Raw genomic sequence first — 119,600 nt, 5'->3', positions numbered from 1 at the left:
AATGCATAATATACTCAGATGTGTTTACCGTTACTTCGGGACCCAGCTGTTTAACGACATTACTCAGCCTGTTGTAAACATTTGGCTATATACTGACAGGGAAGGTATTTAGAAACAAATGAGATACAGAGTAATGCTTTGTTGGCTTTTGGTCTTGTGATGGGATTTTTTCTGACAATAATTTAGATAATTGCAAGACTCATCCCTTGAGACTGATTGGTGGCACATGTGACCACCAAGTCGAAATTTACTCTAGTTAATATAGACATGAATAATAGTTGATCATATTTTGACTATAATGTCTTATTAGTATAGATGTCACACAGGGTTGACATTGTGGGACATTGCTTTACAGGCAACATTTACAGTGAGCTGATCAACGTTAACATTTAATGTTTTTCCGTTAGATATTTCCCTTTGCAACTTTGCATCACTAAATAGGTACTCGGCCAGAAAGCTATAGCTTATCATGTTTCTCACTGAAATCTGAAAAACAAGGATATAATTTTCACCGGATCACTTTTTAAACTTCCTGACAGCATCTATACTGTATTTCTGATTTATTTTTAGCCATGGAGATAGTTTAAGGAAGCCCTTATAGATAGATTGCACCCTCCCAGGAGAGATAAACAGAGACTGCAGAAGTGAAGCGGACCCCAGCTGAGTGTCGATATCAGGTTATGATGTTTGCTGTTTTAACATGAGTCTCTTTTCCCTTTGCTCCTGTTGTTTCTCCTCCTCTCCAGAGTAGACAGGCAGACAGAGCCCAGGGGCTGCATCTCCCCAGCTGAGACCTTAGGTTAAGCTCCGAAGAGAAAAATACCACGATGTTGACTTTTTTGGTGCATTTCCTTCATGTGGAACTCTATTTCACATTACCCACTGGACGATTCCCATCACATGGTTTTGTTGTTTTAATTTGCACTGAGGTTCCTTTAATTAAAGCCATTTTTGACGTCAGTTCATTCTAAGGTCGGGGGTTATAAAAACACTGTCGATGCAAGCTGCTTAGCTGCAGTCAGTGTCATTCAGAGGTAAGGAAATCGACCTGTTTGACTGAAAACAAGCTCACTTTTCTTCCTGCTGCCATTTAAAAAATTGCCTCAAAGAGAAGACAGAAGCACTGCAACCAAACCAACACAGATCAATTTGAAGTGATCAATTGTAGCTTTGGTTATTTGATCTGTGGGGACCTGGGAAAACAAGTACTATATTCAAATCTTTACAGCACCAGCATTTTCTCTTATGTTCACAGAGCTCCTATGAGGCTGGAGCTCTGGGTGAGGTCCGACGGATGTCAATTAAAGGGCTATTTAAATATTTAAGCAACAAAGTTTGCAAGTCGTCCCTTGGGTGCAGTTATTGGAAGGGGGGTTAATGCTGCCTCAGCTCTCCAAGGAGCAGCTGAATGCCAGGCAGGCAGCGTGGATAGTTGGGAGGCATCTCGGCTAAGGTTACAGTGTGAATTAAAGCTGACACTAAGAAGCGCTCCTCACAATGACCTGCAGAAAACAGCAGACAAAAGAGCCTATTTTAAGGCAGGACAAAGGAGAGGTTAGTGGAGATACCTGAGCCCAGGCTGGCCTAGTCAGCGTGTCTGTGGAAGGACGAATGGCTGGTGCTGCGGGACCACCGCAGCTAGACCCGGCAGGAGAAGAAACACACTGAGAAGCACATTCCTGCACAGCCATAACACCCCAAAGACATATGAGATGCACACACATGCGTACACACAAGAATATCCTGAGCACAAGCTGTAATTTGTAAGACATCATTTTTGGTATTAATATCAGTGTTGTCAGTGGTGGTGACTGGTGGAGTTCCTGGTTTCTGGTCCCACACACTCACACACACACATGCTGTGCATTTCATAACAGTTCAAAACAGAGAGGGATTGTCAACAATCTGTTATGCTCCCTGGAGGACTTTGTCATCTGAAAAGCATATTTAACCTTTCAGATCTTTTCCAAAATGCAATTTTCTCTGCAGCGAAAACTTACTCAATCATTACTATTGACATTTTGTGATGAAATCTACGGTACCTCAAATGCTCCGGCTCTCTCGTAGCAACCCCTCAAGCCCCCCCAACCCCCAAACTCTGCCTATGAATGCTTGTGAATTCCACGAGAGTTTGCGCTATCTCCCTTCATCTGCTGTCACCATGGTCCTCAGTATGCTTTCACCTCCATCCTAATCCCCCACTTCATCTGAAAGTCAGGATGACAGCTCTGGCTCTTGTCCTCTCTCTGTGTGTTTGTGTTCCCTCTTTGCGATTTTCAACAGCATCCACCTGTTCGTGGATGGAGTGGGGGGGCTGCAGATAGACAGATACAACTAATTGCCGGAGTAACTAATCTTCACGCTCAGTTCTTCCAATCATTTATTCTGTTAATACACATATCAATAATCCCCATATTACCAGACTAAGTTTTCCTAACATTTGATAGATAGTTAAACAAATTGCCAATAAATAATTTCCTTCGCGCCAAGCTGACAGCGACTTGGTTAAAGTAATTACTTTGTGCAGACATCTCCTAGGGGTGCAAAGTGTCCAGACACATTCTTAAACCTGCACTCTGAGGGTCACAGCTCACTGGTACCACACTGTTTAAAATACCTAAATTCTCTGGGTCACTTTCTCTTTTGAAGAATATTCTTCTCGTATTCTGGAGAAGGAGCTGCAGTCTTTAAGATTGTTTACAATGAATGCCCTATGCTATCGAGCTAACCACTTCAGAAAGAATCAGAATAAGAAACAGGTTTATTAGTAAGTAACACATACAAGGAATTTGTCTTGGTGTACATGGTGCATATAAACACAGTTAAAGAAGATGAAAAGTAAGAAACCAACAAATCTAATAAAAACAATTGAAACTGTTATACGTTAAGATATAGAAAATTATTTACATGAAATCTGGATATACCAAAAAACGATTTGCTGTATTTATACTTAGGCTTAGTAGTAGAGGAGTAAAGTTTGCCTATACTTTGTAAAATCATCAAGGCTCTGAATGGTGATGGGTGGACCTTTACCTAGCAGAGAATCAGTTTCTCACAAGTTAATACATTGATGTGTGAGACCTGGATGTGGCATCAACCTTGCTTCCAATTTTCTCCAATGGCCTCTTTATTTGTGATTTAAAAATTGGATATAAAACAATAACTCACATACAGGTGTGAAACAATGTTGGTTGCTTTTCTTATTCTTACAGGCTAGAATTGGGGAGGACATTATTTGTCATGACCAGTGTAGAACGAACAAATGATTTCTGCAATGTGAACAAAATGTTAAGACAGACTTTCCATGTAATCCATATTTTCTACATCTTCTAAGACAATAATGAAATACATTTGAGGAAGATGTCCTACATTTGAGCATTTAAATCTACCATACAATGCCAACAAAATGTTCACAATATCAGGAAACCTTTTCATTTTATAATTTACACCCACGTTTTTCATATTAAATGTTTTACTACTTTAAAGGGGCCTTTAGTATAGGATTAAACATTCCCTCATTAATTTATCCTTCCTAGTAAATATGGCCAAGTTACACATTTTGAATAATGAGTTTGTATTGAGACAACTTTTAATATTAGATGCAAAGCCTGCTCACAGTGCACAGTCAGACAGAGTAGCCCCAGCAGGAAACCAGCAGCTTATATGTCTCCGGTCTCTACTGATTAACATGGATAACTTTGACCCACAGAACGGGTGAGGATTCCTGTCTAATTGAATTACTGTCAGTCTCCTAGCCTCCAAATATTGTCTTGAACTTATACCCCTCTCTGTTGCCAGAAACTATTTACATTCTATATGTTGGAGGGTATCTTCTTTTGACTTAACTGCAATTTAGTTTTAAGCTCTGGTACAGAGGATGGTTGTTTAACTTCATCAACAACTAGACAATTGAGCAGTATGTTCTCGAACCATAAGTCTGATACATAAAATATCAAATTACTTAGTATAGTTGTCTTGAATTAAAGCGTGCATGATAAAGTCCTTCATAAACCCGTTGGATAGAAACACATGCTGCTTTTTGGAAAGAAAATCAAGTTATAAAGAAAAAGTAAGCTTTACATGATTATACAGAACTAAACACCTGCTGTGTTTTTGCCTCTATATATTCCACTTAAATAGCTTTTATATTCAATAAAGCTTAACGCATGAGGGCATACAGAACTTAAACATACTGTAGAGCTGTAATCTAAAAGAGGAGGGACGTCTTTGAGTGTGAGTCTCATTCTTACGTTACGGCCAAAGTTATGTCACATATTGCATTGCTCTGGAATGAGGTGCAAAAACATGGCTGCCAGCTCGCTTCCCCCTCAGGCCCTTCAAAAAACCCAAAGGCAGGACATTCTGCATCATAGGAAAGCACAACGTAAAGACTTCTCAGCAAGACGGGTCCCCAGCGGATGAACCTTGCTTTCACTTGTTAGCATCTAGCAACAGATCCCTTATAGAAAATGCATTTGACTTTTCAAGTCCCGCAGACATGAACATTGTATTAAATATGCATATCTCAAGTGTCCACGTCTGATTCCAAAGTGGGCAGTCTAAGATTTATGGCGCCATTGACCCTCATTGCTTTGCTGCTTCCTCAAGAGAACCTGCCACAGGCTGTGTGCCAAATGCTTTAAAATGTTAAAGAGGTGATGAAGAAACTGTCCAGAGGAGACAAAAACACATCAGTTCTGCCACAATAAGACTTTTCTCTTCCTTCCTTCCAGCCTCATCTTTCCAGTTGATCTGGTTTACCCTGAACACTCATTGCCAGACATTTCAACTCATTTTTATATTAAGACAACTAGCCCTTCAAATGTATTTGTGGTTATGTATATATGGAAATGCAAGGAACATTAGATAATCTTTTCTCTGTTATATCCCTATAGGACCACCAGTTTGGATGAAATGAAGAAATCTTTGGCTAAGCTTGCAATAGATAGTTCTCTGATACAATGATGTGCAAATGACCAATAATCTCTGCAGTACATGCCAAGACTGCAACCAGAGATATTGGAAACTCCATCATTGCGATTGCCATGTGAGCAGCTTTGCCTGTGCCTTTTTTTCACAGACCGCAGGATGAAGGAGGCTCAGGGATGGTGAAGGGAGATTTTTTTTCTTTAGACTGTTTGCTGCAAGCCAAACACCTGCATTCTTTCCAGGCTCTCTGGAGGACTCTGACTTTGACCTCGGCGTACGAGTAAAAGGGTATCTAACTTCTTCAAAATGTCAGAATGCCAAATAACTCTATTGTTCCTGACATGTTGCCTCCACCGAGGCTCAGATAAAGAAACACCTTTCTAGAATCGGCTTCGCTGACATACCTTTTTAAGAGCAATGGAGGAAACAAGAACTCCCATATTCTCACAGCAGCTCTCTGATATGTCGACACATACTGTTAAAATGATAAAGTACTCTGACAATACCTCTGGAGTGTCTCATAAATGCTTTGAATTGACCTTAAAGCTTTTGCTGACCACAAACAGAACTACAAACAGGGCGGGGGGGCATGTCTCCTGTGGGTAGGAGATGATTTTCTCCGGCAGGCACACAGGATCACTGTCTTGCTACTAAGCTGACCTTCCACAGACAGCAGCACCTTCCATTGCTCCAGGCCTTCAGCCTGAAAATCTCTCCTCGGCAAGATGGATTGGGTTCCAGGACCCTGTCCTCTCCTGGGACTGACCCAACCGGGGGAACAGGGGGCTTTCATGGGAGATCACAGGTGCTTATATACAAAATGGCAATTTTCTTCTTCCATAATTCCATGTTACTGCATTACCAGATCTTATCGTGAGGCCAGTATCTCATTCCTGAGGTTTTAGACGTTAATGAAAGATGCTTTGCCTCCGGCCACTGGGGGCTAAATCAACAAGCCTAGGATTCCTGTTGGCCTTTGTAGGAGAATACCAAAGGCAGAGAGTGGACTGAGCTGAGGTCAGAGACAAAGCATGGAGCTGAGGATGGAAATGCTGCGCCCAAAAGCTTGTATGCAATCAAGTGTAGTGGTTCCCAACCTTTTTTTGTCAGACATACTCCAACAGCTCTGTCAAATGCACTCAAGTACCCCGTCAGTGACACCACCTGTCGTGTTCCAAAAGTGTTCATTTCAATTGATTTTAAACAGGAGGCTAATACAATTAATTATTTATACAATGATGCTTTTATATAATTGATCTGCTTTTGTACTACTCCTAGAACCATTTACCCATTATGTTGAGTTATTTCAACTATTTACCAATTAGCAATCTATTTTAACCATCCGATAGCTAATGGTGTTAACCACTTATCCATTAGCCTGATGTGTTTCAATTTTAGCTAACTGTTTCAACCCCATATAAGCCTAATTTTAGGTTGTTCAAACATTAACTTTAGCCCAAAGTTTAAACACGTATTAGTCTCTTTAAATCATTTTAGTAAGTGGATACTTAATGAATACCAAAGTTGTTGAATAATTGACTTTTCTAGGCCTATATTTTTTCCAAACCGTTTTTTGTCATTTTACCAATATTATAAAAGCTATTTTTCTCCACAATCTTCCCATGTAGCCAAATCAAAGTACCTGCACAAGTACAAGTAGGCCTCTGGTTGGGGATCCTTAATCTAGTGCTCAGTAGAAAGCCGTTTTAAGATTATTACCCTTCTTATCTTTCCCATGTCACACACGGTAACTGTCCATTGCATTCATATACATTTAAATTAACAGCTAGATATTAAAATAAATGTACTGGATTAGTCCACCATGGTATCATAATACAAAATGATAGCCATATTATTATGTTCATTGGAGAATTTGAACATTTGAGCTTTTATGTCCTTTGTGAGGGCTAGAAATAAGACTTAAATAACCTCAACAATATGTGTTGAGGAGATGTAATTTCAGCCACTTAGGATCATTAAAAAGAGATCATATTGAATAACACTTCTAGAGAGGGAAAGAGAAAGCGAGAAAGAAATAAAGAACAGATTTGTTTGTCAGTCAATTCCGACCCACTCAATCTCCTTAGCCTTGTGAAAGAGGGGGAGAGAAAGGGTCGGGGTCAGCTTTCTGTAAATCTTCTGATGAAATGTTGACAAAACAGGCAATTTTCTGTAATTTTGCCGCAGCCGTCTTTCAGCAGCTTACTCACTCAGAACCCCTTCATTTCAAACAGCAGCTCACTGCGACCTCTGACATGTATCTCGTCCCTGACTCCTTTGGCCTGGCAGAAAGACAGTAACAGTTGTGCCTTTTAGGTCAGGTGGATGCCGTTTAAGGAGCCAGCTTCATAAAGGACGCCTTTGTCTCTCAAACAGGCTCTCCTGGGCCCCAGTAAAAGGATAAGAAATGTAGTTAATAGCTCAGGAGTGGCCTAATCATCAGCTGCCATTACTGCTCCAATATCAGCAGAGATGACAGACTTATCAATAACAAAGGCCCAGCTGAAGCCTGCACCGCTCTGTCATTTTGATCTTTGCTCCACTAATCAGAGCTTTCATTTGAGCTAAGCACCGGGCAGCACACCTCTCATTCTCTTCATGCTGTGCCAGATATCACTCATCTTTACAAGCCACTCTGTATTCCCCTCAACCCCAGGCCACCATTTCCACAAATTGCCTTAATTTCTCAGGCAAATATATATGACACATCTGAGAGCTCATTACCCTTGCAATGCACTGATTATTCTACTTACTGGTAAAACTATCTTAGCTTTGTAGGTGCGGTCTTAAATGGCTTTGGTTGGAGTCCAACTGATTCTTAAAATTAAAGGATGATAAGTCAAACCGACTATCATTGTGGCATACGTATACTTACATATTTTATAAGCTTTTACTGCTTTTGCTATGATTCCAGAATCGCAAAAAGATTTTAGGCATGTTGTTTCTACTGTTTGTCTAATACAAAGCATCGACTTAAACCGTTATAAACATTTTGAGAACAAGAACAATATTAATAAAAGTCAATAATCTATACAAAGTAGATAACTATCTGCGTTATTCTGTTCTCAAAAAGCGAATTGCTCCTGTAGAATATTACATATGCTAAGGGGATGATGTATATGCTTTTAATAGTGATACATATAACATACTAACATATACATAGTTTAATTTCAATATTTCTCTTGTTCATTCTTCCACGAAAAGCTCCTCCATCAAGGAGAAACCTGAGAGGGCCAAAGAGGTGCTCCCGCACCTGGACGAGCTGGCCCTTTCATTTACAGTCATGGTGAGGATCAGGCACTGACTGACTCAGACACCTGCTATTGGGAAATATGTTCTCCATCAGTGAGCTATAGACTATTTCTGGACAGGAGCACTGGGAGACCATTGTTCTCCCCGGCACTGACAGCCAAGGTATTCTTGGACTCTTGGCACACATAGAAAACAGTGTGTTATTCATGTTAAGCTTAAAAATTGGGCTACTTATTCAACATTACCAAACAAACTCGGGTTTGAGTGGTATTTGTTGACTGCAGCAGAATTGTTTGAAGGCTTTTACTGTTGCAAGAAACTGTGCAGGACCCACAAATATAATTTTTTTGGATGTAATGGAACAAAATCTCGAGACATTCAAAAATCAAATCAGTATTGTAAAACGTGCTAGAGTTTATTAAACAAATGCCACAAATGTTCTTTTTAGACAAAGAATAAAAACCTATCTTCCATATTAAGCATAACCTATGGTCTGAGGCTTAACATACAACAGTGGAGCTCCTTATTCCCTCAGTTTGATACATGATATGCGCTCTTTAAACAAATCATCTGGTCTCTGCTCCTATACAGTCTTATACAGGGGCAGGGGGTTTGGGGATTTTGCAATGTCATCTGGGATTAAAAAGGAGCAGCACATCAGAGCCCGAGGCCACACCACCTGGAGCCCCTATACGATCCCTGGCGCTGCACCACTCAGAACCAGCCCCATTAGCTTACCGTCGAATAATTCCTGGTCAACCAAATGACACTGAGCTAACAAAGCCCCATTTCAGAAAAGATTACAACTTCAACAGGAAACCCTTTGATTATGAGTTTGTTTGAAATGTTATCAATACCATGATCATTCCTGCGGATCAACAAAACCATCTCTAATCACCATGCCTTGGCTGCACTTTGGGTTGTGCATCAATCTCCAGAAAAAGAAAAAAAAGAAGCAAATTACGGTCGAGAATAGAGGAGTGACTTGTTTAACAAGAAGCACGTGCAATGACAAAGCGATTCCTTTCTCTACGTTGATCACCCACCTGCACACAGATTAGGTCAGATATTCACCTGAGCTGCCAACCTGTCACTCACACTCAATAAAAAAAAGAAACACACACAGAACACATTCATTTCATGTTAGTGCTTATAACACACAATACTTTTCCTGTCTCTTTTACAAAGAGAACACATACAACATATACACATTGTTTGCAAGAAGAATGTTATATTAAAATTAAGTGAAATATAGCTATCAACTGCTGATTTGGGTCACAACACATTTAAATCTGGAAATTACATTCATAAAAGTTGATTGAAAATGTTTTTGAAGATTAATTCATATACATGAACACCACTTCTGAGTGGAAGCTGATTGTTATAAATAATTACACTTTATTATATTAATGTTCTACCGTACACTTAAAAGGGATTGCAGTGCTCACATCTCATTGCATTGGTCATCCTCATAAAGCTACATTTAAGTTATGTGTTATTATAAGTTAAAAGCTTAATGAAGTTATGGCTGCCTCGATTAATCAGTGTTGTACAAGACATCAACAACAATATTTGAACCAATGCATGTTTTATATATTATATATATGTGTTCAGTTTGAAGGTTACTTAGAGTAATTTTCATTGTGTTATTTCGTTTTTTGATGTTCATGTTTTTTAAAAAGTATTAATATATAAAATACCTATTTTTCATAAAATGTCTCATTCTGTAACATTCTGCTGTTTCCAACATTTCCTTATTTACAAATGTTGTCAATGTATTTATAATACAACATTTAATAATGATTGTATTGTATAATGCCATCTAATTGGTTGAATATTTTCCTTGTAATGCGGACCCACCGGCCTCAACTTTTCGGAGAGTTGAGGCAAGAGTAGGATGCAAGGCTCTTATCAATTGAGTCTCTGGCGCCCCTTTGTGGTGTCTATGCAGAATTTAATAAATTCATTTTCAGTTTATAAAATCGGATGATGCAATTTATTCGAAAATACTTTGAAATAACACAGCAAATGGTTGACCAAATGAACTAGAAATGTGACTTGCAAAGCTGAAAATAAGTAGAGTTGAAGTTGTTAAGAGACAAATTCACAAAATTAAGCCAAATAACTGAAAAAAAACTTTAAAAGAACAGTTACCATCATGTAGATAATGTTTTGTTCAGCTGCACAGGTGCAAAACTAGAAAGGTATAACCTAGATGTATGTCATCTTGGATTTGCATTGAGACACTTAAATGATCAAATTAGTACAATCATCATCATCATCATCAGCTTTATTTAAAGAGACTCTTGGTCCATTATTAAAAGACATACAACACTCAAATATAAATAATATATATATAAACAATATTTACAAGACCGGCAGATGCACTAAAAACAGATACATTTAGTGTTCACTTTAACTGAAAGTGTTACAATATATACCACAAGCAATGGGGTAGTCAGTATATAAAGTATGGCGGTAGCCACGTTATCTGTTGAAAACTAGTTGGACACCGGCTAAAGGCTACTACATTTTTTTTGCTTATATATATTATTATCCTTCACGTCGTGTATTCTGGACATGGTGTCTCAATACATAGGCTAAGACTGACATAAGCAAGGGAGGGGCTGCTGCAAAACACACTGATAGAATGAATGCAAAGAGCCAAAAGAACACTTCCTGTTGATGCAAAAATTGCAGCAGCAACTGTCTGACACATCTGGACTGGAGAGGGGGGGAGGCCTGGCTGTTAGCGAACTACTGAGGGGAATGGACAACGTTTAATGCTCATCTGCAAAACGGTGAGTAAAATGGACTTGAATGTTGAATTGAACTGGTGACAATAGGGCGCTGGCAATGTCGGTGCGTTCTTGCTATGACACGTAAAGTAATAGGGAAATAATTGCCTCCGACCGTGCGGTACGAACTAGATGCTAGCTAGCGTTAGCCGCTACTTAGCAGTGGCTGATATGGGATGGTTGCTAGCTAAACTAGTGCTAACTGGTAGCATAAGCAAGCTAGCACAGTAGCATGACAGCCGACATAGTTTGCACCCGCGTTCGACGTTGTAACTTAAGCTACTAACATATGAAATGTTGTCAAGCGTTTTAATAATCGGAGAAAGCGTGTCCAAGCAGTAAGACAACCCGACACGAGTCAAAGTATGAAGGCTGTAGGAAAGTTGGGCTGTTTTCTGAGATAATTGTTCGATTCTACTCTAGCTAATGTAGCTAACGCTGTGGTAGTTAGCTTGTGTGCTGCTTGATAGTTTGGGTGGTTCGGCCCTTTTGAGCCAAAGCAAAACCTCTTTTAAACAAATGTTAATGCAAGTTGGCGTCGATATGTAAAATGATAGAGACAACGGCAAAAAGTAGGTGGATGCCAAGCTAACGCTATTGTTAGCTGCTTCGCTAGGTGACTTAGTATAGACCCCCCATCAATAGCTAACTAACTACTAACAGAATGGTTTGTAGTAAAGTTTGAGACACCCCACATTTGCAATGTATCAGTACTGAATGTATGCACAATAATAATAATAAGCTTTATTTGTATAGTACCTTCCCTACAATAATTGCAGTCAAAAGTGCTTCACAGTAGAGAATTGACATCTGATAAAATAGTCACGGGAAATCGATATTACATAGAATACAGTTATCAATACAAGACATAAAATAACACAAAATCAGGTGATTAGTTGAGTATGCATCATAGAGCATTGAGAAAGTGCAGCAGAGAGCAAGTGGCAGGAACAGTATGCTAGTGTACCTCAGTGTCCACTCCAACTTGGTAATGAGATACTATGTACCTTAAATAATATGTAAACTCACTGTGTTGTGTCATAAACAGGTAGCACTAACATTACCTACCGTGTTTTTTGCAGAATATCTGTCAAGCTACAATACTAAAGGTAGAAGTACTAGTTTTAGTCACATTAAATGTACCGGTAAAAGTAATAGTACGCAATGTTATGGCAGCAGAGTACAATGTGCAGGGACATGGCAGGTTATTCTGTATACCCTGGCTCACCTTGCTCATCAAGGAATATTACCATTTCTGTGACATTCATTTTGTTTTGAAAGGCCCTTATCTGTAGCGTTAAAAGCACCATTTGGAAACAACAGCATGCTTTATTCCAGGATAACTACATATTTGAACTATAAGGCATGTCAGAACACAGTGGAGCCATACCAATTACGACGTATGCATAAGCAACCATTATGGCTCTGCACCCATTGAACCCTTCTGTTTGGCATAAGCAGTAAAACTGTATTGGTTTGAACCACCAACTGAAATAAGTATTGTGCAATAATGTGCAGTAATGTCTGGTGAAAACTGGACTCTGTGGTAGATCCTGCTAGTCTGGGAATTCAGAAATTGCTGCGGCATTGTCAGGTGGCTTTCTTTTCACCTATTGCGTAATTTTCCATGATATTTTAACCTTTTTAAAAATGTTGTTCATAGCCCATTATATGGTATTATTTTTTAAATATTTATAGATATAGACCTCACGTTATTGACAGTTTTCAAACCCAACAGGTAGTATTTAGTAAGTCTAAATATTCTCAAGTATTTAGCAGTGTGGTATCCATTATTATTTTAATATTATTTATATTTTCGAAACGTAGGACACTTACCTAAAGATGGGAGTAAAACTGACACTACATGCAGACATGTGCAGGGTTTTGCCGCAGCAAACGATGGCTGACTTGGTTAAAGTATTTTCTACCATTTTGGCTGTAATAAAACAAGTTTTAAGGGCATTGCGTCAAATGTATTATTGCCATCTGTAATTGCAACAGCGGAATCACTGCAGGGTGGCTCTAGGTGAAAAGACAATGTGGCAGGATGATATCCTAGCTAATTACTGCAGGTCATTAAAAGCACTGTTCTCGTTGCAATCAACATGTACATTTGTCAAGGTTGATGGTACACCAAATGCTCAACATATTTTCTTTTACAGCAATAAAGTGTACTTTTTGAAATCAACAGAATCTCGTTCTCCTCACCTCCATATTGCCGAAAGACACACAGCACTATGGCTGTGCGACAAATAGGCGGCATACTTATTATTTTCTTCATATTCTTACTAGTTAAAAGCTTAATGAAGTTATGGCTGCCTCGATTAATCAGTGTTGTACATGACATCAACAACAATATTTGAACCAATGCATGTTTTAAATGTTTTTAATCGAGTTGGGAAATCAGTGTTTGATCATTTATGTGTTGTTTGGAAAGTATACAGATAATGAGGAGGGACTCAAGTAACTTTTGAATTTATCTACTTATAGTGAATAGGCTGAAATGAAAGTTATTTGTTATTCCGTTCAAATCAAATAAGAGAGCGCACCTTAAGGCTAAGCATACAATATTTAGCTCTCCATACTGAGCTCCTACTATTCCTTAATAATATCTGCACTGCATGTTTTTCACACCACATCATACCATGAGTGTATGAGAATCTAGTCTATTTTTATCTTGGTTTTTACTATCTGTTTGAAATTGCTCTGCCAACCTTTGCTTGTTAAGCAATTCTGTTGTGGGTCTGCTCTGCCCCACAAGCTGTTTTTCAAAGTAGGTGAAATGCTGCTGATGTTGAAGAAAGCAAACAATGCATGCTGACTTTGATTTTTCTTCTAATGTTTTTTCTTCGTTTCCCTCCTTATTTGAGTGACGTGGCTAAGTTACATGAGTTATGCTGACCTCATGGTCATCCAAACTATCACAATGTACTCGGCATCCTTTAAACCTACCTACATAAAGCAGCTGTGTCATAAATGTTTATTACCCTAAAGGCAACTTGAGCCACATAAGGAATTTTTGAGCTGAGTTAAAACATTTTCAGTTTTTCCCACGTGAGCCAAGCATGTGACCCTTACCCAGCATGTGCATCTCTACTGAGCATACATTCTTTGGCTGCCCTTCAACTTGGCTCCATTCAGTAGAGTAGCAAGCTTTTGGCAGACATTGCTGGTATGTTTAACTGTATGAACATGCTGAATTTGAAGGCTGGTAATGGGGGAGTGGAAATAATATACATTACACCTTCTTACGATTCTCTCCGTTTTGCTACATCTTTCCCTCCTCTGTGCCAGGAGGAGAGCATATGGCTTGTTTGACAGGTGTCTTGGCAAGCTTTGGCAACTGGAGAAAGAGTTTACTTTCCCAAAGTGCTGATAGGGACTCAATGCGCAGAAAATACTTTGCTGAATTGCCAGCGAGGGGCAGGGAGGGAGGAGGAGGTGCAGAGGGAGAGAAGGGCAGATGGAGTGGGGGGAGAGGAAGGTTGAGCTGGAGAACTGTCGCATACTAAGGGTTTTGAAAACTGAATTATTTGCTCCTACAAACATTAAATGACACAGTTGGTAATATAGCATTTAATGCAAGGGTGTCAAACTCAATTTCATCGCGGGCCACATTAGCATTATGGTTGCACTCAAAGGGCCGGTTGTAACTATATAAATATACATATATATAATATATATATATATATATATATATAAAATAATGTATTGTATTACATTATTGCCTCTGGATTGGATTATTATCGGATAGGGTAATAACTAAATACGTTTGAAAGCAGAAGTCCAGGGCAAATCATTGCAAGTCTCTTCAGTGTGCATGTCACAAAACGAGATGCATTATGGGACATGTAGTTTATGGGCAACCTGCTTCTGTAAAGTGGCATGTAACCGTATAATAAACGTATTATATTCTTTGCAAGCTCTTGCGGGCCACATAAAATGAAGTTGAGAGCCGGATTTGGCCCCCGGGCCTTGAGTTTGACACCCCTGATTTAATGGAACAGTTTCTGCTGAAAAGGGCCTCTGCTAATTTGTTTAGTAAAATCAGCTTGGGCTGACTGAAATCGTTTGAAGCTTCAAACATTGCCGTGGTCCAAATCAAAATTCAAATTACTCCCGAGTCCAGTGGCGGCATGCTTTACACCACTCCATCCGACGCCTGGCATTGTGCTTGGTGATGTAAGGCTTGCATGCAGCTGCTCGGCCATTAAAACCCATGCAATGAAGCTCCCGGCGCACAGTTTTGGTGCTGATATTAATGCCAGAGCTGGTTTGGAACTCTGCAGTTATTGAGTCAGCAGAGCTTTGGCAACTTATACGCAGTATGCGCCTCAGCACTCTCGGTGACCCCGCTCTGTAACTTTACGTGGTCTGTAGGGGTGTACCCGAATATCCGGTCGTTGGCCTACTATTCGGTTTTCAATTTCGTTATTCGGATATTCGTTTTTGTTCTTTCAAATTTGAATTTATTGAAATCTCCAATATCAACGTAAGAGCTTGTGCCTCTTCGGGGGGTGCTAACACCTAACCATAAACTTTATCCTTTACTTTCTCCGTCTTTATATGTAGATTATATCTAGATATTTATTTTCTCCGTTAATCTCCGCTCCTTTTCTCCGTCACGTTGTTTTCATAGCAACAACAACTTCCTGTCAACAGCGCTAACTCTCCTTCAAAATAAAAGCATGTCCATACAAAATAGGAAGCCAAGCCAAATTACACTTAAGACATATATATACAACCGCAACGAAAGTAACAAACACAATGCACAATAACATCAACACAATATCCTTTTCAATTTCAAAGAACACAAATTGGGTTAGTTACATTAACTAACCGTGCGTGCCGAATATTCGCTGCCGATTACTACCAACCCGCGCCGAATATTCGCTGCTGATTACTACCGAATATCCGGAGCCCGGAAAATGGTATTCGGGACAGCCCTAGTGGTCTGTCACTTCGTGGCTGAGGTTGCTGTGGTTCCTAAACGTTTCCACTTTGCAATAATACCACTTACGGCCCGTCCACACGGCGGCGTGCGTTGAAGCTTGGCGGTGGGCGTGTGTGAAGCTTGGGGATTTCTCGCGACCAACAACCAATCACATGAATCTCCCGCCCCCGACATATAAAGCAAAGAAGCCCGAAGTAAACTGGATATAAACTCCCCAAACAGGCGAAGACCTACCACTGTCTCTGCCACCTCCCTCCATGCCTGGCTCCTCCGGTTTGTATCCCGGTAGATAAAGAGGGACTGGTCGTATAGGACCGGGTGATTCCCTACTGCTATTATTATTTTATCCTCCATTTTTTGGAACATGAGGAAATGACCTGCGGTATGGCTCTCCCAGCATACACGCGGTTTGATTGGCTAGCGCTTGTACTGTCAGATTTGCATAAGCGGGATTTGATTGGCTGAGGCCTCCGTCGAAGCTTCAAAAGTTGAACATTGCTCAATTTTTGCCGCGAGCAACGCGTAGCGACGCTCCCACAATGCAGTTCGGCGAAGCTTGACGTCACCCCATTCAAAGTGAATGGACAGAAGCGTTGAAGAGTCAACGCACGCCGCCGTGTGGACGGGCCGTTACAGTTGATCGTGGAATATCTAGGAGAGAAGACATTTCACAAACTGACTTGTTGCAACGGTGGCATCCTATTACAGTACCACATTCAAATTCAGTGAGCTCTTTAGAAACGACCCCTTCTTTCCCAAATGTTTGTAAAGGCAGACTGCCTGGCTAGGTGTTATACACCTGTGGCAATGGGACTGAATGAAACACCTGAATGCAATGATTAAGAGGAGTGTCCCAATACTTGTGTCTATATAGTGTAGGTTACTAATAGACTTCATGAATAGCCTTTGTTGAATAAGCCTGCTAATTCACATTTCATTTAAGCCTTGTCATTTTGTTATTTAAAAAAGTTTATAATAAAACAAAAAAAGTCAGAAAATGCTTGGATTTCATAGGCAGCTGAATGTAAACATGACACTCTTAAAATAAAAGCAAATATCTGAAAGTACAAACAGGAGAGAATCCAGAGAGATTAAGGAAGTAAACTGAAACTAAAGAGCCGCTACAAGAGGTAAATCAAATATTTAGTTTCTTTCTTTCACTTGTGGAAATTGTACCCAAAACATTGTGTATACAAATATGTTTTACATCTCAAATGGACATTGAAATAAGGAATAGTTATCCCACAATAGTAATGATACATCATTAACATACTTTTTAATGAGTTATTCTCAAAAGAGATAGCACTGTGTCCCTTTTGAAGCAGCAACGCCTTTCCCTGGAGGATCTGATGTTTGACTTTGTGAAAATGTTTTAGCTTAAGCTTGATGTAAGGGCTTATGAAACGCAATAAGAGGCTGTTATGCTCACTAGGTAGAATAATCGGAGCAAGCTAACCACAGATTGGCAGAAGCCTTCAAGAATGTTCTTCTTCGTAGAATAGCAGCTGCAGGCAAACCAACTTTTCCTCTTTCTCTGCCAAATGCGGCACATACCTTTTTATCTCTACCCTCGTATGACTAATCGGCATATTGTGTTCAACCAGTCGCAATCGTTTCATCTCCTTTCTGATTGTGTCTTTGGATGACTTTGTGACACTCCCTCATATACTTGCAATGCATTATGGAAATGTGGTGCCACTAACACAAAACAACCAGTATTAACAGCCATTCTATTGCACTTTCTATATGTTGCTCTAAAAAAAAACACCTTAAATATTATTTTTTAAAATAGACCTTGTTGTAGTGGTAGCTGGTCAAAGCTGGTGAGTGCTTTCAATCTTGTGTTTATTAAATGAACCTATAGAGTGACAACTGGTTTCATTTGGGGATCTTCATATCAAGTTGTTATGCCACCGTTTAGTCATTCTGACGATACTGAGGCCCAAATCAGATTTTTCCAGCTGCACAATGCACACCTCAGAGGTCATTCAAAGTTATTAAAATCAATGAAATGTTTATGCTTCACAATTAAATAACTGCATTGGGAAAACATATCTGCATATATAGGGTTATTTAATGTTTTTTTTTAATCTTTTATAAAAGAAATATTAAAGTATAACATAAAAAAACACCTGTAATCTTTTTCTTCCAATGTTGGTTTCTTTAGTGCAGCACGAGTTACCTGAATCAACTGTATTTTGTTGAATGAAATATTTTGTTGTCTGTACATATATTTACTGGTGATTACATAAATATATTGGCTCTTTGCTCGCAGGGCCTTTGTTACACTTGCCGTGGCGTTTGTGAGTGTGAGCTGTCCGTCTCCTCTGGGCGGGGGCTGGGCTCTGCCCACTGTGAAGCACCATACATGACAGCAGACCTCACACTGAGCTGAAATGAAACGAGTCCACATAAATGAGGTAAATAACATCAATAACCAGTCTCATACTGCTCTCTGCTGTTGTTTATGGTGTGTGGTACTTGGCGGTGCAGGCCTCGGCCCCTGCTCTTAATCTCACCGAGCTCAACAGAGTGGAGGAGAAACAGTGTCCGTTCGGGTAGTAGTCGGCTGGCCATCCCGTGACTTTAATGTCAATCTTTCAGTTTGTGTGTACAGACGGAGAGATCGAAATGACGTTTCCAACAATCCCGAATACAATTATACAATATACAGATATGTATAAAAATATGTATATCCTATATACACAATCAACAGACACATATGCACACATTAAGATAAAAAACACAACAATCAATATATACAAAATAACAGCGTAAAAAATAAGTGTCTGGTGCTGGAGAGCTGAGGCAGCGAGACCCGAGTGAGAGCCTTTGAGCGCAGATCTCCCAGCTCCCAGACAGCCTCCTGTGTCACCAGTTCATCAATCGCTGATGCCGTTGTTTTCTGAGATGCATGAAAAAAATGCTGAAATGTGTATCCAAGTATACTTGAGTGACCGTTAATATACCTGGGCGGCCTGCCAAAGTAAATCTTATGTGTGGGAAACACTGGCATTGACTTTAATTAGTTAAGGTTCTGATGAGAGACAGTAACAAAGAATGCTGTCATCATGACATGTTAGGAGAGTGATCTACCGTCGTAACTTTAAGTTATTCACAGGGCGTTTTAGAGCTACAAAGTGGAGTGCATCTTCTTTAATCTTTCTCTCGTGCATGCACAAAGTGCGCATGTTGCAGGCAAGTACTTGCTTTACTAGCAGGTAAAGCAAGTACTTGCCTGCAACATGTACTCTTCACCTTCATGATGGAAAACCAGGAATCACCTCCCTGAGAGAAATGTTCCCTGACCTCGGAACGTTGGGTTTACTGGCGCTGTATTGCTGGTAATTCCAGTCCGCTCTGTTGCAGCAGAGTAACGAGTAATTCCAGTAAATGATTTTTGCAAATATGGCGCAATCTTTGTCCTTATGGTGTAATAATTCGTAGTTGCCTGAATCAAGATCTCAATATTTAACAACACATTTTGCAGTCCTCCTGTATAGTACATTTATAATGGTGCCTGTGGATGTCTTTAAAGATGTCTGTAGTGTTCCCCCGGGCCTCCTGACCGATAGAGGCTGCCCACTGCCCACTACAGGATTATTGAGGCTGACGCTGTGTCAACAGGAAGATATGATACAGCAGTCTATGTTTGCTGCAATTCATTCAGTGTTGTTTCTTATGGCATAGCATTTTTCATACATTAATGTATAAAATAAGACTGTCATCTTAAATAAGTTGTTAAAAAAATTAAACAATTCTGCTGTGTATTGAAAATGCAATTTAAAGAAAACTAATAATTTTCTGTCTTTTCTTTTTCTCCTTTTCCCATCAGGCAGCCGACAAACTGGAGAAACATATCCAAGAAATGGACGACGGCAGTTACATCGAGTTCGATGTGCCGGAGTTCAGTAACACTGTTCTGGACCAGCTCAATCAGCTGCGGCTGCAGGGGAAGCTGTGTGACATCATCGTCCACATTCAGGGCCAGCCGTTTCGAGCCCATAAGGCCGTGCTGGCAGCGAGCTCACCCTATTTCCGTGACCACTCGGCTCTCAGCACCATGAGTGGCCTTTCCATCTCGGTCATCAAAAGCCCTGAGGTGTTTGAGCAGCTTCTTGCATTCTGCTACACGGGTCACATGTCCTTACAGCTCAAGGACATTATCAGTTTCCTCACTGCGGCCAGCTTTTTGCAGATGCAAGCCATCATTGACAAGTGTACCCAAATCCTGGAGAGCATCCACTCCAAGATCAGCATCCCAGTTAGTGTCTGCAGCCCAGGGAAGGGCGACTCGCAGACCAGCGGCAATGGGGTCAACGACAGCAACCTCTTTGTAAACCCTACCCAGATCTCCCCCCCTTACTACTCCCGGCAGAGTCAGGCAGGACATGAAGTGCGCTTTGAGCTGCCAGGAAAAACCCACAGACGAGGCCGACAGCAACCGGAGGAAGGCCAGTCGGACCGAGGCAGCAGTGATAGTGTGTCAGAGCACGATGCTCGCATGGAAGGAGAAATGGAGCAAGTGGAACTGATCGGCAAAGATGGGCAGGTGACCGACGTGCACGTGAAGATTGAGAAGACCGAGAGGCCCACTTACTCAGATAGTTCCTCAGCCGGTGATGATGGCTACCACACAGAGCTGGTAGACGGAGAGCAGGTACTTGCTGTTAGTGTGGGATCTTATGGTCCAGTCATCCAGTCGGCTGCCTATTCTTACTCAGGGCAGTCCACCCCGTGCTTCGTCAACCTCAGCAGCTCCAGTCCCTCCCGCTCCTTACTCAGTGGCTACAGAGGTGGGCGAGCCAGAGTGAAGCGGCCCCTGGGCATCCCGGCTGGAGTGCTGAGTCGTATCAAACCAGGCTCAGAAGACAGCGAATCAGTCGTGGGACCCACGGGATTGGAGAATGACGTGCGAGAGCGCAGCCTGCGGAGCCAGTGGTACCCCTACAACGAGAGACTTATTTGCATCTACTGTGGTAAGACCTTCAACCAGAAAGGGAGCCTGGATCGCCACATGCGCCTGCACATGGGAATCACCCCCTTCGTTTGTAAATTCTGCGGCAAGAAGTACACAAGGAAAGACCAGCTGGAGTACCACATCCGTGGCCACACAGACAACAAGCCCTTCCACTGTCAGATCTGTGGCAAGTGCTTCCCGTTTCAGGGCACCCTTAACCAGCACCTGAGGAAGAAGCACATGGGAGCATCAGAGGTGACTAACCATATAGACTCTCCAGAGACCACCGAGGGAAGCTCAGGTCAGAAGGACACGCAGGAAACGTCTGAGGGGATGGCCTTTGAGGCACAATATGCAGAGGAGGCACCGGCCAATGAGGAGGAGAGTTCAAAATGCAGTCCAGAGGAAGCTCAAGCCTCAAGATGTGATTTTTAGGTCCTGCTTCAGGTTAAGGAAGCTTTAAGAAATGTTTATCTTAACTCAACTTAAAGGACTTTTTTTCTTTTTGAATCAGCTCCCTCTACTATAGACATTTCTTGCGTCAAGGGGTTTCTGTCAATTTGTGAAAGTAAGATGTTGAATGCAGAGAGCAAATGCGTGCTTTATAGAAATCCGATTCTTTCAAGCAAAGGGAGTGACAACTTACTATTTTTGAGGAGGTCCCAATAATCAAGACCCCTTAATTGATTTATCTTTTTATCTTTCCATGTTTTTTAAAACATATTTACAGAGTTATATAGGCATGTTGCAATAATTGATAATGTGAAAGCTCTGGTAAGATGCTTGTCATATCACCTTTTTACCTGACCTGTTTTTGCACATGTGGCCACAGGAGGTCACTTACTCACAAGGAATGATTTTTCTGCCAGTGCAAAGCTTCGTGTGACATATCCGTTCAATACCTCATGATACAACTACATACTCATAACAGACAGTATTTTAACTTAATGAACTCACCAGGTTCTACCTCATAGCCAAGAACCTACTAGGCACAGACGTGTTCACCGTTTGAAATCCGTTTTTAGGTTGTATGTACAGTATCTTTATTGCCAAACCCTGTACAGAATATTCTCTCGACACAAAGCCTTGATACTTATGTGAAATATTCCTTGCTGATTGTATGGATACGGGACAAAGTCCTTGTTTCATGGTCAGCCAGGTTGAAATGATGTTTAAGAAGGTGCTATGTTAGCAGTACATTTGCTAGCTTTCTTGTTTGTTTCTCCAGACAATAGAGTAAGAAAATGGCCCTGCATATTTTCAACATGAGTTTGCTGTCTTGTAACGTTTGTTCTTCAAAACACTTAAGAATCTTATCTCTCATCACTACTGCAGATCTCACCCGTTCGTGGTTTCAGATGCTGTCATCCATGAAATGGGTGAAATCCGTCCACACAGTGAAGTCATTTATATTTCTCTATACTCTGATGGCAGACTTTTACTGAATTATTGTATGTTTAAATTGTTTTGTCCTGAGGTAGGCTTCTAGGTTAATACTCAGAGTTCTCATTGTCAACTCAGCACAGTAGGAACAGCTCTGGACTGTTCATATAAATCAACATAGTATACTCTTCTGAATGATATGCAAACAGAAAGAACAAAGGAATCTCAGCCATTTTGACATGGTTTATTCTTCCATTATTTCAAAGAGCTCTTGCTTTGCTTCCTTTCTTATCTTTGCTTCTGTCCCACCTTTCTACGATGGGACGATTGATCTGTGATCTTTTTTTTCTCCGCATTGATCGGGGTCAGATGTGGAACTGCAACAAGTTTTCCTCATTGGTCTACCCTACTTTATGGTGTTGACATTAGGGATGCCAGAAACTGACCATGATCAAAATCGAAAATCGGACAGCCCTGGCGAATATTAATCGATTAGTCAATGGTCATTTACAATTATTAATACTATTACTATTATTAGCATTAGTCTATATTTTGGTTGAAACCAAACCAGGAAAAAAAAAAACATAAATATTAATAAAAAGATATATAAATAAAATCGAATTTTAAAAATAATCTTCGATTATGGAGACTGTAACGAATATTCGAATAATCGCTGGCATCCCTAGTTGACATTGATGTGGCACAGCTAGATTAAGGCTAAGAGTTAATGTATTTAGAAGTAGCTGGTGATCCAAAGTATGATGCACTTTGCAGAGATGGGGGGGGGAGGGGCGGGGGTTGTGCCATTGAGAAAACGTGCTAACTTCTGTCTTCATTCTGATGCGGCAGGGTAGGACTAGATTGACAGCAGTGCTTCTGCCTATACGTACATATAGTGTGATCTTTAATGAGACTCTGCAATCACATGAATACTAACGTCTACAAGTCATGCATATGGCTACATATTATATACAGTTTGAGCCATGGGGATCAGGGACTTGGGTTTTATTTCCATTCTGATTTAGGTCATCTGTATTTTACAGTTAATACATAAAAAAGGCACTTAGAAGGCCTGATTGATTATCCTGTTATATTTAGGACATTTAAAGCTCAGCTGGGTGGTCACTTTTGTGCTATCATGCTTTTTCCTTTTTACCATCCAGCTGTTAAAATACATTTATTGAAGAGCACCTGCTATTTGCTTTTATTTTGTCCAATCGAGTCCATGCTGAATTTGTGTCAATGAATTGGGTTTGGGTTTTTTCTTCTCACAGTTTACATATAATGTTCTATGTTCGGTTGGTGGGAGAATATTGGGTTTTGTTTCTCATGTCTGACGTCAAGCGTGCAGTCTTTTTTTTTTGTATTATTCCGGTGAATGTGCGGTCATTGTCTTCTCGTTGACAGTCGAACCAAAATGTAGGGAATTTGGCAAAAGTCGGTATAGCTAGCTTTTCGTTGTCTTTGTGTGCCCGGCTTCATCACAAACACTTTAGTTCATCACACCCACAGTCTGTCCACCTGTACAGTCCTTTTAGACGAATGTTTACTGAGTGGAGTGTTTATCTGTCGGCCGCTGATGTGCAGGTTGAACAGCTGATCTGACCTCACTAAAGATCAGTCAGTGACCTGTTTGAATCTGCCTACGACGAATACACCTCACCTAGGAAGAAAATAGTTGGAAATGTTCAAACCTCCTTGTCAGTAATGCTTTGTGAGTAAAAGGTACAAAATGCTAAAATAATTTTGTGCCAAGAGTTCACACCAAAGACTAATGGGTGATTTTTTAACTTTAAAATGTTGACTGTATCACATGATTGAATGCTCATATTAAGAAGTTCTTAATTTAATGTAGGACTAGTCCATTGCTATTTGCAAGGAATGCACGTTTCCCAGCTTATAACAATCACTTGTGTACAATTTGAACAATTTGCTAAGAAGACATTAAGCAGCAAAGTCATAAATAACACAATATATTAAGCCATACAAAAGCTGACAATATAAAAGTTGTGCAATAGGTATTGTAATTGTTTAAAGCCAATGTAAACAAAACACAAAAAGTGGCATCTTTAACTTAGTGCCTTGCCACAAGCTTTACTTTGAAGATGCTGGCACTTAGATTCCTGTGCCTCTTTCCTTTTCTAATGGATTGAATAGAGCAATTTATAGAATATGGCCACAGTATTAATCTATAGTGGTACCAAGAATGAATACAAATGAATTCATTTCATCTTTGTCCAGTTGTTTTCCAGCTCAAGTCCTGTGCCCTGATCTGGCTCTTTATATTATAGTTTTTGCAATCATGGATTGGACAACTGATTTTATGGTTAATCTACTTTTGTAGCAATGAATTACAATCAAAAGAAGCAGTGTTGTTCCCTGCAAGCCACTTCCCAGTGTTCAGAGACCTCACTGTATCCTTCCTCTCTGACCACTCTGGACAATCTTAACAATGTACTGTATTTTGGCATTTCAATGAAGGAAGGAGATGCATGACACACACACACGTCTACTTCCTCTCTGTTCACTCGGAGCATCTGGCAAGGGAACAGCTGTTTGGGTATTTAGCAGATGATAAACCTAATATTCGTGGAGGAGAAAAAAAGAAGCTTTCCCTTATATACTGTAGCTGAATTGCACGTTGCTCAACCACAAAATTGTATGAAATTGCCAATGGATCATTGTTTTTACATGTATTTGTGTCATCAATTGTGCACTTACAGTTTTTCTTTTTATAGTCAATACCAATTCCATCCGGGAAGTCTAGTTTATTTCTGTGTTTTCTCTTAAGGGACTGAGCTATAATGCCCTCAATCACTTTGCTAGGGACCATTTCCCTCTTAAATGGTGCTTTAGACGAGTCCGATCTTTTTTCTTTTTTTTTTTTTTAAACGAGTCCATATAATCATAGGTGAATGGAGGGGAAATCGTTGTATTGCTTTTTCATGAACTCTAGTTACTAAATGTGATACACACTTACAAAACCAACTGAACTTGACATCCACTCAAATCAACTCCACACCTCGGAGAGGAGCAGGAGATGCATTATGGGCCACAAGTAATCAAAAGGAAGTGTTTACAGGGAAGGCTGTCAGACTACTTTTTGAAATTGCAGCTCGTCCTATTCTTTTTTTATAATAAACTCACTTCAGGTAGTTTACAAACACTGATACAGGCTTAGAAAAAAAATCTTAAGTCTTCCATAGCTTTTCTGTCAGTTTCTGTCCACTGTGTATCATAAGAAAAAGCAATAACCTTTTTAAAAGCGGTGTATTGGGATCATCAAGCCTATTGAAATATTGACCTGTCGTATATCAAACAGAATGAATGTCAGGAGGCTTAGTGAATTGAAGTAAGACCAGGGCGATTTGATATTGATTGATCTTTTTTCATATATATATATTTTCTGAAACTTTGGACGGGTTGACTTTCCTCTTCAGAAAAAATATATTTAAATGAAAAAGCGACGTTGCTGGCTGGTGTTATGAATGCTCATCAAAAGCCAGTGGTAGACAGTGAACTGCAACACAAGAAACAAGTGCATGGTTATCAAACTAGTGGCACTGTTCAGAGTTGCACCTCCAGCTGTGTCAAATAATGAAAGGGATTTTGGGCTGTAAAGCCACTGTTTGGGAGGGGGCCGTCTGTCATCATGGCGAGGTTCAGGGGTCTCCTTCAGCATCCTCGGGGTCTGACACTGTAGCTGTGGTTGTTTAGGACAAGGGAAGATTTCAAGTCAATCTATTGTTCCTTCTCCCTTTACAACTCCCTAAACTCTACACTGCAATGTCTCTGGCTCATATGTATTTGGAGACAAGGCAAAAAAAGAACTTAGAACTCAGGGTATATCATGTTAAAAGTGGTCTCATTGGACATATGTGTGTCCATAGTAGAATTGTGCACTTCTCTTCAGGTGGGGAAACAAGTCCTCAGTCAGTGGTTCCCAAACATTCTGCCTCAACGAGCCCATATTTTCCACAGAGCTGAAGCTCGAGGAGCGCTGGAGACCACGTACCGAAGCATTATTACAGACATGCCCTAACTCCTGTTTTGTCCACTCTACACACAACCTCACAACCCAACTGTGAACCTCAGAACTCTACTGTTTTGTACAACTATGAAGTAAATGAAGCTAGCTAGAGCTGATGTATCTATTGCCATTTATGAATTTTATTTTATAGCATGAAATAAAATATATTTATTCAAATTATATATTTTACTCATCATCATTCTGTGCTGCTTTGTTTTGGTTCTTAAGCTTGTAAATTGCTTTTTTATTATATAAAAAATGTCAATAGATTAATGCGTTTGTAAAATAAAGACGCTCATTTGGCTCTGATTTGTCTTGTCTTGTGTGTCTCTAGTTGATGATTTATTCACTTGTCTGTGTGCATGCTAACTAAAATGACCTTAAACAAACAACTGTAATATCCAACCATCCTTAAGTAGTCTTGTTTACAACGTGTTGAACAAGGCATCCAATATATGGGCAAAATGTGTGTCTGGCATGAATGGAATCCACATGATGCTGCAGTAAACTGTGAATGCCATCTGGAGGAATATCTGGCGTATGTGCACCGTTAACCCTCCAGAGGGAGCTAGAGATCAACAAATACACCTCAAACTTGTTTCTTTTGAACCAGAGAGTATAGTTTAATAACAATAAGATACATATCTCAAAATGATATGGCTTGTGACTTAAACACGTCTCTTAAATGTCATTACTAGTGTTACTTATAACAGCTGTCTTGATTAAATGTTAGGCCACTTTTATGAAATGTAAGGTGTACACGTTTCTGTTATGATCATTTACAAACCAGATGTTTAAAAAGACTTCTTCCTCTTGTAAGTTCTCTTGAGAGTTCAATAATCTTTTGTTTTTCTTTGCTACTATCGGTGCATGTGGAAATAGCTTATTCACAAAAGTCACAGAAGCCAAGTTGTAGATTAAAATACAATAAATTGCTTTAGTCTCCGATGGCTGGTAATAAAATGAATTTATCACCAGTCTCCTATTCCTGCAGGATCTCCAGATATATACGCTCTGCCCAATCCTCAGCACTGCTATAGCTCTTGTCCTGACTGTTAAAAAATGCACCCAAAGGGAGGAATATATTCATGGAGTGGCACAGCTGTGGACCAGTCTCCCATAGTGTTACCACTGGCTGTGGGTTTTACAGAAAGTGAGACCATAAGGGAGCCAAATGACTAATAAACTACCAAATTGGCCTGCTATGTACTTTTCTGAAATGTTCTTGAAGCCTTTTACAACAGTTCTTTTAGGCAGCATGTTGCAGCCAACATATCCAGTGTTTTATACCTAAAATAATTGTCAAATATATTTTTAACTTTCTGATCAGTAAATGACACTTCTTGGCAACATGTGATGTCAAATAAGCCTCACTCTATGCTTAAATGTTAAAATAAACTGGATGAATTGTTTGAATGGCAGCATTATAGGGCTGCACTGACACTTGATATTAAAATAATAGGCTAAATTGCCCAGTTCAGTGGAACAAGTTAATACAATAAGAACCACAGAAAACAAGGCCAGGAAACCTGGGGTAGTCTTGTTTCCACAAGAGTCTTTAACTGCATTCTATGGTTATGATGTATTGTGGCTTTCTGTAACACAAACTCTACCAGTTGGACTGGAGTGAATAATTGATAGGTATAGTTGTTTCACACATTTGTTAATATGAATGGCATACACTTTCAGGGTGATCTTAAGTTTTGTTATGGTACATGACTGGTGGGTATTCAATTCCCCTCAATTTTGTGTCACTTTGGCTCAAATTGTTTTGGCTTGAGCTGCAGCTTTCTAACCATAGACTGTATGATTTTGACTAATTTCACAGTCAAAAGGAGTAATTGATGACATGCATAGCTAGATTGCTGCTGGTGCATTAAAGTATCTGTGCTTTGTACTTTAACCCTTTAATTAATTCAATAAAAATGGTAGTAGATTTCGTACCTGATGCTATTTTCACTATGGGACATTTGGAGGGGCTCATGTGAAGCTTTTACATTTTTTAAGCATCATTTTTTTAGGGTTGATTAAGCTAATGATTATGTCTGCCTAAAAGCTAATTCATTGTTCGTAAGACAATGAATGGACCCTGTTGCCAGCCCTGTACACAGAAAATGCCATTCTGTCATAATGTTGTTAGCTCTCTGAATGTCAGGAGTGCAGCTTGTAAGGAAGAACAGGAAAACAGGTGAAGGGTCCCCAACTACAAAAGAGGAAATATAATACTCTGTAGCTAACAAGTTCCTTTATTCCTGAAGAAATTCCTTTTAGGTAAGTAGCCAAAGGAAACTACTGGTCAACCTCAACCATAACGTGCTCAAAAGAAAATATGTAAAGTGATCATTTAGGGAAGTTAACCTCTGACCTGTTGGCCTGACTCAAACAACTCGTGTAATGTCTGCAGGGCACCAGGTGTGCTCCACATCCAACCCACATCATGGGAACGCTATCAATATGACAGCATGGAAAAAACTACACAACAGCTAACAGGTAATGTTACATTTTCTTTTAGAAGTCGAATATTGTCGATCTTTTGTTTGTTTTAAGCAACGTAAAGAGATTGTGAGTGCAGCTACTTGTCGGCTAGTAGCCGCGCTAGCTAAAATACAGTATATAAATCTGCAGGACCTTTCCTGTAAATGTGGATCATATAAGACTGTGTCATGTCATTTGCAGTTTGAATAGTTTGTAAACACTTGTTGGTTTCTGGATGTGGACTGGATAAATATTCAAGGCGTATAAGGTATAATAAAAGAGCAAGTGATATTGTGTCCAGACCTTTATACAGTCTATGGTCCAGACCCCTGTATTTTTCCTGAAAATGCCAGGCATGCTCTTTGCAACAATGTTCTTTGAAAAGTTGACGCTGCATAGTAAAAAAAGCACAGGTGTTAACTATAAGGTGAATAAATTGGTATTAGTGAACTGTTATGGTCCATTCTGACTACATGGATTACGCGGACACTATAATTTAGTGTAAGATATTGCCAAAATATTACTTTAAAACCCTCAAACAATAAACCAACACTACTAAGAACTATAAGAAGAAGTAACCAGCTTTTCAATATATTTCTTTAACCTTTTTGATATATAGACAAAACAGGACCAACGAAGGGTAAGATTATGTTACTAAGGAAACATTAAGGGGATCACATTCCCTTCAAAGATGCTAGTGGAGCCTCTCAGCTGCAAACCGTGACGCGCCACACTAATTGCACCGCATTTTCGGCTCAGTTGAGGCACCCTCCGCAAGATGAGGCCCCCTCCGCAAGGTGAGGCCCCACGCAGTCTGCATGATCGGCCTGTAGGGAGGGACGGCCCTGGTTCTGATTCAGTGATTTACTCATATAAACATGCTAACAAGCTAGCTAGCAAGTCCTTATTCCCCCTTTGCTTTGGCTAAAATGCCACCATTCCAATGCAAGTATTAGAGCTATTAGCAGCTCCTAGCATAGAATATTGTGACAAATGATATGTGTATTTTCACAAGCAAATTGTAAGTCTGCCCACACTGTAACGCTTACAATTATGCTCTATACTTATGTGGATGAGGAACAACATTTATTGAGTTGGGGCAAGCGTGCCTTGCTTAGTTGGCAAAACATATTAACCACGACCCAGAGGAACATCTGTGAGTTTCTGAGAAACCAGTCCTTTTCCAAATACAAGTCTTTTCATGTTGTTCATATTTTCTTTATTACAACTGAATCAATCTGTTGTACTGGAGTTGATCCATGCTGCAAGAATTCTGACTCACATTCGAGTAATAATTTGGAGGCTCTTTCTGTACAACTGTTTCTGTGAAGCTGTTAGACCACGGCTTGTTTCCTACAGAGCAAGCATTTACTGTAAATCCTTGTAATTATTGAGCAGTAAGAAGTGATTGTTTATTTTTTTACTTTTGGCTTACTTATTACAGTTGTCACCTTATACTTAAAGTTATTGTCATTTAAAAAGAAAAAAGACTTTGAGGCCTCGATGAAGGTGATTATTTAGTTAAATTAGTTTTATTCGAAGGGATCTTTCTTATCGCCAGATATCAATGAAGTTGTGTGAGTCTCTGTCTTCTGTCTGTCTGTGTGCAATTATTGATAAAGTGAGCTCTGGGATGAAAAAAGCCACAGAGTACTAAGTTGCAGAATAAAATTTCCATTGTGCTAAGGAAAATTCCTGTCGAAAATCCCTCAGAGATTTCCTGCAAGTTTCCTGAAAAGGACTCTCAGTCGTTGTGGAAGAACATGAAACAATGGTCATGGCATGTGGCTGTAAAGCTATAAGCAAATCTGCACATCTCCCTTGTTGGGAATACGTTAAAATGCTGACCGTCTGGAAAACAGAATAATCACAAATTCAATATTCCACTATGTAATAAATAAACAATGAAGCGACTATTCTCTTAAAGAGAAGCCTCGCCACATTACCATGCATTTCTATTTTAAGCATCTTTTGATGGCTGCCATATGCATCACAATCATATTACAGCAATAATGGGGAGTAATTCAAATAAATGACTTGGAAAAAGATGTTGGTTACCTTTTATTGCACAGCATTTAGTTGGATCTCACTATATTATTCCATGGTGTTAAAAGTTATGTTTTTGCTGACTTGCAATGTGGTAATGACAGTTATAGGTGGTGTCACCTCGGTGGTATGCTCCATTACATCAATCTGACTGAGGGATTGAAGTTATCCAGACACTGAAATAACAGCAAAGCAATTCTACCTCAGCCTGTCTTCAATATATGGCAAGTTATGACAAAGAGATGGAGACATCAATGGTGAAAAGACTGAAGAGAGGAAAAAGAGATGACAGAAAGATGGATGAGAATAAACTTTGCAGACGATTTATTGTTTCTGTTGGTGTAAAATGTGTTTTAGGAAGTTTCTTCACAGTAGGAAGGATTCTGTTTAAAAGTTAGTGCAGCTGTAATGTAATTATCCAACTTCTGTTGATTTTAAATTAGTTTCACAGTCGTATTGGCTACTTGAAAAGATTGTAGCATGACCCTGGCACACAACCAGTGGAAAATAGGAAAAGGATATAGTGGAAAAGCCACCTCCCCCACACAGTCCGTTCATAGAGATTGATATGTAACACATCCTGAACACAAGCGCTGACCTCCTCCATTCCAGGATGTTAGAAACTCTGAAGGTTTTTTTAAATATAAGTTATCCAGAGGTCACATATTGTTTTTAAATGACATTGACTTGTTGTTAGGCATATCATCGCTACCAGCAGCGATTTATCATTTGCTACAGCGTTTAGTAATTGCCAAATAATTCTAAGTTATATGGCATGTCTTGTCTCTTTGCACATTTTGCATTTAGTTGGAGTAAAGGCATGTGTGTGGTTAAAGTCCCCAGTGAATTGTTTGTGCAGTAGTTTCTCCTGTTATGATATCTACTCTCAATGTCAAGTGAAAAGGGTCTGCAGGAGCGCAGGAAAGTAAAAAATGATACTATTAGAAGTATAAGGACGTGGACTTTTATAGACGTGAAATAACAATACAGGACAGTTTGAAGGCCCAGGAAATGCGGTTATTTTTGTGCTGAGTGAGCACTGTGTCAGCTCATGGTTTTCCATGTTGGTTGGAGAGTGGGGGCTGCACAGGCCACCCTTACTGAAGGTTTTCCATCGTGGTGAGTCTTCAGACATACACGGCATCCAAAGAGTCTGTCGTCTCTGTTTATGGAGACGATGAAACACCGTCCTCTGTTTCACCACAAGAAGGTTAATTGACTGAGCAGACTTTAAAAAATGTTAGAAAAAAATGTTGACCTTTCTGGGAAGACGGAATGATTTGGTTCAAAGTGCACCTTCTAATCCATCTTCAGTAGAAACACGGCTGACAAAAGTGAGAGTCACAGTGATGAATGTCTTCCTTTGTCTCATCGAAAGCCTCTTTGTCATGGGCAAGAGCACTTTTTAGCTTTTGACTTCTCAGCCATTTTTAGCTGTCAGTGTTATTCGGTTTATTGTTAGACAAGTGTTTTGGCTGCCATCACATAAGCATCAATCTTGACTTTGGCAGCTTATATAGTGACATAGTAAGTAAGGTTTTATTTGGAACAAGGGACTTTAAATAGACACGTCACATTTTTTTCTGTTGATAATTGGTCTCTTTAGGTTCGCAGGTTTTTTTTAATAGATGTCACTCATGAGAATTTATATCAAATTGATTCCAAACACACTCTAAACTGTCTGAACCGTCCCCTGCTCAAGCCTGTTCACAGAATATGACATTAATGGAGATTGGTTCATTGCAGTGTAAAGTCATTCTTGCTTCATTTTCCAGTTGCCTTTGGAAATCTCATTGGCACCTAGTAAAATAAAGGTGGTTTTTGCTCTCAGAGGAGGGGACTGCTGGATGCATTAGTTTTACAAGCCTGTCACTATTCATTTGTCATTCCCTGGTGCACTGACTCTAAATGCAAACGCTGTGCCTAATAGTGTTTCAGACATCATGCTTTATTGCAACCAGTACTCATACCTTAGTTTTTCAAAATGGCATGTCAATTGTTACTCTACCTTAAGAATCTAATTCAGTTTAACTTGAACACATTGTTGATTAGTAGTGCAAAATAAAGCAAACAAATGAAGGTGTCACATAGGAAATAATTAAAAGCCAATAGAGTGGTGCAGGGATGACGTATTTACCTGGAAGTAAGCTGCGCATGGGTTCCCCTGACAAAAAAGCAATGGGTTTTCTCCATAGGATTTTGGAAAATAGCTCGAAATAAGGTCTGTGGAAAACGAACCTCTTTGATAAATGCACGTTTTGTTCAGCCGGATAATCTCCACATGTCTACCCTACTTTTTAAATGTTCGAATCATAAATCTAATCGCCAGAAGCAAAATGCTAACGTTATGCTATAAATGAACTACAGCCGAGTACAGCAGGGTCGCACGACTTCAACGTCACGTTAAGATCGATATTAAAAAATACAGATTCAAGTTGAAGCGTTTGTTATAACAGTTTGCAGGAGGCAGGTACTTGCTTTCAAGCAGAACAGGGGCAAACCAACTTAGCGGGAGTGTTTATGTGTTCGGCGTAATGACGTACAACGTCCTCGACAACTTCTGTAGTCCGATTCAGCCACTTGTTAACAACCATCGTTTTTCAGACACGTAAACTCTTAAAAAATCACCATTGCGGTCACTGCTGATGTATTTAATGTCGTAGAACAAAACGTGATCCGTCTCTTGACTTAAATGCTAACTCACTTCTGGGTTTTAGGACTCGTCACTGCACCACTCTATTTGCCAAAAGCTGTGGTTGTTGCCTGGTGAAGGCACCTGCAGAAGGCTGCTTTCTTTCAACTTCCTTTCAGCGAGGGCCCACCCCGTGCCGATCACGGCCCCACATCAGTAGGGGCGTCCGAAATGAGGTGCTACATCTGTATGTTTTCAGCATTAACAAAGCAGTAATATTTAAAACTAATATTCACATTATTCCTAACTTTTTGGCCAGAAAAGAAGAACAATCTAAATAATACAATGTTACAAATGTAATAGACGGTGTCAATATGGGTTTTTATCCAGTTTTAAGCAATATTCATACTGTACAACACCTTTTTTAACCGGTTAAAGTATTTTATTCCTTGGATGTCTGGATTTTAAATTATGAGAGAAACAGTCTGAGCAAATGTCCGCCTCAACGGTTTTAATCACTTGGTCCAGAGGAGACCTCTGCGTATTACTCATCTTCCAACAAAAACCTCTTGAATATACCTCACTCCTATATCTGCCAAACCTTTTTGGGGAACTGATTTATTCAACATGAAACTGCTTAATTCAGCGATTTTATCAGACAGTGTAGGCTTTGTTTTTGAAAGGAGGCGACTTTTGCTTTTTTTGGGTAACTTTTATTTAGGAGGCCTTCATTTTCAAATAATTCGGCTCCCAGTAAAACCCGGAACAATGACGGAATCCTTACATCCATGATCCCAGACTACTTCAGCCGAACTACATCTTGTGTTATTATTTTGATTGAGAGATATTGTGCATTTAGCTATACTAATTATGTTTCATACCAAGAGATGCAAACATCAGAGAAAGACACAAGCTGTACATATTTTATTGCAACGTAATAGTAACATAACAGGTTTTAATACATTATATTACAAATATCTTATGTACAAACGCAATGTGTTGCATCTATTGACATCAACAAACCACTATTTTATACAGTAAATACAGTGCTTGATTCATACAAGCAAATTGGTGGATACCTGTTCAAGCAATTAAAGATTTTAAAACAAGTGAACAAGAACTTTGAAGCGAGTGTACCTCCACAAATTCAGGTGGAGTTGATTTGTGTTATTCCTTCTATTAGATGCATAAGCAGACCATTGATAAAGTCAGGTATTGCTATCAACAGTTTTTATTTGTACGAAAAGTAAATGGCACTGTTTTTATAGTACATGTATTTGTAATAAACAATACTGGCCAGAATATCGACTCTGTATAACAAGTCAATAAATGTAACTGTTCCTATAAATAACACATTCGAAAAATGTATTTAAAATGAAATTAAAGTCACTGGATACGTTTCCTGTGTCAACCTCATTTGCTTGTACTGCAAAAAACAACTTTTAGTATACATACAATATATATCGAGGGTTCCTATCTCAAGATGAATTATTGTAATCTATTCATGTCAATTAAGGTTTGTGGTGTTTTAGTCACTAAGATCTAATGAGAGCACTGTCCAATAAGCAGTTTTAATTCAGTTTGAATAAAAAAAAACAGCGCACAATCTCCTGAGCAACAAACGCGTCTTAAAAGAGAAATGGTACAAACGGAATAACATTGCTACACAAATTATACATCATCCTGATGTTTTCATATATTGCACTTTCAACATCATCAGTTTCTTTGTAGTGTGGTGTGCTGCCCATCCTTTAAACCAAAAAGATAAAAGTTGCAGCGATTTTAGGAGCTGTTTTGTTTTAGTGAAAGATACAGTCCAGTATATGTGCTCATTGGATGCTCAGTGGAAGGTGTTTGGGTTCGGACGGATCATCATGACCACTTTCTTTAGTGAATAGGCTCCTCCTCTGAACTCGGCCCAATAGACTCCATCTTGGTAGCGGCTGCGGTAGTGTCCCCCTCTGTACCAAACTCCATTCAAATTGGAATGGGCACAAGAGTTGTACCACCAGCCTCCCTTTTGGTAGTGGGCGCAATTGCCTAGAAACGTAGGGGAAAAAAATAACAGAACTGTCAGGCTGCGTGCATAAACAAATGATGCATTTAACACATTTTAATAATTTGTTTTAAGCTGCCAGTGTGTCCAGTTTCATTAGTTATTTGTACCTGTATATGCATCATGGTCTCTGTCCAGTGTTGTGAACTGTTTGCCGTTATGCCAAGTGAGGGAATCTCCAGCGTTGCCATGATAACGGCCCACCCTGAGCTTGTAGAAGTCGGCCTCAGGCTCCACTCTGAAGCTGGCGTACTCTGCAAACGTCTTCCTGCCGGACCAGTCCTCCAGCGTCACCAGCAGTTTGTAGTTTGCCTGGTTAGTCAGCCAGTATATGTTCTCCAGACCCAGCCAGTACTCGCCATCAATATTGCCAAAGCCTTGCTGTGAAGTGCAGAGATAAGAATAACACCATCAGATAGATTAGGAAATCCTTTCTGAACGCTCTATGAAAAGCTTAGTTTGGATGTCATGAGGATATTTCAGGGTCGCTGCCCATGTTCTGGAGGTAGTTAAGAGATTTGTTCTTATACGGGGTTGTTTATCGTCAAGGAACATTATTATAAATGGTCCTTCTGAGTCAAGTTTATAGCTAACATCGGGTGTCCAGTCTTTCACTGTTATTTTGTTATTGGAAGCAGCAGGAAATAGTGTTTATGATATGAAGTCTGACATACTGGATCTTGCCTCATTGCTTTGTTCTGCCTCTTGTCATACTGTCAGTGGGTGTGTGGTATCCCCTGCCCTGCACATGCTTTGAATTATGGAAACACCCCTTCTGATGAGTGTACGAATACATATTCAGATCTCGTGTGGTTTAAAGGTTGTCATAACAGTTTTGGAAAGTTCTCAATTGTTGCCCTTTTGCTGAGATTCAATCAGGACCCTTGTGAATTTATGGCCAACAAACACATGTTAACCAGTGAACTGCTTCCCCCTGTGTGAGGGTTTTATCTGGTACCTTGTGATGCATATCCAGAAAATAAGGTTATTTTTCCAGAACATCAAGAATGCTGACACAGCCAACTAAGGTGACATTCAAGTCCATTTTGCCCACACTTTTTTGCTTTACTGTGAACTCATTCACAAAGACCAACTGATGTTGCTGGAAATAATGAGTCATGGCTGTGGTGGCAGTGACTGATGCGTTTACCACATTAGACACTTTGAGAGCTCAACAATTACCTATTCATTACTGGTTCACATCTGGTTAGTGGCAAAGTGACCTACATATGCCACCTGCTTCCCTCCAAACTATGAGGTCCTTGATTTGGTGTGAGGTTTTCGCACCTTGTATGTCTCCCAGTTCCTGAAAAAGTTGACGGAGCCGTCCACCCTCCGCTGGATCACAGTCCAGCCACCCGGGTCGTGTTTCTGGTCGCACCACACCTGCATAAGCCGATTGGCATTCTCTGGCTTCACCAGACGCATGCCGCTGGCTGTGTGGCCGTCGTCCAGAGCCTGCAGACAATCCTTAAAGGGCCCTGAATAAAAAGATTACAACAAGACATGTTAAGCCTGCAAATCCAGTCAGTTACTACTGTTTCATTAAAGTTAAGAAAAGGAAATGCAGGGAAAGCCATAGTGACACAAAGGGGTTTTATAGTCTGTCATAGGGAATCCCATTTGTCAGCAGAGGCTCTTTTAACAGTGGAATTGACTTTGGCTGCTCCTCTCAAAAGGGAAATGGCTGCCGTCTTTGCAGCCAAAAGAAACACTGGCATGAGGGCAAAGGGAATACTGACTACTGAATGTTGAAACACTTGCTAAAACGTTTAATCATAAGTGATGCAGTGCAAGATTATTATTATTTGACTTTTCACTTAGTTTTTGTACTTTATAATACTCAGACACATCATTTTTGTTGGACGAGTGCGTATTACGGCTTCAAATCATGTTTTGAACGGGGGATTTCCTGGATTTAAGTTACTTATGACAGCTTGTAAATCCTTTTCCTAATCTCCATTTTTCTGCCAGAAGTTTCTTTCAAGTTTGTGTTAAGGTGTGTCAAGTAACGGGATTGCATCTTGGCTACAACATAATATGAAGATATATTTCTTAAAGAACTGTCAAATCAAATCAAATCAGGTTTTATTTATAAAGCACATTTAAAAGCGATTTTTGGTCGAGCCAAAGTGCTGTACATGTAATAAAAACACATTACTACAAAACACAATAAACGACAATAAATTACAACAGATATAACTTAAAAAACAAAATAAGAATAAAACACACGGAATAGTCAGGAGTCGTGCTCCGCTCTAACTAGAAGAAGAATAATATTATTCACATGTATGTAGAATCAGCCTGTGCTCTGCTGCAGAGCAATAATCCACGCTACAAATACTTTTTTTTATTGGACTTTACAGGTCAAGTCAGTTAAATCTAATTTTCCTGTGCCATTATGATTTTACCCTGAAAACCAGACCTAGTTGATATGGAAAAACACTTATGGTACAACTGGCTCCCCTGCTTCAATTGGCTGTGAAAGTGTTTAAGTTCTCAAGATGTTACACTTGTCTGGTTTGCCAACTGGCCTGGATTACAAAGTGTTTAAATACAATGGAAAGAAATGAAAAGAGACTAGGGGGTCACACAAAGGTGGTAGAGATGAGGGAAGGGGTGCATCAACAGTTTGCAAGAGATAAAGAAAGAGGAGGTATATGAAAAAAGAAACAAAGCAAATCATTTATAATATGTCAGAAGGTCCCGCTAAGCTGAGATGCCAAACAAAGGAATCGTAAAAGAGTTCCCACAATGTGAGAAAGTAACAGTTTCAAGCCTGCTTTTGGTTTTTATTAAATCACTGTGGACGGTATCTGTCTCTCTGCCATCCATTTGCTCTCAGGAATGTCTGTTGAGCAGATACAAGCCAGAGAGCTGCCCTGCCCTGCTCTGTTCTGCCTGATAAAGTCTGCAGCCTTGGTGGAACATATGACTGTTTCTACCCGGGTGCAACTGGAACATATGACATCATTGACTCTCAGTAGCCTATCTCTTTCTGTTCATACTTAACCCCCCCTCCCATATTTTGTTCACTCTTCATCCCTAGCTCTTTCAGGTCTCTCTCTTTCTCCCTCTATTCCTGCATTGTTTGCAGCTCTCTGTTCGTGTCAAGGGTTTATGTAACTATTCGGGGTGTTTGTTGCATGGCTAAGGGCAGGAAATGACTTGCCTCCGTTTAAAGATTCAATACAAAGGCTACCGTTCACATACAGCCTTTTGAATGGCAAGCAGTTGCTCAAAATGTCAATGGAAAAAGCTCCCACTAGTCAAGTTGGGAATGTTTTTTTTCTTTTTTCCACCATTTTAAAACTGCAGTCTCAACTAAAACGGAACAACAACAGACTATTCAGTGCAAATTATACCGCAAAACAACCTTCACATACATTTTAAAGCTTTATTGTCCACTAATATGTGTTCAAGTGTCCCACGGGCTTGGATCCAGCTATCCATTTAGACACATGTATTTAACCTGCTAATATGCTCTGTGTTTTTGTATGGGTTGAATTGTGGCAATTAGATGATATGCATCTCAAAAGACTTCAGACAACAGCGTTCCTGTTCTCACTAAGAGCCCTTTGCCCTGGGAATGTGTGGGATGTATTTAAATTGGCTGAAATGAATGGAAGAATGGATACTTGGTCTTGTCTTGTGATTAATGATTAATAGGTTCAGAACACCATTATCCCAGACACACAATACCTTGTTTGTTTTCACAGTTTGTGGTGGCAACTGGTGTGTTTGTTGAGAACACCAATAGAACTTGGAAATGAAGTGTCTTTATTTCAAAGTTAATATTAGACTTACCAGAGGGCTTGTCAGTGGTGGATGGGCTGTGTGTGCCAGCGGGCATTGTTGGAAGAACCGGTTGAGATTTTTGGTCACTCTGGATCTCGTTGCTGATTGGTTTGCTAATTCGTGGTACAACAGGTGGCTGGTAAGGCTTGTTTAGAGGTGGTGATGGTTGAGGTGGCTGAGACCGTGGCTGGGGGACGGGCACGTGACGAGGGGGAGGGCGAGTCTGGCACTGCTCCTCCAATAGGGCAATAAGAGTTGATTGGTTGTTGGCCAAAGAAGCCAAATGTTGGTACTTGTGCTCGAGATCTTTGTATCGACTGGTGAGCTGTGACATCTCAGAGGTTTGGTTCAGGATCTTGTTCTCCATCTGAGCCAATTCAAGAGCATTGTCTCTCTTCCTGATGATCTCATGGAGCAGCTGCATATACAGCTGAGTGACTCTGGAGTTCATGTTTCGGCTCTCCTTCCTCAGAAGCTTTACCTCATTGACAATACCTCCGTCAACCTCTACCAATTGCTGCAGGGTCTCGATCTGCCTCTTCTGTTTCTGCAGCTCCACATTCAGCAGCTCTAACTCCTGTTTGTTGACCCGATTTTCCAACATGGCCTCCGGCTCCTTGGAGTTGACACAGATGGCTCCGGTCACTTTCTGCTGAGGCACAATGAAAGTGTAGGAGCACTTGTCCTGTGGCTGCTCAACTGGAGCCCGCTTGCTCCTTCCAGCATACAGAAACTCTCTCTCTAAATCATCCTCACTACTCTGAAACTCTTGGGTCTTGCCCCTGCCATTCTTGGTGTCTGACGGACTTCCCTGAGTTTCCTGGGCACCACATGCTAGTCCATAAACAAGAAGGAGCCCCAGCAGGACCATTGAAGGGGGCTCCATGGATCCAACTCACCAAAACCTAAGGAGAATGGGGAAACAAAAGGTTAGACTGTTAAGAAAAAAAATGGTCTTGCTACTTTGCAAGCAAAAGGCTGTATGGACATTCTGAAAATGTTTCCGTTATTAGAATTTAAAGCCTTCAGGATTTTAACAGGGCATCAATGGGGTCCTTCACAGCAAGGCTGATTGGGACCAGAAGAAGGCTGCCCATCAGGTTTCACTGGTCCCATACTTCATTACCTGTCAGGAGCTGACAGGCACAGAAGCCCTAAGCATACACACCTCAACATAGAAAGGGCTGGAGGTCATTATAGCTCCAAAAATATGGGCTACCGAAAAAGATTAGATCTGAAAGAGAAACGCTCACTTGCCCCGCTGAGCGCTCCAGTGACTGCTATAACTTTCCATGACGGGAAACACATTATTTCATGTGTAATATATAAATCAACCTTATGGTTGTTACACTGTAAGCATCACTTCTGGCATAAAACATACACTGCTGTTTCCCCCATGGTTTTTAACTGTTATTCATTGAATACATCTGGTCTTGATTTCAGTATGTTTAAATCAGTTTTCCACTATCAAGAGTATACAGTACATGTTGTTTGAAAGTTACTAATCACCCCACTGCTTCTAAGACAAATGTTTCTTTTGTCAAATGATGTGCTGATCTCTTCAGTCAGTTGCATTGCTGTTAGAGGAGTGTGTTTAGCTTAGTTTGTTGGCTCAGATTGTCTTTGGGCAACTGCCACTGCTTGTCGTTGACACTCAGAAATGCTCCTATCTGCTCCCTTCTGCAGGCCTGGACATCTTTGCTTATGGAACATTTGAGACACTACAAGATGAGGCTATTCATGGAACTATTTCTAAATATTGATCGTGTTGCATCAGGCCTGTCTGTAGCCTTTTCCAAAAGAGGGAAATAAATTGTGTTAAGACCTTGAAAGGCAATCCTATTCAATTCATCCCCTTTGAACATTTGTGTCTCTGTTTTAGCTGTACTACAAGACCAATATCTTGCCTTAACTATCTACTGTAGCATGCTGAAGAACATAAATAGGGATGTTATATCATTATCCTTATCTGTCGCAGTATTTATTTCTGATCAAAGATTATTCTCTCAAACGATGTTATCTACATAGCTCAAAGTTAATGTGTGTGAGATACTTAACGTTTACCCACAGAATGCAAAGTGTAGACATTTTTATTAGAAAAATAAGTGCAGGGAGTTTTTTGTAGATGATGTGGTGTTATTACGGGATGCCACTGAGTCCCGAGGAGAATGTAACTCCTGTGTAAGGATAACAAGGCCTTGAACTCCTGGGGCACCTTAATTGAAAGCTGCTGCATATTGGATTACAGAGGGGTCCGGTGGAACACCTCCCTAGAGTCAGAAGGGGCCCGTCTAATATTCACTCACATTGGTTTGGTTTTGAAGATCCACGTCAGGAGTGCCAGTCTTAAACATTTGTTATGGCCTATCTCAGTGTGAAAGATAATCTACCATATAATCATCAGAACAAATTTGGGAAGAGAGCAGAAATGTTTTTGTCTTGTTAATCCGGGCGTGCTGCCAGCCCATTAGGTTGGAGACCTGGAGAAGAGAAATGCAGCGCTCTCCAAGAACATGAACCTTGGCTCAGTCGACCCTTTTGGCTTTATCTGTCTCGAGCAGAATGTGTAAACACTTTACCTTACCGGGAAAAAACGTGCCTTTGCCTTTTTGATATTGTAGTTTATCTCACGAAATAAAATCACCTTCAGTACAGAACAACATTCAGTCCCATTCTCCCATGGATCTGGTTACAAAAGTTACCTAAAAGTAGTCCTCAGTTGAAAAATGACTGATACGATTAATTAGAAAGTGCAGATTCTGTTTTAAATGTACCGTTTAACTTTCTTACTAGGTCTTTAATACTGATCATGGTAACAAAGACCAGCTCAGCAAATAGTGATTGGTCATAAATAGTTTTCGAATCATACAGAGAGATCAATGTCATTTAAATGATCTTCAAGGCCTCACAAAATGCCTAATAATAGCTCACAAGTAAGCCCATACTAAGATAAAAGAGCAGTCCAGAGCCTGTCCCTTGTAATGTGCTGATGACTGTATTTGGCTAGTGGCTCCTGCGGTTTCTCCCCCTGGAACATGAGCTCTGTCTCTGAGAAATGCCGTGTGATTTGCCCCCGCTGAGGAAGAGTCCCATGTTGGACGTCGTTAGCCCGGAATCTCCCGCTCTAGGCTTCACTACACTTCAAAGCTGAGGGGAAAATATCTGCAGCTTGTGATGAAATGTGTGTTTATGTGCAAGTGATTGAATGAGGCATGTGCGTGTCTGCTTCTTCCGATAATGTGTGTTTTAAAAAAAACAAGACTCGCTGGGATCAGTGTCCCAGGGACCTGAGAGAGTCCCATCTGCCCCGGCAAACAGCCTGTTATTAACTAATCCCCAGACTGCCACAGGGAACAACAGAAAGCATCCTCCTCCTTTTTCACTGATAACAGCCCCCACAGCTCATCATTGTGCTAACATCACTTCATTTTTAACAAGCTGCCATTGACTGGCAAATGGCTGCAATGATTAACTGGTGTTGAGAAGTTTCATATATGTTCACTCTCAGGGCCTGAAGACACATGAGAGTAGTGTTCAGCGCAAAACCACTCTGTGTGATTTGATTGGCAGCCCTTATTGGGTGATTTCTTCAAGTCTGCTTCACACCAAAATGTTTTTTTTGTACTGTCTTCAGGCGGTCAGTCTGTGTTTACACGACTCCTCCTTCTGGATTTTACTCTCTGTTAAATCAAGTGTGATGGGCGAGTGCAGCGTGTAGGTCAGTGTGTCTCTGACCAGCACTCTTTGGTCATGCTCAGCACATATTAATTAGAAGGTGGGCAGCCTCGCTCAGACTGGGTGATGTCTCTCACCCCAGCCCCTCTCATTTCAGCGTGAGCATGGAATTCCTCACATTCTTCGTCACCTCATTAGAGTGAGCTGCCATACACACATGGAGAGTCAATGGTGGTGGCAGACAGAGAGCTAGACCCTCTACACTCAGGACCATTACTCCCCTTATCCCCTCCGTACCTGTAAGACATACATCAACTGACCCAATTCATTCCCAGTGTCCTACTTTCTGTGTGAATTCCTCATCATCCACATAGGGAAATCACAATCCAACCACAACGCACCTGATTTGTCAGTAGCCGAAAAGCATCGGACACTTTGCTCTGCATGATCAAATTAGCCTAAACAACTGGCAGTCTCCGGTATAACACCCAATATGTGTTGGATCAGAGTCAAATCCAATTTCCTCATGGTAATCTGCACTATTACATTACCTTGAGGGTGATTTAATTCTTTCCTCAAGCATGTAATCCTTGTAAGCGTGTAACATGACATTTTGAACATGATTAAGCTCAACCACCACCACCACATGAGTTAGGTAATGGACAGTATTTATTTAGATTCCCCACAGAGCAGAAAGAGTTGATGTTTTTTGTTCAAATTTTAGATTTCGTTCTGTGTCTCACGCTGCTTGGTGCCTTCTTCCGTACCTCACTTGTGGTCTTAGTCAGACAGGGAGGCAGGGGGTCTCTGGGATTGTTTCGATAAGTTCCAGCATTGTACCTCAAAGCCCCCTTATCCAAACACTACCCTGGCAACAGAAACAAAGACGGGATTCAGCTGCCTGCTTCCCCTGTCCTCCTGAGCCCAGGGGAACATCCTGAAGCTGCATACTGCCTGACAGTCTGCTTATTCTGTTTTTCTTAAACAAGTGAATGGTGCCGTTTGAATTCTTGATACATCTCATGCATCATACAAGACTCCTGCATCCTCTACACACCCTCTTCATTGCCAATGTCTTTATAGTATCCCTTTATGGTCCTGTGTTTTGACAAGCTGAGTGTTTTTTCAGTAGCGAAGAAGCACTTAGCCCAGAGAGCCCGCTCTCCAGCATCCCCCTGCGCTGAGTTAACCCCCCTCCACCAAGTCTATCAGTAGGTCATCATCAGAAAGTAGAAATACCCTTTGGCACAAAACAGTGAGTCAGATAGCAGATGCCAACTGCTGAATTTAAGATCAAACAAAAATCATTATGCAGAGTGCAGCAGCTTAAGAGTGAACAGTCTCAAAGTCTGACTTCTATCAACTTAACAGAATAATTGCTTCATCATTGTGTTACAAATCTCATCAAGCTCATTTATTCTGATCTCACTGACAACAACAAGAAAGGTCATCATTTGCTCTGAAAATGTATCAATGCAGTAATACAAGTAATGTCAGACTTAATGCAATTTACATGTCCCTGTTTAAGCAATAAATACAATTACTGTATACATATTTTAAAGGTTGCACATTGCTTACGAGATAACTGTAGAGTGTGGATGGGGCTGCCTCAGTTGCCTTGCCCTCCTGGCAGCGCTGATTGAAGTTTCTCCTGGTAGAAAGTCATCCCAAGTGTGAAAGCACCCTGCGTCCTACTCTCCGCCTTTCTGCACTCTGCCTGTGTAGTTACTCACTCTCCGTCACCTCTGTCCATTCCAGCCGTGGAGGGCAGTGGTGTTGTAAAGCCTATTATTAAAACACCGTCATTAGCTCAACTGAAGGTTAACTTGCCAGGAACCTTTCAGCAAACATTGAGCAGATTGTTCCAAAATCCACTTGAAAAAGTTGGAGCACTTTCAAAAGACAACTTTAGTTGGCTGGTGGAGGTAGTTTCCTGATAAATGGTGAGAGTCCAGGGCAGGTTGTGTACTGCCTGTGGCCCGTTAGTAGAAGACTGTCACTTTCCTGTGGGCTGAATCCATCACTTCTGCCTCACGGCTCTAAGAGGCTGTCTCTCTCAACTGCACCTCTCTCTCCCACTCCCTCCGTGGTGCTTTTAAATGATGAAAAATCCGCTTGCAGTGTTTCACCAGGCAGACAAATTGAGCTCAGAGCCTCCCCCTCTCCCTTAAAAATGAACACATTCTTGTTTAAAGCAACAGCCTCCTTTCTTCACCCCTCCTCCTCCCCATGGCACAAAAGAGATCCACAAGCATGCACAACACCAGCCACAACACACACACACACACACACACACACACACACACACACACACACACACACACACACACACACACACACACACACACACACCACACACACACACACACACACACTACTCAGATTTCCAACCCCCTGCCCCCTGGCCGCTGGTTTTACCACTACCACTATTTCTGGCTTGGGCAGCATGGTTATTGTGGTGGTGGACAGCCGCGCTGTTACACTGATCAGATCTCAATTGGCCATGAATGAGAGCTTCCCCCGAGAGATATAGGAAGCAGATCCAGGTGTTTTGACCTACGCAGGGTCTGGGTGTGTGACTGCTGTTGTGGTTTATAGCCTGGAGGTGAGATATCTGAAAAGGGCTGGAGTCTGGACATGTGTACAAAGCAGCACACTTGAACGAAATCTTGCAAGGGGATAACTACGTAATGACTTTGAGAGCAGAACCGTGCTTACTTGTCCACGTGTTGGTAGACTAAAGGATATGAAACACGTTGTCATGTCTGAAAGTGGACAATCCTGCCAATTCTCAATACATTTCTCAAGCATAAACCTGGATTTGGATACGGTTGCCTTGGCTGTCGTTTGTTGTTTTTGTGAAGTCTTCAATAACCTCTGAAGTTTATGACAAGCCAATAATGTTGTCATTTGGTTTCCTGTTTCTGCTTAGATAATTATAATGCAATCGTTTTCTGTTCAGTAGAAGCTTTGGAGTAGTATTTTCCCAAAAGCCTCTTTTACACTTTCCTAGCAGCTACTAAGATGATTTCTTAATCTGGTATTAACTACTTTGTCAGCTATTTAATTTTTTATTGTCCGAAACCATCAGTTATTGTGTTGTTTTCACCCCTGAGCTGCTGCAGCGTTTTATTGTAACTTTGTGTAAAATAAAATGTCTATGTTTGTCTGTGGAGTCCGTTTTACAATGCATTAGATTGTGTGATTCTCCCCTTTGGAGTATAAACTTTAAATGTATTACAGATGCTGACTAACTTTTATGTGTTCCAACTACAAACTCTGAAAGTGTTTTGATGCATATAAATTGGAAAGGAAGGGGAAAAAAATAACAATTAATGAGAAAACTTGTGTGTAAAAGCTCAACAAATACAGAACATGGTGCATTAGTCAATAGAATAAACCAGTTATTATGAATTTATTCTTCACATTTGTTTTCTACCATGTGTCCAACTCTTCAGGTTCTCCCTCTCGTATACCATAAGTGTACGATCAGCGTTTTCCATGGTGTTGTTTTATATTTCCATTACCATTCCCTTTAAGCCTATAGATTTATATACTGGCCTCAGTGCATCTCTGAAATCGGGCTGTTGTAGAGTTTGCATTCATGTGTTTTCTATCAAGGATTGTCATAAAACAGGCAAACTGCAGCTTTGGGGAAATGTTCCCATGCACTATTAACCAAACGTTGTAAGACTGGAAAAGCTATTTGCAATAGGTAGCATTTAACCTTTGTGAAGTCAGTTGCTGTAACATCCTCAGGGCATAATTTAGTAGCAAGTTGAACAAAATGTAAACTACAAAGATGCAACCATTTAAAGTGGAAGCAACAGCTTAATGTTATTTTAAAGAATAAACTATTTATGGAAGGGCTATCCTTGGCACTGATGAGGTTCTTCATTCTCATCAGTGGTAAGCATAGTCCTTCCTTGTGTATATTACAAAAAGGATTACATCAGTTTCACATTCATGTATAATTTCCTTGATTGATCATGTGTGGTGCAGTGTTTTAAAGGCAGATGGCCATTGATTTCTTCCACAGTAGATTCAGTTTCTAAATGAATGGAAGCATTTAAATGTTTCCCCTGATGACACAGTGAAAATGTACAACTGGCTTTATGAGACAAAGTTCCTGGCAGAAGATGTTGGACTAGCAGGAGGAAGACAAATTCATTTCCTAAAGTCCAAGAAGCCAGAAGGACCAGTCACACGTGATTCAACTTTGGCTTTCATGCATCACAGGTTCAACTGAACTGGTACTATTCAATTGTTTACTCATCTTTTTTCTTTCCTTCCACAAAATGACAACCGCAGCTGAGTTTGCGGCTAACTGGTGAATGGCGGACTGACTCAGCGGCTGGGAAGCTGAGCTGCTTTTCAATGTTGAGTGAATCATTGGATCTCTTCCAAAACCACGGTGTTGGTTGGTGCAGTGATTAGTTCTCTTTCCATCACTAATCCTCGACAGGTGGAGGAACAACGGATCATAAAAATGTCAGGGGGAAAATGTTAGTCCCATATTGAAATAGTAACCAATCAATGCATTTTAAAGCTGCGAGCCACACATGGGAGAGGATCATGGAAAGTGGCTTCACGTTGGAAATGTTTCACAGATGGGCTTCTATGGTAGTGAATGAATGAGCATGTTGAGAAAGTTCTCTGGTTGCTCGCAGGTCATCTGGGATTAGCAGGAGGAAAGCTTCTGTTATGAGTACGATTTGTGATCAGTAAAATAAAATAAATAAATGTACAGCTTAAGACAGCATAAAAGATTATTAATGTTATCAGTTTTTTCTTTCTTTCTTTGCTGTTATCCATTAAATGGTGAAACTGGCCTATTTGTTAAGTAAAGAAAGGTTTAATACAAAAGTAATATTCAACTGAAATTTAAAGTCACGCACAGGCAACAACTGCCAAAATACTGAATTGTATTTTTTGTCTTCCAAGAGTGACTTGCATGGGAGTTTAAACAAAACAAGGACATGCAGATATGAGGAAGTGAAGAAACAGCATTGAGCCGGTAGCACTTTTGTATGGAAAACACAGCTTTGTTAGATCAGTACAGCTTTTTAGATTTGTATTCAAATGTTTTGAATATAAATATATAAAAAAGCAGTGTAACCTGCAACTTATGAACTGTCCTGATGTCCATGTTGTTCAGTACATCCCTGGGTGGTTGAAAACATACTTGATTGCCAAGTTTCTTAAAACTTTCAAATCTGGAATAGGTTTCATGGACTTGCTTGGTTTAGAAAACCCAAATGAAGAAGATTTATTACGTTTAATATACTCAAATGTAAATGTTCCTACCTCTGTTAAACACTAAGGTGTAAGGGGTGAGTAGACATAAAGTGATGGATAAATAATAAAGAAAAACTTTATTTTAGTAACGTATTTAAATAAAATCCTTAAACTATGAATAACTGTAACCAACTTTCTAGCTACTGTAGCTAGCTTTATCCTCATGAAAGTTAAAGATGATGCACATTGATTGTTTTTATTGGAAAATTGGAATTTACCGATTGTGCTTTGTTCACTGATTTGCTGTCCTTGTCAGAAGGCACAACGTTTCTCAGTTAGACTAACAGACATACATTTAATTGGTTGCTTCCAAACTTTTATTTCTACTAATAACCCTTTTATAGAATATCTTAATGTTCAGTATGTCCATGATATATTTTTTATGCGTGCAAATATGTAATAAGGGTGTGTTTAGCTCAGTGTATTTACCCAATATGAGTGGCTTGCTGTGTGAGGCCACCTCAGTGAGCTTTGTTTAAACATGGGTCTGTACAAGGCCAGCATGTGTTCCTGTCTGCCAGCCATGATGGATGGTTTTCTGGTGACCTGTATCGACCTTGTCACCCTCGCTCAACTGTTGCTCCATGTTTGTTGTGCATTTTTGATTGACAAGCCTATTACAACTGTGAAATCACTTTAGTAAATTGTTGACGTAATGGGCCTTTTCCCCCCCCCCATGTTTATTCTCTGTAGCTAGATTACGGATTGGATGTTTATGTAAGACATTTATCAAAATAGGAATATTAATATTTTCCTCTGTGATGTTGCATGGAAAACATTTGCTTAATTATTCCAAGGCCTTGCCGAGTAGGACTCTCTGTGCCTGGTGGCTGGACCTACAAGGATCATTCTGTTGGGAGGAAAATGTTCAGTTTTATGATCCGAGTGGAAAGAATGGGACTGGCTCAGGATTGTGTCAAGCTCACCCCAACTGTTGCAGAAACCACCAAATGAGACCTGTACATATGGAACGTGTGAGAATTCAGAGGAACAGGATTTCATTCAGACTTCATTAGTCTGATGTTGAAAGCATGGGCAGCCTGTGTGGCCTTGTCTGCAATTCACTCAACATAACTCAGGCTGGGTTTTAACAATATGTCGATACCAATGCTGAAGCTGCAAATACCATTAGTAGAGCTGGCCACATATGCAGTAAGTGACCAACTTCTATTTTTGTTAGGTTCAATTCATGATGTACTTTTATTTCCCAACCTCTGTCTTAACAAGCATTTAACCATTGCAAAGCTGCGTGTCCTATATATTCAATTGAACATTCTGCCTTGTAGCATGGAACTCAAAAACCAAGGTTACATTACCTGTTGATGATAATGAGGGCTCAAGCTTCAACGTATGGTTTCCAGACATGTTTTAAAAGAGGGCCGTCTTTACATCATTTGGAAAGAATCCAAAGGAACAAAGTAGGTAAAGGCTTTTCAACAGGTGTTGTGATTTGGGATCCATGGGAGCAGTACAGAACAGCAAATAAAGAGCATTGCCAAGAGCAACTTGAAAATATAATGATGTGTTACCTTATGTACTGCTGAAAGGCAATGGCAGTTAGTCTATACGGGTAGTATATTTGAGGGAATTCCAAGGGAGCAGTCTAATGGCCTGTCATTGAAACAGAGTTGTAATATAGGAGAGCCCTAAAGTTTTCATGGTAAACACACATAGTTCTATCATCAGGGGAGGCTGTCAGTCGTAGGCTTTAGGTTTCAGAAAGCTCACCTCTCAGGGAGGTTTATAACTGTATGGATTATGTCAGAAGAATATTTGACCTACTTTCACAGCTCAATGAGCATTGCTTGTGCAAATTAGAATTCCCTACAAAATTGCCCTAGTGTAGAATATACAATATATTACACGTTCAATATACACACTGTATGATTTGCAGTTGTAACATGCATTTATTTATTTATTGAATGAATCATATATGTTGGTTCCCAGTTATTTTAAAAAGGTCATCCCACATGTTAATTTGACAGGTTTGGCAGCAGTGATCACTCTTTAAAAGACCTCTTCTTGGCTCTGTCAAATCTTATTGGACATTTATTTGGCAACGGTATCTTTTTTTGTTCATGCCAGGTGTGACTTGGATTAAAGCCATGTTAACACAGGAATCAAAGCTTGTTTCTCTTTATTTTAAGCTGCTGGACTGTGCAGAAAACTGCATTCTGTAGCTGTGTATTTAGGTTAGGGTCTGCTAGTTTTAATGACTGCTGTCCTGGGGATAGGACAGTCTTGGGAATGATTGGAACGGCACCCTGGCTCACGGTAGACCATAGCTCATTTCCCTAACGTTTATGGTATAACTGATGGCAGCAGTGACACCCACAAACCCCCTGCTCTGCCTGGCATAACACACTGTTACTATACTGCTTGACATACTGTAAGTAGCATTTGAATTATGTGAAAGAAATCATCAATAGCTGTAAAAGTTTAAAGGTGTTTATGGAGACATCCCAAACTGATAAATGTAAATGAAAACATTCGCATCATAGACTTTATTTTTCCCTTACACAGAGTCTTGGGCTTGTCAGGAGGAGGAGTTGATGTTTGATCATTTCCTGTGTAAGGAAACTGCTAAAATAATACTTCTTTTATGCCAAGGACTCATGTTGGAGTGTTGAGGACCATTTAGAAAATCCTCTACTTGCTTTGTGCAGTGACCACATTTTGCAATACAGTATGACTTTTGTCGTTTGTGAAGTTAATATGTGGGCATTAAAATGTGTAACCACCACATACGCGTGAGTAGTAGGTACTAACTTCGCCCTCAGGAGTCATAGAAGCAGAATTGAAAACCCATGTGTCTTGACAAACCCTCAGTTTGTCTAAATGTGAGCCGACAGAGAAACTGCCCGTGTACTCAACCCAACTGACCTACAATATCGCTGTGTCAGGGCCACACGTAGATGCTGGGGTAAACAAAGGTAAAACAGTATTTCACATTGTTGTTTGTTCTTTTGCCAGCCAACAATTACATGTCCTTTGTCACCCCTTCTTCACTTAGCATCCAGTATTTTACAAGGTACAGGAATGTACCTAATGTTGGGTCTGACCCTGATCTTGAGTTTGGTGCTTGTGTAGGACAAAGAAACAACCCGTGTGCACTGATGCTTGTTTGGAAAGAAGTGATAGGACTGTTGATTGAAAGCCTTTTTAAAGTGTCTAAAAGTACACCTAGATCTGTTTTCTTTTAGATTCAAAGATTCAAACCTTTTGAATGCAAGTAACTTGTAAGACCAAGAGGCAACCCCATGTATGTATAATAAGAACTGGATACAGCGTCGGAGGCGGGGCCTCGTTCATTCCTATGAGAGCTGCTCATTGGCGCATGAAGACAAAATGGCCTGACATTTTCGAGAGCAAAACGTCACAGATTACCCGTCATGCCTGGCGGTCAGAGCAGGAGTACCCGTATGTGCGCTCATAGAGCATGCGCAGATGAGTTTTCCCTTAAGCCCCGCCCCCAAGCTCCCGCTCTCGGCTCAGTAGAATGAAAGGAGAGGGAAAATAAAACTGGATTCGGCTTTTAGCGCATTTTACAACTTTAAGGACCTAATGATTCAAATGAAGCCTATAAAAGTGTTTGTGCTGGGTAGTTTATTTAGTTAAAAAAAAGTATCTGCTGATTTACAGACGTCTCTTTCCCAATCTTAGTCAATGGGAAAGAGTCTAAGTGAGAACTGAAACATTGCTTTGTTCTCAAAATATAAGATCTACAAAGTATTTACAATCACTGTGAACTCCTGCCCCCTTAGAGTCCAGAACAATTTCGTGTCATGACACCTTGATACAACTGTGGATCGTTGATCTTGAACAGCTTGAAAATGTCAAAATACCAGTAGTACATTTCAACTAAATATGTGACAATATTAATAATATTATCATTATAAAAGGTCTCCATTTAAACTAGTACAATACATCTAAAAGTATAACTTGCATTTCCAAATACTTCAGTTCAAATAGTGTATCAGCATGTGTGTTGAGGCAGCTAATAATCGCTAACAACATATTTAATGCCTGGCCTCCATCATTTACACCTTGATGTGTTTTTTATTGGTCCATTTCATCTCTCTATATACCAGTGATTGCTGACCACCTGAATGCAAGCACCTGGCAAATATAAAATGGCCACATGATATTTCCAAATTCAAAAGGTTGATGGGGATCACATAAACACACCATTAAAAATGTAACTGGCAAGCTGTGGATATTGCATTAGTAAGAGCTCCAAATGATACTCTGGCCAGTTTGAGCAACAGAAGGCCACATTTCTAGATTATCTATTTATGACTTCTTGGCTTTGTGCAGATGAAACAATGAGATGCAACATGTTATTTGGACTGTGGAAAACCAAATGTTTTCAGTAGTTGGTCCACATAGCTTTAATGATTGAATCCTTGGGAAAGGACAACCTGTGGAATGGTTGGAATGGAACGTCCCACTGACTTAAAGGGGACATATTATGCAAAATCCACCTTTTCATATCTTTTATACATAAACATGTGTCCCCTCTGTGTGAAGAGATTCTGAAAGTTCCAGGAAAAAAGATTCGCTCACTTTTTGTCCTGATCCAATTATATAAAAACCTGTCTGAAAATGAGCTGATTAGATTTTGGCCACTTTATGATGTCATAACGATTTTTTGCTTGAGTAACCATTAGCCAATCACCAACCAAGGTAACACCCGCCACCTTATCACCTGAATCTCCTTCTAGAGCACCATCGTGTTCTTTTTAACCAAAGAGGGGCGTGGGGAGTGGCTCCTTATTTTCATCTAAAGTAAAAGACAGAGAATCAGCACTTCTGAAACAGGGCTGAAACAGAGGGGTTTATGGCATGCTACAATGATCTGTTTGGTATTTCAAGCCAAACACTTCAGAGACATGTTTTGTATATATCTGAGACCTATAATATATTGATGAAAAACAGTATAATAGGGGACCTTTAAGGTAGACCATAGCTCATGTTGTTGACTTTTTATGGAATAACTGATGGCAGCAGGGACACCTCTTTATCCTCGGCTCAGTCTGAGTTTATACATTGTTACTATACTGCTATGAAACATTGCTTAACAGTGTTAGGCAATGTTTTATCAAAATAAGTTCATCAAAATCCTAACATTGCTCGCTAGCTCAACAACCTCCTCAGGCTCCGTGACCGTCACTGTTTCTTGTGATTGCTGGCCTAATTCGTAACTTTTAGCTTTTTTGAAAAAGCTATTTATTGTTGGGAAATGTTTTAATGCAGCCACCACTCTCTCTTCCTTTTCTTTCTTTTTCTTTCTTTTCGCTGCCCCACTGGCCGTTTGGCTGCTACCGGCAACATACATTTTTTCAGCTCATGTGACACATTGTCAATGTGACATGAGTGAAGGTGGGGTTGTGATTCACCTATAGACCGCCGCCGCGTATTATAAAGTTGAGCGCATGTATAGTGAGACCTACAGTACAGAGACGGTTTAGAAAATATATTAATTTGACCCTATAGAAAAGCCGAGTTATTTATTGTGGCCGATTGTGAGTTTCCTTAAAAACAATGTATGAGTGAGGTTGTGCCAAAAAAAAGAATAAAACATTTTTTTTTTCTCTTGTCACTGAGGGCCCTCTCTTGCTCAAGGGCCCCTGGGCACGTGCCCAGTGTGCCCATATGGTTAATCCGGCCTTGCCTTACACTGACCGTAGTACACTACATCGATGCTGAAATAATACTTCCTTTCAAGCCAAGGATTTGTTTTGGTAAAGTGTTTGGTTTATTTTTTGGAAACTATTTTTGTGCAATCATTAAATATTGCAGTATAACTTTTTTCCTGGTAAAAGTGTACCTTATATTTAACTCACATAGTGTTTGTGTCACGGCTACATGGATGCCCACATGATATGTGGATCAGGCAGTACAGTATTTTATGTTGGCAGTAGTTCTGTGGGCACTCACTAAGTAGTTACTAATAATAAGTGGGCATGGGTATGATTTGTGGTTGTACCATTAATATCCAGGCATGTTTGTTGAAATGTTGGCCTTTGTCTTCAGTGTACATTTGAAGGTTTTGGACGAGACTCTTTACGCAACCCAGTCTCACGGCATTTTCGTGTTATAGTCACAACGTTTAATCTATTGATTCGTGTTCACCAACACGATTTCCCCCTTTTTTTCGTGTCACACAGAACGATTTTAAAAGCAATGTATTTCTATTGGTAGTATGTTTCGTGCCTGCAACACGTCTTTTTGTCCAGCCGAATTAGTATTGATACGGCAAGGAAACATATTGTGTGAAGAGAAATTGAAGATGTTGTTTAATTGCTGATATATTTATGATCCACGTCACGTATTCAGTTTTGGTGGCAGTTCTTTCAGTTTGTCCAGAAGTCTTCTAATCTAATAAATAAAGAACTACGGCAGATGTGTAATATTTAATGCAGCCGAACCATGTATTACAATGCAGTTATGTGATGACTTCCAAAGAGAAAAGAAAGCTGAGGATCTTGGGTAATCAGTTCAGTGGGTGTGTATCTGTTTCCGGTTATTTTATTTTGAAATTCAGTTCCTGACGGACGCCAAAAAAGCCCGAAATTATAGAATCAAACAAATAAATAAAAACAAGGATAATTGTGTGTTATTGTTGAGTAAATAACAGTGTGTTATTTAGAAAAGAATAACAAATTGGAAGGAAAAAAAGATTTAAAAAATACAGATTTCAGTATTCTGAGGCTCTGAGCCCCATTTACTTTCCTAACGGATGGCAAAAAAAGTCCGACATTATACAATTTAAAATAAAAACAATAATCGTGGCTTGATATTGAGTAAGAACATGTTTTTATGAACCCCACAGCTTCCGGTCTTCCAAGACCCGACCGGACAAAAATACGTGGTGCAGGCATGAAACACACTACCAATAGAAATACATTGCTTTTAAAATCCTTCTGTGTGACACGAAAAAAAGGGGATAATCGTGTTGGTGAACACGAATCAATAGATTAAATGTCGTGACTATAACACGAAATGCCGTGAGACTGGGTTGCTTTACGAGTACAATATGGTCCCAGACTGATTGTCTTGGATCATTCTAGGTCAAATAAGCAGCCAAAAATGTGTTTGAGGACTTTTCTGTCACCTTACAGTACGCAGTAGCTTCTGAAAACAGGCTAGCCAAAACCAGACCGTAATAAGTATTATCACTTTCCACAAAAGCAGGTTTGAAGCATAAATCACCTCTATTAAATCCTGTATTCCTTCATGATGGCACCCAACCGACAAATATTCCATCTATCAATTCACAGTCCATAATTTTCCAGTTGTTGTAACTGTCTTCAGATGCTTTCTGTCGCACCTTATTTTCTCTCAGTAGCTTAACGTTTTTGTGAGGTATTTTCCACAACTTAACACAGCAGGAAGCAAAAGTAGATAAGATTTTCCATTTACTGTCCCTTTGGTGTTTTTTTAGACAACAGCTTACAAATAATTTGTTATGGTTTCCTCTGTGAAAGCAGTTGTTAATCAGTAGCCGGAAGGCTTTGGCTGTCACAATGTCAAAAACAGAAGGGAATCATACTGCTTTCAAAGAAGACAAACTTGCTCCATTTGACTTCATGTTTTGATTACTTCACCATGTGTGAAGAGGAAGTCCTTGACTGAACACGGAAAGCTATCCAGCAGGACAACAAGACCTCATATCAAACCAGTTTCATCAATTATGAATATGAGGGGGGATGGTAGTCATCTGAAAGCTCAAAACTGAACAATCATCTGTAACGATGTGGACTGAGGCCAAATATTGTTATGCAGACTAACTACCTAAACTGTTCCTTAAGGGTTTCGTTCTCTTCCTGAGCTGCTCGCCAGTCCTTGTACGTCATGGACCAGCCAAGACAAAACCCACCTAAATAGGAAGGTGGAAAAAGAGTAGCAAAGAAAGGGGCCAAGCGGGTAGTTGCGGTGAGCTAAAATTGCAGACTATAGAATATCTCTAAATCACAGAGCCCAGAGGATGGAAGAGGAATCCTCCTAGTGTTATTGTTTCCCATGTTCTTCCACCCCCAGTAATATTTTCCAGATTAAAGCATGCTCCCTGCCCTTACTCTAAAGACAGACCTCAATTTCACAGGAGAAAACCAAGGGAACCACATGAACTGGAATTGCTTTTTCCACTGCACATGAGATAATGTGTTGCGAATCGTATTGTGCCTTGGTTTAGCTGCCAAACTAAAGCATTATGTCCATCTTTCAAAGGTCCGTTATTTAGAGAACAAATTTCTGTTTGAGACATAAATAATAGTTTCATATCATTAAGCTCTCAAAAATGAGCTATCGAGGAAAAGATTGTGAAACCCTTCTATCGTTTATTGGATTCAACAGCTTGCAGTGACGTAATGTGAACGTTTTATAGTTGGGTATTTGCCTTAGGTCCCTTAATAAGGGTCTTATACCATGCCTTATAGTGTGGAGAATTCCGGCAACAAAATGTTTACTATAACCTAAACATGGCTTTGGTGGAGCAGTGAGCCTCTTCCTGAACCACATCAGAAAACGAGACAAGCTTAATAACCACACACTTCTGAACAAACCTCTATGGAACAAACACATGTGTACACTTAGTATCCTCTCAGTGCAGGCTGCTTCCAGAGGCCGGTGATGAGCTCATGATTTGGCTCAATGCCAGCAGGCGCTTTGTACTATACGGTCAGACTGAAACAGTCAACCAATCCTTCACTCGTACTTTTGACACCAGCAATCTTTTTGTGTTTAGTTTGGAAACTTACCTTGGAAACATTTCTGAACATGTTAGCTCAGTTATTTAGTTCTTCCACTTCTTCGGTTGCATGACCCTAAGGTCTTGTTTTGGTTAGAGCATTTAAACTGAACAGACACGACGCATGATGAGAAAACGTATTTTTTGTAATTTATTACAACAGTTACTAATCAATTGGCCCAACTAGAATCAAGGCCTGGGAAACATATCTTGATTGTCCCCCGCCCTCCCGTGGAAGCCCCAGGCCAGAGCACATTCATCATTACAGAGTTAAACCGAGGTCACTGTTCACTTTAGAAATGCTACCCCTGTGCAACTGGCTTCCTGCTGATGAATGGTTACAGTGCACATTCAGTGTGTCAAGCGGTTCATATCCTCGAAGTGACAGAACAAATAGCAATAACTATTGTACATTTGACAGATCGTAGTAAATGTCATATGTCACTGCCGAGGACTTGAAAAAATGCCTCCTGATACTACTCAAATTCATCGGTAAAAAGCAATCAAATGAAACATTTTATTAGTTACCCTTTGCAAAGCTGGCAGCCAGTTTCCCTTTGGAACAATATGGAGCCCGTCATTTGAATTTTCTCATAAGTAAAACTTTATAACATTAGCTGTGCCTCCAGAGCAATGCGGCATGTTTCCTTTCCAAGAGCCCTGTTCTTGTACCCTTGCCTTGATTATATTGCCGTAACAATTTGCTTAATATTCAGTGAAAAGCTTTATTGTTCTGTACAGGTTTAGCTCTTTGCTTTTGTCAGTTAATCCAACCTGAGCTCTTATTGCACGGCTATGTATGGTAGATGCCATACTTGATTACAGCCCTTCTTGTAGATAATAAGAAACCGATATATAAAGTATGTGATTACTGCATTACAGAAGAATAAGCTGGTGACCTTTTTCTTCAAAGGATTATTTTAAATGCCAAGCATTATGCTTGTATTATGTTACCTCTCAGTCTAAATAACTTAAATTAAAGGAGACGAACCACAGTTACCTAATTTTTCGTTGGTCATAGCTTCCATTTAGTTTGAGCCAAAATTTGGTCTTCACAATTTTGCCAATTTGAGGTCAGCTATTTCCACTGGCCAGGCGAGGAATTGCCGTTTAAAAGGCCAGAGCCCCAGACGTTATTGCACTACTACTTAATGTTCCAAGATGATGTAAAGTGTGTGTGGTACAGTGTTACGTCAACATATAACCTTGATTATTTATCCTCAGTGTGATTAGGCTCAAGGCTAGCTTGGCTAATTTACTGACTCTGGGTGAAATCCAAAGTCTGAATCCTCTGCTTATGACTGTATATCACACAGGTAATGTTGGACATGTGCCATAAATCTTACGACGAGCTTCTACACTGACCAAATATCCCCTTTGTGTCATAAAGGAATTATAGAACACTGTTTTTATTATAGCTGCCTGACAAAAACACCCTTAGTGTATTATTAACAGACTTTAAATACATTGTAATGCTAGCTTTCAGCTGATTTATTAAATGTTCTTAAACCCAGTTCCACTTTCTGCCGTTAAAGGTAAGGTAGCAGTCCAAACTGACAGCCAGTTTAAGTTTTGCCAACCATCACTGGTAGTGTTTCCAGTGTGTACAGCACCATGGGTCAAAGACGGCAGATCAGTGACCGTTTAACCACTTCAGCATGTTGGGTTGGGGGAAGTCGCTGAGACAGAATTGTTTGAGTGGCTGTTCAGCCAAGTTATTATGTGATTTCATCCTTGTATTTAAATGTTTCCTTCATTTTTGCACGCACATTTTATTTTCTTCTTCCACAAGCAAACCACCATGTGCTGACGCCACCAGTGCAAGGCAAAGCACACCTTGGTAAGGAAACTTTGTAGACACACTTGGGGAAGAAGAAAAACACTGCCTGTGGTGAAAAAAAAATATTTGTTCTTTCCACTATATGTATTTGGTTAAATCTTGGTGATAATTTGTGATTAACATGTTTTCATAAAAGGATTATGTCAGTTTAACACTCTCTTAGTTAAGGAAAGTGTTTTTATCATTCGACTTACAAGGATTTCATTTGAGTTGCTTCAACAAACAAACCCATTTGCAAACTCGAGTTATGTCCCAAGGGTGTGCTTTAGGTTTAATTAATTAATTACCACTAAATTAATTTGCAAAACTAACATTGTAACACATTTGAATATGTATACATATTGTGTACTGTATAGTATGTATGCGTATTAATCCTGTGTGTTTACACTTTACTGTAGGAGCAGCTGTTTATGAAAATGTATTTCTGTGTTTTTTAGATAAACAAACATGCCGAAAACAATTCTATGATTTCATATTTATTTGTTTGAGAGAAGAAAGAAAAACAAGCACAGTTGTGCTCCATGCTTCAAGGATATTAGTTTTGTTCATGACAGTGAGTCTACACTGTAGATTGCAAAGATAAACAAACATTTTTGTCTGAAAAAAACGTACAAACGTAAGGGTAGAATGTTTACAGTGAAGTCAATAGTATTTGAAAAAGCTGGTCCAAGAAATATTCCCCGCCACAGACTTTGCTGTCTCACAGAAAAGTCTGCCTCCAATAGCTGACATATTAGCTGACAATATTTATAAAGTAATGTAAGCCCTAGTGACTTTAACAGAGTTTCAGTTTTAGAAACAAGAGTTTATACCTGCGTAGTATAAGTTGTAACAACCTATTCCACTTATCCTTGGAGCTGCCACAGGGGGTCCCAGACTGCAGGTTCTGAACTGAGGACCTGAACAATGAGAGAGCTGATGGAAAAGCAATCTGCACTGAGACAGATTTTATTGCTTTCCAAGCCTATGAGGTCATTTTTGAGGAATGTCCCAGAGAGTAAAGTAAAAGTCAGGTCAGAATACTTGACTTGTTTGTTTTGAGCCTTACACCCTAAAATGTCAATTTATTTGAACATGCAGAAAAGCAGCTTGAATATCTTCACTCAGCCTTACTGGAGCGGAGACTCAGTTCTAACCGGCCTCGAGCTTGTAAAAGAGCAGAGCTTGTGTCAGCACCCATGGTGAATATTAAATGACTGTAGAAAACATAGCTTCGGGGAAGCCTTCATTGCGAAAGTAATTAGAGTAGTAACATTGAGTCATACATTTGTAGGGGATACTAGAGTGAGCCTTGGCTGAAACAGCTCTATAACAGGTTTTACAAACTGATCTCACTCAGCCCGTTTTCATGTTTCTTTGTGAAAGCTAATGGACTAATCTATTTGGCTATGATGCCATTTGATTTACAATTGTGGTTTTTTGTAATGAGTAATATATGAAACAGTGTTGCTCAAAGGCCCTACAGGTGCCCAGTGCGCTAGTGCTGAAACCAATGGTCCGTGATTGATTAGATGATAGTACTTTATTGATCCCAAATTGGGAAATTATTTAGTTAAAGAAGCAGCAGTGTGTTCAGGCATTACAATCTTTCAATCTTTAAAGGTGGAAAAAAGTATAAACATATAGTATACTTAGTCAAATAACAGAAAATAGGTTCATTCCAATATTGCCATTATTTGTAAAAAAAAAAAGCATTATTTGAGAAAAAAGGAATTGCTGGTTTATTTCCCCATTTGCAATAGTGAACTTAACATTTTGGGAATTTGCCCAAGACTTGGGTTTTAGCAAAAAAATAAATCCTATATATTTTGATCAGTATTTTGTTGTAGCCCTCTGTTAACATAGAGGGCAAGAAAAGGCACAATGCATATTAGCCAGTGATTAGCTGGTGAAATGTGATCATTGGCATATCTTAGTAGTAAAAAGTCAAACCCTAAAGGACGAAAAGAAGAAGCCAGACGGTATTTATCTTTTAAAATCATTTTTCTTTGACAGTGTTTACACCCAACCTTGCTGCGAGTTTATAATATAATCTATCATTTATTGAGCGTATTTAAATATTGTTGTTAATGATGATGAGCTGTCTGAATTAATCAAAGAAGGCTATGTTGATAGAATTGTATTTATGAATGGTTGCGTACAACTATTCTTTCTGCTTGTGCCTGCCATGTGGCTGAACCAAGCTCAATGTGCAAATGCTTAGCGCTCGTGCTTAATGTTACCTAAACCTTACATTGTGTATCCCTGAGTGATTTGTGCCCTAAACCTGGACTGCAGCTCATTTGTGATAATTGCTGTTTCGGATGGATGCCGCTGACCCAAATATTTAAGTTTAGTTTTTATCAGTACACATGAAAAGTGTGATGGATCAAACATGGGTCATGCCAAATGTTCCACTGTATTTGGGGTGTGATTCACTTCAGCTGCTCCAGTTGCTACTCAATGGTTATACTGGGAACGTGTTTTGATATGCTTAAGAGGATACATTTATTGTGTGTTGCTGAAAAAAGAAGGCATAGTCATACAGTGAGCTTCTCTGTTTTCAACACATACTATGGTGCTTACAACGGGTGCGCTGACCTTGATATATGATAGTGGATGAAAGGTTCTAGGCACAAGCTATATTAACTCCTTCTTTAAAATATGAAATTCCAACATCATTACCCGAGTGTGTTGATTTATTATCCACAGCTGACTTTCATTATTATTCTCTTTTTAAGTTTGTTCATCTCTGGTCACCAAGCATGCCAGTGCGTGCTGTTTCGCAATAACAAAGAAAGCAGTTACAGGTTGTTGCCATGGACTGTAGTATTTCACAAACAAACTTTTATGTCTCGTACTAAAGTCGTGGGTATTTTGTTGGCGCTGTCAGTGTTGTAAAATGTGGAGAGGACAAGCTAAATATAAGTGTGTATTGGATTTCAAGAAGCATGAAGTGGTCAGTGCTGAGAGGAAAGCCACAGAGGGTCCCAGGGCACCAAGCTGTGATGGATGGCTGTCAGCCCCTCCAGTACCAACCCATTTCCTAAGGTCACACCGCTGGAGGTCACGTCTCTCTGGAAGTCAGCCACTAGCACTCTCAGTTCCAGGAAGAAAAACTCTGATCCAATACATCCTAGACACTCATAAACTGTCCAATGGAGCCAATGCAGAAAATGTTGGACAGGCGATAAAAGGATGATTCTGCCAAGACTAACAGTGCTCATAACGTGGGATGGAAACCAAACGTTTGCTGCTAAAAACCCTACTGGCTCTTAGAAGTGGTAGAACATGCCTTTTATAGGACTATTCACTATAAAGGTCCATTCTTTTCTCGTGAGGTCATTCTGTGTTTGCAATTATAAAGGGGGTCTCTTCGGTGATGTCACCCTGCAAAGGTTACTTCTCAGATTTGTTTATAATCTGTGTAGTGTCGAACTTCTTATCAAAGGCAGAAGAAACTGTTACAGCTAGAACTGTTTCTGCTTCGGAAGAGTTCTTGGAGATTTATTCGGATTAGCTATGGTAACCGCAAAATCATTATCAGTTCATTCTTTTGGAAATAAATATGTCTAACTTAATTTATTAAAAGATGGGTTGTTAAAATGTTCTTAAATGTTATAATTGCATAATACAGTAGGTAATTCAAAGTCATGACCACAGTTACTCCATAGCCGCAGGGTGGGAGGATCAAGATAGTTCAGGGCTGTTTTTGGCTTTCACTTTACCTCTGCGTTGCAAAACTATTTATGACCATGATATTTCCATCTCATCCCATTCCAGGCCTGTGAATGAAGGCCTGTGAAGTGTTGCTCCCAGCTAGTTGTGACTTGCTGGTTTTAAGGTACAAAAGGTATTTTCCTATTAAGACTTATCTCAAAGTTGGGAAACACTATGCACACTAGCGTCTGAAGATTGGAGAACAGCTGTCGAAAACACCCAAAACCTTGAACTTTAAAAAGTCATTTTACAACTGTGTGATTACAGACAGGGTCTCGAGGGGCATCTGGTTGAAAATAGGAAACACAAGTGTTGTTTAGTGTCCCTGTGTTCAAGCATTGGCTTCCATCCTGTCCCTGTTTTAAAGACATGGTCTAACAGACTTTTAAAGCAGCATATATATATAGGAATCAGAAATATATTTGTATAATATTTACGAAAAATTAGTGATCCTTGCTTCATTCTGGCTCTATTTTTTCAAATAGTTTTCATGACTTGTATATAGACTCTTATTGCACTATTTCCCTATTTCACAATTAAAAAAAATTTTTTGTATTTACTTTTCTGTTTTCTTGTGTTGCACTGTTGGTGGACCCTGGGACCTAAGATTTTCATCGACATAACTACACTGTAGCTATGTACGTATGACAAATAAAAGCCTTGAACCTTGAATGGAAATATTATCCTGAAGCAACAGTTTCCTTTCTATAGAACATTATTTTAACTTGCTGTGTTGTCATTTTCCACAGTGGTATTTTTGTAGATAGCCTAAGGTGCTGTAGCTTTGGCGTGAGAAAGTACTTCTTTACCAGCACTCCTACGCAGCATGGGTTGTGTCTGAGAGTAATAACTGGAGCAGGATTGACAATTACCTGTCCAACAGGGCAGTAAATCTCAGCAGAGTAATTAGTGAACAACTGTGTGTCTGGAAAATGGAGACGTTGGCCTCCTTGATGGAGCAGACACCAAATATCCCGAGGGGGCAGCAAACGTGCGTCAAATGTCAAGCAGGGGCACGTTTCTGAGTTACTGATGCAATAGTTATATTATGAGGAGATTATCATTTATTTAGACCTGCATTAAGTTGTTTTGGGCATGTGGAGACAGCGGAAAGAATCTATAAACATATGGCAAACGTGTTACTTATTTACACATCTAATGGACATGGGGCATTAGCTTTCATTTGGTGAGGCATTTCAGGCCAGGTCCAATATTCACTTTTCCTTTTAGCTGTTTTTGCTCTCCAGCACCTCCTCAGGGATACATCTGGCTCTTTAGCTGCTAAGTGCTCCACTGTGTTGTTTGGTGCAGAGCAGGTCGGTACACGATTTGTTCACGATTGTTGGATGGTGATCTGACACTTGCTTTAATGTTATTATGTTTATTTCTGAAGGGGCATGTAATGCAAGACACATCATTTTGAGCCAATGGACAATAATGTGTTATACTTTTTACTTGGTTTTAAAACCTTTTTCTGTTGAGAGAAGCTGCTTGCTACTGCTGAATGAGAGCAGTGGGGGCAACGTAATTATTGATTAAAGTAGCTTTAACTGTTTTTATAGTTCCTTGAGCATCAAGTTTCAGTTTTCAGTGTGCATACTAGTTAGATGATATCTCAGGAACACCTGAAGTGAACTTCTTTACATTTGGACAAAACATGCCTTTGGACGTAAGGAGGAACTGATTGTATTTTGATGGTCGAATGTCGAGGTCACTGTTTCCAGAAAACGGTATGGCCATAATTCAAGAATTCATTTATGCTTAATATTAAAATTTTACACAGAAATCTAAAAGGATAAAGTGATGACATTTTGGACAGAACTTACTAAACTGGTTGGCAAGGAAAAAAAACATGTGGTAGTTTGATGCTTATAAAATAGTTGTTATCCATTTGAGCCTGGAAAGTAATATTGCTTGGAAAATGTGTGAGAGGAACAAGAAAATCTGGCGCCGGCAGTCGTGCTGTAATGCCTGGGCAGATCGACCCCAAAACGGTAGCTTTGAGACTCCGTGTGGAATGCAACCAAAGAACTGTGCAGGCTATTTCTTTTTCAGCACGAGGTGGTCTTTTTTTTACTTCTTTCCATCCGTAGCTACAACATTTTAGGATTTGATACTAGACCTCTCCCCCTTACGCTGTCCCAGGGAGTTATGGTAGGAAGCGGGGCTTGACTGGCGGTTAGGGAAGCAGGATGGATGGAACTACTGTGGTAAGCGTTTGTGGCGATGAAGTCAGCGTCTGGCCCACATTAAAAGTCAAGCAGGCGAAGGCACTCACACAACAGCTCCACTACCGCCAACATGTTTAGAACACATGAAAGTGTTTTCCTAGATACTGTCAGGCTGGTGTCTTTCTGCATTTCCTGAAAGCAATTCATATTGGGATGGCATTGTGGGTGGTTGGCAGAGCGTGATTGTCCCATCAACATTTAGAGATGATATCATTGGTTGCAGACTGTGCAGACATATGCCATATGAAGTCTTATACAGGCCTGTTAAAGGTAAACACTGGTCCAAAACTCATTGATGTTCTTGGCAAGCTGCTCCCTGACGTGTGCAGGAAATAACGTCAGGCTGGCTGAAAAGAATGATGTTAAGGAGGATACCACACAGTGAGCTTGTTTTTATTGCTCTGTCGAGAGAGATGATAGCGCTGATTCATTTATTAAAGCAGTATTTCATATTTGTAATGCAAATCTCTATGAGCTCACGCATACTCTGACACTTCTAACCCTCAAAGAAAGCCTCCACAACATAATGATAAGTCAGATCAAATATTGCAACACAGAAGACAAAGAGTATAAAGTTTGTGCACAATCTCACTTTTTAACACACAATTTAAAGTGAAATATCGTTTGTGTGCAAGGTCTGCATTATTTCCATAGCTTTTTTTTAACTGGCCTATGTATATATGTATATTTGACCGCTGCCATGGCGACGAGTAAATATTACCACCCCTTCCTTTTCATCTCACACGTTTTTTTCCAGCAGGGCAAAGGGTAATGATCTGGGTAAGAATGTGCTGCATACATATGTTGATTATCACGTTTACTAGCGGTGCAACCATATGAAGCGTGAAACTTAATATGTCATCTGGAAAATATACTTCAGTTTCATACATTTGTTTCCACACTTGAGACCTATGTTGATGAAATGTGCTAAGCAAAGTTGTATTAATGGTTTTTAGAACATGTTGCCAACATCTTAATATTCATACCCAAATCAATGTAGTGTGCAGCCTGATTGCATTTGAATCTTTGGCATTAGGCAACCCTTATAGGTGGGGCAGAGGACTTTTAAAGAAGTTGGACTGCTCATTTCTCCTTAATGGGACAGCCAGTCTAATAAATACTAAAAGCTCACTTCTGAAGTTGAAACTGATATTTCTAACAATGTGGCGATGAAGTAAAACACAGACAAACGATCATGCCAACACAGGTGCAGTTATTATTTTGTGTAACACTGTCTGAAGCTTTACTTTTGACACGGCTCATTGACTCTGTAAAGCCCTCTGCATCCTCCCCTTTATTTTTTTCTGATAGTTCTCAGTCACCACATCATAGTATTACTCAATCTCCCCACACTTAGTTACAGACAGCGTTTGGACAGCCTGAAGCTGGGGCATTACTCATGATCATTACTGGTTTGGATTCCCCAAAAAGTGTTTGTGTCAGCCTTTTTCAGTGACAACCCTTCGTGCAATGTCAAAGAAACATTTCTGGGAAATTTAATCCAACTTCTGAGTATTGTTTTGTCATGTTCATCTTGTTATTATATCTCTGCTCTTTGACGGCAGATATAGGAAAAATGTGGCAATCATTTCAAAAGAAGCCACACAACCAAAATGTAAAACATCTTAGCAAACCAATGCATTTAAACTTCCGACAAACATTTGGTTTCTGACCACCTGACAAATTCAATATGTAAGTTCAATATTTATGTATGGCTCTTTACAGTAGCAGCTAAATACTTAACGTTCTGCAGTCAGTCGCTAACTTTGTCTGACATGGTGCTCGTAAGGTAATGTGCAGTTTGTTTATCAGAGCATTGTGCTACTGAAAGCAGCTCCATGCATCTGGATACAATGCTGGTGAGAGCTGTGAGACTGGTAAAGTTTCCATACAACTGCTGAAAGGTGCTAAACCACACTCTTCTTCACCATATGCTTAACTTTCCATTTTACTCATCTCACTAATTCTGCATGTAAAAAAGGTTTTTAATGTTGTGATGCTGTGAAAGAAAACGTTGTTGTCAATGAATGCTTGATTTGGCATATAAAGAGGCAAATTAGATCTCAGGCAGAAACTAGGGTGACTATAACCCAAATAATTATTTAGTTTGAAGGTTTCATTTGGAAATAATAGTTACACTATGAGCTCCATTGCTTATACTTACTACTAATGGGCAGCAGACTTGTGCTCATTAGTGAATGGAGCACAGTTAGTCCCCACTTCTCCTGACTGTGTAAAGCAGTAGGGGTGATGTTACTGGAAGCCATCTCTCTGCCTTAAGCATTCATTTCCACTAATACTTGTGTTTTATTGAGAGGGAAAGGCCTCCAGTCTGCCTCACAGTGAACTAACATGTGTTACAGGGAATTTGTGAAGCTTTATGAAACCTTAATGAATGTCTTGCTTCCAGTTTGGTGTGCATTCCTGCTGTTTCTTTCAGTCATGCTTGTTACTTTTTCCTTTTTTAATCCCATGTTCGATATACATGTATCAGTAAAGGTTATATTGGTTTTGCTGCTTTAGTTATTGCCCATGGTTCTGATATAAATCAAAGACTTGGCTCATATTGTTTTAGCTAGTTTTACATATACCAAAGTCAGAAATTATTACGCTTAAAGGTAGGGTAGGTAATTTTGGAGAAACCAGCTCGAGTGTGCTAGAATTTGAAAATACATGGCCGGAAGAAATCTGCTACTTCCTTACAGAGCCCCTCCTCCAACACACACAAATGCGCACATGACCAATGAGGGCACGAGATAAGTTTGTGCACAGATGGAAGGCTGACAGGCAGGTAGGCCATCCAGTTATTTTAGCCGGGCCGGCTAAAATGATTGGTCGTACTTTTTACAGTACTACGGCTTCCACAGATGACATTTCTTTATGGATTTGTTGTCAAAGCACTTAAGATATTCATTGCTATCGGGATGTTAAGAGCATTCCATGGAATATAACAAAAAGTGTATCTCGAGCCGGTTTCTCAAACTTACCTACCCCAGCTTTAATGGCTCTTTGTTTAGAAACACAGTTATTAGAAAGTAGTTTTCCCTGTTTATCCACTTAAATGGAAAATTATGGACCAGTTTGTTGTTTGATTTACATTTTTGAAAGTGAGACCCAAGTTGGCTGACTATTATAAAATCTAGCAGTGACGTGTATTAAAGCCACACGCAGTATACTGTATCAATTGTTCTTTCACAATCACTTGTTATTCCTATCATCCGGGCTAAGCTAATGACCACATCACAGAAACTTCAAAAATGAAAACAACCGCAGGCCACCTCTCCCCCCCCACACACACACAGCGCTGAAGCATCAACAAACACACCCCCTCATCTTAGCTCAGGTCAGCTTTCCCTGACCCTCTCTATTAGTCATTTCAGGGAAAGAAACAGGGGAAAAATAAAACATCTGAATTGCAGATTGTAAACTGTAGAAGCACTACAAAAACAGATTCAAAGATAACCTAATCCCATATAACTGTGAACAGTTTTGTCAGGTAACCACGAGTGTATCCATAAGTGGAGTAATGTTCAAATTCCCTCGTGTAGGGATACATTTTCTCAGTGTTGTCAGTTATTACAAACAGCAGCTCAACATATGACAGTGATGACAGCTAAGAGAGCAACAATACACCCCGAGCACTGAGGGCCCCCGACTGTCAGCTTCAACACTTTGAGAACAGTCCAAGCGCTGCTCCATCTACTGAGCAGCTGAGGTATTACCTGAAGACCATTCACTACAGATGTTTCCAAAGGGAACACAAGTCAATGAGTAATACCACTTCCTGGAGGATAAGTGTTAAATATTATTGATTTAAAGGACCAGAAGTCAATCCTCTCAACATTGAGGTTGGGCAGTATTTGAATGTGATTTGTGGGGAAAGAAATGTGTCAACCACAATAGATTTTGCATATTTTCCTATATGCAGATTAGTAATTGCACAACTGTATTCCTCAGAACAGTCATTGCAGGGTATGAAAGCAATTATTTTAGGTTAACTGAAGGTTTGGGTCCGAGTCATGATCTAAATGCCAGATCGTCGTCTGTTCTCAGGGCTAACACGTCATTCTTTACTGTTGTGGCCAAATGGCTTTTCCTGAGTAGGTTGTGCGTATGCTCAACTCTTGGTTTATACATGTTTGTAGTAATGTAGTTTGTCAGCTGCAATATGCTGTTTATACAATGTTAGTCTACAATCTACAATGGGATATAACCAAGACTGACCGAGTAATAACAGACAATAACAAAAGTTTTATCCATTTTATTTCTACAAATATTTGACACTCATTTACAGCAACAGGGAAATGTGTGTTTACTCTACACGAGTAGTAACATTTACTGCAAATGTGGGCATTTTGTTTTTTGGGTAACTCAGATTTGTACATTGCTGGCACATGTTTGAATACTGATCAACGTGTATTTTAAATGTTGAAATGACAACTGAAATGTCATGTAGTTGTGCCATATGTATGTATCTAATTCCACAATGCAGAAACTGTAAGTGCATTTCAACTCTGTGGTCAGTATTTCAATGTAAAAAAGTACATTCAGATTAGCACCTTTGAAATATTTCACATAATTAAAATGTTATAAAAGAGTACAAAAACACATGCGATAAATGAAACAATGTTGCAAGCTAGATGGCTACAATCCACAAGACACTGTTCAAATGTGCCATTAAAGGTTTAATGCTAGAAAGGGTTTGCGTCGATCCTTAAAAAGCATTTAATTAATTTATCTAAAAATAAGGCCTTAGTTGGTAATTAAATGTCTATCTTTCAAAAGTCTTAAAAATGCTAAGGCATGAGATGTAGGATTTAATGACATTGCAATAAAACATGTGTTTGGGTAATTGTTGTATTAAAAAAAGATATTACATCTGACTTCCCGAAGTGATGTGTTTTAATGACTGAAATAAATTAAAATAGGGGGAAGGACTTTTTGTGGGCTGCAAACATATATGTGTGCCAGAATAAACATTGTAAAGTAAACAGTAAATACAAATTCCTGATGGATACTAAATACTTCAGTGCTTGGTTGACATTACATCTTTTTAAAACATGCTGCATTTTCAGATATTCCAATACTCCCCCAAAATAGGGCATAAAGTGAATAAATGAACAAAATATTTTGCTCATCCAGCATGTCAATTCAAATTTCTTCAACAGGGTTCTGCTCTATAAATAATTTGACAGAGCCAAGTGAACACTTAAAAACGGAGACCGGTCTTTTTCTCTTACAGGACCTTTTCAACTGTGACATTTCAGTCACAGATGAGGGTACACATCCTCCTTCTCTAATATGTTAGAGCCTCTTCATGGCCTTATGTGTCCGAGGCACTTGGTTTTGGGGGAATTGCCTTGTGGGTAAGAGGCTTCCAGAGGCCACAGGGAGGCAGAGTCATCTTTAAAGCAGCACGGGGCTCAGTAGGGGTACGTGGAGATGGAGATGTAGATGATGAAGATGCTCTGGTAGGAAATGCGGCCTTGCAGGGAGATGGTGGTGGCTTGCACCTTGAGGCGCACTAGACCCGGTCCGTTCAGAGCCCGCAGGGTGAAGATGATCCCCCGGCCCGCCTTGTCTCTGATGCCAAACACACGGCCCATCACACCTGTCACTGACTCCTGCTCAAGTACCGTGAAAGATGTACGGTCCTGCAGGACGCCTGACTCAGAGAAAGCCGACAGTCGTACGACGTTGTGATTGGCTCGAATACCGGAGGGGAGAGTGAGCAGCTTGTACTGCAGAATCAGAGTGGAGCCTCCTGCGGCGCAGTCCAGAGAGCAGGGCCTGTAGCACGTCCTGTACAGGTCAACAGCAAAGAGGAAAGTGTCACATAAGAATCAAAACATTTGATAAACAACGTAAGCATGTCATGCAATTTACCCGGGGCTCCGTCCACTCTGGTAGGACGCAGGGCAGGGTGTGTCCAGGCACTGGTATCCTCCTCGGGTGTTGAAACACATCTGATTGTGTCCGCATTTGATGCCTTGTTCTACACATTCATCGATGTCTAGAAGTAGAGGAGGGGATTAGCTGTCATCATTTATATCTTAAATGGACTGCATTATATAGTGCTTTAAACACTGATGGCAGAGGCTGTGAACAAAGGTGCCACATGCTGCTCCTCAAGAGAAATACACATTGTTGGCAATGCCATGGGGAGCAATTTGGGGTTCAGTATCTTATTCAAATATTTTTATTGAGAAGAAGCATACAAGTGTAAGCAGTAGTATATATTCTTTGGGGTGGAAATCAAGCTTCCCTTTTTCCAACATAGAAGACAAACATAACAGCCAGCAAGAAATAATAAGGAAGAAAAAACATAGCATGACAGGAATAGCATGATTAATGCCAGGGTTCAGTATCTTGGTCAAGGACACTTTGACATGTTGACTGACCACAGGGGCCTTGGGATCAAACCACTAACTTTCCAATTGGTGGACATCCTGCCTTCTGAGCCACCCTTAAAGGTAGCAAGAAGGTTACAGTTGAATAAAACTCTTACCTTTACAGCTCTTGCCATTGGGTAAGAGCTGGTAACCATGGGGACACATGCACTGGAAGCTGCCGATGGTGTTTCGACACTCGTGTTGACATGGCTTTCTGAGCAGACACTCATCTACATCTGTACAGAGAATAATGTGAAGTGCGACAATCAAGAAGTTGTAATATGTTATTTTAAAGTGTTATTGAATGCTGCATTTGATCATTTTTAAGCACACTCACCAACACATGTGCCGTCCCTGTTGCTGTAGCCCACGGGACAGCTCTGCCTGGTGATGCGAGACACTCCGTGGGTTCGGGAGAGGATCGGCCTGCCGAGAGACGACACCAGCTGTGGGCGGAGCCTCGCCCTGACCCTGGTGCCGTTGGTGAAGGTCTGCCTCCTCTCCAGCCCCGCACAGGAGCGCCCGTCTCCAAGCAGCACAGTACCCAGAGGGCACTGGCACCTGAAGCTGCCAGGCACATTACGGCACTGGAAGGCACAGGGGTTTGGCGTCTGCTGGCACTCATCAACGTCTGAAAGGAAGAACAAGGCTCATATTATTCTGTGTGTGTGAGTCAATGGTGAGTAATAAAACAGACACAGCAGATGTCATACCTAGACATGGCATGCCTACTCCCTGGGATCGGTAACCTCTGGGACAAACACAACCATAACCTCCGACTGTGTTCTGACAGATCTGAGTGTAGCGACACATGTGACTTCCATCCTGGCACTCGTCAACATCTGAAAAACAGGCAATATATCAGCGCAATTCTCAGAATTACATTTGCACATCCTTTGATTATTCTGACATGCACAGTTTTGAATATATCCCATGATTAATGATGACTCATAAACTGTGTTGCATCCTGTTATAAAGAGGATCTTTGTGTCTTTACTCAAAGGCTTTTTATGAGTAACAATTAAGAGACTTAAGAGACTAAAAAACGCTTTTGCTTTCTTCATGAAGGACATGCAGCGACCTCTTGTTGTGTTAACCCCTAAAGCAATCCTGTAAAATCTGACCTGGTGTTACACAACATACAATGAAGTGTGGAGGTCTGCAGAATCTGTCAATACTCTATCACCAGCAGTTATGTTGGCTTCCATTGATTGTACTTTTGCCAACAAGATCACATTATTTGACCCGCTGTTCATACTCCCAATTCATCACAGTTATTTTTCTCCATGAGCTCAGAGCACGAATGAGTTGATGCCGTGTCACTGAACTGAAGAAAACATGCTACATTTAGAAATATCAAAGATCAAATATAATTGCCACTGACCCATGCAGGCTCCATTTTCTGATTTGGTCATGCCAGCTGGGCAGCTGTCGAAACACTGGTATCCTCCCTCTGTGTTACGGCACTCCTTGTTACCCGGACAAACATTTCTCATGCACTCATTGATGTCTGTAAAAAAGCAACCATTACAATAGATCCGTTAGTCATCATATTAAAACCTGACTTTATTAAGTAGGGCTCTCACAATATCAGATTTTCACTACACAATTGTCAAGGACAAAAGGATTCAGGTTGCATTGCGATACCTAGAGAACATTTGAAATGCCATTATGATCGAGCCAAATTCATGATTTTTGTGTATGTTTTGTTTCTTTGCTAGGAAATGAACTACAGTTAGAATACAAGTGTAAGGAGAGAGTCTGAAATGATAACTGTCCATCCCTGGAGGCTCCAAAATAAAAAAATGTTTTGTCTACTGTAGTTATTTGTATATATACTGCATTGATATCATAATTTGTGGACTATTAACACTGCATCAGATTTTTATTTTAAACGTGGTTAATGTCCATAACGGTATATCCCAACAGCCCTACTTTACACTTCTTAATTCCCATGACTTTCTAAGCTGTCGATAACTTCGAACTCCCACTGAGTTAATACCACTGACCAATGCAGCGATGTCCTGACAGCTGGTATCCTTGGTGACAGATGCAGCGGAAGGAGCCCAGAGTGTTGAGACACTGATGCTGGCACGGGGAGAGAGAAGACTCCTGGCACTCATCCACATCTGAAACACACAATCGACACATCTGGCTTTATACATCTACTGCCCACACCAGTATACTGTATGTATAAACTGTATGGTAAGCGATGATAGTTTTCCGAGGGAATTATTGCAGAAACAAATATAAGTGGATTAAACAAAGAGAGGAAGCATGCACAACTACAGTAGGGGATAAGTTGTTCTGAAATGTTGTGCAGACAGTGATTAGCAGTGACTTGCCTTCACAGCTGGTTCCTGTGATGCTCGGCTTAAATCCTGGTCCGCACTTGGCCTGGCAGCGATATGTGCCCACTGTGTTGACACACTGCTGGTTGTAGTGGCACATGTGTGAGCCCTGGGAACACTCATCAATATCTGGTATAAAGTGAAACATAAGTTAGTGCTGAGGAGAACATTAATATGATTATTTTTTATTTGCTTAACTAGGATATTAGCAATTCTAATCTGGTAATTAATCACTAAACTTGTTTTTTTGTCTTACCCTGGCACGTGTTGGTCTCTGTGGAGATGGTGAAGCCGGAAGGACAGGAACAGGAGAATCCTCCCATGATGTTGTTACATGAGTGAGAGCAGGGGGACTGGAGATCACACTCATCTTCATCTAATAAGGACAAATTGAATCATTAAAAGAAACAGGGACAGGGACATATGTTCAAGATAAAGCAGGTTTAAAAAAAGAGAAGAAAACAGCATACCAGCACAGTAGGAGGCCGTGTCGAGAGTGAAACCTTTAGGGCATGTGTCTTCAAACCCGTCTGCAAACAGAAAAGTTTGGTTCACAGATGTTTTATTCAGATCCAGTATTTCATGTAATGTAAAGATAGGTTTTAAATCAATGTAATTTCCCCCTCTGACCTGGTGTGAGAAGGCTGGCAGTGATGTGGAAGTCCAGAGAGAGAGTAAACATGTTGTAGACGCTGTTGGTCCCGGAGACCTTGAGCAGCTGGAGCAGAGGGCCCTGGCGCTCCTCCTGGCCCTCATAAATAATGGTGTGATTGCAGCGCAGCACCATGGGCTTTCCTGCTCTCTGGTGGGTCTGCGATGACCACGAGTACAGCTGCCCCTGGCCCGTCTGCAAATATGACTCATCGAACTCCTGCGGGACACAAAAGAAATACGGTGAGGGAAATGGAAGAGGGTATATCAACAAATTCTCTAGTGAGATGTTTGAGAACTGTAAATAAATACCATAATGACAACAGTGACTCACTTGTAGGCTCAGATGAGATGATGTTAATGAAGGAGGCACAAATCCATTAATTACGATGTCGATTAGTAAAACTCCCTCAGAATCCACACCTCTGGCAACATGGGTCAAACGAAGGACTTCCCCTGTTTGAAGGGATTCAAAAACAGTCAAATGACAACTCATTTACAAACACAGGAGAGCATGGTGAAACAGTTTAGATGTAATGGCCTTGATGTGTAAACTCAGGAATGTCAGAGGAAGTGAGTGGCACCATCTGCTGGTTGTTGTTTAAACTACAAAATAACATTTGAGGGCATCTGGTCGCAGATAAAAAGTAAGCATTAATGCGTAGGATATACATCAACAAAGCCTGCATCATTTTGAATCTAATCGAAACAGATGGGTTTAGAAATTGGCCATGCTACTTAAAAAAAAATATATACATTACCATAAAGATAACAACTACTAAACTGTACAACAAATCACCTCTGGCCGGGAAGAGAACTCTGCTCCACAGCCTCTCTCAACCTGTTAAGCCCTGAGCCTGTTTTTCAGGTCTCAGGCTCGAAAATGACATTCCCAGAACAAATGACTATACAGTATCTTCCCTTTTAAAAGGGGTAAATGCATAATCTTTTTTCTCAAAGCAATGATAAACCTGTGAGTTGGATGTAGAAAAGTCAGAATCAATATAGATGCTTTTTATTTTAAAGAAAATTCAGATTGAACATAGTAAAAAAATGTAAATTATAGTGTCTGTCCAAATTTTCTTTTTTACTTATAGTGAAAACCACCCTTGAATGATGGGATAGTAGACTAAAAGCTTTAGGAATCCAGACTATAACATATAAGTACCCTGTATCAAGATTGATGCAAAACAAGTGACATTTGACCTTTTTAGAGAGATTTAGGTTGGGGTCGGATAATCCAAAAATCAGCTTCTAACGTCTAACCCTATCGTCTATTCCTTGACCTCTGAGTGAAGCGTCATGGGGTTAAGGGATAGTGGATAGGAGAATTCAAAAGGACTTAGGAGAAGAGACTGCAGTACTTTAGAGAATCCGACTGCACTTTCACTATCCGACGTGTTTATGATGCGCCAGCGGAGGTCATAAATGTGCGTCTGCTGCTGTGGGGAAACTATGGAGACTACAGTTTTCTATACAGCGGACTACAACATGGATGTTTAATAAGAACGAGGGACTACTGTAAACTCATCTAGAGACTCTGCACCGTGCTCTGATGCTGTTGTTTTATGCTTTATGAACGTGGACAACAGAGAAACATAAATTCTTCATGACCAAAGTTGGAATTGAAATAAAAAAGGAAAGTGAAACTTATGCTCATCACCCTCTCCCTCCGGTCCACATTAATACAAATGATCCCAATACGTATGATTGTATGAACTATGAAAATATCTTAAAATCAATACAAATGTATTTATTATAAACGTTAGTCCTTAACATCTATCACTGTGTATATCACCATTCAAACATCTTTTAAAAGTTGAACAAACCCCACACAGCTCAGTAAAGACTGTGAAATGTTGACTTTATTTGATCATTTCAGTAAAAACTAACGTTCATATTTCTCTTTTGGATTATAATACTGATGAACGTTCAAAACAAAGCACTTTGGTAAGTTACCACATATGTTTTAAAATGCTTAATAAGCACCGTAACTTTCATGATATCATTTACATGTATCGGTCATAATCGGTTGTTTCCGTGAACGGCCGACTGTTGTGTGACGGCAAATGCTGCGGCTGCAAGGCATTGTGGGGCATCATTTTCTCCTCTCCTTTCATAAAGGGAGGTCCAGTGGTTCCTAAGCTAAAGGACGTTATAAAGGAAGTTTGAAACCTCCTTTCCTATCTAGAGAATTCGAACGGCTCTTATCATGGACTATTCGACTTCAGCCTTAGAAAAAAACCCCCACTTCTGGGGTCATTTGGGTGCATTTTCCATATCTCTGGCCCCCCTCGTTCGATGTTGATGATTGACACCTCTTTTTAAACGTTAGAGCCAATAGAATCGAGGGGAAGTTCCTAAAATCCATCTAAACATTACCCATTGGTGAATGAGTGCTGCGCAGCCAGAATGCCCCGGAACCGGAAGCTGCGATACACACATTAGCAGCTAATTTAAATTCTCCGATTTTTACATAAAAATGGAATTATGGATTATCAATAATTTTTTCTAAATGACAGACACATTGGATTAACCTATGGATTAACCTTTAGCCGCGTTTTTATCGTTTTAATGCCATTGAACACGACTTTTGATCAGAAACCAACAGCCAAGGTAAGAGATGTCCCGTGAATGCTCCGTGATGCTACGTGTTGTGATGTCTGTGTTTGCTTCCCCTGTCGCGAATTCTGATCACTCAGTGATGATACCAATACCTATATAATCTGTGGAATCTCAGCTTTAATCGGATATCTTATATGTGCAGTTACGATAAGTAATTTTACCTTGAGTTCTGTGCTAAGTTTTCTTGCATTTCTTCGCTCAGGGCTAATTTAGACGCTTCTTGTGAGACTTGTCCTTTGTTTCGGTAAAAATAGTTCATATCTTCAGTTAGCTGAGTTTCTAACCGTTAAGTGAGTATGACACATTCATAGGTTTTTAAATATTAAGAAGCCCTGAGACACAGTTTCGTGAAAAAACTACCCGCCAGACCCGGATTAGGGTCCTCTCGGGCTTAACAGGACATTTTACGTTCATATTCTATTTAATATTGAATAATCCATTCTTGCACAATAATATCCTGCATTATATTTGTTACTGGAGATTTGTATGTATATATATTAGGGCGTTAATAACACGTTAACGCAAAAAAAATTAACGCCACTAATTATTTTAACGCGATTAACGCATGTGTATTTTTTGTCCTCGGCCACCCCGCCCCGTAGTTTCAGAGCGCATCGAGTTTAAAATACCATCTACAAGCTGATGCTGACAGCCCCGCTCCTGCCGCCCGCTTGTGGCAGACCACACTTCCACGCTCACCGGCAGGCCCGGACTGGCCATCGGGAGGACCGGGAGGGTGTGTGTATGTGTGGCGCGAGCGAGGCACACCTTACGTGTTGTTGTTGTTGTTGTTAGCATCTGGTGCTAGCTAGCTGCGCTAACGGATATAAGGAGCTGTTTCAATGAAAACAGAGGAGCGACATTTCGCCGACAACTGCGCCGAGCACTTGACTTTATGCAGGTAGCCAGACAGTGGGACATTGTACGAAAAGTCAGCACACTCAGCACGGATAGTGCGCACAACATGATTGCAGCGTCCAGGCAGCTCCCGTTCGAGCATATATGCCTTGAGCTGCACATAGCTCCAACGATCCATCACAGTGTCTCCACATACACACACACACACACACACACACACACACACACACACACACACACACACACTTTGTATTGTATTATTGTATGAGAGGTAATGTTCAGAGGTTGTTGTGTTTAATATTCATGAGAATATTTGTCATTGTTCAAATGATAATAAACAAACATATAAAGCATATTTGTCCACTCATATGTTTATAAGAGTATTAAAAACTTGAAAAATATCCCTCTAAGGTACATTTAGAACAGATAAAAAATGTGCGATTAATTTGCGATTAATCGCGATTAACTATGGACAATCATGCGATTAATCGCGATTAGATATTTTAATCGACTTTTAATTCTTTTAACTTTTATATTTTGTAATGCTATTTTATTTCTAATTCTATTTCTGAAATATATTGGACTGTTTATTTCTGTGTCTTAGTTTCTCTTATGCACATTGCCTTGTGCTTTATTATGCTGCTGCAACGCAAACATTTCCCAAATTGGGATCAATAAAGTATCTATCTATCTATCTCTATCTATCTATCTATCTACCAACAGCTATGTACGAATGACAATAAAAGCCTTGAATCTTGAAAAAACTTGAAATTGGCTAACATTTATTATTAAAGTGCATGCTTGTAACAGTGACTATCTATGGGCAGTTCTTACCAGTCTCAAACTCCATCTGAGACTCCTGTCTGAACTGCCCCTCAGTGAAGGAGTAGCCGTTTCTGGCAGCTCCGCTCTGCTGCACAGTGGTCCAATAGATGGGAGCGAACGCAGACACCAGCACCCGCAACAAGGGACCTACAAGGAAACAGAATGAGCTCATGGCATCTTACACAACCACTGAAATACAGAGAGCCCACAGTACACATGCACGAGGACCACATCATAAACATCAGCTCTCCTGATTTCACCTCAAAAAGTGAACAGAACATACTCAGATCAACTTTTCCCTGAAACTGAGGCCATTCATCAACAGAGTAAATGAACAGGATATTTCTTCATGAGAAATTAGTATAAAGAAATCCATTTAAGGTTGCATTTTAAAATCTTAAATCTTACCTTGGTTGGTTATTGGCTAATGGTTAGACAACCCAAACAAATCGTTATGACATCATAAAGTGGCCAAAATCTGATCAGCTCATTTTCAGACAGGTTTTTATATAAATGGATCAGGACAAGAAAGTGAGAGAATCATTTTTCCTGAAACTTTCAGAATCACTTTACACAGAGGGGACACATGTTAATGTATAAAAGACATGAAACAGTGGATTTTGCATAATAGCTGACCTTTAAGCTTGCTACACCCATACTGTGCCATAAACGTTTTGGAGTTTATAATCCACCACATTTTGTTTATACATGTGTTTCCAACCTGGGACTGTTGTTTATACACTATTGTCCAAAGACTGATGTGCAACAATGAGCGCTAAAGTGTTTCAGACACCTTTCTCTCCAGACGTGTGTTATATTGTGCGATCACTCACCCACACTGGGCGGGATGTTGTCCAGGCGGGCCTGCAGAGAGCTGCTCCCGTCTACCTCATTGTCGGTGATATTGGCCTCCAGGAAGGACACACCAAACTCTCTCTCATTCACCATGCCTATCAGGCTGCCTCTGGTCCTTCGGGGAGACTCTCCTTTAAACATAAAAAACACATGTAATTATATAATTGGTAACTATTCATAACATATTTTAATTTCGGACTTTGACTTGATTCATTAAATGCCCAAAGAAACACTGTAAAAATACCCAAAGCTCACAGTTGCACATTTCTTGTGTATGTATTTAAAATGTATAATGCTTGACCAATATATGAGATAATATCTGTTCAAACTTGCAATGTGGTATGAATCCAAAATAATGAGAATATGAACTACTGTCTAAAGTAAAGGAAGACAAACAAAAAGTAAATTCAGACCTGGACAGAGACCGGCTTGACATTTCCTAGAGTCGATACTGGGATCGCTGCAGGACCGGCCACCGTTAACTGGTTCTGGGTTGTTGCATAATCTGATTCGTTCTTGGAAGCCTTGTCCACAGGTGCTGCTACATGGACCCCATTCCTCCCAGTTGGAGTAGCCTCCATTTACTTTTTGTAGAGATAGAGAGAAGAGAAGACAATAACCAACAGGCTTTTAGAACAGTTTTCTTAGAGGTAGGAAATTCAATTCAGTAAAAAGACAAGAGACACTATTAAATGTGCAGTACAGTAGATTGAACCAATATCTGATAAAGATAAGATGAAAACCAAATGAAAAAGTAGTGGTGAAAGAAACTGCTTTTACTAGCATGCCGGGACAATGTGTGTCATTTTTTGCGGAGAACTCACTCTGAACCTTGAGAGAAATGGTCCTCTCAGCTGTTCCAGCTTCACTCTCAGCCACACACTGGTACTCCCCTTCATCAGCAGCCTGTAGATAAAACAGGAGGAGAGTTTGGCTAAATTGACAAACTGAGGATCAATTTCCCTCTGATGGTTCCACTAACCTCCAGGACAAAACTGTTTGTTAGATCACATATAGTTTCAGGGTGAAAGAAAGCTGGCATTTTCTACGGGGCAGTTGAGACCATTGAATAATTTTTCATAATAAATATTATTGGACCAGAGAGAGGACATTTCACATTAGAGGGCTCCATGGGAAGGACAATCATCTGTCTGTGAGAAAGTCTCAACTGCAGGCTGTGGAGTTAGAGATATAACAAGGTTACAGGCCAAGGGGAGAGGAACAGAGTCTGGGAACATCCAGCTCTCTGTTCATCTCCTCTGTTGCTAATGCTGTTAGCCTCTCTGACTGTGCTGAATCTGATTTCAGGACAATCGCTCCCTGTTCTTACCTCCAAGGGGACTGCAGATAGAGCCTGGGCAGGATAAATACTGCTACATTGATTTTCAAGTTACAATTTATTGATGTAAATAGTTTGCTCAAGGGCGCTTACTCATTCAAACCTAGTTTAATAATGCTAAGTGAGAATTGCTCTTAAATGATGGAAATACAGGACAAATATAAAGGGAACTCTGTATTTACAGTGATGCTGTAAATGACCAAGGATCCGTTGTGCAGCGCTTGTATTCGGATGGAGCGGAGCAATGGTTTGTCATCCCGGAGCCAGTGGAGGACCGGGCTAGGGTCTCCGTGGACGGGACAGTCGAGCATAGCAGAGCCCCCCTGGACGACCGTCTGAGACATGTGGGCTTCACCCTTCAACACCGGAGGCTCTGGAGAGACATGTTTATAAGATAATCAAGGTGATTTCAGTATCTTCAGAAAGTAAAATAGATAGTCGAAATGTTGACAGGAAGCTCACCTCTGATGCGGACGAATGAGAGCGCTCGGATGGAGCCCACACTGTTCTCTGCTATGCACACGTAGGTCCCAGCTTCACTCATGGTCACATTCTCAATGATCAAGGAGCTCCTGCCAGCATCGTCTACAGTGGCACCTAAAACATGCATAACATGGTTAAATGTTAACTTAAAATCACTGTATTAGAGGAACGAACATTGGTTGCAATTCATGTTACTTAAATCAACAGATGCTGCCATCCTAATTTGGTTTGTTACTACATTGTATAGGTAGAAGTGCTGTGCAGCTCACTTTAAAGGAAGATAATACCTGTGTAAGGACTGTTGTTGACGGTCCAGGAGATGACAGGTGATGGTGTTCCCTGAGCGTGGCAGGACAAGGTCAGACTCTGCCCTTTGTTCAGGGTTACATCACCCGGCAGCTCCTTGAAGGCGGGCCTCATGTTGACGGACAGACGGATGTCTTGTTTTGCAGAGCCTGCTGCATTAGTGGCTACGCATGTAAACACTCCAGCATCCCCTGACTGTGTGTAGGAGGAAATCAGAATTGATTTATATGCTCAGAACTAGACAAAAATATGGTTTACAAAGCATTGAGGAATATTGCTCGTTTGGCTAACCTTGGCCCTCTCGATGATCAGCTCTCCTGATCGCAGGACAGTGAATTTGCCTGGAAGTCTGGGCACAATGGCACCATCCTTCTCCCATGTCACTTTGGGCTCTGGAGACCCCTGAGCAGCACAGGGCAGCAGCGCCTGAAATCCTTGAATGACTGACAGGTCTGTCTGTGCAGGAGGAATCATGGGCGGGACTGAAAAGCAACACGTTTTTTATTAATATAGCTATTAAACATAAACCTGCTGTTTTCAGTCTTCACATGTTTTAAATGGCACTTTTAACTCACCTTGTATAATCAGCCTCATGTCGTGGCTGGCTCTGCCAGCCAGGTTTTTGGCAGTACATGTATACAGGCCTGCGTCACTGCGCTGGGTAGAAATAATTGCCAAAGTTCCATTGGCAAAGATGTGGATATGAGCGCCGTCAACCACAGGCCGCCTCTCCTTATGCCAAGAAACCTCAGGCTGAGGCTGCCCATCAGCAACACACTCCAGACTGACTGGCTGGCCGAGCATTGCAGTGTACTCCACATGAGGCACACTCAGCACAGGGGGGACTGGAGGAACATTAAATTAACAAAAATGAATTTATACTCTTTCAAAATAGTTTTTCTTTTGTAATAAGTAGTAACCAGTTTGACTTTGATGATAACGATAGAGAAACCAGAATTTTCTTCCAATATGTAAAGATAGAAAGTTACCTTGAAGGACTAGTTTGGTCCGGCCCACAGCGACACCAGCTTCGTTCTTTGCCAGACACTGGTATGCCCCCGCATCACCAAGTGTGACACGAGAAAACTTCAGAGCTCCATTCGAGAGCAGAGCAAGCCTGTGACCTGTAATCAAGAATACAGTAACATCACATGAGCGTGAACATCAGACCAGTTTCCATGATCTCCAGTGGGGTTACTGTACAGTAGATATATCTGAATTGTATTGCTTCTGTCTACTCTTTAAACAATAAAAGTATTTGTAATTTTCTCAGTCGTGGACCTCAACAAATCAATGGAATTTTGGAAAAACAACAATACAGGTTGCTTCAATATCAAATGTTGTATTATAGTGAATGATACCAAATTCCCATTTTAGCTCCAGGCCCAGCGTCCTTACCATACATTAAACTGTGTTTATATAATGAGTGTTGTATTTCGTTTACCTGCTGCTATGGGGACTCCCTCTCTCTGCCAGGTGATGGACGGTCTGGGGAAGCCTTGAACCTCACAGGGCAGAACGGTCCCATGATGCAACACCACTTGTACTTCTTCTGCCATTGGCCTGATCTCTGGGGGCTCTTAAGTGCATGGAAAAAAGATTCCTTGTTTTATATACATTTACTGTATTTACATGTTTCACCATATGTGCTCCAACGGATATTTTCACAGCAACATGCAGCCGGTCTGACAGCCTACCTTGCACAGAGAGAGTGATGTGTTTGTGAGCCACTCCAGCTGGGTTGCGTGCTGAGCATGTGTACCTTCCAGCATGGCTCGGCACAGCAGAAATAATCTCCAAAACTCCTGCATTTAAATGAGGAAAAAAATATGTCTTGTTTATGAGACAAGAAGAAATTCCTTGCCCTCTGGCGTTATCGTTTCTGAAGAACCATGATGTGTATTAATATAAAGAGCATTAGGATTAGGACATGTTGTCGTACCAGTGGGAAGCACCCGATAACTTCCTCCGCGGGCTCCCAGTTTGGCTCCACCCTTGGTCCAGGTGACAGTGGGCTGAGGACGTCCTTGTACTTGACATGGCAACACCACCGGGGACATGTTCACAGCCGTAACTGTCGTGACATCATCTTCAATAGATGGTGGGACTAAAACAGCAAATTAATTAATTCAAAAGTCTGAAATGACTTATCTATTGTCTGCTTAATGTACAGAACTGAAAAACAATACCTCTCAGGATGACCTCAATGACCTTGCGCTCCTCCCCAACGTCATTCACAGCGGTGCACTCAAAGTAACCCTCATCCTCAGTGGTCGGTGTCAAAAGAACCAGGGACCCAGAGGACAGTAACCTGGAAGCAGTTAGGTCATATTTTAGGCTTAATAGCTGTTTTTGTTGTTGTATGTATGCATGCTGTTGACTCAAAGGGAGTACAACCCTAACTTTGTCTTTACCTGTATGCACCAGGCTGCTGGCTGATATCGAGTGGAGTGCCGTTCCTCTTCCAGGATACTTCAGGTGGGGGTGTACCTGTGGTCTCACAGCTCAGCACAGCTCGGACCCCTTCGGTCACCGTCACATTGAAGGGACCTGAACTGATGGAAGGTCCCACTGATAGGAGAAGAGAGGAGTTTCACATGTTAAAATATATCCTAAAAAGTATTTTAACATGACATTGCACTGTAAAAGAAACAACAAAAGAATGTATGCATTATGATAAAATTGCTGGACAATAGTTGTTGCTTTATTACCAAACACTCGTAGATCCAGACCCCGGTGATCTGAGCCAGCCTGGTTAGACACAGTGCAGTAGTATCGACCGGCATCACTCAACTGAACCCCATGTACACGCAATGAGCCCTCTGATAACATGGTGTACCTGAAACAAATACACATATAAAATATCAATAAGTAGATACCAAAGTGTGTAACTGTGTTTTTGGTACATGCCGGGCTCTTAAAACCTTTTAAAAGTAAGATTCAAGCAGTTTTAAGGTACGTAGATCAATTTTTATCATACAATATGTTAAATGGTAACTGAAAATACAATTGCAAAAAATAAAGTTAACAATTTCTTTATAGACAGAGCAATGATTAGATATAACATTAGGTTAGGCTGAAGCATCTTTTTCAAGGAGTATATTCAAATTCAAGAATATTCCTTACCTTGCAAACATCACAGGTAAAAAAAATTCAAAACACTGAACCCATGGAAAAGTTAAATATAACAAGGACAGATTGCACAAAGTAAGGACCTACTTATTGTTATCTTTAGTTATAGGGAAGCCATCTTTCCTCCACATGACCGTAGCTGTAGAGTCTCCTTCAACTTCACAAGGTAAAACTGCATCCTGGCCAACATGTGCAGTCACTTCTGAGCTGCTCTTTTTTATCACTGGCGGTACTGGAGAAATTAAAGTGACACAACACAGTTATGAGTTAGGTAAATGATACATTTTGAAAAGGTGTATTTATATCAGCTCTCTGTTTACAGGCGGACTTACAGAGAATCTCCACCGTGAAAAACAGACTGGTGCTTCCTGCTATGTTAGTGACCACACAGCTGTAATGGCCGCTGTCCTCAGGCCTCACTTCCTGTATCTCCAGGTACTGACCCCCAGCCAGCCGCTGTATACGACTGCCCAACTGATGTATACCAGGGGGAGGTAGGGGAGAGAGACAGTGTGTTAGAGGAGGAGGGGTTGGTTTTTTCATTCAATACCTGTTTGTTGTTTTAGAAAGTGTACCTGCAGTTTGGCCGCATCCTTGTACCACTCTATTTCTGGAGCGGGGTCACTGTTAGCCAGGCACTCTAAGGTCAGATGTCCATTAACCGGCACTGTTAACGTCCTCACATCACCAGAGCCGACGAGGGTCGGGGGGACTGAAACACAACCACTGGTTATTAAGAGGTGGATTACAGAAAGTTTCCAGTGAACAATGCCTGAAGTACTGCTCTAAAATAAGGACAAGCTATGTAAGAACATGTGGAACGGATCAACTCAGAAGGTAGATCAGGGGCCAGATGTCAACCTCACGTGTTTGCACTAAAATAAAAACATGCTTAGTTTTCCCAAGCACAACATTCATAAAGAAGGGTGTGCTGTGAGAATGTGTTTCATCACACATGATTTACTGTCAGTTGATCTGGTTATGTCAAAATAATCAAAAGAAATGCGTAACTATTGGGAATTTGGGAATTTCATTTCAGCAGCTTAATATGTCTCCCCAGCATTACGTGTTAAAACATCTTTTTATTCCAGCATGAATAAAACGGTAGGACAAACTGTGAAATGGGAGAAGAATGCTGCACAATCTATCATAAATCACACTTATCATAACATACATTAAAAATGCTCTTATCCTGTTCATACCTCATCTTGAGTGAATTACTGCATGGCATTAGCCAGAAAGTGCTAATGAGTGCAAACACCGTTTATTACTCCAGAATGTACACAGAACTTTTTCCATCAAGTCCCTGGTGTGATTAAGTCAAGAGAGTTTGTATTATATATGTCTTCCTAACATCAGGGAGCAGCTTGTGTCACCTTGGACTTGGACCCAGTGGTTCTTTCCATCCTCTCCAGCTGGGCTGCTGGCCAAGCAGGTGTACAGACCTGCATCCTCGACCTTTAAAGAGACAACATTAATCAACAGGAGTGGTTCTCGCATGACATTGCCTCAACTTCCTGTTGATTTATTTCAGGTACGTTGGGGACGTTTTCACTGCTTAAACTATCTATTAAAGGATTGAGTTACAATCAAGGCTATTATATTGGTTCTTGTATGAAATATTAAAGCTGCAACGACATGATAAACGTTTTTGTTAATTAAAGAAGATTCACTTTTTTTCCAATACCTTAGTACGCCTCTAAATAAATCTACTGTATGCATGTTTTTACTATGGACTCTTGACTACTTGATCATTAACTTAGCAATATGATCAGATATTTTCTATTTCCGAAACGGGTTTATTGCCAGGTAGGTTCACACATACGAGGAATTTGACTTGATGTCATGTTGCATACATAAAATATAAAACAAAAAATCTAATATAAAACTAAAAATCTTTAAGGACACTGTAATAAAATATAGTTAAATAGCAATAAAGTAAAGCAGTAATTTACAGCGAAATGGAATGCAATGAGTTATAGAATATAAAATATGAAATATGAAATAAGAATATGTGCAGTAAGGCTTAAGCAGTATTTGAACATTGTGTGCATTAATGTAATGCATATAGAGTCTACGTTGTGTCAGTGGGGGGGCCGGGCCTTGTTTAAGAGGCCGGTAGCGGAGGGAAAAAATGTGTTATCCACCTGAACTTTGCTAATCCTGATAAAGTGTCCATCCTGCTGAACAATGTCACGTCCTTCCAATGGAAGGCCATCTTTGAGCCAGCTGAGGGTGGGAGGGGGGGCTCCCACAGCAGAGCACTCCAGCTCCAGTGGACTGTCCACTGCGATGGTCAGCTCTTCTGGAGAGCTGGAGCTGGTTATCTTTGGAGGCTCTGGAGTAGAAAAAGCAGAAGGTTTTTGCTTAACTGTTCACAGAGTTCACACTGACTTTAATTTGAATATACAGATTGTGTTGGCATTACCGTGCACAGTGAGGTTGAAGCTCTTTGTGCTGCTTCCTGCCTGGTTACTAGCCACACAGCTGTAAAGACCCGCATCTGCAGGCGCTACATCAGGCAGCTGCAGCCGTGTCTCCTGTCCGTCCAGCAGCAGGTTGCGGTGAAGGGACAGTGGCTGGCCGTCCTTCATCCAGGTCAGTGTCGGAGGGGGAACGCCCCGTGCTTCACAGGTTAACGTCACCAGAGATCCTTGGACTACTGTGACAGGCTCCACTGGTTCAACATGATCCACACCAGGCGGCACTGCAGACCACACACACACACACATCTGCATTAAACCCTCAGATCCAAAAAATCAGTTCAAGGTAAAATACTGCAGGTGAGTGGTTTTGTTATGACAGTACCTTGGACCTGGACATCATAGCTGAGCTCGGCAAGACCAGCGCGACTGCGAGCCACGCATGTGTAGAGTCCAGAGTCAGACAGCTGTACTGGAGAAATCCTTTTTCATAAAGAGAGGGGAACAGTTTGCATGAGCTCATTTATAAACATGTCATCTATTTCCGAGTGATTATGTTTGTGTCAGAAAACTTGTCTAAACTGACCTCAGCACAGAGTCAGCAGATAGGAGGCGTGTACGAGGAGAGAGGAGCAGAGGGCGGCCGTTCTTCAGCCAGCTGATCTGAGGTGGAGGGTTTCCTGCTGTCTGACACTCCAGAGTCACAACACTGTCCTGTGTGACCTGCACCTCTCTGGGTACAGCGCTCTCACCAGAGATGGATGGTGGGACTGTGACAAGTCAAGTCATATCAAATGAAAACAAATCCCTCAGAAACTTAAACACTTTCACAAATAAAGATAACATTTTCAAACTGACCTAGCACAAAGAGGGTGTAGATCTTGCTCTCCTGTCCAGCAGGGCTGACAGCCAAACAGTTATATGTCCCAGAATCCTCTGGGCTCAGTCTCAGTAAAGTTAGCGTGCTGCCATCAGGGGTCACACTGCAAGGTTACAAATACACATTGTGGGTTTTTTCAGCTGTTTCTTGCTTGAGGTATTTATGGATACTTGATGTTTCCTGCTAGTTACTTAATCCATTTCACTGAGTGAACTACCTCACCTCTGAACCTCACAATTACTCTCCATCATCATTATTATCATCATCCCACGACTTTCTCACAGTCGCACACACACACACACACACACACACACACGTTTGCTTTCTCTGGCTGATGCAGTTGCAATGACCAAAGAATCTGCTGACCAGCTGTAAGACAGCTGCTCTTACTGTTCCTCATGATGAAATTAAAGAAGGAACATAATGGCTCGATTTGTCTGTTCACACATCACTCTGTCATGCACATAATTGCTGAAGATGATTTGTATTATATTTTCAATCCATTAGGGAATGGTGTTGATCTATTTTTGAGCTGCTTGTTTAACAAATTCAGCAGCTTTCAGAGCAAAATGCTTTCCATAATGGTTATTAATACTGTTACTTCATATCACTCGGTGTGCATGTCAAGATCCGGCAATAAGTGGGAAGAGTGAATGACTTACGAAATATGACGAGCGTCTGATCCCTCTAAAGTCACTCCGTCTTTCAGCCAGCTGAGATGTGGTGTTGGGATTCCTGTTGCTCTGCACTCCAGGGTGAGCTCCTCTCCCATGGGTGCACTCACATCAGATGGGTGTTCAAAGTCCAGGATGGTAGGCGATACTGAGTAGGACAAAGATTACAGCTAAATGCCACTGAAAGCAATTCTTCTATGAGTAAGACGTATCATTTTTTAGGGCGATAGTGTCTAATGTTCTGATTTACCCTGCACCGTGAGTGTGTAGTCTTTCTGTGTGTGTCCCCCTCCGTTCTTGGCCACGCAGGTGTATGTTCCAGCATGAGACAGAGTGAGAGGCCCCAGCTCCAGCCTGTTCCCTCGCACGGACCACTGCCACTGCAGACTGCTCTCTGGAGAGCAAACACATTCACGTTAACTAGCTTTCACACATCACACATAGTATTCCCATTCCCCTATCATTGCCTCCCTTCATACCAATAGGAGTTCCATCCTTGAGCCATGTGATGCTGGGCACAGGGACCCCCGAGGCCTCACACAGCAGAGACACATGGGAGCCCAGCGTGTAATTTAGGGACTCCGAGAGAGGCCCGTCCAGGACAGGTGGAACTGTGGACACATATTGTTAAATAAAAACACTTCCTTTGGTTAAAAGTGTTACTTTGAGAACAAAGGTATTCTCACCATGAACGTTCAGTCTGAAAGTTCTGTCCACCTTTCCGGCCACATTGGATACTCTGCAGGTGTAGGTGCCACCATCTGCTATCTAGGACCCATACAAAAAAGTTATCAAAAAGGAGGGAGAAATTTGAGCACAGGCTTTAGGCTAATAATTGACTTTGCTACTTCCTGCTATGCTAGCTGGTGCAATCGTTATGAATGATGTAAATTAATTAAGAACAGACACTCGAGTGCTGCATCTTGTCACATTTGCAATCATGTCTCCAGTTTATCTTGTCTGTTGTGTATTTTTTTGTGCAATGATTGTTTGAAAGCTACAAATGTACGCCCTACAAGTCCTTAAAATACTTTAAGTTTTGTTTGCAGCCTCAAGCGAATGACGTAAAAAATGAAAAATAAATCCTGACCTGAACTCCTATGATCTCCAGCTGCTGAGGATCCATCTTCAGTCCGTTCCCCGCGGCCAGTTGCAGCCCGTTCTTGTACCATGTGACCTCAGGCGCAGGAACACCATGTGCTTCACATCTCAGGGTGACCGAGGATCCAACTTGCCGGGGGATCGAGTCAGACTCCGCATCTTGGCGGGGCTTCAGGGTGGGCAGGACTGATGGTGTGCACATAAAGACAGGGCCATGATCTCATTTTGATTCATTCAGAATCGCTTATGATTCACTTCTGAACTGTCCTCGGTCACAGCTGGCTTGCGGTAAACAGATTTGTTCAGCCTAGACAGTGTTTTGAGATTTGATCATCTGTATAATGTAGCTGAACTGTGCAGATGGGTCACCATGTGTGTGTTGCTCACCGTAAACACTGAGGAGTATGCTCTTCTGGTCCTGGCCTGCCGAGTTGGTGGCTGTGCATACATACTGCCCAGCATCTTCTAGCCTTGCTCGGGGCAACTGCAGCATCTGGCCGCCTATAATATAAATATAGAATTATATGAAATGTAATATATGGGCCATTATTAGATTCAAAAACAGGAAATGTCCTGACATGAGAATAATTGTAGTGCTGTGGCCGAGGTCTGACCTGGTAGGATACGGATGCCAGTGCTGAATTGGAGGACCTGCCCGTCTCTGGTCCAGGTGATCTCAGGAGCAGGGTACGATTGGACGTCACAAAGCAATGACACCATGTAGCCCTCGATCACACTAACATCCTCTTCTTTAAGGCCAATTATTCTTGGAGGCACTGAAAGAGATAAAACAGTTGTGGTGTACACTTATAGGGCAGAAAATAACGTCCATTATAAAATACCTGCGGGAAATGTAATATACAGGGTTAATGCTAAAGCTGAGTTATGGACGTTTCTTACCTTGCACTGTCAGACTGAAGAGCTTCTCAACTGTTCCAACCTTGTTCTCGGCTAGACACAAATACCCAGCCATGTCTGAGACCTGGACACTGAGGAGCTGAAATATGGGATAGAAGTGTTATTCCTCAAAGGTCACAGCTGATTCTACTTACATGCTGGTGCTTGTCTAAAAGCCCACAATGACTCACCTGGAGTTTGGATCCATCCTCACTGATGTGGTGCTGAGAGTCAGCGTGCAGCGGCTGCCCGTCTCTCAGCCAGGAGATCACAGGAGCCGGGTGTCCCGTCACGTCGCAGTGGAGGACCACAGAGCTGTTCACCACTGCTCCCATCTCCTCCATGAACTCCTCTGATGCCCCCATGATCACAGGAGGGACTGAGACAGAACACACAACAGACATCCCCTTTAAAAAAACACATTTTCAGCATATTTTTCAATGTACAGTTATTGTATGTGCATGTGTTGCTTACCAAGGATCTCCAGCTCAAAGTGCATGTGGTCCTCTCCGGCCTCATTAACAGCCAGACATGTATACTTTCCTGCATCTTCTTTCTGCACTCGAGTGATTTGTAGCACCTGTCCACCTAAAGAAAACAACAAAAAAACACCATAAATATATGAAGCCCCAAACGTCCTACATAACCACACTACTGCTTTTTACAGAAATCACACAGGATTGAGTTCCCTCTGACCTGGCAGCAGTACCACTCCATCAGCAGAGGTGAGTTTCTGTCCATCTTTGTACCAGCTGAGCTTGGGAGGGGGGATGGCGTTACTCTCACAGGTCAGGCTGATCGTATGGCCCAGCACAACCTCCTTCTTCTCCACCATGTCGTCATTATCGTCACCCTCGTGTCCCAGACCCCAGGCTGCTTCTCTGTTAGCCACCCGGTGGAAAATTGGGGGAACTGGCAAGACAAGAGCAGTTCTGGTCACTTTCTATCATTTATAATGCCAAAAGATCACCAACTAAAGTGTAGCTTGACCAATAGTGTGTGATAAGAAGCTGGCATTTGAATTTGAATTAAATACCACATATTTAACCAAACGCACCCTGAATGGTGACATGAAAGTCTCTCTTGTCTTCTCCTGCAGAGTTGGTGACCACACAGGTGTATTGCCCCTCATGGGACAGCATGGCATTTTCTATTTGGAGGGTGTAACCACTCTCCTTAATGCCAGCATGTAGGTTTCCAGTCAGCAACTAAACACAAATAAAATACATTCAATGGTTAAGTCAAGTTGGAATATTTCCCCTAGCCATATGTGGAAACTCCATAAACGGGAACACCAGTGATTTCATAAATCATGATCTGTTTACAGGATTTTGGGAGTACGACCAAATACATTTCTTCTGGCATGTTTTGTGAGCCAAGTTTTGAAACATAATGCAGGGAATAAAAAGATAATTTATCAGTTTCTGCTGCATTCATATCTTTCAGTTAAAGTAGAGGGTTTCAAGGGTGAGATATAATACATACTGTACTACTGACTAGAAACACATTTGGCAGGTGTTTTAAATGCCTGGCTTTTAATCCACAATTTTTCAGCCTGTATTGAGTTTTACAAAACAGAAAAACGCCTCCACCCTCATTTGAAAAACATCCATCTTAAATCCACATAATCCTCACTGCGTTTTGCTGCTCCCTGTTGGGGTCTCTTCAGAACATTGACAGAAGCCCACATGCATGCTAAACACTAGATATTTCACACACATACAGAAATCAAGCTTCACATTAAAATACTGAAGAACACACAAGGCACAGCAGTATTATAACAATGTTTTACGTCAGGGTATTTAATACCTGGTTTCTTCTTCTACATCTTTGCTATAATTAACTAGCTTACTCATAGCACACAGACTGAGGAGTGGAGGTGGCTTGTGCAAGAGGATGTAAAATATGTAGAGGCTGTTGCAATACCTACTTATTGCCAGTAGAGGCTGATAGAGGTCACATTTTAAGCACATGTTGGTGTTTTAAGAGATGCAGAGCTTGTAGGCATGACACCAACCTGTCCGTCTTTGAACCAGTTAACCTTGGGTTCAGGGAAACCTTTGGTCAGGCAGGATAGAATTAAACTCCCGTTGATCCGTACTTTCTCTTCCTGACGCCCAAACTTCAAGGATGTAGAGTCGCCTTCTATCTGTGGTGGGACTGATGACAGGTGGGGAAATTGTTAAAGTTTTCTCTTATCCTATTTAATGTGAAAGCGGCGTAGATGTCTCTTACCCAGAACACTGAGAGAGTAATGTTTGGTGGCGGTGCCGGCTGGATTTGTGGCCCTGCAGGTGTAGAGGCCGGTGCTGTCCCCCCGAGCTGAGCCCAGCCGCAGCGCCTGCCCGCCCTGGGTGTAGGTCGCCTGGGGACTGGACACGATGGGCTGGTTGTCCTTCAGCCAGGTGATGCTGGGCGTGGGTGAGCCCTCGACATCACAGGGGAGGACTTTGGGGAAACCCAGCACTACTGACACCTCCGAGGTCTCACTGGGACCCTTGATGGTGGGGGGAGCTGGACAGAAAGGTTAGCAAAATGTTAATGTTTAACAGCTAGTAAGAGTTTTACTGGCCCATAGCCCAGGCTAAATAGGTCCTCAGGGAATTGGCCTGTTGTAGGAGGAGACCCTTAAAACAGAAATGCAGTGTGTGATTCTTAAGGCAATTACACCACTGCTCTTTAGGTGACACAAAATCCCTGGAGCCCTGCATAAAGTGATTAGGTCTGAGCTAATAGACCAGGCCATGTTGAGTCAATTCGTACACCTGAATACGTTAGGTCAACATATTATTTAAATATTAAATTCAGTAGTTTTCTTTTTCAAAACAACACTGCTACCACAGCACTTGTCAATCAACTCAACTCATTCTCCTGGTAACTTTTGAACAATTGTATGTCTTCTTTGTTACATTTCTTTAGAGTATTAGTTGAATTTCTGCTGGTGTGGTGTTGTGTGTATGTGTCTTAGATAAAGTAAAGACCTTGCACTGTGAGTCTGAACTGCCGCATCTGAGTCCCTGCGTTGTTACTGGCCAGACACTGGTAAAGCCCCTGGTCCCTCAGTCTGACCGACTTCACCTTCAACACTTGGCCATCTTCCAGAAACTCCACATGGGGGTCTCCATCGCGGGACAGAACCCTTGAGAGAAGAATGAATCATAATCAATGCCATGGACGTGTTTTGCTGAATGTCACATCAACATATAGAAGCGATGCTTACTCTCCGTCGCGGCTCCATTCTACTCTCGGTGGTGGTTGTCCACTTACGCGACACTGAAACTCCACCTCCTGATCCAGAACCACAGTTAACTCCTGCAGCCTGGAAGTTCCTGAGATCACTGGCGGGGCTGTACACATACACCAGAAATAAATCGGTTATTACATGTTTTTAAGTTTGTATGAGACCTAAGGAAAAATCACTTCAATTTCAACATCGCTGTACTTTAGAGAGATGTAGAACTCATCAAGGTAAACGTTAATGAGGTCATTTGCATTGACTTTTACACTTAGTCTTTGAGGGTGTGGACGGAAATGAGAACTTTAAGGACTTATGCTACATTAAATGAAGAATTCAAGTTTAATTAAACAGCTTTATGTACTCTGGGGACTTTAGACCACTGCCCCGGGAGATGTTAAGTCCAGGAAAAATATCTCTTTTAACCCTCTATATAATCTAGGGGACATCTTCACACCTGTCTTTCCCCAACTTTATTATTTTATATACGAGCTGCCAGTGTAACAGCTGTTTTATGAGCTCACCTTGAACCACAATGTGATATTCCCTGCGGGCCTCCCCGGCTGAGTTTTGAGCTGTGCAGCAAAATCTTCCGGCATGCTCTGACTGAACTCTGTAGATTCTCAGCAGCCGGTTCCCATTCTGCAGATACACCCCAGGACTGTCCACCTGGATACACAGAAATCAGTAAGTGCATCCTTAGTGGGAAATTGTAATAAGAAGCATGACCACTTGGTGGCATTGTACAGCTAGATATTAACAAAGTTGCCACCAAAGTTTTGCTTAAATTGTAAATGGGAATCCAGAGTGAAAGAACTCACAGAATGACCATCTTTAGTCCAGGTGATTGTTGGGGAGGGGATCCCGAAGGCATCGCAGCTCAGAGTGAGAGGCTGCTTCAAAGTGACAGTGAGGTTCAGAGGCTGCCCATCATCCTGGATCTCTGGGGGAACTGCAATAGCGCAAAAAAAATAAAGGAAATATTTGTATTAGGACTTATTATTTTAAGCCTTCAACATATGCAGAAAATGTAGATGCATATTTAACTGGGCTTACATTAAAATGTAGGGTGGACAAAAGTGCCTTTTTATGATGAATACAATAATGTGTTAAAATGATATGTATCTAGAGCTACCTATTTTGCAATTATGGATAGGTGCCACAGTTTGATTGATCATAGGTAAGCTAGCTAATGTGATTGCACTAGTGTTCGAGGGTAACAGTAAAACTATTCAAATTGTTACGAATTCATTAGGTTTTGTTATATTTTCACGAATACGCCTATTTATTTTGTCTTATAATATATAGGATTTATGATCTTTGTTAAAGACCCATGGTTTAAGGTATTTTGTTCGAGTGAAAGGGGTCACTTATTCTCACCATTTACTTTCAGCCTTGTCTTTCTCTCCACAGAGCCTGCCTCATTGGTCGCCACACACTTGAAGTCCCCGCTGTGGCTGGCAGACACTGTGCTAATTACGAGCGCTCCGTCCCTCGCCACAGAAAGCTCTGATTGTTCGGTGTGTATCTCCAGGCCGTTCTTGAACCAGCGCACCTTGGGATGAGGTGAACCTGCAGTTGCAGAGACAAGCACAGGATTGTAAGTGAGTATAAACTGAGCTTTATTGATCACAACTGACAGAAAGAAAAGCTACTTCCATTTATCTGCTTCTCTACGGGGGGAACTTAATGGGCAAGCGGCCCAGACTAGAAAAAGGCAGCTCTACATTTATCTATTGGACAGCGGGACAGCAGGGGAGGCATTGCCAAAATGGGACCTTGGGGCCTACAAGCTTATGATTTCAAGGTCACATAAAAAAGTAAGACACAGTAGACAAGTAGGCTAGAGAGATGTACGGTTTAAAACACAAGCATCAAGATTTATTACCTCACTGAGGTGAGAGTCCTGAGCAGTAAGAATAGGAGTGGTCGGACAGGCAGTTCAAAGGCACTGCTGTGTACAATCAGAAGCCTGAAACAGGTGTGTGCTCTCGATTACTGGGTGGGAAAGAGGTGGAAATTATCAAGAGGAGAAAGGTGGAATGGGGAAAAGGTGGGGGATTTTGAACCCAACACAACATACTCCCCGGGACAAGGACAGACCAGCAAGCCTCGATGAAAGAGTGGAGTGATCAAATGACACGGCTCTGGCTATTTACAGAGGTGTTACATATACAACCACCACAGCGGAGGAATCAAACACTGCGCCCTTCCTCAATCCAAAATAATACTAACGACGCAGCAACAGCAAAGGTGGTTTACAGCAAACACATGTTTACAGTTAAGCAGCTCTAAGAAAATTCATTATCTCACTGCTGAGCGGAAATGCAAACATATGTTCTATTTAAGATGTTAACAGATCTCATTAGTAGACTTTGAATTAACTTGCTGGGGCTGACGAATTTGGAGATCATGTCTTCCATGTGTTTCACCGATTATTACCTCCATCTAATGCGCTGCGTTTGTTGGTGAATTAATAATACCCTTCTGCCAGAGGATGTGCTTTATCTCCCTCACACAGAGAGATCTCAAGAGTACAGTGAGGGCGATACTTGTTTCCCGCTCCCGGCTCCTCTCTTGGGTGTCAAGAGCGTCAAGCATTTTAAGTGTGAGCCCTCGAAGGCCTGGTACATTTTGCCTGCCTGCTGGTAAGACTTGGATAAGAGGAGGGCTGGCGTAGCTTCATCTTCCTCTTCCTGTGCTTCACAGTGCACCTCAGACATCTCTGTCCTTCATCTGCAAGCAGCAGCCTGTAATTAGGATTCCTCTCCCAGCAGGCTCCGACGCAGAGGAAAGCAGATGTGGCTCACTGAGGAGCAGGCAGACTGATGTTCCAGCTGTTGCTCCACATTGGACACAGTCCTCACCTCCTCTCACCGTGCTGGTAACCATGACACAGCGCCACGCAAACAATACCTGTTAGCGCGAGCTGTCAGAGGTTAAGTATCCATCAGTGCTTCCGCAGACTCGCACAGACGCTTGGTGTGTTGCGATAAAATATAAACTCTCCACACCCCATGGGATAATACCTTGTTCGCACAGAGTTCTTAAATTATAGAGACAACAGCAGGCCTCTGGGTGCTGCGATAAAAAGAGGATGCACCTTTTAAGATGGCAAGGATCTTTTTTATGACAACTAAAAGTCTACGTTGACAGTGAAACATTCCTTTGATGGTGTAGAAATAAACACATCTGTCCTTTATTTAAAGTAGAATTTCCTCTAATATAAAACAAACTAAAAAAAGGAACATCTATTTGAAGCTCTAAAACTTTAGTCACACTGTCACACCTCTTCTCTTTAAAACCTTAGACTTTGCTTCCCGTGTATTTTCAGTCAGGCTGACTCATTTGTGATTCATTTCATACCTTTAGCCGGGCAGGGGATGATAACCTTGCCGTTCGCTACTTTCTCCATGATGGCATCTCCTGGTTCTGCAAAGGACGGGGCCTCTGTGAGGACAGGAAAACATGTTAAGTGCTGGTTTAAAATGCACAGGGAGTCTAATAAAGTTTAGCTTGAATCCAATGTGTAATGAGTTTTAGTTTGATTATTATTGAAGGTGCCAGTGTAGGTAAATGTGATAAGACGCCTTTGGGGCATTCCATAAACTGTTGTGGGTATAAGATTTGATCTCACAGGAACTCTCTGGCAAATTGAGTGGCAAACAGAACAAATAAAAGTAATTACAAGAGTCATTGAAAAAACATCAGATGATAAAGCTTTTAGATCTCCACGGGTAATAAAATATATCCAATTTGAGTGCAGTTTTCAGTTCATTCCATTTCAAAAGGTGCATACCAGCAGTGCCAGAGTTAGTACGTAGTAAGTACACATGTTCTTGGTGTTACATGCATTTTCCAGTATTAATATAAAATATTACTGTAAAATACATCAAAAGCTAACTGAAGATGAGAAGGAGCCTGAGTTGGAGTGGAAGTAGGGCTTAGGATATATTGTTTGGTGTTGAAGTATAAATTAGGAAGAATAATTCATAAATGTGTGCTGTAAATAGTAATGGAGTAAAAGACCCCTGCTGCTCCCCATTACTGATGACAGGAAGGCCTGATTCAGCCTTCACAAGTTAATAGACCCTGCTCTGAAAATGTGCACCATCATCACAATATTTAAACACTATTACATATCCCCCTCCTTAAAAGGGACGGTTTTCTCACTGTACCTTAAAGAGTAGCTATTTGGAACAACAACAAACACTTCAATTTTCCCACATAGTGGCTATACGACAATTTTGTTTTCAGGTACACCCGGGGGCCTTATTGTCTTGCATCATGGAACTATTGTGCGTTAGAGAATGCACCTCTAAAGACAAGGAGAGCCTGTAAATGGGACACTGTTGGATGGATACCATTTTTTATCGCCAGTGCTTGGAAATGGTTATTATCTGAGACCGTAGATAGATATTCACCAAGAACTTCCAGTTTGATCTCCAAGATCTCCTGTCCAGCGCTGTTCCTGGCCACACACTGGTAAGTGCCCTGATCAGCCAGGCTGACCTTCTCGATCCTGAGAGGCGTACTGTTCTTGACCCCAACAGGAAGTCCATTGTGTAACCAACTGACCTCGGGGCGTGGCTCTCCCTGGACCACACATGGCAGAATGACTCTCTGGCCGAGCAGGGCTTTCAGGAGGGGAGGTGCTGGCTGAATTCTGGGCTTAGCTGGGGACAAAAACAAACATCGTAAATGAATGTCTCTCCACGTCCGTTACACACCTATTTATTTACACATCTCACATACTTGACATATGTTAGAAGTGACGTGTTGACATGGAATCTATCAACTTCTCAGCATTTTGAAAACACAAGTTTTATGGGTTCTAAGAAGTTAGAATGAAGTGGTGTCGACTTACATTGGATGTGTAAATTGTAGCTCAGGGACACGTTGCCTGCTGGGTTTTCTGCAGTGCAGGTGTAAAGTTTACTATCAATCAGGCGCACATCAGTGATCCTCAGAGAGCCTGAAGGCAAAACAGTGAACCTGGGAAGTGGTTAGGGGTCAAGGGCAAAGGGATGGAGAAAGCACAACACTTAATAAGTCAGTGAAGATCTACAGCCGCTGTGTTTTGGGAGAAGAGGTATTCTCGTTTTCCTTGAAGCAATATTTTCTACAAGTAACAAATTATGGAGCAGGCAAACATCTGAATAAAGTACCTTTATTACCTGCCTTTATAGTATTGGTAAATATTGATAAGGTGGGAGGACAATTTCAAAATGAATGTAGTTTTGCCTTTGGTGCTACAGTATTTTAAATAAAAGATGTGGTAATAAAAATGAATTCCTGTAAAAAGAGACTGAATTCCTACTACAGCTACTACCTGAAGCACATTGATAAGAGTGATTCATTAATATGCAAATGTGATAGATAATGTGACCATTTTAAGCAATTTGTTCAAGTTATGTAGCATTACACTACATTGTCCATTATAATGTATTTTCTTGACTTTAAAGGTGATTAAAGGTGAGCTTTGAATACAAAACAATGCATGAGGGAGAGTAAAAGCAATAAGAACAAACATTTTAAAGCAGTTAATGGCTTCTTTGCATTTATGTTGTTTGTCGAAAAGAAAAATGGATCTAGTAATAAATGAAAGTGCTGAACAAGAAAGCACTAAGTGGAGTCTCAGCCAGGGCCTAGTGATCTCCCTAGTGAGTTGTTACTTTCACGATTACCATTATCCAGGGTAATTACCGTGTAAAAGTGTAGACACATTTTCACCTGGTGACGTCGCCATGGAAAAGGTCAAAGCCACACAAAAAAGATTGTATTTCTTCCTGTTGGGAACATTGTTGTTTCCAGTAGCTATTGTGTGTTTATCACTAAGATGTGTGGAAATACAGATAATCAAAAACTACAGTGGTGCTACTGATAAGACACGCACACATGTTTCCTGAGAACAACCATATGAGCAAAAGTTTATGCAGAACCATCCCATTCATCATACAGATGTTTGACACAGACGAACAAGTGGACAGATGGATGTGATAACATGCCCTGCCCTCCACTTTAAAAACATGCTTTGTAGCAAAAACAAAAGCAGCGGTTAGATGCGGGTTTAAAGTACTTAAATGTAGGTCAGTGACTAAAGGAGTGTGGCAACCTGAATTGCACCAGAAGCTACCCAGCTGTATAAATGTATAATGTGTACAAATGTAAACACACCTCTGTGATTTATCTTAGATAAGTGTGTCTGCTAAGCAACTGAATTATAACACAAACATGTTCATGTAAGTGGAAATGAGCTTGAAGCACAAAGAGCTCTCTATTTCAGCTGCACATATGGTGTAATGTTGCTCCCCCACCTCCTCACTCAGCCTGAGGAGAGGCAGCAACATCTAACGTTGGAACCAAATGACTGCCTCTCTGTGGTTGCTGCAGCTCCATAATGCCGGATTGAAGGCTGATACAAGCTCAAGCTCAAAAGGCATGAACCCCCCCTCTCTCCCATCCATCACTCCCCACACTAGTGTCAAGTCATCTGTGTACATAGTCTGACACAGAGACTAACTGGGACAAAGTGGCTTCTTGAGGATTAGACTCACACTGACTCGTGTCAAATAGATCTGTGTGTTGACCCACAGCACCCTCCTTCTGTCCTTCTGTTACTTTTTCATCAACACTGCACAATTTGCACATATATTAAACTCACACTCCACCTTATTGCATTTACATTTGAATTAAAATGACTACAACTACTGCACACATTGTAAAATGTATATATAATCATATGTTAATATCAGAATCAGAATCAGAAACAGGTTTATTACCAGGTAGGTTTGACTTGGTGTCGTGGTGCACACATAAAAGTAAAAGTAAAACAAAAATAAAAAACACAGATAGAGATATTGTAGCAGTAGTAGTGTGGTGTATATTATTATACATTATAGTGTATTCTTACTTATTTTTATACTTTATACTGTGTATTCTATAGATTTTCTAGGGTCATATGTTTGTACTGTTAATATGTTGATTTCTCAGTTTATTTTGTATTTATATTTGTTTTCAGCTCATGAGCAATGTGGGCTAGCGATGCTATCGAGCCAGCCAGCCATGCCAGCCACGAGATCGAGCGAGCGAGCGAGCGGCGAGCGAGCGAGGCGAGCGAGCGAGCGAGAGCGAGCGAGCGAGCGAGCGAGCGAGGCGTAGCGAGCGAGCGAGCGGAGCGAGCGAGCGAGCGAGCGAGCGAGCGAGCGAGCGAGCGAGCGAGGAGCGAGCGAGCGAGCGAGCGAGCGAGCGAGCGAGCGAGCGAGCGAGCCGAGCGAGCGACGAGAGCGAGCGAGCGAGCGAGCGAGGCGAGCGAGCTGAGCGAGCGAGTCGCGAGGCAGCTAGCTAGCGAGCGATCGTAGCGATCGAGCGAGCGAGCGAGCTGAGCGATCGAGCGAGCGAGCGATCGAGCGAGCGAGCGAGCTAGCGAGTCGAGCGAGCGAGCTAGCTATCTATCGTATCGATTCTATCTATCTAGCGATCGATCTATCTATCGATCTATCTATCTATCTATCTATCTATCTATCTATCTATCTATCTATCTATCTATCTATCTATCTATCTATCTATCTATCTATCTATCTATCCATCTATCTAACAGCCTGTTATATGGCTATGTCAGAAAGTTTTCCGCCACTGATTTAAGTTTTTCCAACAATCTGCCCCCTGGACATTTCCTCTGACCCCACAGAGTGTATGTGGAGGGAATGAATCTCCCTCTTTCACAGCATGCTTGTTTCCGCAGGTCCTGCATATGCAAAGCACGGGCGTGGGGGTTGTTCACAGCGGTGTGTTATTCTCATCAGACAAGACCAGTAAAGAGTCAGCATGTTGTTTTACTGCCGAAGCACCCCAGGGAATCCGAACATCAGGCAGACAGGGCTTGTATCTCTTCCTGTGTCAGTTCGTTTTCCTCCCCTCTTCCTGGCACCCCCCCCACTCCACCCCCACCTATTCCTTCTCCCTGGCCCCACACAAGTCTTACTGTAACTGAGTCACCGCAGCTTTCAACCCACTCTCTGTCATTCTTCTATCTATCCCAAAAACCAGTCGGTGTGGTGTCTGGCGCAGGGAGTCTGTCTGTCATCTCTCTGTTTCCCCCAGTCAACCAGCCTGTCTGCACCCAGGGTGACCACACACGAGAGCCGGGAGTCAGCGGATCATGTGGGACCAGATGTTCCTCCTCAGCAGACGAGTGAATCCTTAACACAGCCCTCTGTGCAGTCTCTTCCAAAAGTTATCATTAAATACAGAACATTAGCTGCAGCTTTGAATGGCTTTAAAGGCTGAGTCAGATGTTAGCTAGGTCAGAGGTAAGGTATGGTGACAAGCTGTGTTACGTGATGTTTCACTAATTTCACAGCATCATTCCCAGAGTGAGGTAACACTTCCTCTTACCCAGCTGTGACGGGGGGGATGGGATGCCCATTTCTGCTCCATGTGATGAGTGGAGAGGGGCTACCCTGGGCTTCACAGGGGAGAACCACCTCTGCCCCCACCTCTGCAGCCATCTTCACAAGGTCGTCATGGCCACTTACACCCACTATTTTAGGCATGGCTGGAAAAGAGGGAAAAAAGTTGTCAGAATACCAAAAGGAAAACAATTCTCACACAGGGATCGGGTGTTACAGGACTTTTTTGTGGATATTGAATAAGATTGTGGAAGTTGTGGTGAATTAAAAATAGTGAATATCCTTATGAGTGACTTGAAAAAACATGTTTACCTCACTATCGTGACAAGTGAAATATTGAGTCTGATTTAAAAAAGTTAATCCTTTATTAGTATAAGGGAACTAATGATGCATAGTTACCTTTTTTTAAGATGATCTGTTTTTCACTAAAAAGGATGTTCACTGAAAAAATCTGTGTCCTATCTTTATGGAATATTTTTACGTTTATAGAGATAATATTGTGAACCACATTTATTTGGCCAGGATAATATTGAGGAAATGTTCATACCGCCCCATGCCTACAGGAAAACATCATGCAGTCTAGACAGAGAAGGCCCTTTGTTATATTAAATACTGCTGTGTTTTGGTGACTGTGGTGGGACATGTGTTTGCCTTACAGTTGACACTGAGCTGGATCTCTCGGCTAGTGTAGCCCACAGGACTGGTGGCGGTGCAGATGTAGATGCCTGCGTCCTCAGGGCTGGGGTGAAGGATTTGGAGGTATCCATCAGGGTCCGACTGAAGAGAGGAGCGGCCCCTTGGCAGAGACTGCCGGCCCTGGAGAAACAGCAGGCATAAGACCAGACAGAATATACTGCAGATAAAAGCTGTCCTCACAACAGCGCAGGGACACAGAGCTCACTTTAAGGTTTACAGACAAACCTTTGATGTCTAATGTAATTACAGAGCACCCCTTTAACTCACCCTCTATCCCTAATACACGCATACAAGAACGCAGCCTGCTGCACACGCTCTTGCTTTGAACATGAAATTGCTTTTACAGATTCACTTTTATCTGACAAGAAGAGAAATTTACTCCACTCTAGAGCCCTCCTCTGAAGATGTTTTGGAGACAGCTAGGAACAAAAATCAGGTTCAGTTCAACAACAAGCATGTTGACCTCAGTAGAACTATGTAATGGTGTTTTGTGTTTACTCTTGCATGCTTTCTGTCTGTTATTTGTTTCTTTATGGGACATCAGGGGTCTTAATGTTTGCGGTCATCTGTCTGTTATGGACCATTTAGTATAAAATGTGGGTGCAATATACCACTGATACACTTAAATGTCGCTATATTATGTTTTTTGATACTGTATGATTTTCAAAAACGAAAAAAACTACAGATTATTAGGTAAGAGTCTGCATGCAAAGGTGTATGGCAGACAGTCTCTTAGATGCACAAAGATGTTACAAGGAACGTGCATTTGCAGATCCAACTGTTCTGATTGCATAAAAAACCTTTTTAAACTCAGATTTTTTGACAGTTTCCCTAAAATTAGATCTTGTTTTTGAGATCTCAATCCATATCGCTTTGTTTACAGAATCACAATATATTAAATCATAACCCTGCTTCATGATCTTGGTCTTTTTCCAAAACACAGCACTAGTAGAAATGCTCTGAGATGTGCCTCGGAGTCGGTGATCATAATGTTAGTCAGTCACAGGCAACAGAGCGGTGGTGTCGTCTGTATGACACATGTAGTGATAATGTTTTATGATCAGGTTAATTCTTTGGCATTCTGGGTAAGCATGTGGGCTCTGCAACGATACGCCTGGTTGCATATAACCTTTGAGGTTTTCTCCTCATAATACGATTCTTTTTTTAACCGACTGCTGGAGGAAAGGTTTTAAATAGATTCCTGTGGTATAATAAAATCCTGAGTTATTTTTCGCAGTCAAGGAGCAATATGGTAAAGTTGCCATGGTTACATCCTCCCTGGTCAGGTTAATCAAATCTTGATTGCAATGCAAACTGTTATTGTTGATGGCATATTCAGAGTGTTTCCACAAATCAGAGAAAAATAACCCCAGAGGTAGATACTGTGTTGTAATATTATTATGCCAATTATAAATAACTCATTAGAGCCTAAACATGGTTTAAATTCAAGTAGTTCATCTAAAGAGAAAGCATTATATCATAAGGATATGACTGTTATTGTTACCACTATCATTGTTCTAGTGCTGATTACATTAATAACCTACTGATGACTTTGTCCCAACACTTTTTAAAAATGAAAATCCCATCACCGTTGCACAACTGGATATTGATGTTATGTTTGATTGTTACATGATTGATATAGCTATTACTTTAAACATTATTTATTAATGATGATTCATTTTAAGACGACCTAATGCCAAATTTTCTTCTCACTAGATAATGTTTTGGGAATAAGAAGTAGCCAATTAGTCATTCATAGGTTTATGGGATGCAGACAAATTGATCATTAAGAAAGGCAGATCTTGACAGTGAGTGTGACATCATACCTTGGACCAGACAATATTTGGCTTGGGAAATCCACTGGCCTCGCATGATAGTGTGATGGCGACGCCCTCGTTGGCTATGTAGTGGTATGGACCAGCGTTAATCTCAGGGGGAACTGTGGAAGAAGTAGGTCACAAAACACAGCTGTCTCACTAGCCGGGAAGAATCGGGTCCTTGGCATTATCACTGGCCTTTGCCAACCAGCAGTGTCAGCACTCGAGGCATTTCTTCATTACAAACCGATGATGAACAGTAATCTAGCCTGTCTGTCATTATGCGCCTATGAACAAAATTACCCTTTCATCATGGCATGCAATAAATGAACCCTCTCACTATGAGGACAGCAGGTGGTAAAGTCAGCTATATTATGATGTTTTCCACGCTGGGGGGTGCAAGTGGAGCCTCCGAAACTGTGGCGCGCTTACACTGTAGGTGTTCCAGCGTCCATTCCCGCGTCCATGCCTGCCAGTTTCTCTAGCATTGAGAAACTTGTACAGGAATGGGCATTTAGCTTAGCTTATCATAGATAATGAAAGCAGAGGGCCTGCTTAGGTCTGAAACCAAAAACAAGACTACAAATCTACAGCTAGCAGCTCTGTTCAGCTTCATTGAGGCAAATCAGTGCCTTTTAGCTAGATGTTAACCAATGCTCCAGCATGCTGTCATCACAATCTGAATGTTTTTAGCAAGGATAACGGTTACGTTGCTAACCATTTTGGTTAAGCGTGTTAGCATGCTTATATTTACTAATACGCAATAGATAAACAAAGTAGGAGTTGAGTCTAATTGTATTAGATTTGGGTAAATTATCATATTTGATTGACATTTCAAATCCAACTAATAGAAGCTTTAAATCTGACTAATATACTCATGCCTCATTTGTTCAATGGGTATGCAAACTTAAATCTAAAAACAACAATTTGTGGTTTCACAGGGGGTTATGTACTGGAACAATTTATTGGCAGGTCTTTTACTTCCTGTAGTTACCTTTGAACAGAGCCTGGGCAGCCATATCTTTCCGCCTCCAGTCTTAAAGATAATTAATGATCTGCTGTCTCTAGCTTCAATCTTGGGTAAGGTATTGATCTAATCTAAATGTTGGCAAGAAAGCCAATTCAAAATGCATAGCAATTTCTTTAATGTGGGCTCTTACTCTGGACCTCCAGACTGACTGTGATGTTCATGGACCCTGCTACATTCACCGCAGTGCAGACATATGTCCCAGCATCCTCTGGGGCAGCTCTTTCAATGTACAAACTGCCATCACTCCTCAGAAACATTTGCCCAGTCAGTTGAACCTGTGCAGGGGGAAAATGACTACTGTCACACAGAAACAGATTGTCTTCATGAATTTTAGCCTATTTGAAAGAAGTCTGTCTTACAGGTTTGCCATTGTGGGACCAGTGTCTTTCTGGAAGAGGTATTCCATCCAACAGCATGCAAGGAATACTCAGGGATTGGCCGATGCCGGTAGTGATGATAGGAGCACCGTGTGCCAAGAGAGGGGGCTCTGCAGAAGAAGGAAGTGTAAGGTCAAAAATACTTTAGAAGAGCAGGAAACTGGCAAAGTATTTTAAGGCCACGATCAGTTATGCTGTTGCTACCATTGTCTATTGTGCCATTGTGGCAGTGCTGATAGATAAGAGAGCTTAGATAATCGAGTTGGAAGCTTACCCAGTCCAGTGACTCCAACTCTGGCCTCAGTTTTAATGGTTCCAAACTGATTCTTGGCCTCGCAGATGTACAACCCTTCATCATCCAGCCAGACGCCTGTAGTTGAACACACAGTAAAGCAGCGCTGAGCAAACTTAAATCAGTATATTGAGAAACACAGCACAATCTACATATCAGAGATAAGCAGCATCTCTACACCTGCTGAGAGAAAACGATTTATCGATACAAAATAAGTCTATGTTAATAGCAGTTAAGTCCTCTAGTCAATAACAAGTGGTATTATCCGACTGTGATGTAATTAGGAGTTTAAAAATAGAAAATAACAGGATTAATGGGTTTGCCTCAGCTGCCAGACTGCTGACACAAATTGCATTCAGCAAAATTCTCTGGAGATCACATGTTGGAACATCAACGTGATTCACTTCTTGTGTTTGACTTTGGATAGTCAGGCCGATGTTCAAACAGGAAATGACAAGACATAAAGTATTCAAGTAAAAAGTGAGGAGAAGAATGGCAATGTACGGTGAAGGCAGGTAAAAAAAAAGCCATCTGCAAGAGATTGAGATAGAAGGTCAGATGGCACCCACAAATGGAAACAGTGACAGAAGCAGGACATGCTTCTCTCCAAAGTAATACTACGCACGCTATAAACATTTAGGATTACAAAGGATCACCTTCAGTGGCCAAGATTAGTCATATTGCAAGCTAAAACGCCTCCAGGGATCACAAGTGAAATGTTCCCTTGCCCTGAAGGCAACACATTCTCACATACTTGGACAAGAGGACAGCTTCTCTTTAATAACAGTGTTAAAGTGGTGGGGCACTTTTTAAGGTAAAATCTTTCACAGACCAGAAGAAGCACATTTTAGTAGGATGGATAACTACTGTTTTTAAAGCCATACTGTAACTTTACCGATGGCAATGAAATCCTGTCGCCCTCCTCTCTAGAGAAAAGCTGGATTTAATATGAAATGCTGGACCTCTTCTATATATAATCACACAGTCATGCCAGTCAGTGCAGGGCCACCATGATGCTGCACTGTAGACCAAAGCTCTTTGCTGCGAAAGTGTTTCATGAATAACTCACTCTGGATTAGAAGATGTCCGCTCTCCAGCTGCATGCTTCTACTGTTGCTGTCTGCCCTTGTGAGAATCTGTCTGCCATCCTCTCTGCGCCAGGTCACCGATGGCTGCGGGGACCCTCGGACAGTGCAGGGGAGGGTGATGTTCTCCCCTACGCTAGCTGTCACATCAATTGGTGCCTCCGAGAACAATGGGCCCACTGTGGTGGAGGGAATAGTGATTTTTACTTTGTATACATTTTTGGGAGAAAAATAAGCTTTATGCAGGAAACCAAAGTGTGAACTCACCTCCAACCTCCAGAATGACTGTGCCAGCGGTGGTGCCGGCAGAGCTGCTAGCCACACAGCTGTACTGACCCCCGTCGACCTCCTGCACCCCTCGAATGTGCAAGGTGCCACGGTGTACATCCTGCTCAACAAAAAGCGCGGAGCCCACCTCAAGCTCACCTGGAAAGACACAGAAAAACAAGCCCATTCGTCTCTTACTTGATATTTTCTCAGGTGTTTAATGCGAACACTGTTTTTGACCTTAACTTACCTTTGAACCAGTGGACCAGAGGAGGGGGGACGCCTGTTGCCTGACACTCCAGAGTCGCGTCGCCTCCGACAGATACAATCACAACCTGCTGGGCCACTGTTATTCGAGGCACCTCTGGAGGAAAGAAAATAAAGATTAAGAAGCAGTTTCATTGTGCATTCGTGAAGCTTTTTATAGAAATGTATAGAATTTTACCTGATTGGAAAATAATATCGAAGCAATTTAGTGTGAAGAAAAATGTTGGCCTGAATAAGTAAAGGCTGCTGTAACTGACCTGAGGTAAATATAAAAACTGAGCTCACATTTTGCACAATTTATTTGCCAACAGAGCAAGATACATGTTTTTGGAAAAAGTCAGACAGCCGAGCTGAAGAATGAAATGATCTATCTCACAAATCTCTTGCTGCCTTAACAGATCAAGGTTGTTAAAAATGTGAATGTATGTATGTCAAGGTAAGTGTGTATAACACCAGCACGCCCTAGGAAGAGGCTGCCATAGTCTATCAGGGTTGAGGTTTCTGTCAACTACTAACTGACAGGCCACGGCTGAAACTTCAGGCATTCAACTGTCAGCGCTCACAAAACAAGAAGAGAAATATGCTACTGTGTGAGACAGAGCAGCATGTGGCCACATCGCTCGTGCTCAACTGGTATATCACTCACAGATGTATTCAAAACAAATGCTGTTGAAGAATAGATGCAACACAGATAAAGAAAACATTTACTTATGTGAAGTCTGAAAAATAATGTTATCAGAAATTATTATTCAGAACAGAAACAAAAAATGATGAAAAATGGTAAAAAGATAAATTCCAGGAACAGCATGACTTCACATTGGCACCCTTAACATTGGAAGTGATATATTGACTTGCCTGCAAAAGTAAGAGACACAGTCTGAGAGGCAGTCCCAGCCTCATTGGTTGCTAAACATGTGTAGTTCCCAGCATCCTCTGGGAGCGCCCCTCTGATGGTCAGGACTCCATGTTTGGTTAGGCTCAACCTGTATCACACAATCCACAGAAGACATGTTTGTTGACTCTTCATGATTACATGTGCAGATGTAAAACTGCAATTCATCTCTAACCCTTCCTGCTATTCTTGGATATCATGAGAGATTTTTTTCTTTGAATATGTATTTTACACAGGCATATAAAGTTGTGGTTTGGAAATATATTTCACATAAGAACCGAAAGTTAAGCTACACGATGTGGCAATCAGGCATGTAGTTTAAGTGGAATGTAATGACTCCGAACCCTGTGTGCCGGAGGTGTTGAGTGGGCTGAGAGTTCCCTTACCTCGGCCGATTAGTAAGAAACATGTTTCCATGGCTCCAGAAGAGCTGGGGAGGGGGGGAGCCGGACGCCGAGCAGACGAGGCGGATCTCGTCCCCTTGGGAGAAAGCCCGGCCCTGGGGGTGAACTTCCACAGAAGGAGCCTCTACGAATGGAGTCAAACAGAGTCAAAATGCTGACAGTGAGTCATGGCCTTCACCGCGGCATGAGGTCATTCACAACTTCCCGATGGCAAGTTTCACAACAGTAAACTCCTGATGGTGGGCTTCAATTCAATTACCAGCACTTAACCATGTCTGACATCATTGTTACACAAGTTTCACATTTACTCGCTATTTTTGAATTCATTACAAACATCTGTGCGAATGCCAACTCTTTTCAACATGCATCAATTCTGGCTGATGAGGAACATTTTCTGACGAGAAAGTGGCTCACTCTGACTGCGAGGAGGCTAAGCCTATAATGGAAAACAGATGACGGGGCCTCAGGAACCAAGAGGCCCCCAGTGTGTTAAGTGTTTAAGCAGATGACCTGCAGGGTATCGTTCCTGCCGTACCTGGGACATGAAGCCATGCCGTGATTTTGTTCTCTCCGTGAGTGTTGGTGGCCACACAGTGATACTCCCCAGCATCCTGAGTCCGCACCCCGCTGATCTGCAGGGACGAGTCGGACAGCAGCCTAACCCTCCCTACGCGGGCTCGGATGGCACGACCCGCTCTGTACCAGGTCAAGTTGTGGCGCATGGATCCTTCCACCTGGCAGGACAGCACAGCCACGCCTCCCACAGAGGAAGTAACATTTACTGCCGACTTGAGGACGGGAGGAGGATCTGTTTTAGTGGAAACACAACCAAAACATCAAACAAACAGAGCAAAAATAGTTTACTCTTTCAAAAAGATGTTTGTACTGGCATGCTTTGTATCATGTTGATGTTTAAGCCATAAGTCTAAGATAACAAATGGCTGGAACTCATTTCAAAGCTTTGCTGTGACTGTGATGCATGCAGGCAAGACGACTGAGGATGTGTGTGTTGTTGTTTGTGTGTGTGTCGTACCTCGAACGGTCAACTGTGTTAAGGCCCGTCCCTGTCCTGCGCTGCTCTGCGCTATGCACTCATACAGGCCTTCATCCTCAGCAGATGCATGGCCGATCTCCCAAGATGCAATGGCAGAATTCCTGATACAAAGACATGCTTGGTTTGATAAATGGAGAATGACAATAGCAGCCTGAGCCCATTTTACACATTCAATTAGTCTATCTGGCACACACACACTGGGAATAGTTTTCACCACAAGTCAGCCTCTCTTCATGAATTTAACTCAAAGCAGAGGGTGAATGAGAATAGACGCTTTGTACATTTTTCAAGATGACACAATCGAATATGTAATGTTCACAAAACTGATGAAAGATTTCCTGCAAATAAAAATCAAACAGCCAATTAGCACTAATGCTTAACAGACATGCCCTCTGGTTAGAGTAGTGAGTGACCTAATTACACTTTTTTTACAGCAGGTAATGGGCAAATTAAGCTTTAGCATCTGAATCAGGAAGGAAAGTCAAATGTTACAGAGCGCTGATCGAGACTCACTGAAAGAACTTCTCGTCGCCCAGTGTGATCCCACTTCTGGTGAATCGCAGCCTGTAGGGAACGTCACTCTCCACCGAACATCCAATCACAACAGGCTGCATGTAGAAGCCCTTCACCACGTCAGGCATGCTCACTGCTGGGGGATCTACACAAGGGAGGAAACCAGGATCAAAGGTCACCAGAGAGATTGATGAGGTGTGAGAGACACCGGAGTGGCTTTGGTGAGATGTTTCTTCAGGGAGGGGGCTGTCTTGCCTGGAACAATGTTGGTGTAGGAGACACTGGACAGCCTCTGGAAGCGGTAGCCCTCTTCATCTTTGCCCGTCCCCTTGAGGAAGAAGCTCTGGGAGGGGGTGCGGAACTCCGGGAGGTGCCATAGTCCTTGTTGACCGAGGTCGGAGGGCAGAGGCACGGGGATGGTGCGTAAGGAGCGGCCTGAGCCTGACACCAGCTCCACATGGTTGAGTTGACCTGGAGGCTTCAGGCCTGTACACTTCAGCAAAACATGGGCTGGAAGTCCTGGGAGACAAAGAAAGGTCGTCATGAAGTCATCTCCTGCAAGTGTTCTCAGTCAAATAAAACTCAAGCAGCTAACAGAAACATATCCGACACCTTTTATTGGCCTCTCTCTGGTTTGGTTGAACTCTGAAACGGGTACACTGGAAAAGCCGGCCCTGAAGTCTAGATTGCTGACCCCTGTGACCCTCAGAGTATGGCGCCCACTGCAGCTCACCTTTTTAGGAAATAAATGTTATTCGCCAAATGTCATAAAGAAATCAGAGTAAACATATTCATAGATTATTCAGAAGTACCTTCAGTTTCCACGCCCCAGGTCTGGGAAACTTCAGGTTGACTACCCGAGCGGAGTTAGGGATGTTCAGCAGCTCTTTCAGGCCCTGTGCTTCACCAACTACTCGACCTAGAACACAAAAACAGCAACTTTTCAAAGTCCTACCTTGTTTTGGGTGCAATGTGAATAATGTTTATTAAGATGGCAGGAAAGAAAATGAACATGTGGTCTACCATAGGGGTCGCTGAGCTCGATCTGTGGTGCTGGTCCACTGAGTGACACGGTGACCTCGCGAAGACTGGGGTCAAAGGGCACTTCCCACTTGTTCTCCTGCGCACTGTCATGGTTGGACGACAGCAGGTGGACCTTCATGGAATGAATTGTCTCCTCTACCCACTTTAAAACCTGGCAGGAGGAAAAAACAGAGACAGCATGTCATGATGGAGGAAAGACATTGGTTGGTGGATGAGCCTGGGATCCGTCAAACTGTCATGAATCCCCTCTCAACATACAGACAGGATGAAGACAGGAAGGACACGATTGTAGACCTCCCCCCCCCCTTCCACCAATCCCTTCCCTGCTCTTTGTCTTCGGACCATTTTTCATCGCAAAAGTATTCCTCATAGGGATTTTTTTCCTAAACAAAGGGAAAGTGAAACAGCTCAACTGTCAGACTGATAACATGCAGTTTTCTGCACTCTCAAGCATGTATTCCCAGAGGAGCGTCTGTCAGGCAGCAGCCCCCCTCCTGCAGCACAGCGAGGCTTGTTCTGCAAAATAGAAAGCAGTGGTGCCTTTGTTGTAGAAATACACTCAAACTATATATTCTACAGTATCAGCCTTACTAATGTGCAGGTTCATTATGGACAGAAACATCTGGCTGTTTCTCATCTTTCTGTTGAATCAGTTAAGCTAAGGGAGCAGGAGGAGGTCAGACATACACACATTAGGATTGCCGAAGGCTAACTCTTTAAATGAGTCATTATAGCACTCAGGGCAAAGATTGTCCAAAGTCTGAAATAATGGTGGACAGTTTGATTATATTTAAGTGCAAAACAATCATATGATACAGACTATAATGGCCCTCAGAGAGGCTTTCCAGAGAATGATCTGACATTATAGAATAGCAGTTTTGACAGCTGCTTGACCTTCTAGCTGTAATCATTATCATGAGTAAGAATACAGTTTCCCTTTCCCGTAGCAGAAAAACCCCACAGATATCTCACAGAGTCTTATTTCAGTGGCCACAATGGACCAAATGTCTTTCATCTTCCAAATACTTAGCAAGCAACTGCTGTCTAGTATTTGTGTTGACCTCATATGAAGAGGTATTATGGCTGAGCTGCGTGTGTAATGCAACAAACTGAAAACATTTCTTCAGCGGGCCCTTGGAGACGGACCCAACAGAAACACATTTGACTGTAGACGTTTATCAAAAAACAAGCAAAAACTGAAACAAGGAAAGCCTTTGATAATTTAATCAGGCCTCCGCTTTGTCTATCGGGTCCACTGGGTGCTGACAGCAGCTGGTTCCTCTCGCCGTCTTACAACTAGAAACAGCTGTAACGTCTGCCACATGTGCAGCCATCACCAGCAGAGCAGGAAGCTGTGAAGAAGTGACCTACATCTGCCCCAGGATACTGTCTATTTCTTATGCAAGAGAGCAGAGAGGAGTGGGCATTACTCAGTCCTAAGATAAAAGGAATTGGAGTGCAGAGATGGGACCACTCTCTTTCCGGGGCCGTGGTAGGTCTGCAGGAGCACGCTGAGTTCTGCAGCCACTCCTTGTCTCAACCACTGGGAATGCAGAGGATCTTAAGTCCTGTGAAACCTCATCTGGCGTGTCTCAGTTGAGCGGGCTTACGGCGCTGTTACAGGAAGAACCCCCCTCTGCTATTCATAGAAGCATGACAGATGGGCCAGAGAAGAAGGGTGAGCTCGGGCTGGGGTGATGCTGTATTCCGCTCTCTAGTCCAGGTGCATTACCTGCTAATGAAAAAACGTTGCCATGCAGTGGTTAAGCACAGCAGCTTGACTCCAGATCTCCCAATGAGGAGGGGTCAGCTTAGTCCTTACCAAGGCTTAAACCTTACAGCTGCGGACATTTGCAGGAAGATGTCCCGCTACAAATCAAGGTTATTAGAGCGAATCAGTCCCAGATGGACCCTTCGTTCTTTTCACAGTGGGAGATTCGACACACCTGCCGATGCTTTGCCTGTCACAAGTGACCTGTGCTTCAGAGAGGCTGCTACACCATAAATGGTGCCTTTGTTCAGCGCACTCAGGAAGACAAGGATAAATGTTACCTGGGTTTCATTTTATGTCTGAGAACCACTGCAGGTCCCTTAACTAAACCCACTGCTTCCACGTAATGAGAAAACCATAAGAGCAATGTAATAAAATACTCCTCAAGGCACTTGAGTTAAGTGTCTGTGTAGCTTGCCAGGTAGAAACATGCAAAACACCACATCTTCATTTCAAGCTTATTAAAAGCCCTGTTTCTGTGGGCAAGCAGGCATTATCTGGAAGCTAAAACATCACAGCCCTCATTTTCGATCAGCGCTTCAGGCTACTGATGACTAAGCATGGCATCATTGTCTTGAGGAGCACAGATCGTGGTCCAAGTTTGACATCACATTAACAGGGTGTCTTGTCCACACTCTTGTTAGCGGATCATCACGATGTTCAAAACATATAAAAAACAGCGTTGAGAGAGCGATAGCTAACAATGACTTGTTGTGTGAGGACTTGGAGCCAACTCCACTGGGCAGCTGTGTTGGAAGCAGGGAAGCCGTGACAGATCACATCCTGGGATTAGAAAGCAAAATAAGTAGTCTGTTTTCTCTCCACTCTTCCCCCGGAGATGACCATAAGATTTTGTATATTTTGATTTCAACCCACTTTATTAAACTGCCATTAAGAGGGAATATTTAGGTTAAAGTTGGAGTACTTCTGAGGTTTTTAAGGATTAAAGGATTTGCATTAATTTGGTAATAGCATGCCACCCAACTGCTATAATCACACAGGTTTGACATACAGTTTTTCAAGAAAAATGTGCTCATAAGTATGCACATGTTTACATGTAACAGGACATGTTAAAAGCTACTTGGGCACGGAGCTATGTGGGGTTTAGGTGTGAGGGCTGGAGTGAGTTTGACCTCCTATTCCCTTATACTGCAGCACACAAATCACATTCAAACACCCCTTAAACAGCTGGCAGGATTATGGAGTGATAATGAACCAAGCTGCCCCACACACAGACATTGTGTGTTTAGCTACATGTAAGCACACCTTGACAGGAAACAGACCCACGCACACACAAACACACACATCTGAGTTCAGAGGTTCAGTGGGCCACCAGTGTGCAGAGCGGCTGGCTCCAGCTCAGCACTGCCCAGCTATCTCCTGTGTTGACACGCAGGATACCAGTGTCTCTTCCAGAGGAAACTCTGGCTTCTTTTACGTCTGCCGGGGAAGGGAGCCCTGCTGTCTTTGGCTTCTCAGACAGGGCTTCTGTTACATATAAAAGAGTCACTCACTGTTATCATATGAACAGGAAGTCTAATATCGGCTTTGGAATCATTTGATTTCACTAAATAAATGCTTTTCTCTTGTTCCTGTGCCTCAAATACACATCTGAATATACAAATTCTACTTTATATTAGCAGAATTCTATATTAAATCATTTATTCTGTGTGAAAAGATTTTAATAAGGGTTTAGTGAGAATAAGTCTGTCATGCTCTCACCTCGTTGACCTGCTGCTTGTCCAGGTGAAATATTTGTCCAGAGGAAGTGGCAGCAATCTCCTCGTACGCCCTGTAGCCAGGCTGAGAGCGGTCCCCACAGTCCCCAGTCAACACAAATACCACCTGGGAACAAGAGGGGCGGGGGGGCAGGAAGAGTTAAGGGGATTACTACTGTTCAGTGTTTGCTTTACGCACTCGCTTTTCAGTGGCCTCCAAAGTGACGCTAATGCTCATTGTCATGCCTCACGTAGAGGCTGGGACTGGAGGAACTTTGAAGAGACTCTCCTCTGCTCAGCTGAGAGTCAGGGCTTTGTATTGGGATGTAGATCTTTCACAGCAGGCAACTGTATTCCCTTTTGTTATAGCGTGTGATGAATGCAGAGAAACTCAAAAGTCTGTGAGCAATGACTTCCCCCTACCAGCATCATCATGGGAAAGAAAACCAAATTAAATCCTTGCTTACATGTTTTCTGTACAGCTTTAATACACTGCAGCTGTATTAAAGGAAGAACCTCTGTCATACTGTGAGAAGAATGAATGTAAAATTGACTGATGCATGTACAGTATGTCTTGAACACCCTCACACCCCTGTCCACTTTGGGGCCGTACCTGTGACTGGCGGAGCTGCACCAGCTGCAGAACGTCTCTCTTCAGGCGGTAGTCTTTGGCTCTGGCGTCAGTGAACACGTAGATGAAGGATCCAGGCAGAGAAACCTCCAAGGCTTTCTTTATGGCTCCTATGCTCATCTCAGGACAGTCGCCCCCGCCCTAAGTGACAGAATTACAAATCAAATACTCCCAGAAGAAATAAAAGCTAAATATCATATTCTAAACTGCATTCATACTGATTTTACTGTTAACAACTCTGGAATAGCTCAGCTTTCAGAATCATGTCCATTTTAAAGGGTAAACAAATAATGGCAAATAATTAATTGAAACGTTCAAAATATAACAGTAATTTAAACACAAAGTGCTTTTTAAAATAAGACAATATGCTTTTTAGATATGAAAACATACATTTAGATACAAAATAAACACACAGCTCAACAAAATACACTCAGTCTAACCTGATAGATATATATTGTCAGATAATTAACTTTATGATTCCAGTCTTACTACGTTTTACCATCATGACATTTCCCACAGTAGCTGCTGTTTGGTAGACATTACATTAGCTCACTTTCGCTTGGATTAGTGTGGATGAATACATTAATCCCACTCCTATAGAATAATGATTTCATGTATTCTGGCTCCCACCTGGACAAACAGCTCTTGCAGATCCTGCTGGAACTTCTTTGGGTCCGTGGTTATGGAAACAGGGCCGATATCTGGGAGGACGGAAATGTATATCATAACAGAGACTTAGTGAACAAAATCCAAATGAAGTCAGCCTAATAAATCATGTTCTGGTTGCTACACAATAGCGTATGCCTAAATATATTTATCTCAAGCGAATAAGTACTTAACTTTTGTGAATTACTCTTCAAACAAAAACAGCTTAATCAGAACAAAGGATTTAGTTGTTCCTTCAGCAATTCTGCATCTTTGAGCAGAAAATAAGCCATCTTTAAAAGCCCAAATAAGCCACACTTATCAGGACCAGAGGGATGCCCTGTATCTTTTGTGCAAGACATGAATATTCAATCACAAACACCACACGGCACGTAGATTGCTGCACTGACAAAATTGCAATGTTCGGGCTTTGCTTAACACAAATCACTACAATCTGGCCAAATTTCGGATGACGATAATTTTCTGCAGCTGGAGTCAGCATTTCCTACTGTTCTTCAAGCAGCAGCAGCAGCAGCAGCAGACTCCAGTGTGATGGATAAGAACCTGTCAGGGCCTGGCGCTTTCTTGGATGCCTTGTGGGGCCAATTGCAGGAACAGTAAACATTAACCAATACACAGAGAACACATTGTTTTTGCTACAGAACACGGCTGGCTATAAACACATGCCTTTCATTATAGTTGCTTCAGAGAAGACCCTTATCAGGTAGGGTGGAGCTTCACGATTTCTGTGTGTCTGTGCTTGTTATTCTGACTGTCAAATAACATTTTCATGCCTCTCTGGGAGACTAATGATACTGAGTTTGCAGACATGTGTCAAGCGGATTACATTTCCTACTCATTCACAATCCATTTTGCAACAGCAAAGTCTTTCAAGTCCTTGTCTCCTTCTCATGAGTGACTGTAAAACACTGACAGCACTGTCACGCCTCTTTGTCAGCCACCGCTGCAATCTTGGAAGTTTACAAGGTCCCCAAGGGCAGGGCACATTAAACACAGACAACATGTGTGGTGTTAGTGTTGCAAACCATCCCCCCCTGACTGGCTAAACTTGGGGCTACGAGGGTTTTCCGGAGGCTTGGATGGAGGTGGGTTGGGTGGGGGTGAGTGGGGTAATTACACACAAGCAGACAGCATATGCTTCTCATCAGTGCTCAAACACCCTCCCCCATTAGAGCACTCTTATTTTCAAGCTGCAGCTTTCCCATAGGAGGACAGATGCCGGGGTGAAGAGATTTACCTGTCCCACACACTCCTCACTCTCACACACACATTTTCCTGATGTCTTGTATCAGTTTGAGTTTAATGTGCTGCTCTTTGTTCCAATTGTTCTACTGAGACAGATAAGGGCTACAACATGTGCAACAGGTTCTGAGCTGTGTTGCCGTTTGCTGTGATCTTTTCAAGCTAACCTAAACACATGACAGCTACAGATACATGTCATAATCAGTGGCAATGTAAACTACATGTTTAGTTTCACATTGCAAGTAGGCTACATGCAGAACAATCTGATCATTTTGGCTGATTTGTTAGAAGCTGTAGTAATTCATAATTATAATACACAAACATTCAAATTCAAGATGACACATTCATAATAAAATAGCTTTTGTGTAACTTTTTTTTGTTTGGTCAAAGAGTACCTGGGTCATGAAAGGGGACCAGCACAAAGTTTTTGATGGGTCTGGTCCTCCTGTTAAGGCTCCTTTCCAGGATCCGCGAGGCGCCTTCTATCACCTGTTTCAGATCGTCGTACATGGAGCCGGTAACATCGAACACAAAGGCCAGGGTCGAGGCACTGTCACCGGAACCATCATCCTCCTCAGCCCGAGGGACTGCCAGGAGCCTGTGCGCGCCGACACACAGCGCGAAGACTAGGCACTTTAATAAGACACCGGTCATGTTTATTTAGATTGACTGCATCTGTCTGCTGGAATGAGGCGAATCACATACAAATGTTAAAAGTTGAAGAAAGTTTTTTAAAGTTCAGATTTCAAAGCAATACAAAGTCTGGGAGCACTTCCAATCGGTAGAAAAATATATCTGGAACAATACGACTCAGCTGAAAGACATCAAAATCCAGAGTAAAATACTTCCACAGGAGTACATCGGTGCGTAAAGTTTGGAGGAGCGTGCGGACTGGCTCTGTGTTGGAGAGACCCTGGAGAGCTGGTGCTCTGACGCTTCAAACGGGGGCGGAGATGGGTATTAAAAGGTTCCCGAGACCCAACCTGATTTGTGTGTGTGTGTGTGTGTGTGTGTGTGTGTACCTCGACCCCACTGTGACTTCCAGGCTTTAACCCTATCCGACACCACACCCCCTCCTTCTATTCAATGTTCTCCGTAATCGAGGTGGGCCCCTAGAGACCCGTTTTTTTTAAACAGCTTTGCGCACATTACCAGCGGAGTTTGGAGCCTGTATTCTGGACATGCCGAGAACATTGTCTCAGTAACAGCCTCGTTATTATAAATAGCGTTCATTTATATCCCACCGACACCAATCTAATTTTATACATAGCACACGCTGAGAAATCTCCCCTTGACATATGAATGGGTAGAATAGCTCAGCGTGCCACTCAGAAATGACACTTTCCTTTTTTTATTGCATACATTAGCTGTTCTGGATTGAAACATGTTATTTATTATTAAATATCATAAGCACTTTATGTCTAGCTATGAAAGATATTTTCAAAAGGAGATCAGACCTCACAAAGGAAGCTATAGCTCTAGTCTTATAAATGTAAATAATTCAGTGTCCTCTTAAAAGTTGTAAGGACCCAGAGTATTTCTGAGACAAGAAGCTGATTGCTCTCTTCATTTAGTTACAGATGCTATT

The 119,600-nt window shown here is 41.4% G+C and overlaps 3 protein-coding genes and 1 long non-coding RNA gene across 5 annotated transcripts; 2 read left to right on the top strand and 2 right to left on the bottom strand.

Moving 5' to 3' along the window:
• Window positions 1-10,875: 10,875 nt before the first annotated feature.
• Window positions 10,876-26,615, top strand: zbtb34 (zinc finger and BTB domain containing 34). 2 transcript variants are annotated; one of them, XM_034118121.1, is made up of 3 exons: window positions 10,877-10,982; window positions 18,209-18,353; window positions 19,769-26,615. In XM_034118121.1, the coding sequence occupies exons 2-3, from the start codon at window positions 18,330-18,332 to the stop codon at window positions 21,326-21,328; spliced, it is 1,584 nt and encodes a 527-aa protein (XP_033974012.1). In that variant the 5' UTR covers window positions 10,877-10,982; window positions 18,209-18,329; the 3' UTR covers window positions 21,329-26,615. The 2 variants fall into 2 exon arrangements, with proteins under 2 accessions (XP_033974013.1, XP_033974012.1); XM_034118122.1 differs by lacking the exon at window positions 18,209-18,353 and having other exon boundaries at window positions 10,876-10,982.
• Window positions 26,616-28,718: 2,103 nt separating this feature from the next.
• LOC117472619 lies at window positions 28,719-73,014 on the top strand. The gene is made up of 3 exons (XR_004554945.1): window positions 28,719-28,796; window positions 71,567-71,879; window positions 72,922-73,014. It is a non-coding gene; the product is annotated as an uncharacterized LOC117472619 (long non-coding RNA).
• Window positions 34,363-45,074, bottom strand: angptl2b (angiopoietin-like 2b). The gene is made up of 5 exons (XM_034117916.1): window positions 44,567-45,074; window positions 39,323-40,218; window positions 36,803-36,996; window positions 35,626-35,896; window positions 34,363-35,499 (listed from the first exon to the last, which is right to left on the bottom strand). The coding sequence occupies exons 2-5, from the start codon at window positions 40,197-40,199 to the stop codon at window positions 35,300-35,302; spliced, it is 1,542 nt and encodes a 513-aa protein (XP_033973807.1). The 5' UTR covers window positions 40,200-40,218; window positions 44,567-45,074; the 3' UTR covers window positions 34,363-35,299.
• On the bottom strand, window positions 69,055-118,666 carry hmcn2 (hemicentin 2). The gene is made up of 81 exons (XM_034117915.1): window positions 118,408-118,666; window positions 116,735-116,805; window positions 116,087-116,245; window positions 115,478-115,600; window positions 111,964-112,135; window positions 111,753-111,859; window positions 111,553-111,673; window positions 111,196-111,459; window positions 110,941-111,085; window positions 110,407-110,528; window positions 109,909-110,181; window positions 109,356-109,497; window positions 108,933-109,060; window positions 108,061-108,174; window positions 107,811-107,969; window positions 107,528-107,722; window positions 106,441-106,536; window positions 106,149-106,276; window positions 105,920-106,064; window positions 104,769-104,881; window positions 102,903-103,062; window positions 102,233-102,392; window positions 98,703-98,830; window positions 98,260-98,511; window positions 97,202-97,285; window positions 95,216-95,407; window positions 94,657-94,787; window positions 94,360-94,504; window positions 93,821-93,947; window positions 93,582-93,739; window positions 92,836-93,114; window positions 92,618-92,760; window positions 91,658-91,808; window positions 91,297-91,512; window positions 91,075-91,188; window positions 90,792-90,979; window positions 90,604-90,700; window positions 90,318-90,479; window positions 90,091-90,204; window positions 89,693-89,889; window positions 89,289-89,370; window positions 89,082-89,213; window positions 88,853-88,996; window positions 88,591-88,750; window positions 87,907-88,031; window positions 87,635-87,818; window positions 87,434-87,531; window positions 87,054-87,332; window positions 86,773-86,963; window positions 86,002-86,083; window positions 85,201-85,337; window positions 84,958-85,099; window positions 84,713-84,857; window positions 84,205-84,332; window positions 83,908-84,064; window positions 83,683-83,804; window positions 83,436-83,600; window positions 83,191-83,298; window positions 82,938-83,072; window positions 82,483-82,617; window positions 82,069-82,338; window positions 81,785-81,975; window positions 81,475-81,688; window positions 81,167-81,301; window positions 80,887-81,077; window positions 80,190-80,271; window positions 79,779-79,949; window positions 79,344-79,496; window positions 78,520-78,657; window positions 74,537-74,658; window positions 74,182-74,422; window positions 74,022-74,081; window positions 73,808-73,927; window positions 73,546-73,680; window positions 73,210-73,329; window positions 72,585-72,710; window positions 71,914-72,042; window positions 71,538-71,831; window positions 71,317-71,436; window positions 70,695-70,821; window positions 69,055-70,610 (listed from the first exon to the last, which is right to left on the bottom strand). The coding sequence occupies exons 1-81, from the start codon at window positions 118,664-118,666 to the stop codon at window positions 70,232-70,234; spliced, it is 12,603 nt and encodes a 4,200-aa protein (XP_033973806.1). The 3' UTR covers window positions 69,055-70,231.
• Between the last annotated feature and the right edge of the window lie 934 nt (window positions 118,667-119,600).

This window comes from Trematomus bernacchii, unplaced genomic scaffold, assembly GCF_902827165.1.
Source record: "Trematomus bernacchii unplaced genomic scaffold, fTreBer1.1, whole genome shotgun sequence".
Taxonomy (NCBI): Eukaryota; Metazoa; Chordata; class Actinopteri; order Perciformes; family Nototheniidae; genus Trematomus; species Trematomus bernacchii.
Note: the sequence above shows the minus strand (reverse complement) of the source record. Positions and strands in the feature narration are given on the sequence as shown.

Bases quoted from the DNA above. Each gene is read 5' to 3' on its own strand.
- zbtb34 (XM_034118121.1), top strand. From the start codon at position 18,330: ATGAAACGAGTCCACATAAATGAG. The intron at 18,354-19,768 runs GTAAATAACATC...TTTTCCCATCAG, and splicing joins AACGAGTCCACATAAATGAG to GCAGCCGACAAACTGGAGAA.
- angptl2b (XM_034117916.1), bottom strand. From the start codon at position 40,199: ATGGAGCCCCCTTCAATGGTCCTGCTGGGGCTCCTTCTTGTTTATGGA. The intron at 36,997-39,322 runs GTAAGTCTAATA...CTTTTTATTCAG, and splicing joins CACCACTGACAAGCCCTCTG to GGCCCTTTAAGGATTGTCTG. The intron at 35,500-35,625 runs GTACAAATAACT...CTACGTTTCTAG, and splicing joins AGACCATGATGCATATACAG to GCAATTGCGCCCACTACCAA.
- hmcn2 (XM_034117915.1), bottom strand. From the start codon at position 118,666: ATGACCGGTGTCTTATTAAAGTGCCTAGTCTTCGCGCTGTGTGTCGGC. The intron at 98,831-102,232 runs GTAAGAGGAAGT...ACCACTTCCCAG, and splicing joins ATCCCCCCCGTCACAGCTGG to GTTCACTGTTTTGCCTTCAG. The intron at 90,480-90,603 runs GTAAGAAACGTC...TATCTCTTTCAG, and splicing joins CTTCAGTCTGACAGTGCAAG to TGCCTCCAAGAATAATTGGC.